Source organism: Zosterops lateralis (assembly GCF_965231275.1).
Source record: "Zosterops lateralis genome assembly, chromosome: 2".
In the NCBI taxonomy this organism is placed as follows: domain Eukaryota; kingdom Metazoa; phylum Chordata; class Aves; order Passeriformes; family Zosteropidae; genus Zosterops; species Zosterops lateralis.
In genome coordinates this window covers 71,757,041-71,901,219 of record NC_139763.1, presented here as the reverse complement: position 1 = coordinate 71,901,219, position 144,179 = coordinate 71,757,041, and the positions used below count along the sequence as shown (strand labels likewise).

General features: G+C 37.5%; 3 protein-coding genes across 6 annotated transcripts in view; 1 reads left to right on the top strand and 2 right to left on the bottom strand.

Annotated features, from left to right (window-relative positions):
• Positions 1 to 53,289, top strand: part of TNFRSF19 (TNF receptor superfamily member 19) — a 57,147-nt gene extending 3,858 nt beyond the window's left edge. For 2 of the 4 annotated variants that reach the window (XM_083883952.1, XM_083883953.1), the window contains 9 exons: positions 7,756 to 7,844; positions 8,406 to 8,516; positions 17,743 to 17,921; positions 20,536 to 20,621; positions 43,734 to 43,898; positions 45,154 to 45,279; positions 46,016 to 46,118; positions 48,187 to 48,581; positions 50,998 to 53,289. In XM_083883952.1, the coding sequence (XP_083740078.1) occupies positions 7,779 to 7,844; positions 8,406 to 8,516; positions 17,743 to 17,921; positions 20,536 to 20,621; positions 43,734 to 43,898; positions 45,154 to 45,279; positions 46,016 to 46,118; positions 48,187 to 48,574 (1,224 nt within the window). In that variant the 5' untranslated portion in view covers positions 7,756 to 7,778 and the 3' untranslated portion in view covers positions 48,575 to 48,581; positions 50,998 to 53,289. Of the gene's footprint in view, positions 1 to 1,364; positions 1,420 to 1,722; positions 1,822 to 7,755; positions 7,845 to 8,405; positions 8,517 to 17,742; positions 17,922 to 20,535; positions 20,622 to 43,733; positions 43,899 to 45,153; positions 45,280 to 46,015; positions 46,119 to 48,186; positions 48,582 to 50,997 lie in introns of those variants that run through there. The other 2 variants (XM_083883954.1, XM_083883955.1) reach the window with 2 other exon arrangements.
• Positions 53,290 to 69,352: 16,063 nt separating this feature from the next.
• Positions 69,353 to 136,059, bottom strand: MIPEP (mitochondrial intermediate peptidase). The gene is made up of 19 exons (XM_083884875.1): positions 135,868 to 136,059; positions 132,715 to 132,888; positions 130,787 to 130,875; positions 129,834 to 129,920; positions 128,803 to 128,866; positions 126,920 to 127,102; positions 124,108 to 124,264; positions 123,653 to 123,701; positions 122,955 to 123,015; positions 122,257 to 122,309; positions 108,085 to 108,238; positions 107,046 to 107,123; positions 106,275 to 106,479; positions 103,364 to 103,473; positions 97,606 to 97,680; positions 91,951 to 92,070; positions 77,961 to 78,082; positions 77,108 to 77,181; positions 69,353 to 70,361 (listed from the first exon to the last, which is right to left on the bottom strand). Exons 1-19 carry the CDS (start codon positions 136,042 to 136,044, stop codon positions 70,267 to 70,269), a joined length of 2,127 nt encoding a protein of 708 aa, XP_083741001.1. The 5' UTR covers positions 136,045 to 136,059; the 3' UTR covers positions 69,353 to 70,266.
• Positions 136,060 to 137,430: 1,371 nt separating this feature from the next.
• Positions 137,431 to 142,933, bottom strand: LOC310905887 (uncharacterized protein). Its single transcript, XM_083854680.1, has 4 exons — positions 142,803 to 142,933; positions 141,070 to 141,261; positions 139,282 to 139,344; positions 137,431 to 138,354 (listed from the first exon to the last, which is right to left on the bottom strand). The coding sequence occupies exons 2-4, from the start codon at positions 141,233 to 141,235 to the stop codon at positions 137,552 to 137,554; spliced, it is 1,032 nt and encodes a 343-aa protein (XP_083710806.1). The 5' UTR covers positions 141,236 to 141,261; positions 142,803 to 142,933; the 3' UTR covers positions 137,431 to 137,551.
• Positions 142,934 to 144,179: the final 1,246 nt, after the last annotated feature.

Here is a 144,179-nt window from a genome sequence, read left to right as displayed (position 1 = left end):
CCTCACTGAAATTCCAGCCTCTTGCACAGCTCCTCCTGGCAAGAGTCCTGAAGCAAAGCGCTTCTTTGAAGGCCCTTTAGAAGATAATTACATGAAAACCCCTGTACATGCTGAGTTGTTTGGGTTTTATAATTGAAAACAACTAGTTTTGCAGCAATCGTTTCTCTCTTTGCATGCAACTTCCTGGATTTCAACAAGCACCCCTTAGTTTTAGAGAAGCCCATGTGGCTGGTGGTCTTCAAAATGTTGTCTGTAAGGGGCTCTAAAAATTCTGTTTGTTTGAAAATGCTTTACCTCCCAGTATAAGCATTTGTTCATTTTTTCAGAGCATAACCCAGTTCCTTGTGTTTCCATACAGTTGTCTAGACTGTAAGTGAATCATTAACCTTTTCATTAGAAGTAAAACTAATGTACTGAAATCCCTGCAGCAGCAATTCTTTTACCAAGGTCTCCAAGACCAATTTTGGAGCATCACTAACTTCAGAAAAGCTCCTAATTTGTGTCATGGTAAGTAGCAGTAACACCCAACCTCATGACTGGAAAATTTACTGTGTGAAGGGCTGGATTTCTCCACCTCTCCATGGATACTGGCATTTTGTACAGACACTGTGCTTATAGCTGGGTAACTTATTACCTGCAGAATGGATAAAATATTTCAGGCTCTGCACTAGCAGGAAAAAATGCTACTCAAGTACTTTGGAACTTTTGGGCTTGCAGAAAGGAGAATTTGCAGTGTGTTGTCAGAAAGCCTCCATCGTGTTTTTTGGGCAGGAGAGGTGGAAAGGGCCTTGCTGAGTTACAAGGAATCATTCTACACTCGCCTGAACAGTGACCAAGGGCCAGTTCCTTTAGAACAGCCCAGCAACCATAAGCCTGAGCTCCCTCTGAGGGGGATCAGCAATGCCAAGGCTTCAGTCCCAAAGCTGGGCAATGTCTGGAGGCAGGAGTGGGCACAGGAGTGCCCTGCTATCCTGTTCTTCTGGTGGGATGAAATGGACACACCTCCTCACTTGCGAGTCACCCTGGCTTCACACCACTGGTACAAGGCACACACCACCACTCACACCCTCCCAGTGCGGACACATGGCGCCATCCATCCATCCATCCATCCATCCATCCATCCATCCATCCATCCATCCATCCATCCATCCATCCATCCATCCATCCATCCATCCATCCATCCATCCATCCATCCATCCATCCATCCATCCATCCATCCATCCATCCATCCATCCCTCCATCCCTCCATCCCTCCATGCCATTGGCCGCCCTCTCTCAGCTGACGGGGCGGGCCGTGGCGGGCGCGGCGTTGCCGGGGTGACGGGGCGGGCGCCGAGGGGAGGGAGGCGGCAGGGGCTGCGGCGGGGGCGGTGCGGGGCGAGCGCTCTGGGCCGGCCGGGGCGGCCGCAGCCGTGGCAGGTGGGTGCTAGCGACAGCCGGGAGGGCCGAGCCCCGAGCCCCGGGGGAAGCGGCGAGGGAGGGAGGGAGGGAGGTGATGGCAGCGAGCTCCGCGGAGGGCGCAGGCTGCGGGGAGGGCTCCGCCGGGCTCCCCCTTCCTCCCCGCGGTGCCTCCGGCTCTGCCGCGCCGCGACGGGGCACGGGGCGGCTGCTGATGCTGCTGCTGGTGGGTTCTGCAGGTCTCCACAGCCCTGGGGTGGCTGCTCCGCGCCCCCGAGTGCGGCCAGCAAAAAGCCCTTGAAAGCCGGGCTTAAATTCAGAAACGCTCCTGGTGTCTGCTGCGCAAATAAGCCGCTGTTTGCTTCAAATCATTTTAGTGCTGGAGTTGAAGGAATAGGAGCTCCTAACTTTTTGGTTTTGCTGGTAAGAGGTTTAAAAGCCCCAGTTCGGTTCATTGAAAAGGTTTTGGTTATTTGACTTCCTTTCCTGGCTGTCCCCATTAAATCTGACCTTGGACAGAAAGCTTTACCTGATGTTCATGAAAAGGCTAAATACTTATTTACCACTTTTATATTTATAGCTACTTTAGATGGATGCTTTTATCGAGTTTGTAAAGTGGTCCAGTAGCATTTAATATGAGTAAGTGGCAAATTGATTCAATCTGTAGGTAGGTTTCTTAACTACTGCATAATCTCTTTCAAGCACAGCTTCACCATCAGGTGTAACGCAAGTTACTTAGGCTTGTTACCATAGGAGAAAAGGGTTGGGGTTTTTGGGTGGGTTTTTCTTGTTGTTGTTGCTGGTTTTGGTTGGTTGGTTTGTTGGTTTTTCTGTTTTCTTTTAGACCTAGAAGTAAGTTTCTTCATTAGTTTACTAGTGAGATGCTTAAAATGTTAGTTAAGGAGGTAATAAGTCACTTTCTCTCACTTTCAACAACTTGCAATCCTGATAAAAGAGAATGGTGTGAATGAAAGTAACTCATGTCTGTGGTTTTTAGGACATTGCATGCTATCTAAAACTGCTCAAGGCTGCCTGGGTAAATGTAGCATATTGGCATTGCACCACTGCAAGGTGTATTAACCAGCCTAATGCTTTATAATTCATGATCCCTAAAAATGACTTTGAAAAAGAACTATTAGTGTATTTTGGTGTCAATGAAGTCTGGATATAATACTGGCATTCTCAATGTATTACTTATTCACATACCTGAGCACAAAAGTACAAGTGTATCTTGGCACTGAGCTTTCATCTAGCAAACCAGTGTCTCCAAGAACTTGAGATGGGTGAGATGTATTAAACAGCAGGAGCAACTTTTTTTTTTTTTTTTTTTTTTTTTTTTTTTTTTTTTTTTTAACCACACTTTTGATGTTGTGTGAGTAGGCTCATCAACTTTGCTGAGAGTGGGAGTTCCTGTGTGAATCATAGGCTCTGATCGTCTAAAAATTAGCTTTGTTTATGTGTAGGAAAAACGTTGCCACATTGCATCTTTGTTACAATATTTCACTCTAATGTCTAATTAATGATAAGTTGGATATGTTGAAGAACACAAATGACAAACTGCATTATCACCATTATTCCTGTAAAGACAAGTACTTCAATTAATGTAACTTGAAGCATGTGGTACTCAGAAGAAGAACAAATATTTCCTGGCTGTGTCTTGTGGCCCTGTCTTCTTATCTCCCTCAGCCCCTAAAATACATCAAAGTGTTTTTGATCACCAGCAAAGTTCTAACTTTAATCTGCTACTTTTGTCTTTACAAAACTAGAAATAAATCCATAGCTGCCTAATGTAGTACAATTCCACAGTTCATAAAATACAGATCTTTTCAACGTGGCATTTAATGTGATGAATGTGCCTTAGCTGACAATATGGAGTTTTTTTTCCCCCACATTTCTCAGAAGAGCTGGAGCAAATGTGGTCAGACAAGACCTCATTTAATTCACTAAGAGGAAGACTACAAGGGTTGTGGGCAGAGTGTAAAGGGAAGATGTTCTAGACCTGTGAGACAGCAATAACAATGTGCAGCACTGTAGTGGAAGTTCTTGTCCCTAACTTGCTCCCTTTCTTTGTCTTTGTCATTGCAGCAGCAGCATAAGTGCTTTCCCTTCTCTTGTTTCTTGCCCCTGGGGCACTGACTCTGCTAAAGCCATCTGCCACTCCTTGTTTTATTGCCTGCAGTTGACAGCTGCGGGTGGGAAGTAGGTGGTTAGAGAGGAGCTGAGACCCTGTTTGTTGGATACCAGAGACCTCTGTTGGCAGTAAGATAAGATGGTTATATTTTCATGCCTCTTTCTTACCCAGAACTTCTCAGAGTACCCTGCCAGTGTTACAGTGAAAAGTGGTCGTCAAGTAAAAATATTAAATCAAATATGGGAAATTTTTAAGACCTGGTTGTGAATTTACTGGGAATTCACAACTTCAGGTTAAGTGAATGTGAAATTGGGACTCTCCACCATTTCTCAAGTTTCCCTTAGAAGATGGATTATGTTGGCTTCAAAGTTCTGATGCTTCCTTGTCTGAGAAATCTGCTAGTCAGCCATAATTTAGTCATGCTGCTTTGATTCTTGAGGCGGTGTGTCTTTCATAGGGGAACTTCAGGTTTTTTGGAGAGAAAAAAAATATATATATTTTTCTGACATGACTTTGAAATAAAAGGATGACTATTCAAGTAAGTTGGTAAATGTATGAGTAAATTTTAGAGGGCAGTGGATTCTAGAACCCTAAAAGGCAGGAAGTTCGTACTTCCCCAATACATTTGTTACATTTTTCTAATTTATTGTTAGATATTACCCTCTTTATGCATAGTAGGCCCCAAATGACCTTAAAATTATGCAACCACATTTCCTAATGCAAGTTCTCTATTCTGAGTTCAGTACATTACCAGTAATGATTGCTTTTCCCTGAGTATTTTAGGCAAGCATATTACTGTTAACCTAATAAGATGTATTTGGAATGATTTAGTGACCTCAAAAAACTCTGTCCACAGGTTTCTTTCTTCTAATAAAATCGGCTATAACCAAACTTGGTGTTTTAAATATCAGTATCTCGACAAGAGCAAATAGTCTTTAAAGGTATGGAACCTCTGTTTGCTCACACATATTTTGGAGGCAAAAAACTTCTAATAAATTCTTACTTGAAAGCATAAGGTGAATGGCTGGTGTCCAACAGACTTCAGTATTATGCCACTTGATATCATGAGAGAAGAAATTTGCCCAATGGCAACGTATTATTAAGTGCTGCAGTCTCTGCTTTTTAAGCAGGACTTTTGACCAAACTGGAGGTTGAAACAGGAAACAGCTGACACAGTTATCTCTCCTTTGAGACTTGTGTCCAATACAGTGAGTTATTAATGTGCCCCTAATCATTAAGGTGCCTTTCAGTTATTTTTATCAAAATGCTGTCATGAAAGAAACATCTTATTTCATTTGTTCTCTTAATAATGGTTATTTCTTGTACACTGTCTAATTTCTTTCTCACCTGTTAATTGGTATATAGTCTTTGGTGTTGTTTTGGTAGGAGTGGTGACAGTGGGCACAATGATGACATGATAGAATACCACAGGCATCCCTACAACTCTGCTGAAATTATTTAAATGTGTTTTGGTGCTACTAAAGTGCTCTGAAGTTGGAGGTCCATAGACCTGCAAGCTTCTTTCGGAATCTTTGTTGATTACAGAAGACGTACTATACAGAAGATACCTCATATCCTAGGCCTAAAGCTGTAAGATCTCATGAAACTTGTAATGATTGGTCAAAAAACTGAAGCTTAGTTAAGTGTTGGAGAAGTCCTTGATAGCCAATTACAAAACTCTTGATTTTGAAAATTTCCTCTGGGTTGTGGAGCTCCTGGTGGTTGGACTTGCCAAGACTGCTATAAAGGCAGTAGATTTTCTTTTAAATAGAGAATATTTCACAGTTGCAATCAAATTCCACACCTGAGTGAACAAAATGTATTTTGGTACAGGATGGTATACTTTATGCTTTTTATGTTCTAAAAGTATTTGAGGCTCTAAAAAGTTCATCTTACAAAAGGGCAGTTCCAAAACTGAAATACAAGATGTCAGTATGACCAGTGAGATTTTTAATACTGCCTTTTGTTCTGTACTGACATTTGATTTTTATTCCAATTATGACTCCAGAATACTAAAAGATAAAAATATGTAATTAACTTTGTTTCAGTATTGATTTTGATGAGTTTTATGTATTACGTTACAGCTCTGTATTTTAGGTCATTAGGCTTAGTACAGCTCAATCAGTATTTTTTGTACTGAAAATTCTATGTGAAACTTGACACAAAAATATGAAATTATTACAATCTTCAGTTTCTTTTTGATATGTTTCACATCTATTTTCAGAAGCAAAAGTAAATATTGAAACTTAAAATAAAACTTAACCTTAGGAAGAACCCTGGTTTTGAAGTTTTGGTAGTATTCCATAGATGGTCATAATTACATCAGAACTGTACTATGATTTCGCTGTTTTTTAATTATTAAGGAATATATATGACTTGGAGTAATCAATTGACATTTAAATCTAAGAAATTCAGTTGTATTTACAACTTTATTTCCCTTGCACACTTCTGTAAATTTTTAAGTCCTATAGAATTAAGAAAGCACATGAAATATTTGGTTTTTTCCATTAAACAATATTACATGAAATCAAAAATTAATGGGGATTTTTCTCCCAAATCCCACTAATTTCAGTGTGATTCTTTGAATCAATATTTAATCAGTTTATTTAATTTAACTCTTAGACTTTTAGCTTTACTGTCTTCAACTTCTCTGAAGTCAAGCTTGTTTTACAGGACTGCTTTTCTGTAATGCAGTGTAAAGTTGTTTATTGTATTATGATTCTTAGTTATTTTTAATTTCTTCATATATTGCCCTTGAATTTCTGTAGCATTCCAAAGGGAATGAACAGCAAATCAGAACTAACAGGATCAAAACTAAGATTTCTGTAGCATTCCAAAGGGAATGAACAGCAAATCAGAACTAACAGGATCAAAACTAAGACTTTCTTGATACATATTTCAAGGTTACTAAGGTGCAAAATCTCTCAATTTGTCGCTTATCTAATCTGGTTTTACTTAAAAGATACTCAGTTACTTTTTGGCCAGAAGATATAATGTATGGTATGTGTATTTACCCATTTTGTATGTTTCAAGAAATAGATGAGAAACGTTTCTTGAAATTTCCCGTAACAGTATTTTTACTGTCTCTGTCCACTGCTTGCTCTTTCCTATTACTAGAATTTGTTTTATTTGTGCATACCCATTTTTTTCAGCATTAGAATTGTCAGCTTCTCATGACTTCAGAACTTTTAATTTTTTTTACTCTCCTTTTTCATTTTTCTAGTTGTTCCACAGTACTTTTTACATGAAGTCGTGTTTTGGTCATCCAGAATTATTTCTGATTTTTTTTCCATTTAATGTTTCTTGCTTTATTTTTTTTACCCTTTCAAAAAAGAAACCCATGTCAAATACTATATCTGTATGCACTTGTATTCCTTGAGAGTATGTCTTCTTTTTTACCCATGTTGACATGCATTTAATCTGGTAATCATCATTGGCCCATAGACTATTACCATCACTAAGTGAGAAATGACCATAAAAATGTCATCTTGGCTTTCCCTTGGACTGCTGTCTGTCACATCTCTACCTACTCTGTTCTTTTTAGGAGACTCTTGCTCTTTTTACACTTCAAAATACAGCTTATCTTAAAAAATATAAATAGTGACACTGAAGTATACTTTCTTCTTATTGTTTGGAATTCATTAACTAGGGTATTCATACAGTAAAATGTGAAATTGTGTGTTAATTATAGTTTATGTTCATTCTGGTTGTATATTTTTACAAGCATATTATGCTTGCAGTATTTCCATGTTGGAAAGCAGTTTGCATCTTAATGTTTTTCTCTGTTATTTTCCTTTTGTTTTGGGTTCCATCCTTTCATTTGTCAGTCTCAACTGGTAAATTATAAAAACAGCATGACATATTTGAAAAAAAATATTTTTGTTTGTTGCTCACTTACGGAGTGTTTAACAAGCAAGAAACAAACATATGTTAGGGATGGTGTATTAACAATTGTTGATGTTCTCAACTCTAGACTGATAGCCATCTCTTCTTATGAGACTTAAAACTATAGGAACTTTGTGTTTATTTTCTTGTCTTCAAAAGCTGTGTGATTTTAAAGCATATGTTTGTTGTTTAGCAGTTCCTGGCAATCCATCTGAAAACGTTAATGACATTTACAGATTGTATTTTGACATCATAGTGTCATGAAGTGGTATGGACCTGTGACTTCTGCAATTTAAATGGTGTAAATATAATGATTTTTTTTTCTATTTATATTGTTCTAGGGAGAAAGGTTTAATCTCAAGAAATGGATGCTAAAGGATTACAAGGAGATGATAAACTGAAGGTGCTTGTCATTTTACTGGCATGTTTGGTAAGTTAAAGATTCATATTTTTCCCCCATATTGAAAATAATTGTACTGAACACAGAATCTGTGTCTTTTGTCTTACACATTACTACTAAGACTAAAGATCTTCAAATGCTGCACACAGACAGTTGCTTACACATTTAATTGATTTGAGCTTAAGCTTGGTTCACTGATTGATATAATTTTTGGCTGTTCCTCACACATAATTACAAAATTTTACCTTGTGAGCCTCTTCATGGACGAAGGAGTGGACTAGGGGCAGAAAATAAAGATGAATATAGTGCTGTGGAGGTGATACTACTTCATTTCAGAGGTGGCCATCTCTTACTCCAGTGTGCTGTACACACAATTCAGGTGTTTGGAGTATTGAGTTTATGGACAGAATGTAGCATAGCACACAATTACACTGCCTGCTCAGTGTACTTAACTCTGCCTTGCTGTAGAACTAAGGGTAATTAATAATTCAGAAAGTTATTTTTAAGATCAAAACATGGATTTATTTCTCAGATTTAATATATTTTGATGAATTTACCTTTTTTTTTTTTTGGTTGGTTTGGGTTTTTTAGCTAAGTAAGGTAATTTGTGAGACTGGAGACTGCAGAGAACAAGAATATAGGGACCAGACTGGAAACTGTATCCTCTGCAAACAATGTGGGCCTGGAATGGAACTCTCAAAGGTAAGGAAATTATGCTTTCTTGAATTTATTTTATTTCTGCTAAGTGCATTTATGTATGTGGTCTAAAATAATAGATATCTGTACTTACATGAAAGTATTTACTGTTTTGGCATTTCAGCCTTTTGCAGTTTTTCCAGAACCATGTTATCTGTTTCATTTTATATAAAATCCTCAGTTCAGAAAATGATGATGCCACTAATAAATAGGCAGTACCATCTGGATGGGCTCTCAAATTATTGTTTTAAAGGTGAGTTAGTGCTACAAAGGAGGGAAGAAACTACAAAGGGGAAAAAAACCTACAGGGATTTAAGACTAAATAACCTTGCTCTGTAGAAGAGGATGTGAAAAATTAATTTCAAATCTGTGATTCTTACAGAATGCTGATGTGGGTGGCCTTAATTTTTACAGTGATGACATTCACAGTCATTTTTTGGTGGATTTTGGTGACAGTTGGATTTCTGGTGACAAAGTTTAAATATTTTACGTACGACTTTTTGTCTTAACAGAATGGTTTAATATAAAAATGTCATAGGTACATAAATACTGACGGGAGATTCAAATGAGAGCTTGTATTTCCTTAGAATAGGAGGGAGACAGACAATTGTTCTGTTTTAACTAGGTCTGTGGTTGGAGCACTTCAGGAGGCCACATTCAAGTCAGGCTTAATTTCTTTGTTTTACCAGTCATTAAAAATGCTATAAACCTAATTCTTATCTAGATGCCATGTAAAGTAATTGAAAAAGTTGAGACCAGAAAAATACATCATAATATTTAGAAAGCACATAAGAAGTTCTTGTTAATATCTTGTTAATATTTGGAGAACCAAATACTATTGTGACTCTTAGGCAATTGTATTTTGCTTTTATAACAATTGTATCTCTTCCAAAATAAAATCTCTATAAAAGTTTTTGAATTACTTGGTTTTTAGGACAGTGGAAATCAATCATTGGAGACAAATGCTGGCTGGGATTCAGTAGAGCTAGAAAGTTCACTTGGCAAAATTTTGAAAAAAAAATCCAAGTCTAAATGCAACTCATGGGGGGATCTTAGTTGTCTTCAGTGCAGAGAAAGAAGGTGCTGTGCATGAGCAGGGATAGAGAACAATGAAGGAAGATATAACTGAAAGAAGGAGGAGGCAGGGATTTGTTGGGATTCACTAACTCAGTTACTGGAGGTGAAAGAGACAACAAAATGAGTTAAGGGTCTTGGGAGACTGGATGTCTTGAGGGAGCAAGTGTGTCCTGCCAGAGACATGAGGATGGTAAGGCAGAGTGGTGTCAGGAAGGGTGAGCAGACCTACTCATGCATGTGTAAAGTTCTCTCTTCAGTGCCTAGCTCTAAACCCATGTCTTGCCCATTGTTGGAAGCTTTGTGTGAAGCTGTGACCCTGATATAACTGAGCATTCAGATCCATACCTGAGAGGTGAGGCCATACAGAGCATGCCCTTTGCATGCAGAAGGGCAAACTCTGTCTTGTGCTTCTACTGATAGTGTAAAAAGGATGGTGAAGGTAGAATTTAGGGTGTTTAGGGGAATTTGAAATGTTTCTTTGGATTTTTTTTTTTTTTTTTTTTTTTTTTAAATATATGTGTGTTCAAACTGCAGGGGGGAAAAGAAGCTTTCAGTTTATGGCTCTGTAGTTCCTACTATGTTCAGCTCTGAAAAAAAGCACAAGTTAAGTATTGTGGGTTGTGTGTGATTTGAAGGGATTTACTGAAATTGAGTGACACATTTTCTCTATCTCTTGACCCCCTGTGGAGAGTGTTCAGTGGGTTAACAGAAATATTTAGTTTCACACTTCAGTGGGAATCCCTTTGTATGTTGGGCAGTATTAGTGAAGCTTTAGTCATACCAGCAATGCTTTTAAAGCAGAGATTTGGGCAAGACTTAAGACATGGATGTGGTTTTAGTTTGGATTTTCTCAGATTGGCCTCAACTTTGAGAACTCAAAGGTTCTAGGGGGTGTTTTAATTTATAAAGACACTTGTAAATACGGCACTTTATAACAGTGGGCCAGTACTATGTGCATTTATATAGTCAGATAATAGACTTACCTAGTTGGCAAATAAAACCCAAAAGCATAAAAACCAAGGTTCCCTATAATTACACTCAATTTAATAAAGAAACACTAAACTAAAACAGCAAGGTTATGGTTTGCAATAATACACTATTCAAGTTATGGTTTTGCTTCACCTATTTTTGTTTACAGTCTGATAGTCCTGATTCTTAGGACCACTTTTGGTGTTTATGAATGGTTGATTGATTTCACTATGTAAACATTTACTTCTCAGAGACAGTAGTAGACTTTAAAAAATATTTTTTTTCTATACTAGAAATGAAATAACAGATTTTGCTCAAACCTAAATGAGCAGAATTGTAATTTCCTTCGTAAATAGAGGAACAATTTTCTATGAATCATAGTGAAGGATGTGATGCTGTGGCTATAACTGAAATGTGGTTGAAAGTAGTCATGTAGAACTACAGCTTGAAGCAACAAATATGTTAAGTCAAAGGTCAGAATGCAAAGAGAAGAGGAGTTTAATGATACACTTGAAGTAATTTGCAGCCTAGGAGAAATTTTGTTTGCTTGGTTTTTTTTATATATGAGAAAGCAATGATATAATAATGCTGTAGTTTAATAACAGCTTCTTAACACTAAATAATGTGTCAGTTTTCCTATTAAATATTTACTGGTCATGGATACAACTAGATATACTGCTGGATATGTGAGCATGATTGTGTGTCTAAGTGTATAGTAAAATACAATGTTAGTGGTGGGGTTTTTGCTTCAGTTCCCCCTGAGTGTTTTAAGCAATTGACAGGCAGATTTCTTTTTTATGTTTGTAACAAAACAACCTATATCGTTGAATGACAAAGCCCAGCTTTTCTCTCTTGTGTAAGAGAAATTACTTTATCTCAGTTACAATTTAAATATGTAGCTTTCTTTCTTGTCATGACTGACTTTACAGAAATACAGGACAAAAACCCAGCTGTACAGAGTGTATGTGTGTGTGTGTACAGTTATTTTTACAACTATTATTTACAAATTCAGTTATATATATATCTCTATTTCTTCGTTGGTATACTATATGAGTACTTCACCTTTCTAAATTAGGGAAATGCTGTTGCCTTTTCTCAATTTATACATAAGACACTAACATAAATCAACTCGTCCATGGTAATGCAGGAATTTTTTGGTAGAACGGAGTAGACAGAGGCTGTAGAATGGAACAGAGGCTTTCTCTTCACAAGGCACCACAAGACAAAGGGTGATGGGCACAAATTGTATCAGGAGAATTTATTTTTTACAATGAGAACATTCATTCACTGAAACAATCTCCCTGAAGTCCCCATCACTGGGAGCTTATGGGCAGGTTGCTAGATCATCTCAGATCAGCTCAGGTCCCTGACTCATGAAAGTTTGACTCAGATGTTCTTTCAAGATTCCTTCTAACCTGGCTGTTCTGTGGTTCTATGGTGAGTGTTTTAATTGTGGTTGCAAACCAGTGCTCAGTCTGTTGGATTGACCTTCCTGTATAGGTAAGCAACTTCAGACACCCTTGATGGCATAAACCAGAACAAAATCAGCAAAAAACCCAGCCTTATTTCATGTAACTAGTTCTGAATCTAAACCATTCTTTTCAGCTTTTGCTGTCACAATTTAATGGGACTCTCTTTTTCAAAATTTGTTTTTAAGGTAACATTTTCTTCCCTAAAGTAAGAAATAAGTAGTACCACCCTCAGCTTTTCCTTTCTGATTGCCTATATGCTGTTCTAAAAACAATGCTGCAATGTTACATTAGCTTAGAACTAAAATCCATTGATCACTTATGTTAATTGTATTTTTAGTAAATACTTTTAACATACTGCCATCAGAAGAAAGGAAGCTTTGTATTGTATCAATAGAATTGATGGGGAAGAGAGTGAAAGCTGCTTCCTGTGTTTTTTTGCTTCTATTTGTTAATTTTTTTAAAAATCTCTGTATAGCCTTTTCTTCTCATAAGCGTGTGTCTTTTGTAATGTTTGTGAAGCCTTTGAAGCACTGAATTAGCTTAGTTTTCAGTGTGTGCAGCCTTTGTTTCAGGTTGGGTTTTTTGTTCGGGGGGTTTTGTTAGGTTTTTTTAGTTTTTTTTCTTTTTTTTTTTTCTTTTTTTTTTTTTTTTTTAAGCAGTTCTTTCTTCTGGGGTGGGAGACTGACATGGTTGTGTTGATTCAGAAGAGGAAGTGTTTGCTTCATGTGGCTCAGCATTATTGCATTTCTCATTCATTCAGTAGATAGCAAAGCATCATGTAGTTAAGCACAAATCATTTAATATCTTTAATTCTCTAAGTGGCTTCAGTTTACTAGTGCCTGAATAGTCATTGTTTTGGCTTGATAGTAGCAGCCTTTCATCCTATCTTATATATGTTTCTAAAATAAATCAAACCTTATGGATTATTGAAATTTATACAAATCACAATTAATGCAGAAAAAGAAAGCATGACGTAGTTTATGTTTCAGCCTTTTTCTTTAAAGTGTTCAAGTACAGGAATGAAAGTCCTTCCAGTCTTTTCACCATCGTTTTTTTAAAGTTATCAGCTAAGCCAGTACGCTGGGTACAATATGTGACAAGGAATAGAAACCAAGAGTTGGAAGTGAGAGTGCCTGAAGCCAGCAGTGCCATCAGGCAAGCCATGATAAATACTGTCACTGCTGTACCAAGAGCTGGTGGGACAGAGGCAGCCTGATGCCTGTTAAGGTGGGGCTGTGTATCACAGCTTGTTTCCTTGTACCAGGCATATGATGAAGAGAGAGGAGACCTGCATGTTGTCTGAGGAAAAGGAATTGTGAATTAAACAGGCAGGTAGTGTTTGAAGCTACTCGGGATGTGATAGTCCTCACACAGAACATCAGAGTGCTGTGCCTGACGTGCTGTTACTGTGAAGCCACCGGGAGCAGCTGCTGCCGTGTTTATAGTCGCTCTTCACTTTTCAAAGCAAGAGAGCTGCTTGTGAGGAAGCCTGCAAGATCTCAGCTCAGGAGAGGCCAACATGTGTTTCTGGAAACTGGAGCAGCTGCATGTAGGCATGTCAAATCATCTTCACTGAGAATGAAACTTTTCTGATCGTAAGCTGTGCACTTTGACCCAACAGCTAAGTCTGATGTTTGCAGCCTGTCCTGCTCAGAGACTTCTGCTGATAGATCCAGCTCATTATTGGATTCTAGATTAGGCTGACCCACAGCCTGAGGTACTTTAGGAAGCTAAAACTGTGTGCTATTTAACAAGGCCATGTACTCAAAGGTATTAGGAAAAACTTAATTTCCCAGCACCCAGCGTAGTGCCGCAACCTGTTACATAACCTGACACCAATTAAAAGTGTCTTAATGCCTGGAAGACTTTTTCTTGAGAATACCCAAGTATTCTTGTAATCATCGTGGCCTAAGTGGAACTGCTCTGGCTGTGTTGTCTTGGGACTTACATAGGTTGTGGATAATCAGTGGAACTAGAAACAATTCTAAAAGTACTTGCAGATTATGATCTTAATGATGCCTGAAAGCATTTTTTTAAATGTGAGGTTATTTTAATTGAAATAATGTTTAAAATCTAATTTACTGATCATTTACTGTCTGTGTTGGATTAATCTTTTAGGGAAAAACCATACCACTTAACTCCAGTCTGCTTGACTTACGATTGTTCTGTCTAGATCAGGGTTTGGGTAGTACATAGTGAAATTTTAACAGTGGCCTGGTAGTTCTTGAAAAGGTGTCTGCATTATTCATTATGGACATTATATGTGCTTTTAATATTTTTAGCTAGAAACAAAATTATGAGTTTGGTTAACTAGTTTGCTACAGATTCCTAGGCAGCCTTAACCAGTCACCCCACTGGATACCTCAGTGAAACACTTCTGAACAGAGTTGTTCTGGAGATATATAAGTTAAAGGTAAAGAGATGGCACATCGCTGTGATAGTGAAAGCTGTATAGGTATCAAGAAAATTGAGGTTCTTCAAGAAAATTTGAATTTTGAAGAATTTTTGTAATTAACTTGAATTCAGTTTTTTAAAGAAGTGTTCTGATTTTTATGGCTTGTACTGTATCTTTTGAGAGAGAAAATTTTCATTAATTGAAAAGGGGAAGTGGAAAGGGAGGAATGTGCTAAGTGTTCTTCACAGAAAGCTTCTCAACAGCAAAAATAAAGACAGCATATATTTGTGCCCTTTTTTTCCTGGCACAAAAATAAAAAATGGTTTTTGAAATCTAGCTAATTGATATTACAAATTTTATTTCTATTTTCTGCAGTCCTAAGATCAAATGCCACAGGAGATGAGCTCTCTTTTAAAGTTAAGAGTGGGAGGATGGAAAGGGTGAGGGGGAGTTGGGATCTCTTCAGATCTCATCAGCTATATAACTTGACAGCTTTGTAAATAAAACACTGAGAAAACTGGTGCACATCAGTTTTGCACATGTACTGATAAAAGATGAACAGTCAATTGTTTGTATCTTTGCCGGACTGCTAAATTATAAAGTCCAAGATTTCAAAGGGTTTGAATCCATCATCTAAATCATATCCTTCAGTTTGGGGAATGTGGTTAATTATGGGTACAGATCTGTTTGAAGTTCTGCCTGGTTTACAAGCTTAAATATTTATTTGCACCTGCCAGGCAGTTAACTACCTCAAATATTACGTGAACATAAAAAGCACATACATAAAGTTTTAGTTGTTATGAATTGGTATCTGTGGAATTCCTGGCAAGGACTTAGAAGCCATCTTTGAAAAGATGGGAGACTGTAAATTCCTTGGGCAGAAGATCTCTTCATATTGCATCCACCATTTTTATAGCTTTAAAGTAAACCATTCCAAGATGCAAAGGATCACTAGGATGTGTCCATACATCCAGCTATATAGCAGAGCAGATCTGATCTAGAAACAATTTACTCAGCTTTGGTTGTTTGGGCCAGCGAGTGAAAGCGTTTAATTCTAGCTTTTATTTCCTGCTTGTGTTTTGATCCAAAGCTTCAAAGGTAGTCTGGAAAGGAAAACTTATAATTAAGTTAATTCAAGCCTCGTATTTGAAAGTTTGATAGGATTTGAGATGGACTGATTCCAAGTGATTTATCAAAAGATCCGAATATATATATATAGTTTAACTGAGTTGTGTAATATATTCCATAACACTACTATTTGGATAAGCTAACTAGAAAGAGTAGATATTTCGAAAGAGTGTGTTAAAGATTTATGATATTCAATGAAAAAGTTTATTTAGACTTAGGGAGTGCAGAACATAACATAAGTTAGTCTGGTTCCAGTACCTGGTGGAACTCATGTAGCTTTGTATAGAGTCTTACGATTACATAAATGAAATGGAGTGTAAAAATTAACACAGGAAGATACGACTACAACTGACATGGCTTTGGCATTAATTCCTAGTAGAAACTTGTCAATTTGAAATAAAATGGTATCAAATGTTCTACATCTGAAGTAAGCAAAAAAAAAAAAAAGGAAATAAATATTTTATATATTTTTGAAGTGTTTTGCCTACCAGCTTTATATGGTCCCAGTATATCACAGGAGGATTGTGCTGTACAGTGCATGAAACTGTAGGATTTTTGTTGTTGTTGTTACTAACTGCAATGTTTTGCCTGTCTGCTCCTTGATCTGAGAAATACTTAGTAGTAATAAGCTACATTTCAGCTAAAAGAAAGCAAAACAAAAACTAAAAATTATTGTTCAAGTTCATGGATCTAGAGACAGAGGAATAAGACTATTTTTAGTGTCTTTTTGTAGTTGCTTTCATAAATTGTTCATTTTCTGCATACTTGAGGGCTTGTTCTTCAGATGAGAGTAAAGTTTATTCTTAACATAAAGGAAAATTAAAAATTCTTAGAATGTCCTGAAGTTATTTATTGTTACTTTATCATTTCATGTTAGAGGCTCTATAAAATTCGTATTGGCCAGTTTGATCACAGAGCTTGTCCCATAGATGCCTTCCCAGCACAAAACCTTGGAGATTCCAGGTGTATTGAGTCTTGGAGAATCTGAGTGTGTTTGTAAATTTTAAAAGCTTTTTTATTGCAGCAGATCTGGTTATGTTGGTGACTTTGGAAAAAGTTGTTTATATACATCAAATACATGCATCATGCATGTTTATATGCATCAAACTGGTGGAAACTTCTGAAGTTGAAGATTTCCTGCAGCTTTCCCATTGGGAAGATGCCCTATTCTTCCACTGAAAATACATACTGGAGAACAAGGTCCCCATATTGTGCCTTTCCTAATAAATTCTGTCTGGGAATTTTTTGTATTGCCCTTGCAGTTTTGTGGTGTAATGTATCAAATCCAAATTTAAAGTACCCAACAAAATGGATAGGATGTTTGGATGATAAGAGGGAACAGCAGCTCCTAGTAACTTGATAACTCCTAAGAAGTTGATTGATAGTTCTTGGTAATCAGTTTATAGGATTCACCCCCAAACTGTTACATATGGCTTGGTGTTTATCTTTGCAGCTTGTCCATTTTATTAGGTGTCCGTCCTTTTGCAAATTAATGGAAATAATGCCTTTAAACTGCTAAATTTGGCAGAAATAACCAACCATAACAATATTGCTTGTACAATAAAATACTGTGCCTCCCTGTGATCTGCAGATCCATTAAAGTTTTCTAACTCTTAAAACTATAGTAGGTTGAGTTTTTGGGATTCTTAGTGGCTAAGCAGCATTTCATGCCTAGCTGATGGTCATTAAGCAGCTCTGGTTTATTTGGTAACAGAAGTCCTAAGCTTTTGAAGATCAGTGCACTCTCTTCAGCAATTAACTTTGTTCACCTGAGCTCTGAACCTTAATATCAAAGTGCTTCTTTGCTGTTTTTGTAACTGAGTAAGTGCCTTTATACTTCACTTGTCCCAGTTTCTTCGCTTTCACATGACTGACCTAATTAAAAAACAGACAGCTCAATAATTCTACCATAAGCTAGTAATAATGAAACTGTGGGAGTCCTTGAAGCCCTTTATCATTCAAATACACAGTGGTTTCATGAATAAAGTGGATGACTAAGTATTACTTATAGAAGTAAGGGAGATTATTAGCAGTGGAAGACACATTTGAACTTGCTGAAAGGATGGCTTTTGTCTCAAGAAAGACCTACTCTCAGTAATAATTACACTAGGTCTTCATTTTATCCAAGCATTCTCTTCTTGTTCATGCTTTCAGTGACTGAATAGCTTCTATTGCTTGTTAATCCCTACAGGAATGCGGCTTTGGATATGGGGAGGATGCACAGTGCATGACATGCAGGCCAAACAGATTCAAGGAAGACTGGGGCTTTCAGAAGTGCAAGCCTTGTCTGGATTGTGCATTGGTTAACCGGTTTCAGAAGGCCAACTGTTCTGCTACCAGCAATGCACTGTGTGGAGACTGTTTACCAGGGTAAGACCATTGCTGAAGATGAGATTTGAACAGATTTTAACCTAATTTACATTAAAATCGCTTGTTTGTGTTTTCTGGATAAATGTGGATACCCTTTGTGTGAATGTATGAAGGTCCTATATTCTAATCTTGGCCTTACTGTGTTATCTGAGAACACAACTTCTGAATTGTTGTAGTAATTACCTACAAAAATGGTTTTATAATTACCTACTTGGTCTGTGATAGTGCTGTCTGTACAGCACCTGAGCAAAATACCTCAAACAGTGTTACTGGTGACTTAGTTCATTGTTATAAAGAATTAAACATTCGGAAACATACACAACTACCTTCTTTAAAAATGTTCAAATTATTTGCTTGCATTTTTTCCCTCCTTAGGTTAATGCCTAACAATTCTAATGCACATATATTCTTAGATCAGAAGCAGTGGCTGTGGTTTACTGTCTGAAATTTCCTTCACCTTTCTTTTCTTCAAAATTCTTAAAGCATGATCCTAGCTAAAAGTTATAAATTATTGAAAATAATAGTTTGCTGAAACTGCTGTTATAAATCAAGAGCTGTGCTTAGGTTGTTGTCCTGCCATCCCAAAACTCTGTTGCTAATTTTCTGTTTGCAGTATTGAATCTTAAGATCTCTAAAAGGTTATTCTTTACACTGTTACCAACTTCCAATATTATAAACACCTGCCGTGAATTTGTAAAAAGACATTTTTGTTGCTTTTTTGAACTGGTAATTTAACTGATAGGAGTAGAGTGTGAGAACTGTTTTGCACCTGTAGCCGCCTTTGTATTTTCAGAGTGTATATTTCAGAAATGCTTAAAAGTTCATACATTTGTTTAGTATCTATATTTCAGTGAGTTTACTTTTTTTTTTCAATACCAACCTGAACACTTTTGAAGCTTCTGCCATTATTCCTTCTCAAGCCAGAGGTGAAATCTCTTCCCTTAAAAGCACTTAGTAAACGTTTGGTAACTAATCTTAGCTTAAGTCACTGTAGAAGAAGGTGCAGCCCCAGGCATTATAGATGTTACTCACAACCACTTTTGATACTGCTTGCAGCCATGTGGTTAATTGATTTATGTTTTTATGGCTTATTAATATATATATATATTGTTGGCCTTACTTGGCTGTCAGCAGGGAGAAGATTTTCTTCTTCTGTAAACAATATAAGCTGAATTTTGGAATATGAGAAAGGAATAAAATAGAAGCCACACTGGGACAAGAATTAAGGGTAAAGCTAAACTGGAGGACCTGGGAAGGCTTCTCAGATTCTGGTCTAGAATGCATCCTGGATAGGTGTGTTGAGTTTTAAAGCAAGAGCTGCCTCCACAACCTGAGTTTTCTGGTAGTTGGAAATAGGAGGAGGGAGGGAGGGAGTCATGGCCATGGCAACGGTAGTCACAGGATATCTGTTCTGGATGTTTTGGATAACAGAACTATAGAACACACCACCACTCATACCTGTCCTTTAGTTTAGATGCTGCCCAAAAAAATGGCGGAGGATACAGCCAGCCAAACCAAATAGTTTAGCTGATGTTTTACCTCTCAACAGTCTTACTTATTTCTGTTTTGAGTGGGTTTCCAACATGCCATTCTCTATTGTTCAGCTTCAAAACAGTATAGTGAGCATGTCAGCTAAAAACAAATATTAACACATTTTGTTCAGAGTAAATGATCACAATGATCCCTTCAGTCTTGCAGCCTAAGGATCTGTTTCTGTTCTCATTTTTGAAGCAGGAGTTTCTTGAGCAGTTGGAAGGCTATTTGCTTTAGCTGATAAAAGCTTCATAATTTAATGGCATTTGCAGTGTTAGGAATATTGCATGAGTAGAGTTAGTACCTTTTATTTCATGTGTAGTGCTAGTGACCACTACAGAAAAGAATTCATCTTGAACAGGCCACTGCTGCTGATTCTGTTGTAGTACTAATGATGGTTGAAAGACAAACAGACCTCTTTGATTGGGAGCTGTAGGTAAGTTCTTTAGAAGATGTCATACATAAAAATTTGGAATACAACATTCAAAAGTTCTGGTTTTTTCTTTGGTGCTACCCTTGTTCCCTGATTGAGAATATAAGGTTTTGCCAGTCACTGTAGTCACTGTGCTCTTCAAACATAAGCTTAGTAATAAAGTTCTTGAAGGGTCTTTAAATAAAATACCACTGATAACTGGCCTATTGTATATTTTTGGAGGTGATAATTACCTTGTAATATATAGATCAATCATTTCACTTTTATTATTTAGACATGTAACTAAGCTTGCATAAGGTAAGTTCTCAACGTGTGTCATGTATGTTGTGATCTGAGTGGAAAATGAGATGTTGATTTCTGTGCAAAATCTCCAGAATTGTTTATTTCTTCTGTGAATATTCTAGTGACCGTGCATTTGGACTAACAGATTTAGATGTTTTCCTCAGTTTATTTTAGATCTCTCTTGTACTATTAATTAATAGCTACTGTACTTGTTTGCTTTTATTTTCTTCTATTTTGTGATTGCATTGAGACACAGATTGACAATGCTTGCAATTATAGAGGATTTTGTTAAAACACCTGATTAATTTTGTGAGGAATAATAAATGGTTTAAATTAACTATTTTTTCACATTCTTCTGTCTTCCAGATTTTATAGGAAGACTAAGCTTGGAGGCTTTCAAGACATGGAATGTGTTCCTTGTGGTGATCCTCCTCCTCCTTATGAGCCTCACTGTAAGTGCTGGTTTTCCTTTTGAGTGTTTTCTTTTAACTGTAAAGCCTGGCAAAAAAAAAAAAAAAAAAAAAAAAAAAAGGGGGAGGGGGCAGTCACAGTTACAAACTCTTTTTAAAACTCATTTTCTTGTTAGTAAATGATTTTGTTCATACATTTCAGGAGGTCCAGTACTATCATTGAGAAGTTCCTACAAATAGCCAGTTTCTTGCAGATAAACATTCCTGTCACACCACATGGTCAGGGAGTCTTGACTCCACTTCTGATCTCCTCTTATAATTACTTAATTTCTGTGTTTTCCCAAAAGAAAGGCAATTCCAAGACCAAAATAAAGGTCTTCCTGGACCCTCTCCCCACTATCAGGTAGGGTAGTATCTTTTCCTGACGCCCAAAAAGGTATTTGTTGATACCTTTTAAAATAACTTTTATACTGCGGTTAGTGAGAGAGAACAATATAGATAATATTGTTCTCTCTTTATATTCCTATATACTGTTAAAAGGAAATAAGTAGTTGGGGTTTTTTTGTTTGTTTGTTTTTGTTGGGGTTTTTTTGTTTGTTTTGGGTTTTTTTTTTTTTTTTTTTTTTTTTGTTTTTGTTTTTGTTTTTTTGTTTTTTGTTTTTTGTTTTTTTTTTTTGCCAATGAGAGAATTAGAATCTCTTTATCCTGTAGCAGAAGCCTTGTTACCACTTCTTCCAAGACTGTTGGTGGTCTACATTGCATCATGTTCTTAATTCAATGAAAAGAGAGACTATTTTTTTGTATTTATTGCTGTCTACTTTATAAAATGAAAAATACATGTGATTCAAGATAATTATATGGAAAATCTTGGGTTTACTTGTTTGCTTCTGGAACTGTGAAGTTATGTTTTAGGAGTTTTTTCCCCTAGTTCAAACAGAAACATTTGCTTATAGAAAGAATGAGTTATCAGGTTCCTGAAATACTTTATGCTGCTTTAATAAATACACACTGTTTTTTTATGAATATACTTTCTTTTTTTAATTGTATAAAATTAAAATAGAACCAGGAGTATACTAGTGTGCATCAAAATCATACTTTTCAATAGTTTTATATTGTATTAACTTCAGTGAAATAAGGATTCTTCTTCTTCAGGATTTCATATATTGCTTAGATAGTCTTTTCTCAAATAACCCAAACTTTCTTCTTTTTTTAGTGCCTTTTATGTAATAAACTTATAAAGCCAGAGTTTCAAACATTTTCCACACAAACTTTCAAAAGTTTATAAAAACTTTTAAGGATTGCAACACTCAAAGCCAGTAAATCAGAGAATAAGTCAAATAGGTTCTAATGTTTGTATCACTAACTCACACCCATGTATAACATAAGCCTCGAAAGTAAATTCAAAAATGTTCAACTATTTTTGTAGTCTAGACAATATCCTAGAGTGTTTAGAAAGAATGTTATTCATATCAAACACTGTTGGGTTTGATGCCAAGAATGAAATGCTGATCTTGACTTACTGAAGTAAATCACTCAAATTCAATAAGCTGCAGAAGTTATTTCCAGACAGAGTATGAACAGAGACAGACCATTTCATATATGCATGCATTTTAATTCCTTCAACTGGGCAACTTCAGTATTATCCCCTTCATCTGTTTTTACTCTCTTTTTATCTGCAAAAAAAAGAAAGTTAGTGAAATGTAAAGTGCAACTCATAAATTCATTTGATGTGTTTTCTTTCTCTTTTCTTGTTTGTTCCTTTCCAAGAAAGCATGCTCTTCAAACATGAGTTCTGTTCTCTAGCATAATCGAAGACAGGGAAGAAGAAATTATCTCCCTTATCATTCAGCTTTGACTGTAATTAGTGACTTGAGTATTTCCTAGTTTTCAAAGTCACAAATTATTATTTTGAAAAGGTGATGAAAGAGCAGTTGCCAAGTCTTCTGAAATAACTCAGATTGTTTAGTTTATAGTGATTTGGCTTTTGTAATTGAGCCTAAGCTTGGACCCTAAATTGAACCATTAGGAAGCTATTACTCATTTTAAATGGACAACAGGCAACCCCATGGAAAAGAGCATTTCCTCATGCACAAGCTGCAGTGGTAAATCCAGATTAGAGACATCTTTGTTCCCTACTCTTATGGCTGGCACACCTTTGATTAAATAACAGAAGTGGTAACAGCAAAATTGTGATAATTTGCAAGTATTTCTATCTTTTACAGAAGCAATAATAAAAGGTTTGAAATCATTAAAATGTTTGTTATTTGCATACTAACTGCCCATTAAAATCCTAAATACCAGAAATCCTACCATGAAGTACAGTTGCCATATGTCACAGTAGTTTTCAGAAGGCTTTTGTTCAGAAATTGTATGTTGGTTCTTCAGCTTCTAACAGCAGCTCCCTGTTTTGGAAAGTGTGAATGCCTTCCTCAAGCAGCCTAGGAAGGTTTTCCTACCACAATAGCTAAGTCAACTGGAGTACTTTTGAGTTTTACTTAGCATCAAATAGGAGGAGATTTAGGTACAAGTAAAAAACACTATTATGTAAGGATACATAAATAATGGTGTATGGAACATTTTCCATGTAATGTTGAAAATGTTAGTGGTCTATTTCAATAATGGATGTATTTTGATAGTTAAGACTGCATTACTTGAACCTAAGTGGAGACAGACCATTAAGTGTATGGGACAAGCTCTCAATGATCAGAGAACTGAGTTCTAATTCTATGCCTTTCTTATCCTTCTCTCTTTCCACTGTGAAACAGAAAGTCAAATATTAGTGCAGCTAGCTCTTATGTTACAGATGAAAAGGAAAAGTTTAAATGTCCTGTTTCAATGAATTAATTGTCCTCCAAGGTGTGTGGCAATCTTTTGTTTGCTTAAGAACATTACCATAAGGGCACAAAGTCTCACAGCCCCCTACGTGGACTACAGGTTCATGTTAAAGCTGAGACATGGATCAAATTCTTTCTAGGAGTAGTTGATTATTACCTGGTTAGCTATAAATCTAAATACTTGCTTTTATCTCCTTTCTGTAGACATTTTACAACAGATCTGGTTTAAATATTTACTCACGAGAAAATGAATTTGTGAATCGCTAGAGGCAAAGTTGAAAGGGTTCTATAATGAACAAGTAAAGAGAGTATTAGAGGCCAGGAGACTTGCTATCACCTTTGTGCAAACTTTAAAGGGGAGCACAATAACTTATGTGTATTTTTAAAATGTCAGAAAATTAAATACACAATGATATAGTTATATTTTAATTTACTTAGTTCAGGTAAATAAACTTTAAATACCAATCTTATGTATGAGGTCAGCATCTAAACGTTAGAAATTAAAGCATGTTTTTAAAATTGTGATTTATGCTCACTTTGCAAACTGAAGACATTTTTCTCACCTGAAGGCTGTTTTTTTTCTCATCTGAATGACAGAATATGAATTCTTTGAACTGGAATTAGAATTTATCAAAGATGTAAATTCTGAAATAGAGGGTAATATAGACTGCCCGAAAGTAGTGAAACAGTAACGTTGATATGGTTCAATGATTCTTTTGTCTTATTATCAGTTTAGATTTGCAGAGTTCACTCCCCTGTCTGCCCAGGCAACTGTTGTGCTTTCCACATGGATATGCTTAAACTGTTACTGAAACTGGTCAGTAAGCAAGATTGTGAATCTGTGATAGAAAAAGAATTAAAATAACTCCCTTCCTAAGGTTTTTTTTAAATCTAATAAGCTCGTTGACCTCAAAACACTTAACACAAGCTAAGGAGGGATGTAGGAATGGTTCAGGTAATGAGTACATTTTCCAAAGATACCATTGCTTTCTTGGACCAACCATTGTTTTCAGCTAGTCTGTCTTAGCAAATTAAAAAAACCTCACCATTAAAAACCATACTTACGTTCTTTCAGTCATAAGAAGATGACAGATTAAAATTGAAACAGGAGAATCACTATGTCAGCTATTCTTACAAGTGGTTCCTTTTTTATTGTTCAATTCAAAATGCGGAAAAGCCCCACAGTGATAAGAATCCTTTAGTTTCTGGACAGGCTTTCTACTAAGCAGAAGAGCCTGCGACATGGAACTTTTTTGAGATGAATTACAAAAATAGTTCCTAGAACTTCCACATCTATCTAAAATCAGTGGTGTTCCCCTTTTATGTGCAAATTCAGTGTAAAATTTGGCTGTACAAACAGTTAATTTGGAATAAATTGTGAGAGTCAAGGAAATGAGAAAATTAATGCCTAGGCACAAGAGAGTATTTTACAGCTAAACAGCCACCAAAAGAACAGACTTGTCCTTTTCTTTTTTTCCTCTGGTAACCATGCTGTTACATTTATAAAAATACTGGGTTTTTTTACGCTATGAAAAATTTCACAGGTTGTCCAGCCAAATTCCTTCCTTCTCCAGGACTATTTCTGCTTGTCTCCATGGCATAGATCAAGGAGCATGGGAAGCTGGGGGGGGACAGGATGGGGGAGGGATCTCGTTCCGTGTGGAGCTTGGGAAACTAGCCTCTACATGTTCCAGGAAATAAACACATTCTTTGCTTCAATGAAGCAGAAATGTTTTGTTGAATAAGTCACAGCACTAGACATATCTGCAGCTTGATTGTAACATCATGTGCATTTCAAATAAACCAGCACTCAGGTCTAAAATTCCTACCTTTTTTTTTTTTTTTTTTTTTTTTTTTTGCCATGAACTATATTGATTTATATTATAAAGAATTTCTTAAGCTAAAAAATAAACTATTTTTTACTGAGGTGAGGAATAAAAATAGAGACTATGGCTTCTTGAGACAAAATACATAAAGATCATTAAATGTGAAAACATTACATTTTCATGAGGCATCCATATCTTACCTGCTTTAAATTTTGTTCCTTTAAGGAGCTCCTATGACATTTTGACTGCCTTAACTAAGATTGATACAGAGCTCCCTTTACAGTTTTTTTGTGCAGATTTTTTCTTATTTACTTTCTGTAGGTTTACAGTATTGTTTTTTTCTGGAGACTAAATATAAGTGTCACTCTTCAAATCTAGGAGGTATATTCTTTCACTAATGCAAAGCACTGTTTAAGGGATAAAATCTGGTGTTATTTCCATCTTCCTGGTGTTGAAAGCAGACTGTGTAGGAAAAGTAAGATTTTGTATAAATCTACTTATTTACATTAACAAGATTAGGATCTGTGACTTTGTAAACTTTCATGTGAGTGGAATAGGTATTGGGGGATATGAAGGACTAAACATCAGAACAAAGAAGATAAAAAGCTAGAGATTGCAGTCTGCAGGGTTATAACTTACATGGTTTTGTAAGGGGGGAGCTGGAAGCTTGCTGGCTATGTGTGTATTCTGTAAAATACTTTCACTAGTGGTAAAACAGAAAAAATCCCACTGTCTCAGTTTTGCTGAGGCTTTTTATATTATTTCATTAAACATAAATACAGCTTTTTAACTTGAGAGAAATTTTTGGATGACATTCAATTCCACATTAGTTCCACTGTTTATGTAGTGGAATTTTAATTCATTTGTGTCACTTTCTTCTTTCTGTTTACAGAATTTTGTGATCTTAAAGCTGTCAGACTCCAGATAATGTTTTTCCATCAATTAAGTTTTTCTGTAATTTTCTTTGGTTGCTTTGTACAGTAAAATTTGTATTTCTAATGCAAAGCAGCCTTTGAAGGAAGGCTGCTTACGTGCACATGAGGCAACTGGCATCTGAAAGTATATAGCAAGTGAAATTATTCTTAATTATTTGGTTCTGTTCCAACATATATCTCCTTTATAATTCAGTATTTGTTCTGATTTGAGGTTACCTAACAGCATCTCTCATAATCCTCTTTGCCATTTTGAACACTGTGATAGAAAGCAGCTGGAATATTGTATAAACCTCTCACAGCATTCATAAGCAGTGACAGTAATTTAAGTGCAGATAGTAGCATCATTAGGTTATAAATATCAATAGTGTTTTATTACAGAGACATTACCTTCCCGTTATTTCAAAACTGAAATGTAGACTTTCATAAAAGTGTAGTAAGTGCAGTCTGGTATTTTCCATATGTGACCTGATAGTAAAGTAACTTATCTGATAGTAGAGCAACTTATCTTCAGGAAGTCTGAAACAAATTCTATGAGGTGTTTCAGAGAGATGAGAATTACTATTCATGTCTTAAAAAGTTTTATTGCAATTTTATTTCTTTCACTCATCATAAAGAGAGTTAACCTAGGAAACCTAAATGCTTTCAATTCATTGTCCTTGATAATTGAGATGGTTCTGACCCATTGAGGTTCATGTGTAACTTAGTGAAACAGATTCTTATTTTACAGTTCTGAATTTACTTTTTATGTGTCTTAGGGTGACACAGAGCTTCCCAGAGGGACCCCATTCAGAGGTTTCCTCCCAAATTTGCCCTAAACCAGGATAATATGTTGGGCTCCTTTTCTAAAAAAAGCTGCAAAGAAAGAGAGGGCAGATTTTTCTTTATTTTAGTAACAGAGGTATTACCACTAAAATGAGTTAAAATAGTTCTGAAGCATTACTTAATGGAGAGGAAATTCAAATACATTGCAATTTAATCATGTTCTAAAACTTCCCCAACTTACATCAACTTTCCTTGTGTGTACCTCTCCTTTCTATACCTATATGTATAGAAGTACTTAATTATTTAGCTTGTTACCACTACATATGCATTATGGTTAGAAATGGTCAAAAGTGTTTCCCTCATTTCTATGCACTATCCTGTCTACTTCTCTTAAAACCAAAAAACTAAAGAAACCAAAAAACCCCACAAATTTTCCATAGAAGAAAATTTAGCTTATGAATTGAAATTACTTTGCAAGGAGGTGCAACTCCCAACCCAATAGAATTTCTGTTAAGTAAGCCAAACACTTTACCAAAGAATCAAGATTTGGAACCTGAAGCTCTCAGGGCATCCAGTCAGTTTGAACTATTGAACTCCTGCCTACTTTGTTGCGCTACCCTTAAATGTTTTCCACCATTCAGTTTATTTTTTACAGTGGAAAATTTGTTTTATCAGAAAAATTTGTAGCCACATCTGTTACGGCTAAATTCTGCAAAGCTGTAGGTGTGAGGGCTCTTCCAATGAATTGATTCACTTTGCTAGTAACTTCTGTAGAACAGGAGTACTCAGTATGGCATGTCTGCTCTTTTATGAAAGTTTACAGTAACTTCAAGTAAGGAGTCTTTGAAATTTCTTGATCTTAGAAGCTCTTAAAATAACAATAAGCAAGGTCCTTATTTTGTGCTTGCTACATAAAGTGTAACTGAGATTTCTTTGCACCATGAACTTTTATTTCACTGAGTGTGTTTCAAGTAGCCCAGTTCAAGCTACTAACTGAAAGAACCAGGCCAGCAGTGAATGCTTTAGGGGCGTCTTAGTATAGGTAACATTAGCCCTGTCAAGTGTCTAGAGGTATATAAGGCATAAATAGTCAAACAGACCCAAGATTCTGACTCCAAAATTGCATCACCAACTGTCCTGCTTGACAGCTACCTAGCTGTGCAAACATTTAAAAGCCCAAGTGACCTACAACACTTTGGTCTCCAGGAGTATTCCACTAATTCCGGGTCCAGGTGGCTTGGACACATTGCAGCTTTAGTTTAGGCCAACAGATCTGTGATTCACCTGCTTTGCTCTGCCTGCCCTGGAAGGAAGTACATATGCATGGACTGGGCAGGATGATCTAAACAGGTGTATAACTGGACAATACAGACCCCTTTCTCTATTACAGTTGATCCAAGAGGTAATGGAATTGGTATTTAAGGAGGCACCTCCAAATTTCTCTGTACCTTTCAGTGGTCATCCAAAGACTTCTGCAGCACTGAGCAGTTATGTGTGCAGCTGGCACTGAAGCCATCAGGATCTACGAGCTTTCTGCTCTGTTGCTCATCTCTGAACAGTCTGTTCTCTGGTGCTTTCTCATGCCAAACTCAGCAGAGCAGGTTGGGATAATGTCTGGGAGTCCTTTTCTTGGTGTCTTCTTTGAGTCCAGAATTCTTCCCTTACCATGTGTACTGACTGTGTGTTGGCTCCCTGCCATTGTTCTTTGATTCTAACATCAGAGGTGTGTTCCTGTCACAGGTGGGTTCCCAGAACTCCAGGGCCTCTTTGTGATCTTGGTTTCATGCCTTCTCAAATTAGCAAGTTGCAATACAGCTCAATGGCTCTAAGATTGCTTGTTGAGATAATCACACTGTTTATAATTTTCACAATCTGGCTGCAACCCAGTCATGGTTAAATAATAGAGTCTAATTTACTACTCACAGCTTTTCAAAATGAGGGGAAAAGCATATGTTTTATTTCCCATTTGGATATCCTGATTAAAGTATACCAGTAAGACTGTTGTTTTCTTGAATAGAAATTGTTCAAATAGTTAAGTGAAGTGTTTTTGAAGTAAAGTTCAGGCTATAAAGTAGTGAATTTCCATTTAAATTATTGTCTGACTAATCAACTCAACTTTATTCCCTACTTCCTGCTTTATGTGTACAGTACAGGTGACTGGGTCAGACATTCTATTTCAATTATTCTGCTCTTAAATCTCAAATAACGGGCAGTCCTCTCTTTTGGTTGTCCCTGCCTTTGTATGATTAGATGCATTGAGACTGACCAGCAAATCATAAAGCAAGTCTGTTGATAACATTCAATGGAAACTTAAAAAGCTGGATATGACACTGTAAAGGCTCTGCAAAGGTTTAATGCGTTGCTTCATGCACTATGATGAGTAATCCTCTACATCAGGGAATGAATCTACACAAAAGAATCACCAGAAGACATTCTGTTGTGTTAATTGGAGTGGGTTTAGCCCTCTTTACTTCAGAAATGTATTGTCTTCTTGTCTTTCCTTTATTATAATTGTATTTACACTTCTGAAATGCAAGTATTTTCTGTGTAAAAAGACAAAGTATCCTTGATATACAAGTAAATATTTCTGTGGAGTATGCAAGAACAGGGTGTGGTTCAGTTACAGAGTTTGCAGTAGATGTACAAAGCCAAACAAAATTTAGGGTTTAACGCATGTATTGGTAGTATTCCTTTCTGGAGGCTTTAGAGAATTTGTTTTGAATCTCCTTTTTCTTGTGTCATTTTCCAAGCAAATTGTTAAACCTTTCCTTTAACTACATATGGTAATTATAACATGTGATTTTTCTTTTGACAAAACATGGTTTGTTAGATTGATTTCGCACAGGTTTCCATAATTAGGGCTTTGTGAGATAGATTGTGACACATTCTTCTGGATCAAAATATACCTAAAAAGTTCCATACTGAAGAGTTTTTATGTATGAAGGAATGCTGTAGCTCTTGCAACAGAGGAAAAATACCAAACTGGAAAAGCCTAGTTCTCTCCTAGTCCTCTCCTGCTGTTACTTTGTGCAGGCTTGTGATGTAACACAAATGGGATGCTGCCATAAGGTTTTCTCTTCAGAATTGGATGAGCTTGTGTCCCACACTTGTGCTGATTGTCTCTCACAGACATTGCTGCACTTACAAAAGGCTTCCTTGCTCACAGTCAAATGTCTCCTGTCATTCTACATTACTCTCTTTTAAGTTCTGAGTTAAAAACTGAGTTGACTTTGTTGAGTTGGCTTTGTTGACTGAAGACCTATCATAGAACTTTGTGGTTATTACTGAGAACATGGATAATTTCTTTAATGCCTCCATCACACTAATCTCTGGATCTGTACAAGACTTTTCCTTCCTGCCAGTTTTGTATTCTTTGGGGGAAACTGCTTTTTCCTTCCTTGCCATGGAAGGCTAGATTTCTGAGAACAGGGAATTTTCTTTCCATTGCTTATAACTATTATGTTAAAATAACATGGCAAATGTTGCCAATGGCTCATAGGTGTGACAGTCGTAATTTTTGGCTGCTAAAAATAATTTCAGAATTGTAAATTTAAGTGTTACTGTAAATTTTTTAAGATACTTGATAAGAACAGAATTGTGGATTTTTTCAGTTTGCTTTCCTAGGTGAACACAGCATATCCATACTGTTGTCATGTATCTCTTTTTAATCCTTTTGGCCATGATGCCTAATTTCTGTCTGTGCTGACAGAGTTACAGAGATCTCAGACAAAGAATTTTCAGATTTTACAAAAACAAATGAATGAGTAGTGAAGAGAGAGCTGCATTAGTGTACTTACTGAGATGAGAAGGTTGTGGCATAAGCTTCTACCACATTTGTTGACAGCAGAAAATGTACAGAAAAGAAAATAATGGAAAACAGATAATAATTTCTGAGCCTCTTGAAACTGTTCATTTGTTATGATTGAGGGAAAGAATAGAAAAATTTGAATCCTAAAGTTTGAAACTCTAAGAAAATTATCTACTCCAATATAAAATCTAGATTAGTATTAGCAGTCGCTACTTAGTGAGGTGTTAGCAATATAAATATTAAATTATTTCAGAGTGAGCAGATATACTGTAAATGGTTCCATAATACAGATGGAAATAATAGAATAAATTAGGAATAGAAATGTCCTTTTTTAACACTACTTGTTCATAATCTCTGGAAATGGAATATATAAAATATATATGGTGATAATCCAGTAAAACTTGAAGTAGGTGAACTTGATGCCATGTTTGACCAAGCTGATTTGCAGCTCTCTTGGCTCTCTAGTTTCAACATGAGAATTGCACTAATTATATGTAGTCCATTTTTACCCACTAAAGCATGTATTAATGTATTTTGGAGTGAACACAGTATTCCACAGTGTTCTTTGAAAATACATTCCTTGTTTCTTGCTAGAATGTGATGGAAAGTATGTATCTTAAAAAGAAAGTAGAAATGTCAGCGTGATTTTCAAAATAAATTGAATCAAATTTCATTTATTTCATGAATTCATGTCAGAAGCTCATGCAGCTGAAAATAGGAGTTCACATAAGCAGTATACCCATCTGGTGTTCAGAAGGTGGTATCTGATCAGTTCATGACAACATATAGAACATATTTTGTATCTTTGTTATAACTCACAGCTGGCAACTCTATCTGCTAATCCCAGGGAAAGCTGCAGCTGGAAATGCAAAGCTATTTTTGAACTTGCATATCCTTCCCTAGAGATGTCTGAAGCCTTGGAAATGTGTTTCTTTTATGATTCCTGTTAAATTAGGGAATGAATTGTTGCATTAAGAGTGAACTCAGGCAATGAATCCTCAAATACCCATTGTAAGACCATGTTTTATATAACAAAAGAAAGCTAAGAAAGACCAAAAATACTTAATTTTGCATTTTTTCCATGTAATAAAAACTCACTGTAGAGGTCACTTCTTTATTACATTGAAAAAATCCTTATTATAGAATGATGAAGTAATCACTGCATTCACTTCTACCTTGTTCATTTAAAATACGAACAAGCAGTTTGCAGGCATATTTAGTTTTGTTGCTTCACACTGTTAAGTACAGTTAGAAAATTGAATTCTCAGCTGCAGAGTATGAGAATTTCAGTGTGTTTTTTTTCAAAGCAGCTTACCATACTTCAGTTTCTAGTAGTAACTTGTGCAACCTTTCATCTTATGAGTCAATCCTATAATTAGTATCCTTCTTTGCCAGAGGCAATACTGCATGTTTGTTTTAGGTACAGAATGTCTGCAAGAAATTTAACTTAATCATTACTTTTTAATGTAAGAGCTGGTTAGCTCAATTACACTAGATTAAAGTGAACTTGAAATTCCTGAGTTACAGAGAAGGGGCTAATCTGTGACCTGTAGTGAATAAGTCCTATTTCCTATGGTTTTTTCCTTATGTGCACTTACTAATGTGGGTAGCTCTGCAGCCCAGCCTTGCAGAGGGTATAAGCAATTACCTATTTTCTGTATGGAGTGGATTTGCAAGGTTCTTATTTAACTTGGCCATTAGGTTATTCAAAATTATTCCAGGCTTGCATGCATTGCAGTAAAGCTGCAAAACGTTTTTTTTTTCAGTAAACTTCTGCTTTATTGTTTTTAGGGGTAATCTGAAAAAATAAGTAGTGGTTACAGCTTTTCAGTATTTTCTAGACAATTTCTAATTATTTCTGTTTTAAATATATTAATTTAATAATATGCTTTTAAGCTGTATTCAGACTGAAAATACTGGTTCAAATTTTTCTCTCATAATCACACAGGGAATGGTTGCATTAGCACCACTTCAGAAGCACTGAGTTTTGGTACCCCTGGAATAAATCCATGCTGACTGCTGTGACTTTGGGTATAGAGTCCAAGCTGTGACTGGCATGTGAATATAAAATACTGCTAAACAAGTGCACAGTAGTGTGTTGGGGTTTTTATTCTACTTGGTGCTGGTAGGTACTATTTGACTCAATGGTCTTAAAGGTCTTTGTCAACTTCTAAGGATTCTATGATTCTAAGTTGCTCAGCTACAAAATTCTCTGGCTGTTTTCCACTTAAAATTCTCGTTTTTAAGAAAATACAGTAGAAAACATGGAATCCATCTAGGCTCAAACTTTCCATACTGCAAACTCTCTGTTAAGAAAACCATTGTCAAGCAAAAGAACACTGAAATACCACCCCAGAGGACTGGAATTACCTGGAGGACTGGAATGTATTTGAAGTAGGATAAAATGCAATAGCCTTATAACAAGAGTTGTGTGCTGAGGCCCTTGGAAGTAATGATTCATTATAAACCAACACCTCATGAGTGGGGAGCAGCCTTATAGAAGAAGGGCCTAATGTTCCTACTGATCACTTGTATCCTGCAAATTGTTGTCCTCTACTTTGCTTGCCTTTAATTTTTTGGGTGATAGACCTCACACTAATCTCTAGATCTGTACAAGACCTCACAGTCTCACTTTACCACTTCACTTGTGCTAAAGCAGTGTACTGCCAAACTCCTCTTTTACAAAGATCACAGAATAATCTCACGTGTTATTTTGGGCAGTGACATGTGCCTTTGAGGTATAGTCTGTGACTGTTTCCTAAAAATATGAGCTTTTTGTTAGAGCTTTTTAACTAAAGAGTTGTGTCCACTGGTTTTAGTAAAGTTTCATTTCAGACCAGTGGTATGATTCTATGTGCATATTGCTGAATGTGATTTATAGTTACCCTGTCTGCATGTGGAAAATTAAGATGGAATTAATGCACCCTAATTTGGGCATCTAAAAGTTAATGCCTTGCACTAAAGTTTTTAGCCCAAACTTCTGGTCAGGAGTGAGAATTAGGTACCTCAAGAATTTGGCAAGCCAGATAAGGTAAGCTTCAGTGACTAACACTAAGCAGTCTTTCAAGCCTTTTCAGAATAATTACTTCTCAGGAGATTCTGTTCCTGGCTTTGTTTTAGAAGGAGAGCCTGAGTGACTAGCTCTGGCTTTGTCTTCAGAGTTTCAGACTTCTATAGTTACAAATTTCACCTAGATGCCAGTAACAGGTTAGATGAAAACTTCAACATTGAATGATTGTGTCTGACTCCCTAAAACCTAATCTGACTCTTTTTAAATTTTTAATTAATTTTAAGGAGGAAAATGACTTTTTACAGTGTGGATTTTTTTTTTTTTTTACTCCTGCTATATAAATAAAAACACACAAAAAAATAGAAAAATATTTTCCTTTTTCATAAAATGTCTCTTACAAACCAAAGCTCATATTCTAAGAGAACTTGCTAAAGTTAGAATATGCCAGAATTGAGGCCTGCAGCCATAACGAGATTCCCTCATGTATAGTTACTCTAATACAGGTTGTATTGGCATTATTGCATATTATTTCCCACTGGGCCTTTGTTCATTTATAGCACAGGATAGGCAAAACCTATAATTCTGTAAGTCTCACTTTTTATTTGCTACACACTATTTTATATTACATGGACAATATGAGGTATTAAATACTACTGGACTTTTCTGGGGTTCTGCCACTGTAAAGAAGCTGTTACAGATTTTGCAGTGACTGACTTTTATCTTTTCAATGGAAGTGGTGCAAATGTTTAACATCTGTTAACAAACTGAAACAGAGGAAGTCAAAGGCCCTCAAAACCCTTAATTGTTTTTTGACAAAACCAGATTATGATGTCACCTTCTTGACAGTGAGTATGTATAATGGCTACATCTGTGAGCTGAAGTTCATTCTATATTCAGTGGAGAGATCAAGGGTGGTGTTTAAAACAAATCAGATTAATTACACCCTAAAAGAGCCTTTCTCCTGCCCACACCTCCCCAGCCCTCCCCATCCCCCTGTAGAGAAAGTTCAGGTGATTCCTTCCAAAGCAGATCTTTGCTTTGGTCAGATGAATCTCACTTTCAGAGCTTGATTTTTCAAAGATGACCTTTCAGAATGTCTTCTGTATTCTATGGCCAACTCCTACTGACTTCTGTTAAAGAGGGGAGATGTTATGTTTCGAATTAAGTAATATAATAAAGCAAGGATCTTGTATATAGCAGCCTTTTGTTCTTTGTATAACTTGACTTTATTCCCACAGCTTTAAGGGGAGAATTAATAACTGCTTTTCATAAGCTATTGTTATTTCTGATGTCAAAGCTACAGCTTTTTCATCTGTAATACAGTTTGTATGTGCATGCACACAGATGCACTGTAGGTAACTTCTTTGCAGTAAATCACAGCATTTATGATATCTGCAGTAATACAACAAGCTGGGGATGCATGGCCAACTTCGAAAGCTGTTAACCTCTATGTTACAGATTTTTGAAAATTTATATTTATTCCTATGCATTTCATATTACTTACCCCAAAAAAGTGTTTTTAAAAGATCCCGAGATTGCAAAGTTAAAAACTTTAAAAATACTAGTAGCGTTGGTTATGCAACTCTTAACCTTAAGTCATAATTGTAATTCAGCTCAGCGGAGTGTATTATGAAACTGTCTTAATTAGATAAACATACTTTTTGTTTTCCCTAGTGCAGACTTATTTCTCCCCCCAACATGTGCCTTGTGTGGAGAATTTAAGGTAGCTTAGTGATATTTAAGCATAATTGTAAACAGGAAAAATCTAAGTGCTGAGCAAGCCTAAGTCTAGTTTATTTAATTTTGTTCCAGTCTCCATATCATGAGACTGTTGGCTGTGCAAAGAGGGGCCCTTCCTACTTCTGCCAAAGCTTTACAACTGGGCAAATTCAACTGGAGGGAAGAAACAAGCTTTTACCTAGCTCAGTTTATAGTCTTGTGGCTAAAACAATCTCCCAAGAAGTGGTAGAAGAGTCTTCATTTCATGCTTCCTGGCAAAGAGCTCTTAAGCTTTCTCAGAAGGCAGAAAACCCATCATTCATTACCTCCTCTTTCAAGAGTTGCATCTGAAAGACATTATAAGCCGTGCTTGTGACTTGTCTCTTAATTTAATTTTAAAATAAGATCAGAGATTGTTGTTCTCCATAGAGTTTTAAAAGAAGTGGAACTTCCACTCTGAGTAATTCATGGGAAGAGCCAAGTGCATTATCCTTCTCCAGGTTTCTATATCTATAGGCTGAGTAGGCTGACATAAAGAACTGTCTTACTCATATGACAGATATTTCAGAATCTATTGCATATTTAACCTTTTCTTCCTATAACCTTGTATAGGAAGTATGTGATCACATACTGGCCTCTAGCTTCCCAGATAGATTTGGATTGCAAAATTACAGATTTCACAGCTTAACTTTTGCGTACCTAATCCTTGTCCCTTTGTCACTTTTCAAAATGGACACCAAAATACGACATCAATATTACTCTGAATTATCTGCAGTCTGAAAGTTGTAGGTCTTCTGTTTTTTATTTCTCGTATATTCTCTCAATTTGTAAATAACCTTTTTAAAATTTACTGTAATAAATTGTCCAGTGTTGGACACACACACACACATATGTATTTCTAGATCTCATTGAGACCTGATTTTTTATTAGTCATATCTAATAACTAGGCTCTTTCTGCATGGGATTTCTAATACTTGGAAGAATTTCCTTAGCATTTATATTTTTCATATTTGGTAACAAAAAGTATTAGTACATTGAGAGAATTTCAAGAGTGAAGATGTTTCTAACTATCAGGGTTTTATTTTCCTTTCCCAGTTATTTCAGATTTTAATATTAGGCCAGGTGGCAACAAGGGAAAGATACTAAAAGTTTATTGAACCAGGGGTGTACTAGTGGTATATAGTATAGTATATATATATATATATACATACTATACTACTATATACAGATATATATAAAAATACTACTATACTACTGGCAGTACACTGCTTTAGCACTATTTATATATAGCGTGTATGTGTATATATATATATATATATACACACACACACACACTAGTGCTGGAACATCTAGCTGTCTGGACTAGATAAGTTATTTGGCAGTTCAAGAAGTTGCTTTTTGAGCAAAATAAGGATATTATTCCTGTACCTAATTTGATATTCAAATAGAGTAGTTTTTCCTAATGTTTCACTTACTGATATATTTGTTTTTTAATATAAAATCACTATTTTCTAAAGCTTTAGAAACTTTGTGAATTAAATGTATCACAGTATACTCTGTTATTCTAATGACAGAACTACTTGGAAACAGAAGTGAGGTAGCTGAGTACTGTTATCTTTACAAAACATTTTAAAGCAAGGACAAAAGCCATAGTTCTTAAAATGTATTGCATAGACTATTAGTGATGTTTATGGAAATAAATTTGTGTTAAGAAACTTAGGACACAGGCTTGCAATCATTTTGAAATGCTTTACTCCCTGGGTGTTATCACAGCTGAACCAGGATAAGGAGGGAAATATTTGGGCTAGAAAGTGAAGTGTTAGAAATTACTTCCTGTTGAATCAGAGAGGGACAGAAACCTCTTATGACTAATTTACATTTCATTTCTTGCTTTACTGGGATTTGTACAAATAAATCCATAGATTTATATGGAAGAGCGTGTATGTTCCCTGCCTAGGGACAAGCTTAGCTGCTCTACTAGCCCTCAGTCATGGTCACAGGATGGAGTTTTCCACACTGTCGTATTTCAACCTATTGAAAACCAATCCATGCACCAATCTCATCACACAGCAGCTGTAAGAGCTTGTTTGAACCTTTTGGAATAGATTTGTGATTGGTATGCATGGGATTCACAATGTTCCATTACAGTTTGATTAATGAAAGTGGGTTATTCTCTACTAGCTAAAGAGACGACCTTCAGACATGCTTATTCTTTTATTTCCATGTGTGCCGCTGTCATGTAACTGGTGAATATGCAGGTGGATTCTGAAGGGTTCATGGCCCCCCTCTCCTCCCTTAGGAAGTGAGTGATGGCAGCAGTTGCCCACATGAACATGGTTTGCTTTTCAGCAATGCAAACTCCTCCTCTGCTCATGTGGGCAGTGTCTTGTGTAAGTGTTTTGGGACTGAGAGCAATAGAGTATGTACAGTGACTGAATAGAGCAGAAACTATCATAAACAGACCAAATGGACTCAAATTCTGCACAGGGACGTTTTTGTTCTCCAACTGATAGTCCTAAAGATTAAATGGGACCGCACATACAGAATACAAAGTACAAAAATGCAAAAAATACTTCCTGCTTTCATTTCCTGTAGAAGGATGCATTGATGTTCATGGATGCATTCTATAGTTGGATTTGAACAAAGGAATAGCCTAAAATAGTGTGCTCTATTTCACAGAACATGTCTGGCAATGTCTGGTTGAAAGTACAAGTTAGAGGTGATGTAAGAAAATAGATTTTCTGCTGTACCTAACAATTTCATATGTTCTGACATAAGCTTTATGGGACATTGTTTTAACACATGAAAACACTTAAAAAGGAGTTGCATTTTCAAGGAAATAGGTGTTGCCCCCCCTCAGCACTCCGAGATGTAAAGTTGGCTTCTAGAAGCAACAATTAGAAAGGTAATTGTTGACAACACCACAGTCATTAACAGCAACAGACTTGGTGCCATCAAATCATGCTGGGTGTTTCCAGTTTATGGAGGAGAAATCTGTCTTTTCATATTAATAACCAGTTATGTGTAGTCCAGTGGGGACACAGATTTTATCCCACTTTCTCTGTTTTTTTTTTTTTTACTCTCATGCTTTTGCAGGTTATTTGAGCTATTACTTTCAAGGACTTTTGTATTTACAGGGCTAGACAGTTCTCCAAGTTGAAAGTTTTGTGTATGAAACAATGTTACTTTTGTGCCCATATAGTGGCTCAATTTAGATCACCATGGTAATGCCAAGATTTCACATCTCTGAATTTATACAAGAAAAATGTGTAGCAGAGGTTGGCTATGCCTTACAGACATTGTGGTGTGTACCCAGTATTGTGGAGTCCATATATATTTTGAATTCACATACACAGTGCAATTGTTCTACTATTTTAGACATAAAAGGCTGTCAGCAGCTGGAGTTTGTGAAAATACACAGTGCAAGAGAAATGGTCTTGGAAATGAATAAATCAAATTTCAAAGATTTTAATTTATAAGCATATTTCTCAGGATTTCCAAACAATGGATAAATACTTGAATAGTCATTTTCTCCCGTAGGGCTTTTTGGTACATTTATTAAGAAAATAACAAAACCAGCAAAATAAAACAAACAAAAAGAAAAAAGTTGTAGGCCATTAACTAAAGGCTTTATAGTCAGCACTTGGAGCACATTTGAAAAATGTGGTTTGACATGGTGAACTTTTGGGTGTAGGCTGTGCACGCAAAAGGCTGTCTCTTTACAGATGTTGGGAGACTCTGTCCCCACTGTTTACCACAGTCTCCAACAGTAATGTTTAATAAAGTTTCTTACCTCCTACTTGAAAGATCAGGAGAAGGGAGGCAATCTGCTGCTTTGTAAAGACTCTAAGATATATTTGGGAAAACTTGCTTTTATTTATGTTAATGCTCATAAAACATATGTATTTTATCTGTGTATACAGATCTTATCCATGTGGTATCTGAATTGTCTATATCATATATAAGGGTATATAATACATCCTTTTGCTTCTTTGGGGCTAGGTAAATATACTGCCTTCTTACTTTTAAATGAATATAAACATCTTTACTTTTCTTTTTTTCTTTTTCAAAATGAAGGAGTTTCAAAGTGAGCCACATTGCCTTACATTGGCTTGCCTTTTCTGTGGATCAAGATTGCACATACACACAGAGATAGCCACTGCAGTTCAGCTGACAGGCAGTAACTTGTTAAATTACATAACTTGAGGGTATGTCTGAGCCCTTAATTCTTGTCAAATTAAGGTTGATACCACTAAGTTGGGCCATTCAACGTAAAGGTAATGGGCAAACAGTTTTTGTAAAAGGCAAATATTCCTTACCCTTGTCGACCAGGAATACCCATATTCCGGGAATTAACAACATTTTAACCTTTGCATCTTACTTCCAATCCTGATTGTAGCAGATGGCACTCTATCCAATGTTACTGCTTTTTAAGTGCAGTCTGGCTTAGCTCTGTTATTTTGAGTAAGCTTTCTTTACGTTAGCATTCAGCTGACATGTTAAGAAAGAAACCCAAATGTAATATTCCACATTTTATTCTCCTCAACTTCACTAGTTAGTATGTTTCTTGTATCTGTGGAAGAAACATACAGTGTTCTAAGTTCTGTTTTCACATGGTTGATCTACCAAAAGAAAAAAGCTTTCTTTTAGGTTTACTTATTCCAGTAGCAACTGTAGTTCATCATGGTTCTGGGGAAAAAAAAAATTTGGAGAAAATAAACGTAAAATGAGTGACAAAGAAAATCTTTTTACAGTTTGCCCTGTCTCTTGTTGTTTGGTATAATAGGCCGAAAATTCAGCTATTCTGTTTATTGGCAGAAATTTTAGTGATACAGCTGGGATTCATATGTTCCATATTAGCTGAGTTACTGCTGTTTAACTGCCTTGGATTAAGAGAAACTTTACTTGCTTTTAAGGACCACACCTTTGCATATACTGCCATTATAATGTAAAATTGGTAATTAAGGGAAGAATGTGTATTTAGGCTTACTGCTCAAAATTATGCAGGAGACAGTCTGATATTTTGCGTAATTCTTCTTCAATATGAACACATTTTCAAAATATGTTAGAACTAAAACAAGAAAATCAATTTCTTAAATAATATATGGATAATATGCCCATGCTTTCCAGAATCAGAAAACTGTGCACCTTCTCCCTTCTTTCTGAATGTATCCCATCCAGTTCACAAAGTGTTTAATTGCATATTTAAATTTAATCATGTAATCATCTAATAGATGTAAGTACAAGTTTATATTTAAAATCCAACTCTTTGCTTTACTGAAGTGGGTCCATTAAGTCTGTGAAAAGAAAGAGTTTATAAAAATGCATACATGTCTGAGTAACACTGAAAGCAGAGTTCAGCAGTGCCCAACGGGCCACTTCTACAATAGCAATCCACTTCTGAAATGTTGGTCTCTGCAGGGAAGATCACTATCATTATAATTAGAGCTAGAGTACAATGGACTGCTCAGAGTAGCTATGCCAAGAAGTTCTTTGAAGATGAAGATGAGTGGTAGGCATTCTCAGGAATAGAAAATTGCTTTCTCAAGTGAAAAAAATCAACCAAATAATTCTTAAATAGCTAGATGGCTAAAAAAATTTCAATTTTGCCTTCCCTATTTAAAATTAAATCATTATATTTCCAGTTTGAATATTGCTGGTGGGCAATAAAGAAATATATACTTTATATTTTCCTAGAATATGTAATGTGCAATCATACTTGAAAATAGATGTATTTTGTGAGCAAATGAAGACAAAAATAATAAAAATATAGAAGCTTCATCTCCTGTGCTCTGTTTCTTTTTACCCTTCAAAATTGACAAATTTTTTTTTCTTCAAATTACCAAGGCCTAATTACTAAGAACTGTTTAGTGCTCTTATGTACATTAATACAAATAGATGTATTGGATTGAAAAATATTTGAAGATGTTCTGATCAGTTTTTTTATTGTCTGTTTTTTAAATACTTGTCCAGTCTGTCTATAACCTTCTAAAGACTAGATCAGACAGTTGACTAAAATTGAAAACCTGATAACTAAGCACAATCTGATCTTCACACCAAAGCCAGCACACATTGTTATACAGACAGGCTTTTATGTAGATTTACTGCTTCTCACAGATATCCTGGAACTTCACGCAGAAATTTCTTCAGTGTGCTAAAACTATAAACTTAAAACTACAGCTGCAAGAATCCTAGAAACTGAGTGAAAAGTTTTCTCTGTGGAAGATTGAGGTGCTCCTGCCAAGAGCAATCAAGTTATGACAAAATGATTATGACAACTATTGCATTTTCTTTAAAATTAACACTGAAGAGTTGGAAAAGAGGCCATAGAACTCAGCTCTGTGAGTAATAGGAGTTATAGAAAAACATGAGGAGAAGGCTAGATAATAACTATGTAAGAGGAAATATGTCTGTGCCAGTGGTCAGTCATCAAATCTGTCCTGATGTTCAGAGGGTACCTCCTGTGTCCATGACCTCTGGTCTGAGAAAAGAGTCTGGCTCTGTCTTCTCTGCACACTCCCTCCAAGGGTTTAGACAAATTGTTGAGGCTCCTCTGAGCCTTCTCGAGCTTGAGCAATCCCAGCTCTCTCAAACCTTGTTCATAAGAGAGAATCTCCAGTTCCTCAGTGCTTTGTGGCTCTCCATTGTACTTTCTCCAGTTGCTTTGCTCTGTGCAATTTGGCAAGTTGAAAGCATGTAAAGAAGATGTGCTATAAATTTGGTCTTCAGATTTTGGTGTGACAGAGGAACATAATAGACAGAGGAACAAATTGAAGATAAATGGAAATATTTAAGCAGATGTAAATGCAGTAACACTTGTTTCTGTTCATGCTGAAATCAGGAAATGAGCAACTAAACTTTCTTTCTTCTGTATAATGGCCACAATCTGATCTCTCTACCTTTTTATACTACCCTATTTACTAGCAACTACATGATACTATAAACTGCAGAAACTATTTTTATTTAATACATTTGGTGGGTTATTTCTTTAATTTTCTGGATTCTTTATTACATAGACTATAGTGTTTTCTTTGGCATTAAGTGGTCTAAAGTCTTAGAATTAGGTCAATTTTTCAAAATGCCTCGGTTTTGTCAATCCCTACAGGCATTATAACAAAGCAATATGGTATCACAAACCCTTTGGTGCCCATGTTTGATGTGTGTGGAGGAAATACCATAACTATTGCAGAAAATTATTCCTGAGTAATACAATTCCACTGATTGCACTAAGCTAGGAAGTTCTCTCCTACCATTATGAAATTGCAGTAACAACATGGAACAATTGTATTTATGTACAATTTGATTAGAGATTTTAATATACTCTGGCAGACATTTATCTCACAATTTAAACTTAAGACTGCATGACCATTTCTTAGGATATTATAGTCTTTAGCTTTTAACCTAATATCTTTTGGGGTAAATAGGCACAGTAGCTTATTTTTGTAAGTTAGTAAAATATGGTTTGTGGTTTCTTGAAATTTTGCTGTCATAGAAGTACTCTGTGTTTTATTCCTTTTCCTCATTGAATTTAGGAGGACTTGAAAGTAGATTGAAATAGGTGGGCTGTCAAAATTAATAGGTTGTTTAAAAATTTTTATTTTAAAATACATAATATAAGACAATTTCAACTATTGTTGAAGTTTTGATCCTTTAAAATATTTTTTACTTTCCACCTATAGGTGAAAACATTTGTAGCTGGAAACATTGCTTAAGTTTTCACTAACTTGGGTATAGAGACAATCTGTTGAATGTTGACTAGAGGTATTATCTAGTTTTTTAAAAAAAAAAAAAAAATCACTGAAGAAAAAGAGTTGGCAGAGTTGAAATCCTGGATTTGATCTTGGAAATGACCATAGTGTCATGACATATGCAACAAAGCAGGATCATAATTTTGACAGCATTTGAACTTCTGTGGATGTCTCAGGGCCCAGAAAGTTTCCTTATTAAGGGAAGTTCATGTATTTGTGTCTCCCTCTAGTGGATCACTCTCTCAATTCTACACTGGGAAATGTTCTCCATATTAAATTCATGTGATATTAAACATTCAGATGTCTTTGTCTTCATGGTGAGGATCTGATTCCATTCTCATGGACAATATGAATGTGTTTGTGTGCATCTCTGCTCATTATTGCACATTTTGCAATATATCTTTCTTCTTTTCTGTGCCGCGAACCTCTTCTGTTTCCCAGACTTTCATTTACATGACTCTATTCTGGAAGTGTCTGCAGTTTGCCTGAATTATTATTTAATTATATTTCAGGTACCACCAAGGTAAATCTTGTGAAGATCCCTTCAACTGCTTCCAGTCCTCGAGACACTGCTCTGGCAGCTGTTATCTGCAGTGCTCTTGCAACAGTGCTCTTGGCTCTTCTCATCCTTTGTGTTATCTATTGCAAGAGGCAGTTCATGGAGAAGAAACCAAGCTGTGAGTTTCCAGTTATTACCGTTTCTTGGTAATATTTATAGAGTGGTATTAGTTTGGCAGATCTCCATGTAGGTAAAGAAATGAAAGGTCTACATCATTTAAGCAAGTTTAGCGTTGAGATGGTCAATGTAGCAGAGGCCAGGACTCCATCCAGGTTTGGAAGCTTCAGCGCCTACTGAGAAAATGCTGTGTAAATGCCCAGAAATATTCCACTTTCATCAAGTCCATACCATGCTCTGCTAGATGCTGCACAGATACATGTGGACCATTCATGATCCAAGATGGGACATTACAGAGTTGCAATGTCAATGTGGAAATACCAGTTTGGAAGATCTGTGCATCAAATGCTATTGTGAAACACAGATTAGGTCATCAAGATAATGAGTGTGACCAATGTAGATGATAGATTTGTCCTTAAAAGTTTTGATTTTATGGGCATATTCATGATGAATTAAATGCCAAAGACAAATTCGTAAATTTCTTCTAAATCCTTAACAGCTCATCAATGTAATTTGTTTATAATAAATATTTTTCTACCTCTTAATTTAAAATAAGAAAGAAAAAAATGAAAAGCACTCTAGTTCTCATTTATAGTTTTATTAAACTTTTATTAAAATTTGTTTATAGCATCCAATGAACTCTGGATGCCAAACAAGAATACTGTCTAGGATGAATTGATGTTATTACTACTGCTTTCAGCACAAGCAGAAGTTAAAAGTTTTACAGAAGCATTGTAAGAATTGCTCCTAACCTAGAATTTGCTTTACACATGAGTTTTGAGAAATTCTGACACAGTGAATTCAGACTTTATTTAGTGAACTGCAGTAACTTGTTTGCCTTGGCTGACAATTATAGAGATTAAAGGAAGTCTGCTGTTAATATAAAGCTCTTTAAGATAGTATAAACAAAATCCCAGTGGTTGAAAGCTGACTCTGGAAAATTTCAGATGGGAATCACTGAGAATCATTAAACACTGCAAAAATATAATAGTGAATAAGATATACTCTCAAATCATCAAAATGAGAGCAGATGTCTTCCTAGAAGAGGCTGTAGTTGAACCAGCTGTTCTAGGGTTTGTTGCAAAATCTGTGGTTTGTATTATTGGAAGCCCCATGGTCACTGTGGATCTTTCAATTGAAAAATGTATGGACACATTTTATAGCATGACAGTTACACATTCTGTGCAGATAGGTGACTCTGAGCAGGAAAAATGGTAACATTTACTGACATAGATTTTTATTCACTTTGTTTAAAGGGTCTCTGAGATCACAAGACATTCACTACAATGGCTCTGAATTATCATGTTTTGATAGACCACGGCTAAGTGAATATGACCACAGAACATGTTGCCAGTGCCAAAGAAGTACATCACAGACATGTGGTATGTTAGGTCTACTGAAAGGTGACTTTATTTTATCTAACATTTGAGTTGTGACAATTAAATTTAACAGCAGAGCTAACACTGTCAAACTACCCTTTGTCCTAGGCTAATTTCTTAATAAGCAGAAAGGATTTTTAAGTAGCTGTTTGTTTTTTTTTTTTCCTGTATTCATTTCAGTGACTTCACTTGAAAAAGAAATTAAAATGTCTGTCTCATTTATTTCTGATAAAAATAGCTGCATGTGGCTTTGAGACTTAAATTAGTGTGAAGGATTTGCCAGAGACTATCTAAGAATGTTGTATGAATGCTAAAGGACATTGAAAACCTGGACAGTTCAAATCATTGCCATTTTGTGAAGCCATATCAGAACAGATGCATTAAGAAATACTAATTTAACACAAAAGCACAGGCTTAAATATCGTCCTGTTAGCTTAACTCAAATTGCTTCCACTTATGTGTATTCAACTTAGAAGAACATTAATTTAAAAAATAGGTTTTTTTAATGGCTGGCTTCTATATTACTCCTGGACAATGAACTTTGCTTTTATAAATATTTTGATTTTAAAGGAATAATGATTTTTTTATAAAAACGTTTTTACAACAAGAAGTGTCTTTCCTCAATCCATGTATTATAATGTACCTGACTAAGTAATACTCAAGTTTGAAAAAGAACAGACACTAAGTTTGTACAGAGCTTTGAAAGTTTTAAAACTATTAAATAATTTTCATTCCTTAGGACCAGTTCACTTGATTCCCTCACTGTGCTGTGATGAAACCTGTAGCATGGAGCACAGCAGCCACAGTTGTGCTTTCCACTCACAGACCACTCTCAATGAAAGGTAAATTAGTTTAACAAATGTATATTAAACATGAAGTATTTTTTTATGCAGTCAAATTAATATTTATACAGAGACAACAGCTGCTTGAAGTGGAATGAGGAATTTTGATGAGCTGTACCCATGTCATCCCATGTTGTGCCAGAATACATTTATGGTGAAAAAATGAAGCATTAGTTAGTAAATGATGACTTGATCCATTTCTGAAGAAATGGTTTCTCTGAAGAAGTGGCTTCTCTCACAAGCAGAAAATGTTCCTTTTACTCTGTGGCACCTTAGAGGCTTTGGCCACTCCCTCTTCTGCTAATGTTTAGCAAGTTACTGCATAAACCCATGAATCTGGGGGGACTGAGGTACAGTTCTGAAGTGACAGGAAGATTTATTTTTTTAAGGAACTCTTTGGGACTGCAATATTTGAAATATGTATTATTTCTGAATTTCTGGCAGGTTTTAACCTTTGTTTTCTCCCTATCAGCTGAATGTAAGTGCAGTAGTAGAGTAGTTACTTTTACAGTAAGGCCATGAGCTAAATGTATAAAATTTATGGTGTCCTTCAGAGTTTCCTGGTTACATATTTTAACACAGGATGTATTTATTTCTTTTAGCTAGAATAATTTTCCATATAAGGTTTAATTTGGTCTCCGGCTATTTTGTTCTTATGGTCACATGTAACTAAAAATGTAGAGGCAGCTTCTTCATAAGTATTGTTTGTGCAAGGTGACTTACCTAGCGACCTAAGTACAAATATCTACGTTTTCTATAACAACTTGTTTAAATACTGACAAGCTTGAGTCATCCTTGTATACCACTGAGGCTGACAAATTGAGAGCTCTGTACTTTTTGAGGAATCTTTTGGTTAAGGCTTTAAAAATAACTGTAATATCCATGCTATGTGGACATCAAAGATCCTGTGGTTCCTTCCAGTAGAAATGGAGCTTGTGCCAATTTCCTTTGCCAGAATAATGTATTTCCTTCAATTGTGGTGCAATGTCCTGACTTTTGGCCTCATCTCTGAAAATGCTTTGTGTGTATATCAAAGATATTAAAGCATCATGTTTTGGAAATGAGTAAGGCTACTTAAAAACTGTTATAGGCATGTTAATGTGGGATGAGTTTTGTCACACTGCATATCGCACTTAATGCAGCCTTTGCATTTTTAAAAATCTGTATACATTTTTTGGAACTAAAACATTGGTATAACTTCCTAGTTTTGTTAATACTTATTTTAGTGTATGTATAGTGAAAAACGCTAGTGGACTTCAACAGTGTTTGGCACATGTCACTATTATCATGCACTTTAAATACACTTGAGGTAGATAATACTGAGTTTCCACTTCTACTTTCTTCCATTTTCCATAAAATAAAAATAATGCTTGTTTTTCTTTAATGTTGTGTCCTTTCAACGTAGAAGAGAATAGAAGAACAACTTTTTGCATTTTGAAGGCTAGACAGAACAAACTGAAAAATCTAAAGTGAATGCATTTTCAGGTTTAAAGCAAACACTAAGTTTCAGGAGGCCTTGTTGCCTATTCTCCCGCATTCTTCCCATTTGAAGCCACTTTACTTTTTTTAGTGCCATTAGATATTTGTCTATCTACAGTTTGGAGGAGAAAAAAAACAAACCAACAAAACCCCCTCTGGTGTTGAAGAGTCTAGACTCTGCCCAACCATCTTCATTGCTGAACCTTAAGCCTGTTACATCTTGTCTTAATACACCCCTCCCCTTGTACTGAGAAAAAAAATTCCTTCTTCTTTGTGACAGTGTTTCTATCTGAACACTACTATAGTATTTTTTGTCTTATTTCTGACCCTAAACAACTCCAACTGTAGTTCATGTTTTGTGGAATCCTGGATTCACTGTCTGAAATAGTGTTCACCAGAGCTTTTGTCATTTCCAAGCAAAGAACAAACTATTCTTTCTCAAAAGAATTAGTTTGTACAGGATGTCTCTAGAGTATTAATATAACCCTATTAAACCTTCTTCAAATCCCTATAATTACAAATGAACAGTAATTAAAATGCTGATAATATTTTCTCGAATGTAAACCATGTGCCTTTTATCCTTCTGCAGAGCTTCTGATTCTGTTGGAGAAATGATTCCTGCTTTCCTTGGTTCTCTTTCACACTCTACCTGCGGAGACATTCCAGATGCTTGGCCTCTTATGCAAAACTCAGCTTGTTGTGACAGCATTTCTATCTGTGAATCATATTCAGAAGTGGCTGGAGGATCTGCAAAATCCTGCAGCCCTGAGACTGAAAATGCAGCCACTGTTGAATTGGATAATAACCAGGAACTAGGAGAAATACTTATTTCAGCTAAGTCTCTTGATGAAAATGGTGCAAAGTCCTTTGAAATCACCGAACACAGAACATGCGTGGAAGTTTCATCACTTCAGAACTTGGTGACTGCTGAAAGCCAGCCAAAGTGTAATGGAACAACAAATGACTCTACGGACTGATAAAGAGGTAAAAAACATAGCTACAAAGGAATGAGAATGAGTGCTCCAGGCGTGTAGAGCTAGATAAAAATAGAATTGTAAGAAGTTGTAGGGTTATATTTCTCCATAGCTTACACCTAGCTATTGCTGAAATAAATTAAACCTCTACAAGAGTTTGAACAGTTTCACATTTTTAAATCATTAACTGAATTTGAAAGGTGTAATTATACGAACTGTGGTGTTGAAATAATATTAACCAGAATACAGGGGTAAGTCTGTACACCAGTCAGCTTTTATCAAGGATTTTTTTCATTACATTTCAAGGGAAAAATTCAGTCTAATAGCCTTATGAGCAAACCACTGTGTGAAGCTAGCCTTTGTTTATGAGTGAGAACTGAGGAATTGGCTTTGCTTATTGCAAACAAAGCATAAAAGATGTACAAGTGTTCATCTACAAATATTTACAAAGCCTTTCTGTGGAGTTACTGCAGTAGTAGTGGAAACACAAGAGAATCTCAAATGCCTTATAATGCCATTTATATTCCCATGTCATCAGATAAAACATAAGTTAGTCCATAAAATGCAAATTTTTCGATTAAAGCTCAGAGAAAACGCAGATCTGAGGTCAAAATGCAAAGAGGTGATAAGCAATTGCCTCAACTATACAACAGTGGAACTGTTGCAAAAAGTCACTCTGCTACTGCTTCATCATTATAGCTTTTCAAATATTAGCTGTGCTCCATATTTTTAAAATGGAATTTTCTACTTTCGGAAGTAATCTGGAGCCTCGAGTAACTAATCTGTGAAAGGATCCCAGATTATGACCTGTGTGGTGATGGCCAGTGGTGTTGTTACTCCAGGTTTATGCAGGCTGTGGAAAGTTGAAACAGTCTCCTGTGCATGAACTCAGAGGCAGGAACACAAAAAGTTGCCACTAATATTAATAATGCACCAAACTTAATTAAGAAAATTATGCTATCTGTAATTATGAAAATTTTGGGCCATCTGCAGAATTAAAACTGCATCTCTTTGATCCTCTTCCATTTGGTTTGCATTAACACTTTTGTGTTATTCCTAAACATGAAGTAGAAAGTAATTAGTGTTTAGCAAAAAACCACACATATTCTGAAAACATGTAAGTGCAATAGTTTCTTTGTAAATCCACTGAATTGTTTAGGTGACATTGTCAAGAGGACGAAAGGGAAGGGAACTGACTTAAATCAAGAATTGTTTTGCCATTGCCTTCAATGGAACTTGTCACCCTGAAACTCTGCTGCTGTTGCTGACAATATCAGCCTTATGCAGGCGGCACATATTTCTCTCAATGTATTATTTACAGTGTTGAGATTTGTCTGTAGCAATGCTGGGCACTACCTGCCCACGTGTCAGATAGCAGCACTGACAGTTTTATTTTTGTGTGTGCCCAATATCATTTCATGACAGTTGTATTCTTTAGCTGTATGGAGGAAGGGACAGTGACATGGATACAACTTCAGATCTCAACACTGCTAGTTCGCAGCAGTTCTTGATGTTTAAGGGAATGCATTTCCATATTAACAAGATTTTAAAAATCACAAGTTTTTGGGTGTTTTCCCACCAAACCATGCATCAACTTCAGAGGTATTTGATTAATATTTTTAAGAGTTTTCTTAGATCAAAAGAACCACAGAATTTCAAAATACAACTACAAAAACTGGCTTTTATATCACTATACTTATGATATATGAACTGTAAATTTTCTTATTGATTCCTATGTGTATGAAGACAGCTTTTCTAACATCTCAAAATCCTGTATGCTTTGATAGTTTTCTGCTGTCCTCTGTTAGTACTGAGATTTGTGTATAACTTTGAATAATCAAGGTCTTCAGGAGGGTTAAGTTTTCTTCATTTTTTCCCCCTAGAATAAACCCTAATGATTCATTTTTTCACAGTTTCTTCCCATACAGACTCTACAGTGCATCATTATGTGTGCATTTTTGGCAGAGAAATTTCAGTAGTGTTCATGGGACAGGACCAGGACTAGGTTTACTGGAGATGTATTTTCAGGATCAACACTTGCCAGCTGTACAACTCCAAGACAATTATTTCATTTCACTCTACAGCATTTTTTCCCATCTGCCTTCATCTTCCATGTCTTTTTGAAATATTTTGAGGCAAGAATGGTCTTTTTACTGCCTGTGGGAGTATTACAGTCTTGCATAGGTCAATATTTTATTATTATATTTCAAAAGAATAACCAAATCAGAAAATAGCATATTTTTGTATATGTACACACAAGTCTAAGCTTGTTAATGTGGGTTTTAATACAGATTTAATCTTCAGGTTTAGGTGATTTTTTACAGCAAGCAGTAAGTATACTGCTACTCTTTTAGTGTTTAGTCAAATATAGAAGTACATGCAGATTTCATATGAATTTATGTAACATTCCTGTCACTTTTTTTTAGGAACTGGAGCTATTTCTCTCAGCAGTAAAGCTGAATGATTCCCTTACACTCCCCTGCTGATCCTCATCAAACATAGTCTGGTCTTCAATGTTGCATGGTTTCCAAACCAGCTGGGAAAAAAATGGCATCATTTCACACCTTCTGAGCAGTTGTGTCTGAGCTGTAACAGCTGGAAAGTTAAACTTCAAGGAGCATCCTATGAGGATTCTGAAAGTGGACTTATGACCTTTTCAATCTCTCTTTCTCTTTTCTCAGAGTCTCAAAACATCTAATGGAGTGAGGTTAATAGAATATGTAAATACAGCAAGAAATAAAGATATTTTAGTGTGTTTAAGGGGGGGGTCTCAAATATGGCTCCAGGTGTCAGAAGATGTGGGACAACACGCTGCCAGTTACTCTGCCTGCAGTTTTGTGCATGCATTAGGATTTTTTTTCCTTCTGGTTCTAATTTTAAATAATATTCCTGCTATTGAAGGGCGGATTAAAAGAATCCATTTCTCTTTATAAAAGGATCACTAATTATTAAACTGAAGCTTTTATTATGTATTACATTATAGTCAATAAGCTAGTTTGGGGAGTTAGAGAATTAGCATGTTACAGTATGTGTGGTTGAAGTCCCCTCCCTCCAATTATTACATTTTTGGGAGGTGCATTGTTCTGTTAAATGTAGCAGGAGATTAGCTTTAAATTAGATTTAGTTTAATGAAGGTCAGACATATAGATAAGGATATTGTTTTTAATTAGTAGTCTCAGTATTGGAATACAGCACTTCTTGTTATAGCATATAATTTTGAATGTTGAAATAATTGTAATCAACTGTCAAATCAGAATGTCAGACTACAGCAGGTGTGCCATGAAAGTATTTATACAGTGAGACTGTTACTGAGATTTTTTTATGAATGCATTATTTTTAAGGGTCAAGCTCTGTGGTGAACTTAATTCATTAATTTAGGAGTTCCTTTCATTGAAGATACTGTCTCACTGCAGTTCCATGTCAATTCAAATTTTCCACACAAAATATAAAAAGCTGTTAGCTTTATCAGATCCTTTAATGTCATTTTTTTCAGCTATTTTCATCCCTAAAGTAGATTTTGTTTCTATGAATAATCCCAGTAACCTCTACTCATTCATTACACTCAACAGGCTCACACTTGTCTGTGATGAACTCTAGCAATTATTCCTTAAAGTACCCAATGTGCCTTGACTAAAGCAAAGCAATCAGCAAAACAGATGCAAATTGGCAATAAATATTACTCATCTTTCCACACATGGTTTGTGTGGCAATGGAAATGTTGAGACAGTATTCAGAATCCATTATGGAAAAAGACTTTTGCTTTGAAGCTCGCAGACGGTGGGACCTGCACAAGGACAGCTAAAATCAGTACAGGCAGCCATGGCAGAGATGCTCCAGCTCTTCACCAGTGAGATTATTCATTTGTGCAACAGCCATGAATAACAGTTCCCAAATTCAAACCTAAGTCAACAAGTTACCCAAGGGATTTTTTGCTGTGGTTTAGTTTGGTGTTTTAAGTAGTAGATACCATCTTTTGGTCACTGATGGAATAATAAGCAGTTACACAGTACAATTACTCAGATAAATACTTTCACATATATATTTAAATATGAGTAGTTTTGAATAATTTCTTTGTATACGTTCATACATTTAAGAAGTTACAAAACACTATTTTTCACTACATGTGCATGAAGAGACGTGTGCTTCTTTGTATATACTTTGTAAATAGATAAAGAATCCAATGTGCATTTCAGTATATGGCAAAATATTTTTAGAACATACAGAGACTTAATTTTTCACTAATAACAGTTCTTGAAAAAGCGATGTTCAAAAATTTTGCCAGTATCTGTCACAGTATGTTTTCTCATTGGAATTTAAACTTTGTATAATTGTTTTTACCCAGCAACCCTAGAGAAAGATACTCTCTTTTTTTTGTTTGTTTTTGTGGTTTTTGGTGGTTTTTTTTTATGAGTGAAAGCTTGAGAGCAAATTGGGAGGAAAAAAATTAAGAGAGTGTTTTTTAAATATATGTGTATATTTTGTACATACTTTTTTTCTTAATTTAACCAAATTGGTCTTTTGTATATTGCCTGTGGCAAGCAATGTTGTACATGCCAATAGAAAACATCCACTATCGTTGCATATAGACTGCCCACGTCATGTCTAGGGACTTACAGTGCTGTTTTAAATACTCCTTTAACAAATGTAAATTAAAATCTTGTATAAATTGTTTTGTAATACTTTTTTCTACTTGTGAATAAAACATTACTTGAACCAGTCTTGGTTTGCTGAGCTCAAGTTAATAGCTTTCTGTACAAATTTAGTGATGAATTCTAATTATTTGAGAATTCCATAGTGATGTAATTACATTAAGGTTATGGTGGAATTCGGTGCATTTTTGTGTTGAGATGTTTACAATTTAGCAGTAACATAATTCTTCAAGCAGGAGGACCCTGAAGAAGCAGTAAGTTAAAATCAATGCTTAAAATCATAGTACTTCAAAACTGGTTAAAAACTCTCCTTCTCAAGAAAGGGGGTGGGGGGAAGCTTGGGGAAAAAAGACAGATTTCTGTATTTACAATGTCTTAGAAAAGAGAACCTGGTTTTCCACAGCACTAGGTTGTTTCAGACAAGACAGATAAGCAAATAATGAGAGGAGCTGTATTTTTGAAGCAGGATTGGAGTCATGGCCCCAATTTAAATGATTAAGAAAGGAATGGCACAGTCTGACTGACAAGAGTGGATGATAGAGAAGAAAGAGTAATTTGATAATTGTATAAAATTGGTCCTTATGATAAAGCCATAAGCAGTGACTGGAAACTGAATCCAGTTAGGGATTGCAGATAACAAAGCCAGGGTGCTTGTGTTGGAGTGTGATAGCACTCTCGATTTTGGGGGGAGACTCAAAAGCTGCTCTGTCCCTGTCTCTGGTTTAGTTGAGCAAATTTCACATTGGTTCTTCTCTGTGTAATGCTGTTATTTCTACATTCTTTGAAATAAATAATTCAGAGCTTAACTGGGGATCACCTGCCCAGAATAGCAAGGACTCCTTATACCCCTGTTGTCCATGTGCTGCCCTCCTGAGCAGTCTTCTACTCGTTTTCTGCTGTGACTGTCACAAGAGACAGCAGTTCACAAGCCCAGTCCACCTGAGCGTCCATGGAGTTCACTTGGAGGTCTGCAAGTCTGCAGAGCAGCATGTGGCATGTTTGGGAGGTCACTTTGTACCAAGACAGGGATCTCCATGACTCTTAGCACTGCCAGGATTACAATGGAGTGCCTCTGACAAAAATTTTTAAAAATATAATCAATAAACAAACAGGAATTGGAAAAGAGATATTTACCTTGTCTGGAAACAAAGTACAACTCAGAACACATGGCATACATGACCACAAAATTTGCATAAACATTTGCTCATATCAATTACTATATAAATGTCATTAACAAGGCAGCAATTTTCCACCCAAGCTTTCCAGAAGGTCTACAAAAAAACCAACCCACCCACCCAAAAATCTTTTCCCTGCTTGCATTGCTATTCAGTACAACAGTATTTCCTGCCTTTTTCTACAAGGTAGATCAAGCCCTTAATCCAGTGCTCCTCATCCTACCGGGAGTTTGAGATCACATGGCTTTTCCCTTTGTTGTGGTCTCTTTGAGGGCCTTTGGTTTGCATTCCTATGAAGTCCCTCCAAGCAACAACCTCCACGCATTAAATTAATCCTCTCACTGTCTTTGGTGAAGGAGGTTTAGATCGCTACCTGCAGCACATTCCAGCGCAGACACTGCTGCTTTGTCTTGCCCTTTTAAAAAAGGGGGATTGAAGGAGGGTGCAGTGTTTTATCAGGCATGGAGCAAGCAGAGCCACACAATGCACACTTTGGGCTGGCAGGGTGCAATTTAATCCATATTTCATTTTGGCCTGAGAGATCGTAAACTCATTTGCTCTTCACATAGCAGCACATGAGCCATTTCGATTATGTCTGATAAGGCAGCCCTTTCAATAGGATAAAAATAATTTGCTGGGGAGCCTGCTGGTTTACGCATCAGCAGTGAATGATGGGATTAGAGGAAATGTTTTCTAATAGCCTACTGATGGAGACGGTGGCAGACTGGGGGCACACTGAGGCTTCCACACAGAACTACAGCTTCAACAGCAGGGTCAGCCAAGTAGGACTCAGGGGGTTTTCCCATAATTTGATTTTCTAAATCCTTATCATAGTTTGATTATTTTTTCTGTTATTTTTTTCTTTTCTTTTCTTTTTCTTTTTTTTTTTTTTTTCTTTTCTTGTTGATCTGACAAAAGGAGATTTGACTTGTACAAAAATTTCTAATGCATTGCTGGAAAAGCAGACAAAAAGAGAAGGCAGCTTTTAAGAAAGTGCTTCCCCTGAGCCTCAGTCTTTGTGGAGTTTTTAATTCCTTTTCTCCAGGCCTCAGTCTCAGTTCATGAATGCACGATTCACATGCTATTTAGTATGCAAAATTTCCCCTAAGTATAGCAGATAGTATATCAAAATCTGGTTGTAACCAACAGTTTAAGGGAGAGCACTGATTTACCACTTAGAAAAAAAATTAAATCATTGGAATTCCAGAGATGATTTTGAGTTGCCCCAGATCTGTATCATACAGTTCATTAGAACATAATGATAAATATATATAAATAAGAATGTGTGCAAAATAATAAACTTGTCACCTTGCCATGACCCGAGGCAGGGCATTGTCCAGGTCAGTTAGTAATTTTATTCCTAAATCCTAAACTTGAGGAAATTACAGAACGCTGTGGACCAATTCAGGGGAGACCTGTACACCACCCAAGAATTATTCTGCATGTGGAAGAGATCACAAAATGAACTGAGAAAATTAAAAAATAATTTAAGAAAGTGCTAAAGATTCTGTTTCAACGTTTTAAAATGCCTTTCAGCCCAGGCATTCAAGTCCCTAGACATTTCATAGGCCAATATGGGAGCCTTAGAGAGGAAAAAAGTTCCACACAATGGGTGTTCCATAGACCAGTATTGAAAAAAATGGTGGCTGCAGAGGTTATTTGCTATCAAAATAAGAATGAAAAAAGAATATCTAGATATCTATCTTTTAGTGCACAAAAAAAAAAAAAAAAAAAAAAAAAAAAAAAAAAAAAAAGAGAAGAAGGGGCAATTACATTGTAAAACATATTTTTAAAGCCAAAGTAAAGCACTAGTCTACAGTCGCCTTACTTCTCTAACTTCATGTTCTCCTAAACACACAAACTCTGCAGCAGCCCAAAGCAAAATGAGGCAGATCTGGAATCAGCAGAGAAACAGCATTTACCATGCCGGTTTTGTCCATACCTTGCAAATGTGCTTTCTTGCATAGTGATGTTGATTCCAGCAACATCATGTAGCTGAGTTTAGTCTGAAGAAGTTCAGCAGCAAGTATTAGCTTGGACATTTGTTTGGCCTTTTGTTGTCTCTCTGTTGCAAGAGAAAAAAGAAAATTTTTGACCAACCTGGTGCTGGTTTATGTTGTTAGATACAACAGTAGTTGTGTTCCTTTAGCAGAGGTTCAGCTTTATTAAACCATATGCCTAAGGATGCTCAAAAATTGAAGTTAAAGACACACTGCACCAGTGCAAGAGTGCGAATATCTTTCTGACTGTAATACCTGTCAGAGTCTGTCCGAGGATGTGTTATGCCTCACAACTGTCTCCGATGGTTGAAGACCAAGACCCCCGAAGAGACTGGGGAGAGCCCCTGGCCTGGCTGAGGTGGGGCCTTGCCGAGGACTGATGTGCATCTCCACGAGAACGGAATGCAAGAACAATAGCAGCTCGTTACAGTGGACTGAGCTGACTATACTGACCGTGCTAGAATGGTACAGCTTGCCGCTTGTTCCTGAGCACCCAACTTTGACGCAGGTGCCTGCACTGGCCCAGTGCCCTCTTTGGCTCCATTCCACTCGCCTTGGTCCTTTTCCTGACCAGCCTATAAAGACTCTGCGGATCCCGTGCACCCTTTGTGATCACCCCACTGGAGAAGATCGCGTCTATGGGCATCTCTACGTCTTGAGGACCTCCGACTCTCCACGTGGTAGCTATAATCCCCTTCCCCTCTTTCTCTATCTTTCTCACTATTCTCTATTTTCTCTCCCTACTATCGCATTGTGGGCACTAAATAAAAGTGCATTTTTTTGTTTAAGCAAACTGGTTTGTCCCCTGCTGTGTCTTTTGCGCTTTGAGATCTCCAAAACGAACCATCAGGTTCCCCGCATATGTTTGCGGACCCTGACATTACGAAAACAGACATTTATCACAGCAAATAACACTTTCATTTTGTCAAAATTCATCACACTTTTTTTGATATTTTGAGACTACAAAGAGACCAAAATCCTTGATAAAAATAAATAATAATAATAATAAAATTATACACCTTGACAAAATACTGTGAAAATTCACATAAGGAAGTTTTCTCTGGGAAGGTTTGTGCAGCTAGTCTCCATGTTAAACCCTCAATCCAATGAAATCCTTAATTTAAGCTGTACCTTTAGACATAGTTTAAACTTTGGAGGATCTTTTGCTTACTCAAGGAGGACCAATCAACTTTTTATGGGCAAGAACTACCTCAAGGTTATCTTCATACAGTTTTTCAACTGGCAGAACAGATGGACTCAGACAGAAGAGACTCTAAATGCTTTAGGTGATAAAATGCCTATGGTATTGATAGGTTAATAGAAGCAAGCCCTGTGGGTTCAGCCTTCTCAATACAATGAGAGAAGCTGTGAGATCTGCAGGGAAGAGCTCAAGAATGCCATAAATTACATCTCTTGTGGCTTTCAGCAACAAATACATAGTCTTGGGAATTTACTCAAGGTGTTGGCAAGTGCTGTAGTAGGGATTCTTGAAAAGTACCTGAGTGCTAGATGATGTCTCCTAATACAGAGTGTCACTGAGGAGGGCTTGTGGCATTTATAGCCCAGATGCTTTCTTTTCCTAGGGAAGAGATCTTTTTGTTGCATTTCTGCTGCAAGGGAATTCTGGGCAGTGGGGGCAGCAGCAACAGGGGAGAACAGGGAGTAGTGCTGGCACTTCAGCACACACTGCTGCCTCTTGCAGCTGATTTCCCTTTGCACATCTAGAGGTGCAGACATAAGCTGTAAAAGTGCTTGGAAGCCCAAAAATCCCCAAAGATGCAATACTGTACCTTCTGCACATGTATCAGTGTTGTATCTGCAGCAGCTGAGAGAGGTAAATAAAAGAATTTAATATTGTCTCTTAGCTGAGGAGGTGACCCAAAAATAACTAAAAGTTTTGGACTCAAGGCCTCCTTGGATCTGCTTTCTAATGTTTGCTTTTCATCCAATCCATGGTCTACAGCTGCTGCGGCTCCTCTGAGGGTACTCTGTGGTTCTTACCTTATCTTAGGGAAGAGAAGTTGGCTTTCAGCTGGGCCTTGTCACACTCCATGCTGTGAGAGCTGAAGGGTTTAAATGCCTGGCAATCTCTGTTCTTTTACTTATTACCTCAGGTTTTGGACAAAACAAAACAAAACAAAACAAAAGACCGTATTCAGATTTTGCTTAACTTGCATTACATTTTCTCATGGAGAAAAAAAGGCAGATATTCTAATGCCACCCAGAAGCTGGCCCTGGAATCAGCTACTGCTTCCTGCTGTTACTGCTGCTCTGTCTTCTGGCCCAGTAACCAGGCCGGGAAAAAAAAAAACGAAAACCACATCTTTGACCAGATCAGCCCCAACCCACACCAACAACCCATTCTTTAAAGTCTGCTATTGAACCACAGCCTGTGGGTAGTTCAAACAAAAGAAAACAGAAAAGTGGGGAAAGAGGCAGGAGAACAAAAATTGCATAAAAGCTGTACTGGAGAATCATTCAGCAAAATTCCCACTTGTGTATTAAAAGTTTGGCTGGGCTGCATGGGAAAACAAGTAAGAAAGAAAATTCTTCTATTCTCCAGAATTACCCTGGCCCTAAGGCATATCAGGCATTTTATCAGTCTTCTTAAAAAAGTCATTTTGTGAAGAAGACATGCTGCATTTACCCCTTTTTCTTGACACAGGAGGATTTGTCCTCCCCATCCCCTGCCCCGTGTCAGAAATAGTAACACAATGAAGACTCTTTCCACTCAGGAAAGGAATGTCTCTCTCTCTCTCTTAGCCCCTCTCCTCCTGTTTTATGGCTCTTTCCTACCCGTCTGCCTTATTTATCACTGCTGCAATTGTCAGGTACTTGTTTGCCTGCTTTCCTCCAGGCCTGTGTTTCCCATTCTCCTCAGCTGCCTGGTCTGATCCCCCACTGCCACTGGAAAACAGGACTGGGGCTGAATTTCATTAATTTGGAAGATGTAACACATGCACAAAGTAAAGCTTGCTTTTAGAAAGGTGGAGAGCTCACATTCAAGGCCAATCTACCCAGGGATTTGTTTGGTTGCATTCCTATCTGTGGACAGCTGCTTCTGAAATGGAAGATAATGGTAAAGTGCTTAAAATGGTAATTTTAAGTGCATGCCCTGATTGGGATTTTTGTGCAAGAACCCTCCATGAAAATGAGGGGCAAGAGCTGGTCACAGCAGCAAGACAGAGCTACCCCATGCCAGTATGTAAAAATTGCTGATAACAGAACTTACCCTCAGGTGCTGCAAAAAAATTACCTGAGGAAAAGATCAGACAGGTCCATTGGGAAGTGTGATGGTTTAAAGTAACTGGGAATACAAAGCTGTCCTCTTTTTTGGCCTGGAACAGTCACTTTCTCTTCCCTGAGATAGTCTTACCACAAAATACTGTAGCAAAACAAATAATCCTTCATATCAGATCTACTTTGCACACCTGGTATTCAACTCAATTTCCTAAATGGGTGAGTCAAAGCAGGTTGGGCTGACCTGTTAGTTAAGGCACAGCAGGGCATTCCCTCCTGTGCTCTTAGGCTGCTGGAAAACAGCACCCAAGAGCAAAGGAGTTATAGCAGAAAGGATGACACAGTTAATTTAGTCTCCTGCTTAGAACTGCTAATTATAAATCAGCCCAAATCACATCCAAGTTATTTGGTTATACTCAGTTCAACAGAAAATATTTCAACACTATAATGTTTTAAAATAGTTCAAAAACTTAAGAACAACAAGATGGAAGAAGTGGAAAAAAGAATCCAATCTAATTTTGGGCAAAACAGGCAAGAGTCTGCATAGGAAGTGGAAACACCTACATACTCCCTGCAGGCTCACTGGCAGCATCCCACTCCCATTTCAAGAAAAGACCCTCATCTCTTCAACCTCACCAGCTATTGCTGGTGAACAGGTCCACTGTAAATGATAGAGTTACATTTTTTTTACATTATACTCTTACAGTCTTTACACTTCTACAGGAGAGAAAACCACAGGGCCCTAAAATGTGGGCTTTCAAGAGCCCCCTCCAGCTGCTCATCAGGGCTGGGCTCTGGCTGATCCAGACCCTCTGCAGCTCCTCACCTGCCCCCAGTGAAGGCAGAAGCAAGGTCATGGCTGACAGCAGCTCCTCTGTCTGTCCCAGCAGCAGGAGCAATCCTGTGTTATCATGGAATCTGCCCATCCCTTTGCTTTTGTGAAGTGTTTTGTTTCTGTTTGCTCAAAGTCCGTTCTGCTGTGCTGTGACATGTGGCCACAAAGGAGTGTTTGCACTTGGTCTGCTGGTCTCTGGCTCTTTATTAGGTGATGGAGTGGGAAACGCAAAGTGGTGTGGATGAGTGAGCCTTTTTCTTAGCACTGCTCATGGACCTCCAGCAGCTGAAGAATGCACTTCTGTCTGCAATTAATCCATCTGTTTGTGGTGTATGGAAATTCAGATTCAGGACTGTCTGGAAATGTTGCCACTGCCATATGCAACTCTTCCAGTGTTCTTCTGGGCGGGGAATTTTTGCTCCTCTCATGCTTTAACTAAGCAAAAGTGAGGCAGACCTGGGCAAGGAGGGGGATTCCAAACAGCACACAGAGAGCTGGGTAGCTGGCAGCCAACTTGGTGCAGCACTGAGGAGTAGGAGCCATAGGAAAGTGAAACATATTCAGCAGCAGTGTCAAAGGGGAAGAAAAGACAAGATGGAAAGCAGGATGTACAAAACAGATCCTAGAAAATGTGGAAGATGTAACACATGCACAAGATAAAGCTTGCTTTTAGAAAGGCGGAGAGCTCACATTCAAAGCCAATCTACCCAGGGATTTATTTGGTTGGATTCCTATCTGTATCATGCCATCTGGGATTGTATGAAGACAGTGACAGTGAGCTCTCCCTCTATAAACACTTCCGAAAGCAGTTTTTAAGTAAGTCTGAGTAATGCATTCAGGTGATTTACATGTTTCCAGTCAAAATGAAAGATGTCAACATTTTCTTGGCGGGCCTCTGGGAGGTTTAATTCCCTCTTTAGAGCTTTTTGAATTTCTTTTTGAATGAGCACAGCTGTGCTATACACACTTCAGTTCAAACCAACACGTAAGAACACACTTCCCTACCCCTGAGTTCAGCAAGGCAGCTGAGGATGTGACTTGAGTACCTGCCTGCAGCAGCTTCACCAGGACCACCAAGACCATTATAGCTCCCTTGGGACCAGCCTGCTGTAATGGCCCTTTAATGGGCCTCCTCCTTTTCTAGCTGATCCCACCTCACTGATCTGAGTGTGGAACTGTAATTTAAATACTCTAGACTTCCAGCTGAGCCAGCCAACAACTATTGGCTTCAGCATCCCTTTCCTGGGAGAGACAGAAGAGGCATGCTAGACTCGGGCCAACAGGAAAAGCCACTGAAGGCATTAACACTCTTGGGACATTGACACTGTGGCTGTGCTGCTGAGCAGCAAGAGCAGGCCCAGTCTCCACTGGTACAGCCTTCTCATAGAAAATCCACCAATTAACCAACACCTTCATCCCCTCAGTGTCCACCAGTGCCCAGATTTTTGTGAATATTTTTCTGTCCCTGCAAGAGAGATGGGAATTTAGCAGCCTCTCTGATAATGATCCTCAAAGTGGAGTGAAATGTGGAGGCTTCTGGCAAACACCCCAGTGCTCCTGAAGATTAGGAAAATACCAGTTTGGCTGCCACAGGCCCTGCCAAGAGATGTTACAAGCCCTAGATGACCTCTGGGCATATTAACACCTACTCTTTTCCAACCAGCGGTCATGCTGAATCCAGTGCTTCCTTCCACTTTGACCAGGTCTATTCACATTTAAATTGCCTAGAGCAGTAATAATGGAGAGAGAAGTTACAGACAGATCATTCCTGCCAGACACTTGCCTGCCTTTCTGTTTGTGTTCTCTTTGTATTTTTGGTGCAAATAGCAGTGTCCAGGAGGCTGTACTATTTATGGTACAGTAATAGGAAAAAGGCAAATAAAAGGCGGAGAAGGAGTTGGCTGCAGAGACAGAATTTGTTCTCCCCCAGCATCAGCTTTGCAGGCCTGGAGAGCAACAGACTGAGTCTAGACGGGATTTCTCTGTGGGGTAAGTCAGTATAAACAGGGTAAATTTATCTGGAGGATTCACTCAGGTTTGATTTCAGGTAAGTGGAGGGTGGTAAGGAGCAGCAGCAGTACAAATTGTAAGACGCAAAACTGGCTTTAGTGATCTGGCACAACAAGGAATTTTCTCCAACATGCAGAAAACAAAACTTTTTCATCTACACCATGATTTAGGGGGAAATTAAATAGAATTCTAGGATGTCAGCCAAACTACCAGCTCAAACTTCCTATTTCTCCTGTTTCCATGTTCATACTGTGACTGTGGTTCCAGGTCTGGATAAATAAACTATCCAGGAGCTCACTTTTAACAAAGCCTCTCAACAAGCACAGAAGCTCCATGCTGACTTTGGCCCTTAAACACTGTTTCAGAGGTCCAGAGCTAATGCAGCATTCACATGCATGTCCTTTAGTTGACTGAGAGCCCTGATGGAACTCCTACCTAGAGCTGGAGCACCAGAGGGGCCTTTGGGTGAGCTCAGTGTGAGCTGAGGGTCACCTTCCCCAGTCCTGACATTGATAAGAGATGCACGGCTGCTCTACTCCAGCCTAAAACCCAGGTGAATAATGGAAGAGGAAGAGCAAAGCTTGAGGGTCCTGTTTGCTCCAGCAAGTCCTGCACTTCTGAAGAGGTTGCCCTGAAGTGACTTTTTCCATAGGGTGTGGTGGCTGGGATCTGAAGTGTTCTCAGCTGGCACAAAGGCTCCAAAAGACAGAGAAAAAGTTCTAAAAAGGGGGTTTGTAGCTTTTACTGACCCACTTAAATTCGCAAAACTTTTTTTTTTTTTTTTTTTTTTTTTTTTTTTTTTTTTTTTTTTTTCCAAATAAAGCCACTAAAGCTGGAGATGCAAGATGGGATGAGAAGCAAACATGAATCAATACTGGCTATAGCCAGAGAGGCACAGGTGCCAGACCAGCTGACAGACAGTTCTGACGGACCAAGGGAAAAGCATGGAAAATGGGATAGCTCACAAAAAAAACCCCTGAATGTCAAATTAGCTATTTCCCTGTACTCAGCCAGCCTACATCAGTTTTTCATGTACATTTGAGACTGTCAGAAACAAACAAACAAACAAAAAAAAATAAATAAAAGCTGATTTTCCTGGAAAACAGAGATTACAAACTGAACAGACTATTAAAACCAATTTGTCTTGGGAATTTGGCTTAAACACCAGATTAAATCACAGATAGCTAATTTGATTAAGTAGAACAAGTTATCTAAATCCCTACTTAGGGAAAACACCGCCAGCAATTCAGCACTGTTTTGCAAAAGACCTTCTATGTTAGTTTCACCGAGAGCAATACCTACAGACAAACGGCACTTCTCCATGCGTGAGGGACACATCTGCTGGGCAGGCTCCAGGGCAAGACAACAAATTAAACTTACAGGAGATAAGAAGAAAATCTGCCACGATGGTGAGGAATCAGGTGTGATCAGAACTTACCTTGTGACCGCCAGCTGAGGTTACGGACCCCAGTGGCACTGGCTCTTTCTTGCAATGGCACTCCAGCTCTTGGGGAACACCTTCCCCAACCTCCCTGTGACAGCACAGGGAGGAAAGGCAATATATTTGTGCAGATGTTAAGAGACAATGAACTGTCACTTCAACTCTCATTTGTAATGAGTAGGATTTACTCTGGCTAGCATGAATCATTTTGATAACATATATAATTAGTTTTATAGAAGTTTTAGTATGTTATAAAAGCTGCTCTATCACTTGTGTTCCCCCAGGGCTCTCTTATAAAATGATTTTTTACAACTGTATTCTCCTTGGAAGTGAACTGTAGACAACTGAGCACATCTGTATGTCAGGAGCATTGTGAGCCAAGGCATTCAAGGCAATTTTAATGCCTTTTTCATTTCTAAAATCCATGTGAAGAGATGCAGGCACTTGTGGGCTCCAGCCCTATCAGCTGCCCAAAGCTGAAGACAACCTCTGCTCAGCTGCCTCCACACAGCCCCTGGCTGTCCACAGCAGATGCTGCAGCTCAGCAACCCAGGAACTGGGATGTTGTCAAATGACCTCGGGGGAAAAGACTCGACAGGTATAAATAACATAAGTCTTTAATAACTTCATTTGAGCTACAGAAATGTATGTGGGATGAGGATTTGCCTCTGTGCAGGGAGCTGCAAGGTGAGTTAACTGGATTCCATCATTCCATCATGTGAGGAAGAAAAGTGGGGCTGGTAGGAGAGTGCACTAAGGGAAACCAGCAAGCCCTTCTGATCTTATACACTTTTTATTTCATCTGTAAATACTGAAAGTAGGCTACAATTGAGCCTTGCAGCTACTTCTGAAGAGCACCATTATTAAATAGACTATTTTTAAAAACTGCCCTGCTAATCTACTCTAAGTATTCCAGAGGAGCTTGATGAGGTTGAGGGCTGGTGCAAACATCAGTCAAACACTGGCTTCTGACCATGTTCAGCGGTTGCCTGTAGAGTATTGAGAGCTGCTTCCTGTGGCCTTTAACCTAAAGGGGCTCATCCACCCTGACTTGGCCCAGCTTGGCAACACTTCACCTTCCTAGTGGATCACATTAAGGGCATGCCCCATGGCCCAGCTTTCCCACAGTGCGGGGAAGGTGGAACAGAAATGCTGTTGGAGCATGATACGAACTCCAGGCTGAATGGGCACCAGCAGGAGCAGCTGTGGATGGGGTGGGAAGAACCTGCCATGCTGCCATTTTGCTTTTCCTCTGACATGATCACAACCCCTGGCTCAGTCACAGCCCAAAGCATTCCTCACCTCCTCCTACCCTCTAGATCATGTCCTAATGCAGCTGTAAGAGCAGGTGGAGATGGGGGGCATTTAGAGGTGTCTAAGGAGTGAAGTGAAAGGGTCATAAGGAGTCAGAGGGACAATGGCCAAAAGGCACTTCATAGAAACCAGGGTGACCTGAAGATTAATTCACAGCCTCTTCTGTGGCTATTTTAATATTGTACTACATGATGCTGTCAATGATGCGTGAACTCAGTCATGTATCGCAGGCAGCAAAAGTAAACAATGGTGGCATTTGACAATTGAAAAATTGTAACATTAAAAAAAAAAAGTTCAGCGCTCTCAGGTGTTCTGAACAGAAACCAGAGTTCCTGACACTTGTATTCCAGCCATCTGTGCTCTTTCTCTAGTTACTGGAGCAACAAAAGGCACATAAAAGAGCTACTTCATCCCCATACTTAGACTGGTAGGATATTCCATTTTGAAGATGTCTGTTTATTGTCATCAAGAGTGAAGGCAGCCAGAATGGCAAGTTTTAGCCCCTTACAAGCTGCCTTAGAAGCTACTGGCTCTTTGGCAACTGCTGGCAAGAGGCACCCCACTCCCTTCCCTCTGTGCTTTTAAATCTACGCAGCAGCAGAGCACCCCAACCAGTCATCCTGTCAGATCTGTATCGCCACTTTGCTTCTGGTTTAAGTAGTTTGTCTCCACGAGATTTTTTGGATACTTCCTCCAAACAAGAAGTGGTAATGATTTCCTACACCCGTGCAGCTCCGCGTGCCAGCTGCTGAGGAGCAGCCACAGAGGACTTGAAAGTAAACAAATCTCAGCCCGGGGAAGATCAGAAGGGCCGACAGGCAGCCCTGCTGGTGCTGATTTATACTTCCTTATCTTTTATCTCCTTCCCTCTCCTCCCGAGCACACTAGCTGTTCTCCCACGGTCCTTCTCCCAGGGAAATCTGCATGCTTGCCTTCTGCTATCATGCATCTTCAATTCTCAAGTTCTTTAACTCTTAAATTCTTTCTAATTTTAACATAATACTCCCTTTTGCTACAGTGCAAACCTGCTGGGGTAAAGCGCTGGTTGGAACTCGATCCCGACAGCACACAAATAAATCCCTGGCTCTGGGAACACAAAATCCCCAACACTTTGTCCAGAAGCAATCTGAAATAGCAGACACACAGTGCCTCCCACTTCACAGAAAGCAGAGGAGGTGCTTTGGCTGACACTGCTTTTCCAGCTTACAGAAGACAAGGGGAAGTTGCCAGCAGGACAGTTGTCCAGCAAGCAGAGACTTGCTTCCCTCATGGAAAAAACCTCCTTCCAAAGATACTCTCTTCACTCACAGCTTGTTGGACCACAAAAGATGGCTCTGCCCTGGTGTTTGTGGGGCTACAGAGCTTCTCTGAATGAATCTGAATTAGGGCAGGTTTTTCAGAAAACAGTCCAGTTCTGATGTATATTTCTGGTGCTGATCAGTCAATTCCAGCTGTTTTCATTCATTGTCTCTGCTGTCAACATATAAACTAGAAATCAGGTGCAACTTTGTCTAATTTCAGCTAACAGCTCTTGTTAAACACTTGCTTTCAGATCAATGTTCAATCTTTCAAATTTGTACTTCTGTATCATCATTATGTTAACCTTCTGATAGACTAGGATGCATGTTTTCTGAGCCATCAATATTGCTGTTACAATCATCTCTTCATTTCCATCGTAGTGTCATCTATAATAGTAAGCTCTCTTGCTTTGATATAAATTCATTTTTTAGTTTTGCACACTGATTTAGATTCTGACTCACTGTATGAGCAGCTATTTAACATCTGTAGAAAAGCTTTTATCAGCATATGATATGAATTCTTCCATCTGGCATTCCACTGAACACAAAGCAGAAAAATTCTTGAACACCTCTGCCTTTTCTGTTACTGGCAGTGCTGTAATTTCCATTTTAGACTTACTGCTGTGGAAAGAAAGCCTTCTTTTACTCTGCCCAAGCTTTTAACTCAGGGTTTTTTGCTTCTGTACCAACCCATTACCATGCCTGCTTTCTAATCTATATTCAATTCTTCCCTGCCTGATTTCCCTTCTCTACCCCTGCCTTCTTAACTGCTGCCTTTTCCTCCTACTATCTTATTTGGTATTTAGAGAATTTCATCCAGCACCAGCTGTATTTATGTCACCTGAAAGTAATTATTACACAATACTTCAGACTATCTTAAGTGAATCAGAAAAATAATCACATCAAACATTAAAAAAAAGGCAGCAAAGTTCACACCTCAAACTTCCAAACATAATCCACCTGTGCTTTTCTGATGTGTTGTAATTATGTGTTATTATTTCAGGATTGCACAAGGGTATAATTTCTTCTGAAGATGTTCACTACTTATTTTCCATAGCAGCTAAAATTCAAAACATTGTAAAATTTCAGATTAAAAGCATGATGCTGAGTTACAGTATTATAAACCAAACTTTTGAATAGCTGGTTCAGCAGCCCCAGTGGGAAAGCATGGAATGCTGGAAAAGGATTACAGTGGTTTTTACATTTATGAAGAGTTACACTGCTGGTCACAAGAGAGGTCTCACGTTACTGAGACTACGTATTACTTGCTGGAAAATAAAAGTCTCTTGAAAAGAAAAAGAAAAAAAAAGGAAAAAGTATCAGACATTTGAACAGCTGGAAGCATTTTTAGAAACTAGCAAGAAAAGAGAAAAAAATTAGAATAATATTTCCCCTTCTGTAGCAAGCCTCGTGGTGGTGGTATAATATGTTCTCTAGAGGTTTAATCATGTCTACTGTTCAATCCTCAAATCCTCCTTTTATTTCATTAAAAAAAAAAAAAATCCGTGGAGTCAACAGAGTTTCTTCCTAAAAGAACTTGAAGCCATCATGCTGAGAAGTATTTATTTTTCTACCAGCTCCCATCTTTGTCAGACACCCCGCAAGTTATAAATCTGAGCAATAAGCTGCAATTCACCACACTCTGGCAAAAGGCAAGATTTTCTTCCTTTCTTTGTTGGTATCTGATTACATATTAGGAAGATATTGTTTGATGCCACTCTGATAAAACTTTGAAAAGACTGTTGTTTGCAGAAGGATCAAATGAGATGGTGAATTAAAGAAGTAATAGCAACCATGAGCCTAAAGCAATGTGAGTACTACATATATTTTGAAGAGGTGTCTGTACTCTAAATCCACTATCACTTGAATTTCTTTCAAATTAAAATGAAGGGGCAATCTCTTAATTGTAAATGCTCTGCTTATTCCGCCAATTATGATGCTTTATTTTCTTTACCGCAATGCTTCCAGAGCCGTGTCAGCACGAGGATATCCGTTTGCTAAGTTCTTTTTGTCACAATGAATCTTTCAACGTTTGCCAGCTCCAGATAAACATAATCGTTAGTTTGTTCCAGTACAAAACGCAGGCAACAAACAATGCGAGGCTCCCTTAGCAACACCCTTGAATTCCCTTTGAAATACACTTCCATTAAATACCCCACTATGGGTTGTTAAATTTACATTCGTCAGCTATTGTATACTTTATAGGCCTTCCCATCTTCACAATGTGGTTTTATTCACACCTAAACTGACACTTACTTTGTGGGCTTTTTAATGACTTTACTTACAGCAAAATGCCCACCTAGTTTGTTAAGCAAAACCATTCACTCTTCCCTCCCAGGGACCAACTGCAGACACACAATGGAATCAGCCAGCAGTACAAGCCAGAAGCCTGGTTGTGGTACATGTCTGAAAATTCACCCACTGTGGTTTAATCAAAGCATCTAAAAATGTCTAAACCCAGCTCCACCAGAATGACAGTGCTACTCACACAAGGCAACTTCCACCTTGTAAAAATGGGCAGTGAAAAAAATAGGGTAAAATATCAAACAATAATTTTTTGCACAGACTTTGTTAAAAAGAGGGCAAATCATCCAATCAGCTCTCACTCTTATTTATCCCTTCCCAAACATCCACTTTTTCTGGCTGGGTTCTTTTACCTTTACTTGCTTCTCTCTCAGTTATCTGCCCCCATCTCTTTGGTTCTCTTCCTGTCTTGCTTCTTTCACTGCATTTCTGCTGAGCAGAACACTTACAATATCTTTTATAACAACCTACAGAGGACCATTAAAGAAGGCCATTCCTAGAGAAAAAATCACCAGTTTTCTTTTCTTTTTTTTTTTTTTCAAAACACCCTCAAATAGCATTTCATAATTTACTTAGAGGGAAAAAGAAAAACCCACTGATAACATTCCCTTTGTTCATTATCCAGTGTATAATGCGTGACATTACCAAACTGCTCTAGTCTATCCTTTCCCCTCCAAAACCTGCCCTCCTTGTACTTTAAACAGTTCCCCAAACTTGTTCACTCATCATTAAAAGGAAACTCCAGGTGAACAAACATGCAGGGACCTACAGATCAACTGTACTTCACTCCTTTGTCTCTCTTATGTGTTGCAACATATCACTTTCCTCCTCACCTAAAATTTTCCATTACAGACCAGTAGGACCAGAGATTTACTTCTCCCATCTTTCTCTTCCTTATCTCAAACACAGCTCCTAGTTTTTCACTTCTTTCTTTCCAATTTTCCTTTGCTTCAAACACAATTTGCTCTTCCCCAGTGCAGGACTCCTACAAGAAATATGGTTAAACAAAGTTAAAGAAAATCCATGAGCACATGAGAAAGACCTGTGTGAACAGTTCTGGGCCATAACATGAAGAGGTGAACCCTAGTAGTGAATCAATGTGTGTACCAAAATACCTTTCATACCCTCCAGTCATCCCGAAGATAAGTTCACTTTCCATTTACTCTTTTCCAACAAGATCAAATCTTCTAACAGTACATGCTAGAGGATTTGTTCTCTCAAATTCCATGCTTAAGCTCCTATGCAATGGAAAACAGTCATCTTCATAAATGAAACCAGGTGCTCCAATGAAAGTTTTTATTACCGTTCCACGAACATGAACAGTCAAACTCTAAAAGTGTTCACCAAAAAGCAAAACCAGTCACAACAATGTTTTATCCACAATTACGAAGACATACACAATCTTCCATAAAAGAATTCAGTTCTGTTGTTATGAGTCCATGATAAATGTCTCAAAGTCATGGTCTAAGTCTGAAACAAGAGCATCCACAAAGTCTTCAACTGAAGGGGATTTCTGAAGCATACCTACAAAAAAGCAAGATAAGAGACTCTTCATCAGGATGTTGTGACCTTTCAACTTTGTCAGTGATAACACTTACTGCTAACTTACTTTTACTGTCACAATACAACAGAAACAGCTATCAGATTTCTCTGTCAAGAAAAATGTGCAATTATAGTGTAGAGGGATTATTTAATTTCTTCAAAATACCTGTTACACATTTTCACAGAACTGACAGGTTTCAAGACTGTTAACTGATTTCTGTCATTACGACCTTGTTTAAGCAGGGAATTATGTTTTAAAGCAATGTAAATGCAGACTCAGTCATTCCTAAATGACTGAAATAAATTACTTTTTGAGCAGGTATATAAATCCTTACCTGCTAAGTCTCAGTTCTGACCAAACCAGAAAAAAATTTTTTCCCAAAGCATTACACACCTTAGAACCATTTAATTTAAAGTACAGCTATATCTGAAATTTTTGACAAGACACAAAACATAAACAAAAGCATTTTCAATATATTGCAGTTTTGGTTTTGCTTTTCTTTACAGTACTAAGACTTACCTTTTCTTAAGAATTTAAATAACTGCATCTGTTAACTGTAGCACTTCGCTACATGATTACAGAGAAGAAAATTAGCATAATGAATTAGTATTAAAATCATGCCCAAGAACTTTGTCAGGTAATTCTACAAACAAAGAAGCTAAAAATTTCACCCCTCCCTCTCCAGAATCCCAATTTTAAGACGGCATGAGAATATACCCTTGAAATTATTTTCGGATGTTTCTTTGTACTTAACATCGCATATAGTTGGTCTTTTCACTGTTATTAACATTTTCAAGATTACACATGAAAATTTACTGCATAACTTGTACCAGAAAAAGAAAAAAAACAACAAAAAACCCCAACAGTACAACTGCCAAATAATGTAAAATTTAATCTTTGTAATTCTTTGAAGTGATCTCTTCTTTCTGACATCTGCCAATGTAAATATAACCTCATTCTACCCTTTCCGATCGGTGTACCTACTGAACGTTAATTTATATTCTTTCACATCCTCAACAATATTTTCTTATGGAGGAAATTATAATTGCATGCTGCTAAAAGACTATAATCTTTTACTATAACACAATGATTCAAAACCCATCAGGAAACAGACCAGCTCAAAGTAAATTGGTGTGAGCAACCAAAAAGAATTTTTTTGCTAAGACCTTACAGAATTCCATTTCAATCTGATTTGAACACGTATTTCAAGTGTCAACACAAACTGCCATGGTCCAGTAGAATAATAGCAAGTACTAAAAGGAAAACAAATCTCACACTATATATAGATTGATTGAAATGCAGTTAAATGAAGTTTGCATCAAGCTATTTTCAAAATGAAAGAGAACTGAATTAGTATTTCCAAGTACTTGGTAAACTTGTCATCTACTCTAATGTTAGAAAAATCCCAGTGGAACTACTTGTAGTTCACAATGAAAAAGGACTTGATCTGTGCTGGGCTAAGAAACAGATGTCTGCAGACACCCAGCTACTGATCTGAGCTCCTCAGAGAGCCATGGCCTCTTGCAGACTCCCTCTCTCAAGTTCCTGGCTGGGGAACACGGAGATTTGGTTCCTAACAGCCTAGGAAAGATTCCAGTTAAACTCATGTTCCTGCAGTTTTCACAGAAGAGGAGAGTGAGCCTTAAGAAGGTGACAGGGATGGCAGTCCACTGGAACATGTACCAACATTCCTTTTTCACCAGGTATCAGTATGGAGAGATGACTGAAATGCTGCACAGATGGTACATAAAGATGGCCATAATAGACATAACCACCACTCCCCAAGCCCCATCATACAAACCTCCCCTTCCAATACTGACTTTATAAAAAACCAGCCAGTCTGGATGATATTCAGCCAATTTTTTGACACACTAACAATTATTCTGCCAGTTATCAATACACAGCAAAAAAAAAAGAGCCAATAGTATAATGACAGGCAGAAGCGAAGAAACTGAAGCTGGGATTATCTTTGAGGAGATCTAATTTCCCCTCTTACATAAAAATGGCAAATCATAACAAAAACATTCCTACCCTGGATATTACAAAATAAATAAGAAAAATATAATTAATTACAGTATACTTGGATGTATTTTAGTGCAGCTGAATACAGTCTCACCAAATATCACTGAAAACTTGTTACAAATTGTATTTATTTATTAAAACCAGGTTTGCTTTGAATATGTAGGAGATTCCAAAATTATTCTGGCAATGGTGATGTCAAATGATCTCCTACCCAGTAGTTCCAGCTTTTGATAACAAAAACAGATTTCAGATTTCTTGCATTAGTGGTTTGATGCATTCTTATTTTCCCAGCACTGACATCAAAAGCAGACACCAACAGACTTCGCTTTTGCAAGGAAGGGAGAAAGAGTAACTGAGGTCATTGCTAAAGAACTGTAGTGAAATGATGATGCCCTCATTAAATAAATAACTACAGATTTTAGAGTAGACAGCTCCAAAAGAAACAGGCAATGATGGTATTTCTGTGTTTTAACCTCTTACTTTACCATTGATGTGCTAAAGAGTGGTCATGTCTCTCTTCAAACCCCATTAAAATATATCAAAGCAGGATCAGCTTTGATATATTTTAAGTACTCAGCACTTCAGTCTAAATGATTTAGTAAGATGTCCACAAGGTCTGATGGTTGCAGTTTTCAAATTTAGGAGTGTATTTTAATACGTTCAGCCCAACTCCTATTTCAGCTCAGTCTCTCCCAAGCCTAAGGCAACTGCATAGCTTATCTTTGCTGCTTTGAAGTCTCTTTCACATTACAGCATTGTGGTTAACCACGCCCTTTTGAGAGATGGTTAGCTATAACCTACAATCACTGAAAATTGAGAGAAGAATAAAGCCTGTGGCAAAATTTGGCCTCTGCCCCCCTGGAACACTAATTATTTTGGGTCCATGTAGTTTGAGCTAACATATGTTGCTGTTCGCATCACCTTCTAGGATTTATGCATATTTCTTACACTTTCAAAGAGATGTACGACCATTATCTGAAGATTTTTGCAGCCTCTTCAAATTATAATTACTCCATGAAGTCTGAGGCATGGAAAAGCAAATTTTCAAACAGCATTGGAGCAAATGGGTGTTTATTTACACAGCCAGCTGGTTTGGTTACCATGCAGGCACAGAGCTGAGTATGACTGTCTGCAGTGTAATACGGCATCAAGAAAGCCAGAACACAACCTCACACACATTTTGCACAAGGATTTCTTCAGAAGCCCCAAGGGCAATGTGACTGCACCAAGGCTGCAGGAGAAGTGCACTCCAGGATATGTTCCACACTCTCAGTTCCCAAAACATCCAACCCAGTAGTTTTCATATTGCAATTCACTTTCTGTCTATGCATCTGGGTTTCTTTCCAGCCAGGGAGTGCCAAAGCAGAGAGGGAGGAATGGTGCACACCTGAATCTTGTTCAGACCTGCAACCAGCACACAACTGGACCTGGAAGGGACACCTCGGTTATATAACTTTAAAGGAATTTGGAATCCTCAATGCCATGTAGTCCTAAGAAGGAGAAAATCTGCAAGAGCCATGTAGTCAACACAAAATGACAGAGGAATCAAGTTCTTCTCTAAATGTATTTTTTCCTCTAAGGAAAAATTAAAAGAAATTCAGCCTGTTAGACAAAACATTGTCCATCCATTTTCAATTGCTCCTGATATCTGTATTTGTGACTATTATCTGTATTTCATTGACTACCAAGGGGGTAAGATAAAAAGGGCCACTTTAGAAGATGTTTAGAGGGTTTTAAAAAAACCTCTATGATTTTTGGTTTTTTTAAAGGAAACAAATACCAAGAGAATCAAATGCAAACAACAACAACAACAAAAAGTATATCGTGTTTCCTAATTAAAGACTAGTTCAAACAGGAACATTGTCAGTAACTCCACAGGTCAGATCCTTTATCTTTCCTAATCAGTACATCTATGGAATCATGTTGGAGAAAGATGAAAAGCTAAGGTCATATCTAAATACAAAAGAAAGACAATAGATAGCTTCTGAGAAGAAAATCATAACAAAGAAACTGCACAAATGAAATGTACTCGTGAAGTAACCTGCTATCAAAGAGCCAATGAACATGGCTAACTTCCTAATGAGGTATGGAAGCACTTCAAGGGTGAGGCTGCAGATGTGCATCCGAAAGCCAGACATGTGCAATCCCATATAAAAAACCACCTGAAATAACAACCTAAAGAACTTTTTGAAATAGGGCACTAGTCAGTGCAGGATCTGGACTGTTTCTCTGAAGAGGAGTAAAATCAACAAGCTTTAAATTTTGGTGGAATCTGTCTTTAATCAGATATGTTTTGTTATTTGCTATGGAAGCAGAGTTTACAACTGATGGAAACCAACAGAAGATGGAAATCAAGTAGGCTGGAGTATCGATAATGAAAACAAAAAGCAGCAAGAGTAATCAGAAGCTCAATGAACCTAAACAAATTGAATTGTTCCTACCTTCCTCCATAAACTATCTTTTTCCTAATAAATACAGACCAATCTTGTACAATTATAACCTTTTTCATCAGGTGTGTTCTGTGATTTAGCTTCCAATAATCCCAAATCAGCAATCAAATTATTGTCTTGTCAAAACACCTGAGTCACCCTGATTTCATTCTTCAGGGAGTCGTTCAAGCATGTTTGTAAAGTATTTTACTTAACCGCTTTTACTGTGTACAAATGAACATCACAATATGCACAGACAAAGAATCTGTTGATGAACACTGGTTATTTTTATGATCTTGAATATCAGTTAGGATTTCTGTATAAAGAGTGTAAAAGTGAAATTCAGAATACAAAAGTGTCCAGGGAGATAATCTAAAACAAGGAAGCTATATCTGATGGAACAGGATCAGATCATGGTACACTTAAGAAAACTGGGCAAAAACAAGCCCACAGGCCCTGGCAGAATGCAGCCTTGAGTGCAAAGGGAGCTGGCAGATGGCACTGCTAGGCAACTCTCAGTAATCTATTAAAATAGCAGAGGTACTAAAAGACTGGAAAAAAACAAAAGTCCTGTGTATCTTCAGGAAGAACAAGCAGCAGAACCCAAGGAACTGAGGCTTGTCAGTTTCACAGTCCCTAGGAAGGTGCTGGACCACTAATCCTGGAAACTGATTTTAGACTCATGAAAAACAAAAAAATCAGGAATAGTCACCATGGATTCACCAAAGGCAAGTCATGCTTAAATAACTTGATAACCTTATATGATGAAACAACTGGCCTGGCAGAAAAGGGGAGAGCAGTGCATGTCACCTCCTTGGGCTTCAGTGAGCCCTTTGACACTGTCTCCCCTAAGAGCCTATCACAGGTAAGGGGGAAAGTCAGTTTTACTTCCATTTTTCTTTAAGACCATCCACAGATGAATTTCAAAACTTCACTCAAATAGTACTTGATTCAAGGAAGCACGCTGTCAGCAACTTCAACATAGTTTCCGGGACTTCCAAGAAAATTCCATACTCAGAAAAATAAAGAATATATCCCAGAAAGAGAAGAGATCATAAGCATATCTGGTGTTTAAAAACATTTTTTCTTTCTTCACCATATGACTTACAATGTAAAAATTGGATATGCTTGTTAAGATGCACATTCCTGTTTTGCAACTTCTTAATCCACAGTTCTGGGCTACAGTTTTTCAAGGTTACAAACACAAACCCTTCAAGAACAGTAAAGATGAGTAAGTTTGGGAAGTCATATTGAATGAAAAGTAACCCTGTAGATCACAAATGTATGTAGATGGCTATATAGTTGCATAACACAAGTCTAAGGAGAGCAGAGGTCACGGCCTCAGGTATAAACAGATGGGTCAAAGAACTGAAATATTCCAGTTAGGAAACCGTGCCAATCTCATGATGAAATACAGACACATTACCACTGTCTTCCTTATCTGTAGAAAAAAGTCCCACAAGTTCCAGTCTGCTAAAATGCAGTGAACAGAGGCCAGTGAATTCATATTCATTCTTAATACCAAGAATTTCAGAGAAAATTGAAAGATGTGCCAGGACTTAACGAGTGCTCATCTTAGGAACTGCAAAAGTAATACTGGGTTTGAATTCTGCAACATTACACAGGAAATCTTTACCCTGGCTTCATAGACTTGAGATAGTCAGCAGCTTCTCAAACTTGTTTCTTTCTCCTGGCATTATTTTTTAAGATATGAACACACATAGTATTTTTGCTATGGGTATGAATGCTTTTTAAAAGTTATTTTCCAGATTCAAATGGCAAATATGGTAGCGAAATGAATAATGAACTGTGTTTCTCTATTACAGTTGTCAGAGATGCATTCCATGAAAATGTACATTTGAAGTACTGATACAGCCAAGGGTATTTTGATGACACTGAAATGATGTGGCCAAAACAAGTTTAACTTCTCCTATACAAAATAACCAGAGATAATATGAATTCCATGTATGGAAAAGTTTCTACTTCATTGTATCCACGAAATTATGTAATCTATCTTCCTTCAAGTTTATTCTGAATTCTTCAGACACCCTTGGAAACCTTTCCAACACTTCAGCCCAGCTATCTGTGTGCACTCCACGTACCACAAGGACTTCTACTGACCATGATACAAAGGTGATGACCAGTCCACTTAAATTTTTCTTTCATAAATTTAATGAACATCATAATTAAACTAAAAAAATCAAGTTGGGAAATGCAGTTAAGTTGAAGCTTCTTCCTTTTGCAGGGGAATAAAAGAGTTACAATTTATTTCCTACCTTGCACCATCAGCATGGGCTCCTTTGCACCTCCATGTGCCAGCATCTCTCTGCGATAGCGCTCCCCCATTGCCCTGGAGAAACACAGGTGTCAGAGCCATCTGCAAACACAACCTGTCCAGCCTTCACTCAGGTTTGCTTCTAGGATCTCTACAGAACTCACAGACAGAGACCAAATGAAATCTTCCATCCCAAAGCAATGACTGATGCTGTATGGACTCCTCAAATTCAAACTACATTTAAAATTCCACTATAAAGAACCGAACTAGACAAATTTCATACATATGAGTGTGTGTTGGTGCTTATAGAAGTTAATTTGTGAACAACATTTCAGGCTTCATTGAGCCAAAGGGAAAAGCTGCTCTGTTACAATGTCCTGAACATTCAGCAAAGGTGTAAGAATGCTGACAATTAGTGACCTCACAATTTGCCTTTTAATTTCACAAAGCAAAATGAGTAGGATAGCTATACTGAGTGTTGAAGTTGGTGACATGAAACTTGTTTAATACCAACAGTTGCTTTGATTTCAATAGAAAATTACAAGCAATTAGGCACCTATGAATTTCAAGCTCTCTAATTACATCTAAAGAGGGATTTCAGTGACTCCCAACTGACACACCTGTGTTTTAAAACATTGACACAATTTTTTTTTTTGCACCAATGATTATGTCCCAAAGGGTATAGATATATATGTATAGCTATCTACGTGGTTATTTCTTCCTTTGTAGTCCTTTCACAATTGAGAAAAACACTAAAAACTAATTCATGTCAAAAAAGCCCACCAACCTAATTAGTTCCATGTTTTCCAGAAGCAACTAGCGTTTCATTCTATTTAACATTTCTGTGTTTTTACCTATCAAACGGGTTCTGAGCAAAACACTGCTTCCACACCATAGAGGCAACTGCCCTGGACATGAGGTAGGAGTAGTATTTGGCACCATAGCCCACAAGGTGACTGAATCGCAGCTGCCAGGCCTGTAAAAAGAAAAAAAAAACAAACCACATTGTCTTTTAAATTCTTTGTATTGTTCAACATTTTCTTATTTATGATGGAAGAAATCTGGTACTATTAATGACAAACAAACAAAAAAAAAAACCCCAACAAAACAAAAACAAACAAAAACCAACCAAACAAAAACAAACAAACAAACAAAAATAGCCACCGAAAATAAATCCCAGAATGAACAAACAATCCTTTATTGAAGAAACATTTTTCAATTGAAATGCTGTATATCCAATATGCTGATCATCAGGATTGAACTTATATATAAACAGGGTCAGAAGGGGAGAAAATCAAGCAGTAAAATACTCATACTTGATAATAGCTGTGTAGCTCTACTGGTCTTGAACAAAACTTACAAGTAACATTTGATAATTTTCCATGTGGGTAAGTGCAATATCACACTCAGAAAAGTTCAATTTATAACTTCTGTCAGAAACAAAATCGTGACTTGTGCTTAATGCTATAAAAAAATTCAGCTTTCCACCTGGCAACAATCTTAGAGGTAAACAAATTCCATCCACACGCAATGCCATAATTCACAGATTTGTCTACACATTTCCAAATGTGTATATATAGCAGATTATAGCAATATCATAATCCAATAATTATATTGCTATTCATTTATGTATTGTTACTTTGTATAGTGACTCATTCAAGTGATGATCAAATTATTTTTTTAATGCTGTTTAGTGTTGAGTGTTTCCTTATGTTTTCTTAGCAAAGAAAATCAGAACTATCATCCTTATCTTCACAGAAATCAAAATAGCTTTTTATTTCCCTGACAGAAATAAACAGAATAATTTAAATTCTACAGACCTCCAAAAGCCATCTGGTCCAACCCTCACTCAAAGCAAAGCCAGCAGCTTTGAAGAGATTTCTCAGGGCTCTGTCTAAAGTCTCCAGGGATAAAGATTTCATCAGCTCTCCAGTGTGATGTGTAAAGGCAAGTAGGTCCAAACTGAAATGCTGTTTCCACAGATTCAAGCATAGTTTTTGAAATGAGAATGGATGACTGTATTAAGGAAGGAATATGAAACCTCCTTTGCCCTGTTGGCTCTGAGGAAACTCCAGAGAGAAAACAAGTTCCCTATCTTATTTGTCCTCCTATCCAAAGTCAAAACTCTTAACATTCCTCTGATATGTCTGTTGTCATGACTTTTGCAGGTACTATAAGAAACAGAGTTTCAAAGAGGAACTAGAAGAGAAACAATAATGTAGCATAAAAGATGCTTTAAATTTAAATCCATGAGCTGTGAGATGCTTGTTCTTATCCTACAGTCAATGGCTGAAATTCTGATACAGCCAAACAAAAAAGTGAAAGGACATATGTAATTTTCCAAAACTATTTGTCTTTGTGATTCTTTAGCACAGTGTAATTAACAAACTCCTTTTTTTACAGCTGAAATAAACTATGTTTCTTTATTCAAGAAAGTGCTGTTTATTATCTTACTCTCCATTACCCAAAAAGATGTATGTGTATTCTAAAAAAATGACCAACTGAAAGGGTGGAAAAAGTAAGTATTTGGCTTTTACTTAGTCTTTTACCCTTAAAAGAAAAGGGAGCAAACACTGCCTCATAATCTAAATTACTTTGAACAGCTGATGAGAAACAAGTTGCTAGCTACACTATCTTTCCTGAGAACACCTACAAATAAAGTTCTCAAAGTTAGCTGTAGTTCAGCCATTTAAAAGCTATTTTTTACAAGATGGTTACCGCCACCCTAACACAGATGCCCAAAACAAAAGGAATTTGCCACTGGTGAACAATTGAGCCTGTACTGGCAATCTACAGAATTAAAGTAGGAGCAGAGGAGTAGCAAGGTTAAATGAGATGAAAAGATCTCCAGTCTTCAATTTTCCAATGGGTCTTGATGCATGGTAAAAATTCTTAACAATGATTAACTTTTTTTTTCTTTTTTTTTTTTTTAAGGTAAAAGCACTGTCCTATATCTCATTGTAATGCAAGTGTGTTACAACATCCAGCTTGGACACAGAGTCTCTGCTTTGCTTTGAAAGGTATTCTGGTTGCCGTGTTTATACTATATAGCAATAGTTTTTCCAATTAGTCCCTTAATTATAACCATAATCATTAAACTAAAAGCACATTTTGAAACCAAACAGAGACTACATTTTTAGAAGACTGAGCAGAATAACATGTCAGTTTCTTTTATAATAAGTTTTTAAAGTTATGTTTAGAAGTTTCTACTCTCTCTCTCTCTCTCTCTCTCTCTCTCTCTCTCTCTCTGGAATGTGGAAAACTTCACTGATGAATTGGTTTCACATACTCAGAAATGGATTTTAGGCTACAAACAAAAATAATTTCCAGGTGTTTGGCATAGTGAAAGATGTTTCTACCTCTCCCATCAGAAAGGAATTACTTTGATGATCATATAAACTGTAACTAAGACAGTATGTCTTCCTTGAAACCTCAGATTACATTGCTCACTCAAATGCTCCTGGCATTTTATGGTCTCCACCTAAACAAGCTCATCTGCACCTCCAGATTGATCAACTATTCGATTTATTGGGTTTGTTGAAATTCTTTATGACAATTAAACAAGGAGAAAAGAGCAACTTCTCAGCAATCTATCCAAGACCAAAAGCTTGATTTCAAAGTCTGCACCTAAAATAGGCCTCAGTACCACCTCTTCTCAATTTTGTTTGACCTTGTCTTTCCTACTAAACTTTACTAACAAACTTCCCATTGTTTCCTTTCAAAAAGGAAAAGGAAAGAATACAGAAAGACCAAGGAATGACACTGCTCATTTCCCTCTCTGCAAATATGATGAAGTGGAAATTTCAAAAATTCATTCAGAACAGGACAGTACCTAAAACAAGAAACAGAAATGAAGGATGAGTCAAACTGAAACTAAGATTGTTTTCCCGTTGCAAACAGCGGTAAAGGAAAATCAGTAACAAACAGTGCGATTCCCTACTGAAATTTGAAGCCTACATTTAATTTTATTTTTTTAATTAGTACAGATATTCCCCACTCTGGAGTATGAATAACTCTAGCATGTCATCATTTCCTGTCACTTCTTTTGTCCCAGTCTTCACATAAAGCTCCGATCAGGAACTCCCAAATCTTCAACATTACCCAGAACCATTACATTATTCAAGCACATTTTCTGATTCTATGCTGTCCTAACAATTAACTTTTCAAGACTGGACTTAGCTACCTATAAAAATATATTTAAACATTAAAACACCCATCCTCTACCCTAATTTACAAGGAGCTATCTGCCCACATAAAAAGAACACTTCCTCTCCTCCTACTTCATACAGAGATCATAATCTAGGGAATAAAATGTTCAAAAACCAAGAATATATAGGCTACTTCTCCATTAAAAAGTTCTATGATGAATAAAAAGACATCCCCCATCACTGTAAATGTATTTAAAACTAAATGCTTGACCTTGTACCATAAAATCTTATTTCTCCATTTTAATAAATTCGGCTATGACTTGATTTCATGTTTTATTTCTAACAAGGAGTCATTTCTTCATTTAAAAAAAAAAGCAACAACATACGAAATTCCCTTTTGGACAGGGTAAAGGCTAGACATGTAGAACTAGGGCAGTCTCATTATTAAACGTTATATTTTTGGTAAGCAGCTAGAAAGTTAATGAAACTCTGAGTAATCTCTTACTTCAAAAAGTTCCATGAACCCATTCCAGGAGTTTATAAAACAGTGCATTTTACAGCATAGCCCATGGGTTATGATAATATGCCATCCACGGGTCATGTTCATGCCTGCTTTTTATTCAGCACAACAGACTGCAATAAAGGTGTGTGACTGATCTACTGCTGTTATTAAACAGGCTTTTTTTCCACCAACATTATCAATCTTTTCTTATAACCGTGTCTGAAGCATTTCCAAAATTCCATGTGCAGTGGCTTTCCACCCCATCATGTGAAAACAAAAATACCTTACTGATACTTTAGCATTCACACACTTTATTAGGACTTTTTTTAAAGTCCTTGTAGAATACATTCTTAGGGTAAGATTCAGTTCACTTTACTTTAGCAATCTTAAACTGTGTTTTGCCCAAACTAGTCACATAGACCTCCTTTATAGTAGAGGACAGAAATATTTATCTCGTTATCTTTTAAGAGGATAGGATTACTGCTTTAGGAGAAATCTGAATCATTTACTACACCTCCCATCTTCTATTCAAAAGGTAAGTCCCTTCATTCATTTTAACAATGTGATAGGATCAGTTAAAACTATTTTGCAGGCTACATTAGTTTAGGATTCAATTATTTGAATTTTAAATTTAGAACTGTTAATATTGTCACAAAAATAATCTGATACAAAAATTTATATGCGATGGTAAAAAGACAAAATTGTAAGAAAATCCATAGGTAGCTCAATATATACTAAGCTAGCTTTTGCTTGAGCATGGGTAAACATTGTTCCTGAGAGCTCCACTAATTTCATAGGAATCAATGCTACAAAATCCTACTACATCTTTTGAAAAGAAATCCTACAGAAATTCTTGACTATTGCTAGGACTTCTCAAAATGTTCTTCCAACAGTTTCTGCTGTGACTTGAGATACTTTAAAGTATATTTATGTCCATTTTGCTTTGCATCTTAAGACAAAAAACACAAGTCAGAACCTGAAAAGACCCAATACTAAATTAAGGGAAGCATTTTTGTCATTTAAGACTTCTAATTACAAAATGTGTGCTACAGAATTACGTCAATGAGCAAGTTGTTGAATTGTTTCCATGAAGAACAATATTTGATGGAGATGATATCTGGCGCCCTCCCCCTTCTTAATTAAAATCTTATTCTGGCAGGAAACTCAACAAAAGAGCAGCCAACTTATCTCCTTCAGCGGCTGCTGGGTGGAGAACCCCTTGTGTCTGGCACTAACTTGATACTACTGTTCCTAATGCCCTTGAGTTTGCTATCAGCACAGCTGGAAAACTCCTGGGAGTTTAGGGAAAGCTGCAGGCTCTGGTTCCTTGGAGCCAGGAGTGAAGAGGAGGGTGATTAGCATGGGAATCAGCACAGGCTATTTCCCTCTGCTAAGGCCAAGGTTTATCAGTGCCAGTGGAAACCCAGGACAACACTGCTCTGCCATGCACATGGCACAATTTGACCAGTGCTTTGAAGATCTCCTCGACTCATTCTCACTTCAAGAAATGGCTTGATGAATATCAGAGTCCAGAGTTTGCAAACTGTTTGTGCCAGTAACTACCTCTAGTGAAAAGCTGGAGCACTCCCTGATGGTAGAAACAACTCTCTCCATAGGTATGCAGCCGCTTGCTCAGTCAACTTGCATTCTGGATTTTTGACCTCAACCCCTGTAAGTTTTATACAATTACATCATCATTCTTCTGGAGTTTCACAGTAATAACAAAAAATGCAATAAAGAACCACTTTCTTTCCTGTAGTTTCTAATCTTGCTTAGAAGAACTTAGAAAACTAATTTCAAGTAACCTCATCTCATGCTGCGCCTCTAACTCATCTAATATCAATACTCTTCAGTTTCCCTGGGCTGTGCATTTCTGTGTTAGAAATGGAGAGAACACAAAGTAAACCAAACCAGAGACACTGCTGACATTTTAGAAAGTGAGTCAAGCAAGAGATTAAGATTTCAATTTGTAACACTTCCGTGTTTTTATTATGAAATGATAAATAAATCTAGCAAGGCAGGGAATGTAAATATTTTTGCAGTTGTTTACACTAAGGAAGAGGAAAGGAATTTAACATGCAATTAACCACTTAGGTGATTCTAGATATGTACCATATGGTCTTTGAATTGCTTAAAGAAAAATATTTCATTTTTATTTATAAACTATTCATGAATTTGAGCTGCTTATAGTAAAATCATTTATAAGTATTCACCCTATACCCACTTCTCTCCTCCTAAGAAAGGGGCTGAGGGGAGGGGATATGGGTGATAATAAAGAATGCTGACATCAAAAATCTGTATTTGCATTGCTTCACAATCTTTAAAAGACAAAGAGATATGAAAATGGATTATTTATTGTGTCCTTTAACTGATCTTATTTGGACAAGTTAAGAGACATTGTTACTTGTAAGCATTGTAATCAGTCTTTCAAGTAAAATAAAAGAAATTTGCAAACATACGATTTCCAAACAAATCCTTTATGTCATACCATGCAATTCTACACAGATATACATACACATGAAATATCTCCTCTTCAATTACAATTAGTAATTTCTATGATTGCCTACGCTTTAAATTCATAAGCCTGAGATAAACAGAATCAGGTCCCTGTTTCCTCTGGGTACAGACTTGCACTGAAGCCCAGATTTTTTAATATTACTTTTCCAATTAAACCTAATTTTAAGTATTGACTTGTTATTTTAAAATAAACATTGTGAACGCTGCTTAAGATAAGCCCTTACAAAACCCAAGAAATACCCTAAGCAACATGGTAACTGCAAAATATATTTCCAAGTACAACTTAATTAAGTAAAGGATCTGAACCAACACCGGAAGATGAAATCACTTCCTGTTTACAGTACGGTTTATTTACTATCTTTGGTAGAGTCATTCTAGAAACGGATTTAAGGGATCATGACTCTAATCCTTAATCTGTCATAAGTGCAGTGTGAATTTAAAGAAATTACATACACCCCACCTCAGCCACCTTCTGTGAAGCAAGGGTGCTAATAGTTCCTGTCTGGTTCTTTTCTGTTTTGACTTTTCATAGAAAGGGCAGTGTACTTGAAGAGAATTTAATTTCAGACTCTCTAGGCTGTGTTTATGGCAATGATGTATTCAGTTGTATCTATCACTGCAAATATAGCTCCAGTACTGCAATCTCAGGGGGGGAAAAGAACATGTGAGCCATGAAAACAGAACTGTATTAAACTAGATGAGACTGTGTTTTCATACATATGTACAACATACCTCAATATATTCAAAATGTTAACGGGAGACCTATGCAACTACTTCTTGCACTGTTCCTTAAAATGGTCTACCACATGGTAAATATGGTCAGTACTATCACTAAAGTATGTTTGAGTTTCATGGGGCTAACACTTGGGAAAAGAATTTCCTTAAAAGTTCTTCATATCTTATGATATCTGCAAACACTCTACTGCTCTAGATAGTTGCCCAGTGAATAGTGTCATATGACCACTGGAAAACAAATCTTCACAGTATTTGCTATCAGCATTTTCTTTATCATAAAATGAACTCAACTCCACAAAGACAGAAACCTAAACAAACCTCGAAAGGTGACTTCAAGAGCTTTTGAAAGGCCCAGCATCTACTTTAATACTGACCTCAGCAGGGCACCAATATTCTTGAAATGGCTTTTAGCTATTAATTATTTATAGAGCTATCACTTCCCCAGAGTTTACTGTGCATTCCTTTATTAATCTTTTCCTCAGACCCAGACTCTTCAACTTAATTTTACAGTATACTTTTAAGAAGGCTCATATGAAAACTAATCCAAGGACTTGCACTCTGTATAAACAACTTTAGTTTCCAACATGGCAAGGTAAAAAATTACCTTGAAGAGGTTATACAAACTTCAAGGGGTTGAGTGCTAACATATGACTTCACATCTCTTCAAAACTCAAGAAAGTGCAATGTGAGCAACATCCGTACCTCTCAAGTAACTGCAGAGGGAGAAAAAGTGGAAAAGCCATCCCCTCTGAAGGTTCTCCAGCTTTACTATGAAACTTAAGTCTCTGTGATCCACAACAGTGGTTTCTTTAAAACTGCCTATAAGAGAGATGCAAGACATACTGGGTGTCTGCTTCCCTCTTCAACAAATGAGGAAAAAATTAACAATACAATAAAAGATTAGATACTACCTATAATCACATTTGCTATAAATTATATAATTTTTCCCCTCCTCCTATTTTCCCATTAATAAGAAACAAATAATCACAGCCTCAATTCCAAATAATTTTTTCATAAAGGTTTTCAATACCATTCACGTGTGCTCAAATAAATTTCTCTTTGCTAGTCAAATACTGGATTTCCTTAACTTTCCTCATAGTTCATGTTTCCAATCTGGACAGATTCCTGATGATGTCCGCTTATAATGTCCCTGTCTGAAATTAAGCTTTCACCTGCTTTGTCAACATGTTTTCTGTGTGTTGACTCAGCCACAAATTTACAGTTTGGTTGTACAATTATGATTTGCAAGTGTCAGAAAGCTTGCTAAGCGGTAGTTATGCTATCAATTACTTACAACCTGTTTCCAAGATCAATCAATGTCTTAGGAAGAAAGTGGATTTTTTCCATCTTAGGCAGTTCATAACAAAACTGGGGTTATTTTGCTCACTTGATTGTTCTCAAGGTATTTACGAGCTGCTTAATAATTGCTTCTACTACTTGTTAAGCAAGAAAATCTGAACAATTAGTCTACAGTTCCCAAGTTGTTCTCCCTTCATAAAAGCAGTTATCATAACACTACTACTTTTTCATGAATTTGTGAGTGATAATTCCTCCAAGTCATTGACTGTTTTGACAAGTTTAGAGACAATCTGACTACATCTAATCTAGTTATTCTCTCTATTTTATTCTGTAATCTCAGTACTGTTTCAATCCATTTCAAAAATTACATGTATTACTTATCTAATCAAATTTGACTTATTGTTCAAAAAATCCTAAGACAGCAGAATATCACTGCTTTCTCTGACATTTATTGTTGTTCTTTCTCCCACTCTCATCTTGCTTCTTGAGTAATTATGGAATTTTATTACCTTCTTTACTTGCAATTTGCAACTAAGCATTTCTAGCCTTTTTTTGTTCTGAATTCTTGCATTCTTTTAGTCATTATCTCTAGTCATATAATGATTTCTACTTTTTATTATCTTAATAAAGTTTTAAAGGGCTTGGTCCTTTACTGCCAAAGCTTTTGTGCATTGGATGGTTTGTATCCTTGGTTCAGTCTCTTGGATAACTACATAATGTCTTTTGAATCATCATACTTAACTGTGTTCGAGTTCCAGCAAATATCTGGCAGCCTTCCTCTTTCTGATGCATTGTTTTAATCGTTATTGTTGGGATTGGTTTCTAAGCTGCTTGAAACTTCCATAGTTTTACTTCTGGCTCATTAGAACTTACCCTGTATTCTGTTTTTCACACTTTTATATGGCTTTCACTTCTCTAATAATCTCCCTTTCTCAGACAGTCAGATATACAGGCCTTTTCTCCTACTGAGCTCTTTTTAGCATCTTATTGATTAGTACCATAAATTTTATTCCCTCAACTGCAATCCAGAACTGTTCTTTTTAAAAGCTCTTTGCCAATAGCACCCATTCTACGTTTTAACTGGTTTTTTTACATTTCTTTTATTCTGGCTTTCAGCCTTGCTTAGGTTCTAAAGTTACATCATAGTTTAGCCTAATAAATCTAAAATAAAATTTGGAAGGCTTTCAACAGAATAAATATGAAGTGAAATTACAGTTTAAAATTTAATAGGCAGCCACTACATAGCCTTCCTTACCAATAATCTTAAGATTTATGTTCACCACTTGAGTTAAGTTTTCAGAATTCAAAACCACTTTTACCATCAGAGGTTAAAGGTTATCACTTACTTACTTTAAGCCAGCAACCTCATTGCTTGCTCAGTCTATTTATTCTTCTAATATGCATTATTGATATTCACATGAAATTCATATACAGAAACAGAGTTATATTTAACTGCGCATCAGCAGTCATTCGAAAAACCTAACAGGAAATCCTAAAACAACGCATGCCACAAGGACATAGATGGTAGAGTCTATGAGATACCTCACCCAAACTGCCAGCTAGCCCCCAGTAGGCTGAGGAATAACCTTGTTAAAACTACACTCTCTTGCACACAGGTTTTCTTCAACGACAACAAAACAGGAGGCTTTGGCTCATGGCAGCCACATGTGATGCAAAAACTATTTTCTCCGTAGAGAAGCCAGTTCTGCCTACTGACATCAACTCCTCCTCAGCTGACCAAATACCCATGCCCCTGCATGTTCCCTGTGTTTTCAGCACCCATGGCAAACCACATCTTCCCTTGGTGCCTGACAGCCTCCCTGAGCAAGCACTCCAAATGTTAGGTTGCACCTCATCCATTGATTTCCTTTGTCAGGAACATGATAGACACAACCATAGCAAGTTAAGACAAGGATCTAGGTGGAGCCTTCCAAGGTCAGGATCCCTGTCTGGGCAGAGTCCTCCCAGCTGCAGGAAGAAGACAGACTAACAACCACATTGATAATACACCATTTTCATACACGTCTTTGCTCTAGGGTATCTCTCACAATACCTGCCTTGTCTCTTGTTGGCAAACTTGGCTGCCTAACACTTTTGGTCTCACAGGTGTTTTGGTTTTTCCAAACACTAGTAACCATAGGCCATGCTGCCAAAGAAATTTGCACTCTGGACAAAACTATATAACCATAATTAAACCTGTAACCTGATGCACATTTTTTGGCACCAGTAAGGTGGTCCTTCTGAACTAATATGCATTTTTAATATGCTCAAACAAAAAGGCATATAGCAAATTATTCAGTGTTCCAAAAAATTTCAAAGGCACCCTAAATACCAATATGTTGCCTCCTATCAAATATAATTATAATGATGTGTGTGGGTTAACTCCATCATCACACTTTGTATTCAAGCACCACACAAGAAATTCAGCTGCTTCTGGAAGAAAAGCCAACCAGATCACCATGTCATTTTTAAAAAATGCAAAAGGGACTATTTGGCAATGACCTTAAAAAGACCTAAAAATTCACTATGCCTAACTCTTCAAATCCATTCTTCCCTATAGCCACAGTCAAACCAGCATCTCCCACCAAAATTCCAGATTAGAAAAGGTTACTACAATGCACAGACAATTAATAGGTAAGTCCATAATAATTTTCTGAAAATAAGAATCAATAACCAAAACTACTTACAAAGAAAACACAGGTATGATGATCCAGGCAGCTGATGTTTATTGTACAACCACTTCATTATTGAGAGCCCTTTCCTGTAACTGCAGGAGGCTACAAACTCCACTATGATTGCAGAGTCTGTTTACCCTGTGTGTCATTTTCTGTTACAATATTGAACCAAGCCCCCAGCAGGAGATAGGAATTATTATGCTTGGCGAAAGACTAGCAATGGCACACCATTTATTTTTGATGACTGTCTCAAAGGAAAGTAGTTTTCAAGTCTGAACCTGGGGGACATGAGGGGACTAAGCAACAGATTATGGGGAGAAACTTTGATCATGTCTCAGATTGATCAAAGGGTCACCCAATACATGTTCAAAAGCCTCTCTGGGCATCCTGGGGACAAAGGTAGAGACCAGGGAGACACTCTAAAAGCAGACAGTATATCATCAACTGCAAGACAGGCCATAATAAATGAAAACTGACTTTGCAAGAGATAAGAAATAAGCTATGATTTGAAGAAAAGTCTGGGGCAAAAGCAGAGTACTGAATTCCCCACAGTGCGCAGATTTTGACACAATGTACATTCAGGAAGATGTGGTTGGAAAAAGTACGGCCATTATTATTTTGTTTATCCTGGTTTCTTAGAAGAACCAGAAGGAAGACTTGTTTGCTTTTTAAAGGTATCATAAGGACTCAAGAATTGAGCCTATGCAAAACTGCTCTTCATTTTCCAGACTCAGTAACACTAATCTCGTCTGTCTGGCAACAAAACTGCCAGACATTACAAAAAACAGGCAGATACATTTCCTTGCCCCCTGCCTGGCAGTCATCAGCTTCTGGATTCAGTAACACAGCAATGAAATCCCAGTGGAATTTCATCTTCCAGGAGCCAGCAGTCAACTTTGTATACTTTCGAACAGATAAGCAATGGCCAGGCAGAAACTGAGATTTGCATTATTCAGACAAACAAAGTCCAGTGGGGTGCTGCTTCTCTGTGCTTCCATCTGACTTCCTTTCTGCCTTGCATGTGGCACCAGCTCCCGTGCCTGTCTGCATCAACGCAGCCAATGCAAACACTGCTGTGTGCAATGCCTGCTGCCTCAGTGCCTCCAACATCTGTTTGAAGGGCAAATAGAGACCTCAACAGAACTTATTTTCCACTACTACTCAACAGGACTTTTTTTGCACTATCCCTCCTACTGCTGGCACGTTACACATGATGCTTAGGTTTACCTTAAATAGGTATACCCCATAGGTGCACCAGCATTTATTTACTAGGTGTAGTTTATACACCTCATTTGGAAAGCACTGTAACAAAATGACACGTGCAAATTGTCCTATTATCTGAGCTGTGCCTGAGAATGACAGAAATTCATCTGCTGAAGACACATGCTCTACTTCAGAAAATAAGTCTGCACAATTAGACTGATGTCCAACCAAGTACATTCAGAAGATATTTACTGAGTTTACTTGCCTGTCAAGAGCAGTAAAGAGAACTAGGGTTCATCAGGAAGAGATAATAATGGATGGTTGCAGCCCTGACAGATAATGCTGCTACAGGAAAATCATATTAATGCAGTGAAGATCTTCACTGAGGAAGAATTACTCTTATTTAACAGAACTGACGGAAGATATAGAAGCCTGACTTAGCAATACATAACTGAATCTAAATGTATAGAGGACAGACAAAATTCAAATAATCGAAACACCTTGTGTTCCCTGCTAGCTCTGTAAGTACCTAGCCAAATAACAGATGAAAATAAAAACTGGTCCCTACTACTGTATTTCAATGTCTAGCTCTGAAATCAAATGAAAGGAAGTATATTCTCTTCACTTAAAAATCCCAACTTTTACTTTCAAGGCATTTTTTTTAATCTGTACTACAAATTAAACTGCAAACATGTCTCAAGTTTGGAAGAAAGAACAGCAAAGGATAGCAAGACAAACTACAGACATTAATTACTCTACGGAGTACTAATGTTATTCTAATGCAATATTTCACTGTTTTACTGAAATTTAAACTGTCTTACAGTTCTTGACAGTAATGCTACATTCAATAAATATAAACATAGACTTTCTGACTATTCATAAATTCACAATACATTTTGCTGGGATTAAGTTCCAGGCCAAAACTTGCTGTCCCACTTCAAAATGATGCCAGTGTCACTACAAAATGTTACACTTTTTTGGAGGTGTGAGCAGTGGCGGTAGAGTTTTGACAAGGAAATGGATGTCCCAACACCATTATCAGAGAAGAAAATACACATTTTGCTAAGGAGAAAAGTACATTTTATGAGAAGCAGAAAAAGGATTTGGGTATTCTGACCACAGTGTCAATCAGTGACTGGGGAGCCAGACTCCAGGTGGAGACACACAGGAAATCCTGTGATTGCTGTCTATGCAAACTGCACCTTTGGCTGTCACATGAAGTACAGAACAAACACATGTCATGATAAAGATTAAAATTACATAGCTCAGTAGAACTCTAGGCTTTTACACTTTCAGGTAACACATGAAAGGATAAATGACATGACAAAGGTCACAGGAATACAGTGAGAAAAACACATTTCCATTTCCTGATTCACACTTTCTTTAATGCTGACCACATACAAACACCAATGTGCAGCACAGTGTTTTGCTGCCTTTTATAAGCAGTCTTAAAAAGTTAGAATAAACCCTCTTTCCAATATACTGGTTCCAGTGCCTTCTTTACTAAGAAAATAAAAGCATCATTCATCATTATGAGACTATACCTATACAAAAACAAGTACATTAATTAAATTTTGATTTTGGGCTGAAAATTTCCAACACACTACTCTCTGGATCAAGTGAGTGAAAGTAAGAAACCTCTTTCAATATTACAATACAGCAAGAAGCATGTAAGTGTGCAGGGCAAGAGTCAGGGAGAGGGAGGGGTATTATTATGCTATCAAAGAAAAGGTGCAGTTTATACAGTTATCCTGTTGCTACTCACTGTATTATGTACATATGGCAATCCATAAACTTTCTCCTGTGTCTCCTTTAAAATTTCTGTGGTTGACTTTTTTAAAGGGTGTTTACCATGGTAGATTTGGTCCAAGACAGCATAAAACACCTGAAGAGAGAAAATATATTTGTCTTTGGTACATGTTATTGACATATAAAAATCAAAAAAGACACAAAGAAAAGAACATGAGAGATGGACTACGGAGAGGGAATAGTTTAAATATATATGGTTTGGAAGTCCTCTATCATTAGTATAAGATACTAATGTTATACAAGGAGAGAAACAGGTTTTTGGAGAACACCAACCAGCACCATCATGACCTTTCATAAATCCATGTTTAGGTCACTTAGCACACTGGGAGTAATAAATTGTCTGCATTTTTAAAATAAATTAGGATCTATCCCTAAGGCCCTCAAATAATTCCCCTTTTCAAGAAAAGTATTTTTAAATAGATTTAATAAAAAAACCCCCTGATTTTAAGTTATTTATTTTAAAGTTATTTTAGTGGACACTACAAAATAAGCTATTTCAAGATGTGTACATACAACCATGCGAACACTTCACCCCTGCAGGGGCAAGTTATGGCTTAGGCAGTGAACATAAGAATCATGTTAAGAATATTACAGAATCAATGAGGCTGGAAAAGACCTCCAAGATTATCAAGTCCAACCTTTGACTAAAAGCACTGTGCCCACTACACAGAGCTGCTGTTGCTACTGAGCTTCTGCTAGAACCCTGCAACAGTGTAGTACTAAGGCAGATTTTTCCTTTATTTTAGCTCGCTTATTTAGAACAATAAATTGCTAAAGTGTAAGCTTAGCTCAAAGCACACTGCACCAGGAGGGTACTTTGCCAGAAGTAAATGCTGCTGGCATTAGCAATTTTTATGCATGTAAACTCCAGCAGAATGCAGGTGCATGACCAAATTATTGAAGTGTTTGGACAGCAAGAAAGCTGCAACATTAAAAAGACTTTCCAAGCAAAGACAGCAAAGCCAAGTGTCTGGCACTGTAGTAAAAAACATGAAACAGGCATGGACAGAAGAAATGATTGCAGCCTTTTTTCTTTCTTTTTTTTAGTATGAAGATTTCCTATTTCGTGGAAGCACAAGGAAGACAGAGGACATCCACTGCTGTGCAACACAAGATTTTTTGAGAAGTTTGATGGATCCAGATGTTTAAGGGAAGAGGTTAGGCCATCCTGTGGTAGGCACATTTCATAGGAAAGTTGACAATAAGGAACCTCAAAAAGCTTTTTTGCGAGGAATGAAGCAAATAATTTGGCTAGAGATTCAGGTCCAGTCACACTCCCAGGGTGCAATACCATCCCCAATGATAAACACACTGTTCCAGGAACTACAGCCACGAAATTTTATGGAGAAAAAGTTGTTTGGATGTTTTATGTTATCTAAATAAAACAACCCCCTGAACCTCTGAAAAGCTACTTTATTACGAAATTTTAGTACAAATCATTCTGAACTCTTCAATAATTTATCAGAATTCAGCATCTTTTTATTTGTTCTGGATACAACATGTAGTTTCACCAAAATTGTGACTGTTTCTAAAGGAGTATATTCCTTCTGTTTGAATAAGCTGTCTTCTAACATAGAAAATTCTGATAAACCAGATAAGACAGTCTCTCTCGACAAAAAACAAATGTGCACATTGATTTTTTTTTTTCAAGAAAAACTGAGGGTTATAAGCAAGGGGGTGAATAAACCATGACTTGCAGGGGCTACTCTGAGATTTCCTGCTTGCTTCTTACATGGCTAATGAGGGTAAGAGACATCAGCAAGACTCAAACTTGCACAACCACCCATTAATGACATTGCAAGTTTTGTGTCCCAAGTAGCAACACTGAACAAGACATGTAAGCACTCAACCTTGTCCATCTACAATTGCAGAGTAAGCAGCAAGCATCTGTTCAGACTAAAAATATAAAGAGAAACCTATACTACACTGCAAAAATGACAACACTTTTTCCTCTTATTTATATAAGAGGAGAACGAGGCTTTACAATGGCTTTGCATTCCTAGTCACTAGAATCCAAATCTTTTTTTAATATAGTTTAACAGAAGCTACAGGTTTATGGTAGCAAGGGTGACTGAGAGCATGACCCACAGTAAGTACCATGAATAGACCTGAAAATGACCTGATGTAATAGTCCTAAAAAGCTCTTTTTCTCCTGTCACCTTAGACCTTTTTAACTCTGCAGTAGTCATTTCACACCAACTTCCCCTCTCCTCTCTACAAAACCCAAATCAAACAGGAGGAACTTCAGCATCTAACAACAGACTTTAGTGTCAAGCTTCAGCACAACCTAGATCCTCTTTTTTCTATCTCCCATCTTTGTTTGGACCAGTCTGCAGCTGCTCTTCAGTGTTCCTCACAAGATGAGGGAACTGCATCTGCACTGCAGGGGACCTCTAAAGTGAAATTTGGAGCGAAGCAGTTTGTGATCAAGGAGCAAAAGTTCAACTCATAGCTAGGAAGTGGGGAAATGTCAGCTGAAGGCCAGTGAAATGTTCTGCCTAAGGAACAATGTAGTGACAGGGAAATGAGTCACTGAAGTCAGCTATAAGCTCTCCCTTGATCCTGGCACATGTACAGTGTGGGAAGAAAGCTATGAGCCAGGCCACCTGGACAGCATGGTTAAAAAAACCATCCCTGAAAATAAACTTGGATGAACTTTATACCCATATGAATTTCCAGCTACAAACCACAGTTCTGTCTGTTTACACAAGCCTTTGAAATGGGAAAGGGAAACACATCCCAGGACCACATGATTTTAGGTGATACTGCTGAGGAGCAAGCTAATACTTAATATCAAGCAGTAGGTAGAAGATGATTTCTAATTTCAGTAAAACACATTTCTCAAAAGACTTAAAAATATTAAAACTCCATCAAATAGTTTTTTATCTTCATACTGTCTATTTTGCACTTACATTAGTATTTATTAGTTTCACTTGATTCCAGTTCTTTCTAGCTCCTTGTTTGCTTAATAGCATTAATATGCACATACTTAGGCATTTTCCAGTTACTACTGACTGAAAGACACTGGGATTCAATCTGCCTGGCAAAAGCCTTAGGAGAAGATGTATGGACTCTCCTATCTTTCCTTCTGAGTAACTGATTACACGACCTAAAAGAAAATTCAGAGGTATTATAGTTATGAAAAAGCAGCCATATTTCTTACTTTCACGAGCCAATAGACTTATTTTTTGAACAGACCACATGAGAACCTCCAGGTGTTTTCCAAACTGCTGGAATATTTGTCAGCATCTTTTCTTCTTTTAAAGGTCAAATAAAACTAAAATAGCATCTAGCCATCAATACAGCATATAGTCTTTGCAAAGACTGAAGATCAGTATTAGAATCATCATTCACAGTATTTTCAGGCATATAGCTAGCAGCACATATATACTTGGATCTGCAAATTAAAATATATTTTGCTCCAAGTAATTATTATACTTTTCAATCTATATGAGTAACAGTATGCACTTCTAAAATGGAATATATTAGCTTTATATTTGCCATGTAGTCAACTTCTCTGGGACATTTTTTCTGAATTGTTCATTAGAACAATTAGACAGATTCTGCTAATCTGTCTCTTTGAAATGAGCACGCACTTCTGCAGGTTTTATACCTGGCATCTCCAAGAAAATAGTGCAGAAAGTAGGAAATGAATAATATTATTCAGTATGGCATTGTGGTCATTTGGCACAGGTTGAAACTAGCTGAACTTAATAAGCACAAGAAAAAATTGATGGCAAGCAGCCTGCTTAATCACTGCATCACTGTCAGCACCAGTCAGTCACTGGGCACCCAGGGGAACTTGAGCCCACCAGAAGCGGGTGTTCTTGAGCCATGGGGTGTGGAGTGACTCCAAGACAGACTCTAAAGAGGCCCCAGAAGCAGCTGAGGGCCAACAGTAGCAGGGGCATTGCACAGTCCCAGCACAAGCAACTGATGTAATGACTGCTTTTGGAAAACTCTCTCCTACACTACAGAACAGGGAGGCCATGTCAATTGTGAGTATATTTGTGACTTATACTGCTCAATATCCAAGACCATTTAGCCTCCACAATGCCAACTTGGTTTCAAACTTTGACAAGAACATATACATACAAAAAGTTGAAAGGAAATCTGTCAGATCATTAATAAAAGTCCATGATTAAGCATTCACAATATAAACTTTATTTCAATCTAGAATTGGGGTTTTTTTTCAGTAAAAACCTCCTGTATTAATTATTTATATTCTTGCCCACATTCCTTCTGGATTATCAGAAATTCTCTATGAGAATCTTTCAAACCCAGCAAGGTGCATTTCCAAATCAGACCTGCAGACAGAGTACGGTCATATTTTCATGTCACACACGTACAGCTACAGGTAACACCTGCCCAGCCAACACTGGCTGCTGACAGCCAGCACTGCACTGAAAGCACAATTCAAAAGTCCATTAAGTTTAACCAATGAAAAATATGTGTATACACTGAAAACAATGTTCAGTCTGGCTTTGACTAGTGTAAATGACATGTACACAATTTACAGGTCCACACTCCAGACTTCTGATTAGTTTAAAGTCTTCTATGTAACCGCACAGAGAAAATTGCAAATACTTAAGTTTCTCTTTCAGATCAACTTCAGTTAACCAGCCCAACTCATGTTTGTAGACAGAGTTGTGATCATTTGGCGACTTCTCAAAGGAAGAAATACCAAAGATCTGGAGATTTGTTTCTTTCCACATCTCAGTAATTTACCTTCACTAAGGTACTAGCAGAGTTGTCTCACCTAAACACCAGGTTAACTGCAGAAGGAAATACTATATCCTTCGGGCTTAAGGCAAAACAAAGAAGAAAATCACAAAAATCACACAGCAAAAACTTGTAGGACACTACATGCAGCCAAATGCTCACTGTAAAAAAAAACTTGGCTGGATGCTAATGCTACTGTACACATCTGAGAACTGCTCTTGCAGGACTGAAAAAGGCCCAATACCATTTTAGATAGAAGTCTAATTTCCTTCACTTCCTTTGAAGAACAGCATCACTGATTGTTCATGGAAATGACTGATCAATCACACCTACCCACAGAAAATAAAGGTTTATGAATTTAGTTACTTCTCCTAGCACTGTGAGAGAGAAGTCCTACGTCCTTACAGCTCAGCCAGCAACTCTGATGTGACAAGTGGTCACTTTCCTTAGGAGCTACAGAAGAGGAGCTCAAACCACATTTTTGTAAATAAACATGCTGGTTTGATTTTACGATGGTAACCTGTATCTCTCAGTCCTAGTATATTTTAACGATCCAAGGTACACAATACTTCCTCTACTTCAAGTTCTCCTTAAATGATTCCATTAATTCAAGAATTCAATCCTAAACTACATTTGGGAATTCTGATAATCAACCATTTTCAAAAGCTGTGGTTTTCATGATATTTTCCTACAGATATAAGCATTTAGGTTTAAGCAGATGCAATATGTTCAGAAAAACAATCATAACAATTACTATAATTAATTAATTAATTAGCATATACTTAGATAACACATCTACATTAAAATAATAATTGGTCAAATTATAAGAACTAAAATATGTTTTGTAAGTGCTGCATAGAGAGTAGAAACTAAAATGCAAAACACATACCTGGAGTTGCATATCAGCTGCAGCACACACCTTTTTGGACTCACATAGTCTTGACACCATGTTTTTTGGTAGTGGCTTGAAAAAAAAATCAGATCACATTTAGACTTATTCTTTATTTGTAAATTGTGTTTAAATAGCTAATTACTAGAAGAGGTTGAAGATACAAAAAAAAAAAAAAAAAAAAAAAACCAAAATAAAACACATTTGAAGTGCTTTGCATTGAGGAAGGAAATATTTGCTGAGCAAAGCATTAAACGGTCAATTAAGATATCAGCATTAATCCACACAACAGAGAAACAGAGAAATCACTAAGTGAAATCTGTGTGTTTTTCTATAAACTGCTTCCATACTCCCTTATACGCCTGTTAAAGATGTTATTACTGTTTTTAGACATAAAGAACAGACTGGGGCAGTTAAAGCCCTCCCACATCATACAACTCAATACTGAGCTTAATAATACTGGGTTTTCATAACTTCAACTGAGACAGCATCAGACCTTCTACCCTAACCCACATAAAAATATTTAGTTGTACTGAACAGTAAATATCTACCCTTTGAAATTTTTAACAAAGTTAAATTTATTCCACATCTATGGCAATAAAATTATCCATGCCACCACATACTGAAAAGTCAGAAACACTTTTCAAGTCATTAAAAAAACTTTTTGACTTTCCATCCAGATGTCTGCAAATACATCCAAAGATTTTTTAATGCCAAATTTTTAAGAACATCTGTCTATGAATGCTTGACCTTAGACTTCTTTCACCACTTGCTGATGCTTTTCAATAGATGTTTTTCCTAACAAACATTTTCTTTTTTTTCATAGCAGCTTCCTTAACCAAACAAATGAAATATGGTTAAAATAACTGCATTCTTGCTAAAATATTAAGAAAGGTACTACAAGTCGTACAATGTTGTACAAATAGAGATGCTAGGTGTTAAACTTGACTCTAAAATCATACCTATGCTTTTATAGTGTGTTGAAGCATTCAAGAAATAATCCAAGAAAGTCTACAGATATGGCAGTCCATATGTTTAGATTCTCTGCAAATTATATGAATTCAAGACGAACAATGTTCACAGAATAAAAATACAGTTCTAGAGAAGTTACATCTAAGTGAAGAAAATGTTATCAATTGACTCTGGAATCTTAAAGTTGAAGCAGGTAAGAAAAATTCTCTGGTTGCACAGCTCCTTTATGAGGTACTTGCTAAGGCTTGAAACCTCTTCTCCAAGTCAAAGGTTAGGTAGGTCAAGCATGGTATAAAACCAGAGAATTTAACAAGGCAGAAAGTAAAGTAGGAAAAAAGTTACAATAGGTTGAAGTATTTTGCTTGGACAATTATTCTCCCTGTTCTATGAATGTCTCTGTCTCATCCTCTTACACGAGTAGGGCACATCCTTCAATGCCCTTTCATCTTGGAACTGAAGTCCATCTGGGTTTGCAATAGCACTGTTTCAACAAGGAAACCTATAGAATTTTGAACAGATTTTGTTAAGCACAAAACCTATCAGCAAGTTATGGCAGCTTTTTGAAAGCTTTTTTTCCTAATGAACTAGTACAATATTCAATTAAACAAAACTGATTTCTTCTAGGAGCATCTGTATGTCCAATACAGCAAAGTATGAGAAAACTGGATGGAAATTCTTAAACTGTAATTTGTCAGTGTTACAGACCGGAAAAATCAAAAGTTTAGCAACAACAAATATGCGTGTTTTACAAAGTTATCATATAAGAGTGTTAAAGTTGAGCCCTCCTACCAGTAAGGTCAAACAAACTCTTTGAAACATAATTCTACTTCAATTTTAAATTTCTTCTATATTAAATGATAGCAAGAGGAAATTCTAGACACCAAGTAAATATACGGGTAATTTTACCAGGAGTGTCCAAGAAAATTTTGTTAACTATTTTTGTGGTCATATGAATGTCAAACAAACAATGACAATCCACTACGCATTGAAGAGCAAGCTCTACTGTTTGAGCAGATTAAAATCAACAAGAAAGTACAAGTCATTCCTATGACTACACTTGCTGACAAAAAGGCAAAGGAAGAAAAAATATTTATGTCTTCCTTAAATCACTCAGTGTGATAGCCACTAAGCTGGCTCAAAGACTGTGTTGTGACCATAATTCACAAGCCAAGCAGAATTTGGCACCAGAAAAACAATGTCAAAATTAGATTAAATTGAAAGAATTTAAATTGATAAAGAAGTCACTTATTTTTTCCAAAACACCTTTGGGATCTTAATACTTAAGATTTCAGGGAAGCAAAATTTTACTCCAGAGGGTTTTTCAAAGATCACAACTCCACTCCAAGGTATGTTTCTGTGAATGTCATGCACACAGATATGCTGAGATCTTGAACGGGAGCATGTACTGTTTCAGGCAATACAATCTATTGCTCCTTGCTCCATTACAATCTCACAAAGCCCCTTAATAAGCAGCTGGATCAATTTTAAAAAGGCATCAGCATTCTTACTTCCCTTCTCCTGAAAGATGAACTCTCTGATAAAACCAGAATAAGACTGTCATCTTCCTTCTAAAAGAAAGATTTCACAGAGCTTTGGCTGAAACTATGTCATTGAATAACCATTCAGTTTTCAAAATTTTAAACAATGCATGCTTTATTTTGAGGTTCACTTTTCTATCCTTCTCCAGTAAGTAACTTTAAGACCTTGGAATAAATTTTTCAGCATTTTTTCATGGTGGTTAAAAGAACAGAATTCCCTGTGTCCCAAAGCATGCTTAACTCCTTACCATTGTGTAGCAACTGCAATACATTACGACTCTTTACTATCTGTGGGCTTTTTCTTGTAATCATGCTAATACAATACTGTCTTTGTAATTCCATCTCTGTGAAAAATGAATTCAGTTCAAATTTGAACAGCTGAAACACTGGCCTTTGTTCAAGAGAGTCTTCAAAGACACATAGGCTTAGAATGATTTAGCTCAGACCTACCACATATCTCTGCACTTTACAAATGAAATTAAACAAACAATCACAGTGATACAGAATTGCACCCATGCACCAGATTGTCTGCTTAAGCACTGTAATGCCCTCATTTTGCTATGGCTTGACTTCATGAGCTTACCTGACTAATCCAAATTTAGTAACTAATTATTATAGTCCTCTCTATTTATTCATTTTATCTCAAGGATTTTTTGGTTTGAGTCACCTTTTGGATGAAAGGAAAACTAGGCTTGCTATCTTCTTGAAACAAATAGGTTTGTACTGGCCTGCTTTTTCAACTAAGTTCAAAAGACTTGCTCCTTTTGACATAAGAGCTTGCAAGGTTTGTGACTCCTCAACATTCAACAGCACAACCTTTCAAAGGGGACAGAAGGCAGAGACAAGCTTTCTATAAACTTCAAGATATTTTGGACCAGAACCTTATGATCTACATCTAAATGAACTCTCATCTTTGAAAGTCTGCCCATCAGTTTCTTTTTCTGCAATGCTGCTGAAATACAATTTTCAACAATTCACATGTTTTAATACTCAAAACACCTCTTTCTCCTCATCTTCCAACAAGCATAAGCAGTAATTGTAAGTGCAGATCCTCAAAGGTGAGTCCTTTTACAACTGACTTTTATAGCAGTGGCTAATATGAGATTACACTGACAAGTTTTTCTGATACAATTTATGTTCACTAGGAATACTAAAAACCACACCATCTGAAGTCTACATGCAAAAACTAGAGTGTAGATGCAGTAACACAAAAAGAAAAATGCTTTGTCAAATTTTCTGCATTGCCTCCGACACAAACTGGATCAGTAACAAGTCCTCCTGCCAAAATCCAGCAGAGCTCAGTTGTTGTAGCTGTTGTAGAAAAGATCTTTCTAGCATAGAAAGGTTCAGTCTCTTAATTCACAAGAAGAAAATTAACGAAAGTTCTCAGATGGAACAATATATTGACAAAGTGGTTTCACAGTTTTCACATTTTAACTTTTTCGTCCACTTTCCTTACTTGCCCTTGAAAAGGAAGTAAAGTGCAGTCATTTTTTTTTTTCAAATAAATCAAAAACTGGATAAACAAACAAATAAAAAAATTGAATTTCCTATTTGCTCAACAAAGAATTAATTAAAAGAACAAGCAGAGAAAGTAAGCCCCCAAAAGATCTTTGTGAAGTTGAAAATAGAAGAGAAATTGGATTTTCAAGTCAGAGTACTTCATTACATGTACACAACAGAAAAGATTACTTCAGTCTATTTGTATTTAAATGACAAACATAGAAATCTGATATCAGATTCTTAAAATCATCTTAGATGAACCAACATAAGCAAAAGCAGATTTATATATGTTGGATAATGGCTTAAAAATGCATTCTAGAATTTTAAAAAAGCAATTAAAAGGAAGCTATCTAAAGCTCTTAAGTGCCACAGAGTAGTTTCAGGCTCTTCTTCTCATCTTCCAGCATAATCCATTCTTGCCCCCTTTGAGACTGGATTTCTACATCAAACCTCTCTCAATTACTTTCTGAAAGGGGAAGATTTCACCACCAATAAACAGAAGTAGTTTATGGAAATGCCAAATGGGACACAGTGTCTGGTTCTTAGCTTTTGCATTGAAACTAAACATGGTTTAGATTTGTCAAGTCATTTTGAAAATACAAAACCATAAATAATGTCCTACAAATCTCTTTCAAATGTTTTAGTGAAGCTCATTCTCTGAACTCATATGCAATCAGATTAACTTCATGCTGTTTAAACACTATATGAACTTTATAGAGAACATTAGAAAGCCCATTTCTGTATGTGCATTCAAACAGATAAACAATTAACACTCCTGAACTGAGTTTAACTCTCAGGTTTCAAAGAGACCTCTCTTTGTGCAGTCAATTCTGCAGAAACGAGTGCTCTGTTAAAAGAAAAAATTACAGAGCAAATTTCTCAGACAGTATCTATTAAAATAGAAGTTAAGCAACATATTTTCATAACTGTTCAATGGAGGCAAACATAATTCTACTTCCGTAATACTGAAGAACACTGAATGCTTAGTATTGGATAAAAAGCTCCAATGAACACAACACAACACAGCTTAGGAGGAATTTCTGAAATGTCTGTAAATACAAATAATTTTCTATTGCCATGTCTTAAAGTGACCACCAAAAGTCACCTTGTTCCAAAGAGCACTGTTTTCCAAATATCCCACAAAAGCAGACCCTTGCAATAGACTGATCAAGAATAACTTCATGTAAGAACAGCATCAGCTTTTTAATGTAGAAATTAGTGAGACAGAATCTAACTAATCCTAATGTAATCCTAAATAGAGCAGTATGTTTTTCATCACAAAATATTTCAATCACTGCCCTACACTATGCTAAAAATGGAAATTTTGAAACACCGCAAATCATTTCCATTTGTGTCCATGATTGGCTACCTGAGCTTTATTTTAAGACAGACTTTAGAGTTCAATGACAAATCTTATTTTTGTCATAACTTACCTGTAATTATATTAAACCATTCCAAACAACTTGATTTACACAGAAGTTTTTCACTACTACACCTTGTAGGGAAAAAAGGCTGAAAGTTTTAAATATGTAATTGGAACCTTGGATACAAGAACCTCATATTCTTCCTCAGATTACCTTTATCTTTTTTGCAATGACAACATTAACTGAAATTGTAAAACTAAAATAATTTTACCCATTGTTTATTTCTACTTTAAACATTATTAATTAGTAACACATGTAAATATGATACTTTTCCTACATACATTTATTCCTATTTTCAATATTTTACATTTTTTTCCCTACCTGTCCTGTTTTATAATGCCTTGCAAACTGGTTAACCACTCGATAGTCATTTGCAAAGTACTCCATCAGAATTGAGGGAACTTCAGCAAAATCAGTAGCACATCTGGTTCCTAGAGGTAGAATAATAGTATTAGCATTTGCTATTTCCACTAACACAAATAGTTAACTCTTCCCAAAAGGTTTTGCAGCTTGCAGTTTGGACTTTTGGTGAACTTTAATGTTCTTTCATTTATTAAGTCAATATTTTATTTCCATTATTGTACATACTGCCAGAAAAGCTTCATTATGATCCTACACATTTTACTATAAATCACAAAGTAAAACAAAATATTTGAACAGCTGGGTGAGGCACCTTATAAAGCTCTGGATCACACCCTTTTTAAACTAAACCAGACTGTAGCCAAACTGGCCCTACATGAAACACCAAATCTATTTAAGTGTCCTAAACCTAAATTAAACTACAATGTAAATAAACCTCTGCCTTAATCCCATTCAGAGTTGCAAGTTTTAAATTCCATCTGTTTGCTGAGCTTACTTATGCTTTATATTAACCTTGCTTTATAATACCGAGTCATTCATTCAAGGAACACTCCTGCAGACTGAAGACATGTTCTATGTAAGTGCAATGAGGTAATATCTCAGCTGTTACTGTTTTCAAAAAGCATTTTCCCAAAAATCTTATTTATTCTAATCTTTATCAGGATCTTGCCCAATGGAAGTTTTTAAAAAGAGTAACACATTGCCAAATCAAAGCTGAGTTTCTAATTTCTATATTAAAGTTAGCAATGTAAAAGTTGTTGCTTTCATAGTGGACCCAGTGGGTCATCACCTCTATCCCTGTCTGCCAGAGACAATGTCAACATTCAGAATTAGTCTTAAACCTCAATACGCTTTTACTATTTTTTGAAGACTAGTTTTTAAAATCACTCCTTTGACCTCTACAAAGCTTTCTCTAATTTTTAATCTTAACTAATAATCTGTTTATACTCAATGATTCAGACTGATACTGCTCTTTAGTATAAACAGCATTTATCACACTGTTTTTTACCTGCTAAATTGAGAAGAAACTGTATTCTCTCTGAGCCATCATTATCCAAAGGCAAGAAAGTCTAAGAAACTATCCATTCTAGTTCTTTTTACCTGCTGCAGTTTGAATTCACCTTCAGACTAGACACACAAAAAGAACATGCCCAAACATTGCACGAGGCTTCACCAGCACCTTTATTATTCTAATACTTACTGCTATTAGATTCAGCTCTGATGTAATTTCAAATCACACTGGACCTTTTCACAGACACATTAGCTATATGCACTCCTGCATTCACATATAAAACTGTGATTCTGTTTGTTCACCATTGCTAAAAAATTTGATAGCAAAAATTCTCCTTATATTCTGAAAATGCATGATCTGCACTGTGTAGTTCTGAGTTAAAGAAAAGTAAGGCAAGAAAGAGCAGGAAAAATGTCAAATTACTCAGCTCATCTCAACTAGAATGTCAAATCTGTTGTTCTCACAATGCCTGTAGTCATCTTGTTTCCATACTTTACCACCCTCGTGTCCCATGTGAGCAGACAGCCCTAACAGACATGCCTGGATCGAGCCCTTTGATTGTTACACATTCCAAATCCATAAAAAACGGATTCTCTGCAGAAACAACACCACTGACCTCCAACCTCCAATGCTGCTTTTGCAATGCTAGATCTAGAGTGAAATCCTCTGGGATGCAGAAGTGCCTGGAGCTAAAGCAACACAGAAACCACACACAGGGACTCCTGGAAAGTCTGAGCCTCAAAATTAGCCACTTCCTGCCCCTTCAAGAGTTTGACATGCAGACACACATGATTCAGCATAAGAGGAGAACTCACATCAAAGCAGCTATTTTGGGCATATAAGTATTCCTGTAGCTCATGATGAACAAGGCTATATGAGTGGAAAAAGTGGGGGAGAGCCCTTACCTGTCCCAAAGACTACACAGCACTTATACTGAAGGAATTATGCAGTGTTCATCTGTTTTAACAATGTCCACTAGTGACATACTTATAAAACAGCTCAGTCAATTTTAATTTTAAATGGACAACTTAAAAAAAAGAGTATTTTGCCACTGGGTGCAAAGGTGTCTATCGATAAAACATGAACTGCACCATGGACACTCCTTTGAATCACTAGCATAAAAACGGAAAAACATATTAAAAAATAATTCTTCAGAGAAGGGAGTTGAAATCTCATCTGTTCGGCTGTTAGTTGTTTGTGGTTTTTTGTTTGTTTATTTTTAAGTAAATGTCTATTGCACTTGAGATTTCCAGCACACTATTACAGAAAAGAACATACCAAGCTGTCCACAGGTAAAAAAAATAGCACGCCAAGGTGCCTTAGCGAACATGGGTCTTTGACCTGTTCACCCCAACTGCAGAAGGCTGCCAGCCAATACCCTCACTACTCTTTGCAAGACCTAATTCACGAATTTTACTTCATTCGTTTCCCTAAGTCATTTCCAACCCAGGATTCATTGTGGTTTTGCACTAGATACAACCTATTTCCCAACCTCCAACTATTCCAGCGATTATAAACTCCACATAAGACAAGCTTGCAAGAGTGGATGCTGCCAATAGAATAAAGATCAACAGTGCATAAAGAAGAGATACAAACACCTAATTCTTATTAGAAAAAAATATTCAAGTATTGTTTGGTTGAGTTTTATAAAATATCTGAGGATCTGATACTGTATTCTCAAATGATCAAGGGTATAGAACTACTGACATGGCAATCATTTTTGGTTCATACTCTTTTTATTCTTTTTTTTTTTTCTGTCTATTTTTTAGTTTTCTTTAATCAACTCCTTTCTTCTGGAAATCGAACATTTGACTAAAACAAACAAACAAACAAAAAAAATCACTATTATAACTTTCTTACCAGTGACATGTTGGTACCGAGTTCTTCCCAGCATAGAATGCATAGCATGTCCCATTTCATGGAAGAGATTCTCCATCATGCCAGGACTTAGTAATGTTGGTGCCCCCCTTGCTGAATTGGGAAGGCTCAGCATAAGAACAACTACAGGAAGCTGGTACTCTCCATTTTCCTTTAGCCTGCCTCCTCGAACTGTAAAGTGACAGTCCTTTGCAAAGTAAAAGCAAACATGGACAGCCAATGTTATTATACGAATGATATTAAAACAATGATTAAATTAAACTAAATTGTTAAATCAAATCTGAACATATACTCAGTTACACAAGCAGAATTCAATAGTCATTAACAGTGTTGTTCAATAGCAGCACTGTTTCTCCATCCTTATTATATGCTTCAAATTCATAAGAAAATTAACTTATTCCATAAGTGAAAGACTGTGTTGCTTTCAGAAAACAAAATTCTTTCTTTATGTTTTAGAATGATCAAAACCATTCAAATTTTCTAACAGGTATCACTAGTGCCAAGAAATTTACTGATGTGTCAAATCCATAATGTATAGATTAAGTTCTCTCCTCAGCCTTCAGCAGTAACTTCTTTATAAAATACACCACACAGCACTACTAGTATATTTTGAAATAGTAGCAAAACAGAGTTATGTATTAAACTAATGTAGATTTAAAGTTTGTCCACTCATCTTCTCACTAAAGGTGGTAATTTGCAGATGCAGTTATTACTTATATAAAACCCAAGCTGAAGTCAGATTATAAATGTTACCTGATGTGGTTTATCAGGTCGCTGGAAGAAGTCACAATAGATGTATCCCAGCAAACCTTCAGTTTCGTGAACAACAGCCTAAAGAAGAAAAGAGTATCATTTCCATAGTGAAAGCAATGATAACATGTAAATTGAAGACATAATATTCAAATCTCAAGACTTATGAATAAGTAACAAACTAGGAATAATTATTATAAAAAATGTGTATGTCATTTTAATTGGAAAAAATGTACAAAATTCACATCTTGTATCTCAAACTACAGACATTTCTGTTTTTCACTCAAAACTAGCTAGTCACAAATTAGTATTAAAAGTACTTTCTGTGTTAAAAAAAGCACTGTCTCTAGTCCCCAAATGACAAACAGAAGCTGATTTACCATGGAAATAAAAATATAAAGAGTAAGGAGTAATAATAAATTGATCTACAGTATATAAAGAACAGCATCTCTTGGTGGAGACTGAGGATAGAAGAGCAGTGGAGAAGATCTGGCAGTGAATAAATATCGTAAGACAACAGAGGAACTTGGAAACCTGATGAGTAAGTTATTGCCCAAGTTTTTATTTCCACTCTCTCCTGAAAAGAGGGCAGAAAAATAAAAGAAAGGTAAAAATCAACCTCAAATTAAAGATGACTTACAGAGTAAAATAAAAAAGAGGCAAAGACACATGACTACTAGGACACACACCTACAGTTGTAGTCATCTATTGTCATCTACAAATTGAAACTAAATAAACTAACAAGGCTCAGTCAGAAAGGTGCAACAATTATCTCAAAACACAGAAACTGTTTCTGATTCAGGCATCCTTGACAGAGCTATTATTAAGGCCAAAAAATACCAAACATCCAAAAGGCATTTAAAGAGATGATAAAGGTCTTGAGGTCTAACTTCAAATAAAATTAGACAACTAGTTGTTTTTTGTGGTTTTGATAGGTATTCAAGTAATTTTTTTTTTTGTAAGTTTGATTCACAGCTCACAGGAACACACTATCTTGTTTATCATCTCTTTAGTTTCAGGTGCTGGGAACAGGAATACTCACCAACTTTCGAACATCCTCAGACCAAATCTCTCCTCTCTTTGTCTGTTCAGCATAGAGAGAGATCCCTAGGAGCTGACTGAACAAAGAGTTCAGACCTTCCATGCATGCCCCAAGGGAGAAAAATGGACAGTACAAGCCAGGATCAATGTTGTACCTAAGGGAATACAAGAATCCCAAACCAGTCAATCATCAGAGCTACATAAAACTACAGTACTCACCTTCAAGCCATAGGATGTCACAAAATACACCAGCTCAGCCCAAAGCCCCTCAGTGAGCATGTTTGGCTTTATTTTTCAAATGGTGAAACCAAATTATAGGCACAGTGCTTCTCAGTACCTCAGTTTTTCTTACATTCAAATCTGGATTCCAAATTCAACAGATGTTGACTACAATTTTTAGAAATGTGGTGAACATGTAGCCCAAACAAACCATGGCAACATGATGGGTGGCCAAGCAGTAGCTTTAGATACTCAAGAGGCCATTGGCACTCAATTGCCTTTCCCATGCCAAGGCTGCATCGTATGACTGATCAGAAAAACAAGCTGGCTTTGGCTGTGGTGTAAGCCAAATCCTCAGCTAGGGCAGGAAACCAACTGGTAAGCACTGCTGACTCTGCAGTCTTGCCTTTCACTGCAGCAACAGAAACACAAAGTAGACACAACCACCTCCCACACAAAAATCACACCTCAAGCTCTGGGGATTCTCTTGAACCATGTAGAAAATATCTTACAGCTGTGAGTCACCTGAAAATTTTAGTATGTGACACGGATTTCAAACATGGCCAAGCTTAATGAGCCCAACCTCAACCAACTACGTTGAAGACACTGTAGCACAGAAGACACTCATAGGGAGGAAGACATCTGCATGCATGCATTTAAACTGAGAATGAGCAAAAAATTCAAAAAGTAGTTCAGAGATGTATGCAGTCTGTAAAAGGGTTTACATTCCCTGAGACTCTGACTCTGAAAAGTAAATACACTACAAGCATATCAAGCAAATAAATGCTTTGCAAAATTACACCTTTCACAAGCTGATCAGCACCACACAACTCTTTTGAGACAACAGCAAAATCAGAACTGGAATCTGCTTTTACTTGAGTGTGCACCCCAAATCTGCTTGTAGTTGTGTGTGCCTCATTTCATATACAAAGCCCAAGTGCTATTTTATACCATTTTCTAGGGTCTCGCTGTTTAACTCTAGACAGTCACAGTCACTGAAATTTAGACATGCATCAGATAGACTACAATAGCTAGACACCAAAGATGAGAACCATGCTGTTTTAAGGTCTGTGATCAAAAGGCTTAGTTACAGAGCAGCTGTGAAAGAGTCAGCTAGTCACTACCCACACACCTACCCTTCCTTCCCACTGCCACAGAGAAGACCTGAAAAAAAAAAAGCCCACTGGGGATACTTCATTTGCCAAAATGCTGCTTACAAATGCAGCTCTGTCACTGAGCTGTGAGGCACAGCAGGGTGGGGTTACTCCTCTAAGCCACAATATGGTGAAGTACAAGATTTTGCTTATTTTCACACCACAAATGCAAGAAGCTAAAGTCAGTGTATTCCATTCTATTTTAAACTATACTAGAACACAGAAAATAAAGCAGATTTTGCCTCTACCATACTGACACACTTTTTCAAGAACTTCACACTTAAATTCGCACTTCCATACGCACATTTTTCTTCTTACTCAAAAAGTCATTACACCCAAGGAAATAAGCCTGATATAAATCACTTAAGATCAAGTTAGATAAAAAGACTGAAGGCAAGGGTCTAAAAAAAGCAGAAGAGATGAGTTAATTTTCATATAAGCCACAGAAATTTGGAGCACAAAGGACACTGAATGACACAGAGCTCCTCTTTTTACCTCCAAGTACAGAACTACAGGGTATATGTTGAATATCCCAAGAATTTTTAAGTCAGTAATTCCTAAGAACTGAAATGCTTTCAACAGTGGCGCTTCTTGGAAGGTTTTAGCAGGTAAATCTCATGTGTCTCCACACTTTTATAGAATTGCCCAATGATCATCTTCTGCCCAGACTGTTACCATGAAAATTGAAACACACCACAAGTGCTTCAGACCTCCTGATTCTGCTCTGAAGTTCTCCCTGCATACAGACTACAAGGCCTGTTAAAACAACCCTTCTTTTGGCAGAAAATTATAATAACCTCCACAATAGTTTAGAACTGTTTTTTGTCATACCACTTTAAAATCTTGTACTCTCATCTTGCATGCCACTATGAACAGTAAGCTGAGTTTTCCATTTGTAATTCAAAGAATTGCTTCTTTAACTAATATCTGGCTACAAAAGTACTGTCTCAATACACTCCACAGACAAGCTCAAGTGGTTTCACTGCACAAGGGCTCTTTGCAGGGTTTTTTTGCTGAGTGCATTTCAATCAGTCCTGCCAAAGCTATGCTTATGTGCAAAGCCTGCACACACTCCTCCCCTCCAGTAGCATCCAGGGTTCCTGTGCCATTTCCTCCCTGCCCAATGGGAGAAGCAAGACAAGCATATGAGGTATTTCAAGAAAACCCGTATGATACAGTACTACAAACACACACTTCAGTACATTAAAATTTCATACTACCAACAGCTCACATTCATAATAAAACGTGAGATTTTCACAGCTGCAGGAAATTAAAACTCTCAACAATGAGTTCAACTGCAGGATAAGAGAATATGACAATAATAAGAAATTAAAGAACAGCACCCTTGAAAACATTTCATGAAATTACATAACTTTTACACAAGAAATACGAAAAATCAAAAGATGTGTAAAGACTGCTCAAAACTTTCTAAAGAGTAGATTTTTTTTTTTTTTTTTTGATAGACCAGCCAACTCTAGAAATCATTTCCAAGTACATGAAAGACAAGAAAGTCACCAGGAATAGTCAGCATAGATTTGCCAAAGACAAGTCATGCTTAAATAATTTGATAACCTTATATGATGAAATAACTGGCCTGGCAGAAAAGGGGAGAGCAGTGTATGTCACCTCCTTGGACTTCAGTGAGCCCTTTGACACTGTCTCTCCTAAGATCCTCACAGAGAGCCTGTCAATGTATGGGCTGGATGAGCAGACAGAAAACAGGCTGAATGACAGGGCCCAGAGGGAGCTGACCAGTGCCACAATGGCTGCTTGGAGGCCAAGGACCAGCAGTGTGCTCTAGGGGTCAATACTGGGCCTAGTCCTGTCCAGTCACTGGCAGGTAACACCAAACTGTCATCCAAACTGAGAGCAGTGGCTGATATGTCAGAGGGTCTTGCTTCCAGACACTGGGATCTTTACAGGTCTACAAGATTAATGGGCTGACAGGAACCTCAAGAAGTTCTCCCCTGAACCTGGGGAGAACAACCCCAGGCACCAGTATGTGCTGGAGGACACCCAAATCCAGCAAGCAAGGAGTTTTGCAGACAGGGATCTGGGGGTCCTGCTGGACACCTAAAGATGAGCCAGCAAGGGACCCTTTGCCACAAAGAATGTGAGTGGCATCCTGGGTTCACTAGGAAGAGCATGGCCAGCAGGCTGAGAGAGGTGATCCTTCTGCTCTACTCAGCACTGTGTCCAGTGTTGAAATGCTGTGTCCAGCTCTCAGCTCATCAGGAAAAGAGAGACATGGCCACACTCTTCAGCCTGAGAAAGAGAAGGCTCAGAGGGATCTTAATAAGGATTATAAATTCCTGAAGGGAGGGTGCAAAAAAGACAGAGCGAGGCTCTTCTCAGAGCTGTCCAGTGACAGGACCAGAGGCAACGGGCACAGAATGGAACAGGAGATGTTGTATCTTAACATCAGGAAATATTTTTATCCCAGTGAGGATTAGCAAGCAGTAGCACAGGTTACTCCTAGGGGCCATGAAGTTTTGCAGCTTGGAAGTACTGAAAAGCTGCCTGGACATGATCCTGGATGCTCAGCTCTAGGGGATCCTGCTTGAGCAGGAGCCTGGACCAGATGACCTCTGGATCAAATTTCCAACCTCATCTGTTATGTGAAGATGTCCTATGGAACCTAGGACCAAGAGCACACAGCTGCAATATGAGATAAATTCCAGCTTTATCAGAGGAAGACAATGTTCCATACTAACTGCAAAGGATTATGACATTCACTTGAAATACTGGATTAGTGTTTTTGCTGGAGGAGTGGAAAAAAAAAAATCTCTGAAACTAAGTTTCATTTCATTTCTGTCAAAAATACAGATACATACTAGCAGAAGAAAGCAATGATATTTCTTCATGAATAGAACAGCTGATACTAATATACTGCAGGGTGAAGATCAATGCCTACTTCTGTCTCGTTCTCAGCACTCCTTAAACATACACAATGTCCTTAATGACCCTATGCCAGGAGAAAAAGGATGGGAAGAAGGCTTTCTGATAAGTATTTTGTAATATACTGTCACTATCCTAAGTGGGGTGAGGGGTTGGGGTGGTGGCAGGAAATCAGTCTGTAATTGTTTTGTCCTTTGAAAAAAAGCATGATACTTATCCACCCCCCCAGAAAAAAAGCAGTAACAGACTATAATGCCTTAAGGCAGACTCCCCACAGGAACTAGCCCCTTACTCTGGCTAATGTTTCAAGATGTCACAATCTTGACATTTTGAGTACAATGAGATCCTGACTAAACAATCACTTTAATAGAAACTACACAAAGTTAATGTCAGTCCCTTCTGGTAAAACATTGTCAGGATCAAACCTCTCCCACATTTAATGGAAGATGTATGTTAATGTTCTTCATGCCAATGGAAAATCTAAAGAAGTTCTAGAAAACTACTTTTTTTAATACAGAATGCCAAAACAAAAATGTTTCTACTTCTGATCTCAATTGTCCATTTCTGCCTTGCCTATTACACCAGTGTGGAAAAAAAGATCAAAGCTGAAGTTATTGAAAAATCGTCAAATACCATGAATGTCTTATGACACAGACCCAATACTGAAACTAATTTTGGACACACGTTGCAGCAGTCAGTGGAGATTATTATACCTTATCTGGAATCCATTGTTTGTTCGCTAGACAGTTCAATGACCTAGGAGTTATGGAGAAAGGGGTTAAAACCCATAATATAGTGCAATTATCACAATCAGATGGTAATAGCCAATAATATTTCAAAATGAGTACTGGCTACTAAAAAAAAAAAGCTACTCCTCCAAGAAGTGTGTAATGCATCTTCAAAAACCCTTGTATAGCAGTCTATATCCACTAAGCAGTAATCATTTCAGACACCAAAACACAAATTCAATTTCCAAGTTTTGAATTTGGTCCTACTTCATACATGAGCTCTATTTTCACAAATTAAGTACAACTGACTATAACTGAAGAAAACCTAACCCCAAACTTGCACTGATTCCAGGAAAACTTTCTCTTTGGGCTTACTTAGGAACAGCAATTAGCCAAAACCTCAGCCATCTGAAACTGATGTTCTATAACCAAAACCTCAGTTCTTGGAATTATTACTGATAGATGATCTTGCCTTTCAGTGGCAAAAGCAAGCATATGACTGACTCTTTTCTGAGCCCCCACCTTCCAGATTTAATGCTACTCACTGAAAAATAAATGGTGTAACACTAGGTAAGATTAGAGGACAATGGGGAAAAGGGAAGAAATTGAAAGATTTGAGCTTTCCCCAAAAATAAAAATACCCCATGAACAGAACAGCAAATGCTGCAATTCTACTAGATCTCTAAAACTTAAATCTGGCATACGGGTGTGGGTAGAAAAGTATTTGGAAGAGTTTACCAATTAGATGTTCCCTTGTTCAAGATTCTTGGTTGATTTCAGACACTCAAATGGTAGCAGTTATTATCAACTTCATTGTTTCCAGATGACAAGAAAAAAAGCATCTGTTTGCTAGCAAATGATTACCCAATCTCAGTTACTGACAGCTTCATCACCCTAGTGGAACTCCAGGAACACATTTCCCAGGCACTGTATTTTGGCATTCAAATTTATACCAATCTAAAAACATGGTAACTCAACTTCTTGACAGCAATGGGGACTGTGATTGTGACAGCAATCCAAACTTCTCTTCCCTCAGTCCTTTGAACGAAAATTCTCATGCTGTTAAAGGGTCTCAGGCTTCAAAACACGCTCTGAGCTGGGCCAGATTTTCTTAAAGACCACATAAAACTTTAAGATGAAGACTTCTCTCAATACACTCCTCTGGCATTTTAAATTGCCCAGTAACAAAGACAGAACTTGTCGGTGTAGGATGCAGAGCCTTTTTGAGGGCTGATCCAAGACTATAAAATTAATTTCTCCTGAAGCTAAAGGGAGAACTCAAAGTTCCCCATCTTCTATCCCAGGTGTATGGTGCTTCTTTGATCCCTTTTTTTTCAAATGTGAAACCAATTGTATTTATAAATGCAGACTAAAACCTACCCAACAAAACCCTACCAAAACCAAGGCATTCCTGCCCTGGCAGGGGGTTGGACTAGATTATCTCCAGAGGTCTCTTTCAACCCTAAAAATTTTGTGATTCTGGGATTCCACTGCACATTACATTTCAATTGACAAAATGAAAGGACAATAACTTCAGTTAATGAATTAGCTGATACTGCCTGACTCTACATAGGAGCAGAATTTCCAAAGTGCTATAGCTTAGCCTTCCCCTGAAATGCTCACTAGTCAGAACAAAGCCATCTTCATAACCTACATGTTAATAAATGTTGATGACCCTACTGCGCATATAATTATTTTTATTATACTACATGTTAAAGCAGCAACCATTCTAAGAATCACCTTATGCACAATTTTCAAGCTGTTATCAATTGTGAGCTTGAATAGTTGTACAACTTTTTGCCTTCTATGTAAAAGAAAAAATAAAAATTTGACATAAAACTGCAAGAAGCAGCTGCTTTATTATGAGCACACTCTTTGGCAAGCTGCCTCCACATTTATTCAGACAAGTTATGATTTTATCTCTAACAGGAAGTGCACTCAAGTATTTTTGGGAAAAGGAATCAGAAAGGAAATTATCATGACCCGCGCACTGAACTACAGTAACAGACACTCTGCTACCAGTAAAATTTCTGCTAAGGGTTACTGCTACTAGGAGGAAAGGTTAATGTTCTGGAGACAGACAGCATTTAGTGACAATAACTACTGCAAAAAGAGCTGGAAGACAGGTTTTCTTGTGTGCTGTAATTTGCAGCCCCAGAAGAGCAGACAAATAGAATTCAGAAGGAAGGATGATGCACATGGCAGAGTAACACCTCCAGCAAAACATTGCACTACTGTCTCTAAAGCCAGCAAACACATATTCTTCCTTCACTTCCTAAGGAAGAAAAAGGATTCAGGGCAGCTAAACAAACAAGGGCAAGAACCAAACACCCTGTTCTGGGTACCCTTCCATTTAAAATGTGAGTTCTGGGCCTTAGGATGCGTATGTCACCAGAGAAGGGCAGGCACAAACATTATAACACTTTCAAGTTTAATAAGGTACCAACTGGAGGTAACTAGCACAAGTCTAGAGCTCAGCTACAAGCTTTTGCTTCTTTCTGGAACTTAGGCTTCCCTGGCTGACTGCATGTTGTATAGCTGAATCCCAAAAAGATGAAGAGCACAGCATTTTCTATGGGAATACGCCTTTGAAAAGAGATGGATCTCAGATGGTGTTAACTTTGCAGAGAGCTATATACTCCAGTCAAAAAGATTTCTTACCATGTAAGATTTCTGCTAGTGTACCTCAGGTAAAAAAAACACACGGGTACGGATTGATTTTTGATATTTGCAATTTGTACTGCTATAAAAAGATTTTTCCCAACTACCCTTGAACTTGAGCACATAAAATTTCTTAAGCCTTTACGTGAAACATAAAGGATCTGAATGTAATTGTGGAAGAACAGGAAAAGGAAATATCAAAACTTCTATCCGTTACAAACATACACACACCCATCAGAAAACACAATGATTAATCTAAAAGAAGACTTCCTGAAATCAAGGATTTTGTACATGCCTAGATATTAATATTGTTTTAAAAGGTTGCTTTTAGTTTTGATGTAGGTCATATAACATTTATGTAAAAAAAAAGTGGACATCAACATACACTCACCCTGCACAAATCAGTAACAGCATCAACAAATATATACATGAAGTCCTCTACAGTGGAAAAGAGTATTTTCCACTGTGCCAAACTTTCTGTTAAGCTGCTTTGGCTTACAAAAGATAAAATCAAGACTCAAAGAGGTCCCTTTTATTGTAATAATGAAACTTAAATTATTTGTTTCTCCTGTAGATATGCATGACTCTCATGCTTACATGTCGAAAACTGTAAAAGACGGAGACACATGAACATAATAGGTTTGTTCTGTATTCATTTTGCATATTCCAGTAACTTAATTCACTCTAAGCATCTGATTTCAAATGCCAAAACATTCGTATTTATAACAAAGCCCAGGGAAGAATGAAAATTTTCTCATATATTCTATGTCACCATGTGAGCTCAGTAACTTTATGAAGAGAAATCTCAGTACCCTCCTAATGAAAGTAGAAATATCAAAGAAAGCTGTAGTTTCTTTAATGTAAATTCCTGCTTTTTATTAAAGGATAAACTACATTTAAGAAATCCAGACACTTTACTTTCACAGTTTGCAGCCCAGCAGTATTTTTAAGAGAAGCAAAGCAGCCAAACCAATTAAAAAAACAATTATAAAAAGAAGTTAACTGACACAATGAGGTTTGGTTATTCTTCAAGAACAGCAGGCTTCAAACAAAAAGGCTGTGCCCCTGTGAGAAACAAAGATGTAGTATGTGATTATAAATAATTATTTCTAAGCTTGCATGACTTCACTGAGTCTAAATAAAACGCAGACTCCTAAAATCACTTTCATTTAAGCTGTATCTATGGAACAAGGCTAAGACTGCCTTGTGCAACATGACTTTCATCTATTCTTTTGAGAATGCTTTTTATAAAATTGAACATTAGGGATATGTGAATCAGGATCACTGCTCTTCAGAACACAAGCATTCAGACTCCTAACAATTGCAAATTAGCTACCAGGCAAAAATTCTTATTGGTGGCAATTAAATGTAGTCCCTGATATATCCCGACTTCTTAGAGGGGTTTTATGAGAAAAATTATTATCCTGTTGACATTCACAAAAATATAGGAGATGAAGTTAACTATCTCTAACAAAACAGATCCTGTAAAAACTTTAAAAGAAACTTGAAAAGATCTTGTTAATGAAGATAAAAGTGAGATGAACCCCTCAGGTTAACTTGAAGAGATCAAGACAAGGAAAACCCCTTCCAATTTTCACTACATGCCAGACTATGAAACTTAATTCTTTACCTAAAGGGAGACTCTAACATGATTTATAGAAAACTCTGGATTACTTAAAAATAATAGTAATAATAATAGAAGAAAGTCTTTGTAGTCTCATCAACCATAAAGTAGCACCTGTAGTTCAAGTTCCTTTTTTCTTTCTGTTAATTGTACTTCCTAGAATATTTTGGAGGAGGTCAAGGGCTAATTTGGAATATTGGTATCAACACTGCATGCAACTTTTAGCATTGACTTAGTTTTCAAATCAGCAGTTTCTTTGTTCTTCCACAACATTTTGAATAAAGAAATAATTCTTGAAAGTTGAATTCTGCTTCACAGCAATGCTTTTCAATAACTTTCAGATTTCCCTCCAAAAAAAAGCTTAATCCACCAGCTTAATGACTGGTGAGTTAAAGTAGACCTTCTATACCTACATTAGTTGATTTAACAGAAGGTATGTCTTCCCTTTCTTATAAATAGTTTGTTACAGAAAGTTCTCCTTTTCTCTGAGCACTTTTCTTGAAAGATTTCCTATTAACATTTTACATTACTTTTCCACTTCAGCTTTCAAATTGAACAGCCACAGTTTTCTCACATGTTCTGCAAAGGGTCTAGGCTATTCTTCCACATGGCATTCCCAAGAGAGAAAGGTTTCATAAACTAAAATTAATTTTACAAAAAGCAGACATGGACAAGTTTCTTTACTATTAACTTGCAAACCTCAGCATTAGTTGCAGCTTTTAGGAACTTGTGAAACATCCAGTCACATTTGCATATCTTGGTACTGAACCCCCTCCTCTGAAAAAACTCAGAAGTGGTACCTACCCTCCCCTGAAGCTGGCACCTCAAGGCCCAAAATGCCTGCAGCTGTCATGATGGCTTCTCTTCCCTACACATCAGGAAACTAACATATTTTTGCATTGATCTGTCATCCTCAAGGCTGCTCTTACTTCCTTCTTCAATCCCAAAAAAGGAATTAGCAGAGTCAGTACTCTGCAAGCACATCCCAGCTTCAAGGTGAATAAAATCTGGGACATTTTGGCAAAAATCCTAACAGTGAATTATAGCCAGTGAAGTCAACCCAGCCTGGCAAGAAACACAGGTTAAGGAAGCAGGAGTCAACACCAAATACACAAAACTCACTGCTGATGGTTCTCCAGAACAGTTCTGCACCTCTGTCAGAAGTGATTAAGCACAGCCAATCCCACCTTCAAGGCAAATGGCTGACCTCAAAAAGTCTCTCACAGCATTTTGGGGTGATTTTCTGTTGTGTTTATTTCTCTGACCCGGAAGAAGTCAGCAAGACTACCACATCTTTGCAAGATCAGGGCCTTGAGAATTACAGCTGCACTTACTGAGAAGTAATGCAATTTAATTAATACTTGGGTGCTTGTCTCCACTAAAACACAACATTATTATTTTTATAATATACATATTAGACATCTTCTTACTTGTTAGATGCTGAAGCATGTTCTAGCATTCACTGGTTTATTACCTTTAGCCTGCCAAAATCCTTGAGGTTCTCCTAATTACTCTATCTTCTTTTAAGATAGTACTACCATGAATTTCAGACTTTTGTCTCCTGTTTCTCTTAAAAGTACATTTATACCGACATGTATTTTCCCAGCCTCTTAAACTATAGCTACAAAAACATTACACTGTCTTAAGTGTAGCTTTAAAGCCAGAGAGGCTACTTAACATAGTCTGGGGAAAAAAAAAAAAAAAGTAAAATATCCTGTTCCCATCCTCCTGTGGGAGGCTTAAACTTTTGAAGTAGGATCAAGTTTCCAGGGAAAAGACTTGGTGAAAGCTGACAGAAACAAAATTGTTGTGATGGGTTTGGACAGAACAACCGCAACTCTGTGGCTTGAGTCTGGAGCGCCTCCTGCTGTTGAGTGACAGAACAGCAGCAAAGATCGGTAACTCCGCCGAAAGCAGAGACAAAACCATCCGCTGCGACAGCAAACAGCATCAAAACTCTACAGTCCAAACGCCTGAGGGCATCCTGCATCCTTCACAAGTAAATATCTGCCTCTTAAAGCTAGTTGTTAGTAATCTAGTGAAGGATTTGTTTCCTTAATCCTGTTACAGTAAAGACTAAATGTATATTTAGAAGATAAAATATATAAATACATTTAAAATACAAAACATGCTGCAAACATAAAATAGACACATTAAAAATGTGTCATGAGTTGCAGTGTCATTTGAGATGTAGCAGGTCAAAATCTGGAGGACTAAAGAGGAATGGTTGAATAGGCCAAACTAAGAAACAGCAAACATTTTCCAGCAGACACACTGTCTCATCTAATATTTCTTGCACCCCCTAGTGCTGAGTTACTTAATCAAGAATTAAATCCTCATAGTCTTTTTCTTTACACCTCCATCTGTAAAGATAATCTGCATCTTATGTACCTGACAATACCTAGGAAGCTATGGGTCTGTACTTCAGCTGGACGGTGACAACAGTAGTCCAAACGGAATACCCAAAAGCACACATTTGCTTCCATTTCAACAAAAATGTTTTACTAAGCAGAAGAAACAAGAAATTCCTAATACAAAAATCCACCATGCAAACTACTTTTGAGGCCCAAAACACGAGAGACAAATACGTAGGCTATGCTCTGTGCACAGCATACCACAAATACAACCATGGCATTTCCATTAAAGACCTTTAAAAAGTAAACTTCTTCCAAAAGAAAGAAATCTTTGGAGAACAAAAAAAAAAAACGTAACAGACTAAACAAAGAACAGAAGAAATGCATGAGACTTAAGTGCATCTTGTTTGAAAACATATTTTGTGATTCCAAGATGAAAAAATGCAAAATAAAATAGATAGAAGTAAAACAAATAAATTATTTATTGAGCTTATAAATAAAAGAAAGAAAAACAGTATTTTTTAAAAAAAAGCATTCAATCATTTTCTCATGGAAAAAAACCAACCAAACAAACAAGGAAAACAACATCACTTTTCCTTAGATGAATAATTTAATATTACAAGATAATTGGCTCAGTTAGGAAGAGAGTAACAACAAATAGCCAAAAGTCAAACTCCAGCCAAGCACGAAGGTTTGTATGACAGACACAGTTCTCACCTTCCAGTCACAAAAGTGCTGAACTGAACATACCATAGGGTCCACAGAGCACTCAAGAAGGGATGTGGTCAAAGAAGTTAAGTACAAACACAAGATAAAGGATAGGAGATTCCCATTTGGGTAACAGGGCATTTAGGGCACAGACATGACAAGGTATATTCCCATCCTCTGGCTGTTGTATGAATACTCTGACTCCTATCTAGTTTCACTCATAAAGCACAGTCCTTGACCCTGTGCAGGGAAGAAGTGAGTTTTACCTTTCAGAGCTGACTATCCAGTATCCAGTACCCTGTTAAACACGCACAATATGAGCAGAATAAATGTAAAGCCTTGTTCAATTAGATCAAACACTTTTTCCAGAAGAAATTATCCAGAAAACAGGACAGTGAAAGACCTACACTCTTGAGTTAAAGTAAAGCAGCTCTGCACACAATGGAAAGGAAAACTACTTTTTTCCCCAGTCTTGTAGACTCTTGTATACCTAGCAGAGACAAACAGTCCTGCCCAAGCTGGAGGGAGAAAAACATTGGGCCCCAATCCTGCATTGTAATCAGGGAGGCCCTACATAGATTCAGGAGACTCTTCACACTGATCCAACTTCCAGACTTGGTGCTTGAATACAAAAAAATAGCAATGATACACTGCCAATGTCTAGGTCTGTTTTACCTGCAGCTCTCCCTTCACAAAGCCACCATGCAACTCCTAAAGTAACTTAATTTGGTCTCTTACAAAGCCCCCCAAGGAAAGGAAATATTTTTCTTTCTAATGCCAAAAAGAGCAGAATAATCTACGTGTGATCATCAGCAACTCAATTAGCTGGTTAGCTTCAGGAGGAGATCTAAGAAGGACAGTAAGACCAAGGACAATCAGCATCAGAAGACACTCCTCCAGGAGAAGTAACAAACACAGTGGCTTTTACACCTAATGCTCTAACCCTTATTGCACACACCAATTCTGAAAACAACCAGGCCAGCTGCTGGCAATCTTTTCATGCCATGTCTATACTACCACAGCTTTCTGATCCAGAGTAAACTACTATTTTGATCAGATAAATCCAATCTGTTTGTTTAAAAACCAAAAAACTGTATATCTGCAGTGAAGGAGGATTTTTTTCCCTTGAGAGCAGCACAACTTTCAATTCTCTTTTCCAAAAGAAACCTAAAAGGTCACTGCTGCTGGTCTAATAAAGGCAACATGCAGGGCTCACATCTTTCAGAGCTGACATCTCGTTATGTACAAAGGCCTGTGCACTATTTAAGTCTGTGTAAAGGATTTATTTCCCACTCTTTTCAAGAGAGATAAGAATCAATTCTATCCAAGCGCAGCAAAGATTTACTGAAGAAGTTGCTACTTCAAGCCTGCAGAAGAGGATGAAGCTGCACATTTGGTAAGAAGCACAATGAAGTTAAAATATGAAGAGGAGTTGAATTGTATTCAGTGCACTGTATTGTATATAATACAATATATAATATTGTGTGTATATATATACACAATACAATATATAATATAATTGTATACAGTTAAAAAAATTACTTTTAAACAGTACTTCAACCCAGCTAAGAGCTAAAAGCAAAACAAGAGTAAGGATCTTCTATCTGTTCCGAAACTGCTTCATCCTCTTATCTTCAGGAGAAAAATTTCTACAGGCATTCCAGCAGTAACTAAAAAATGTTACAAAACTCTCCCACTAGATAGTATTTATTTTTTCAGATGGAGGTACATCTTCAAAGAAAGAAATCCTGTTTGAACTGAGTACTCTCTTTGTCCTTATTGCAAGGACACTCATTTACATTACAATCATGAAAATAAGGAGCTTACCTCTCAGCACGAAGGACTCCACTGTAGTAGGGGTGATCCCATGGCATCAGCATCTGAAAGAGAATTCCAGCTTATAATTACAATAATGGACAACAAGTGAACCCAAAGTAAGAGTTTTGTTTCACTTAAGTATTTTATAATTCTGTGACTTGCTGAAACTGCAAAAACATAATGAGAAACAGTTAGGGCTCAAACCAAAAATAGCATCATATATCATAACCTGAAAACTTTTTTTAACATTTCTTGAAGACTGGTTTCCTTATTCAACTATATGATAAGACTTCATACCAGATTTCAAGAAATACACTCAGTTCAAATAAAAAGATAAACCTAGATATGTAAAGCATTAAGAGACATTCAATGTAGCATACACACTGGAGTTGCATCTAACCTAAAGTACAGCCATTATTTTTCAAATTAGTCAATTAATTCAAAGCAAAGTGAAACTCCCTTTCACTGCTCTATGTTTTGGTTATCTCAGTACCACTTTGCATCAACCAACAGCTCTCTCAGACTCAATATTGGGTTTTAATACAGCAACTAAGTAGCCAGAAAGCATTTGAAGCCAGAAGAGAGAATGTTTCTAATTGTACTACATCTCATACACTAAAGTAGAAGTAACTGTAGAACACGATTATCTTATACTATATATTTCAAAACAAACAAAACAGACAATCACATATGGAAATGTAACTTACTGAATTGTGGGGGTTGAGCTTCATTTTCATCTTTGTCATCATTTCAAAGTCTTTTTGAGTTCTGAAAAATATTTTAATGATGAAAAGATTTATTGAAAGATTTTTGAGCAGTGAAATACAGTACATGATAATATTCCATCCTATCAATCATTAGAGATTTATAGTACTATATAAAGTGACTATATAAAATGGCATCCCCACACACAACAGTAGAAAAACCTTTTCACTGTACTTCAGCCATTCAGGTACTTTCAAATTCAATCCCTCTTCCTGTGGTTGTACAACTCCAAAGCATTTTCATTGTTACAATACACCCCATTTATACCCAGCGATGAACCTGTTCTCTGCTGTGTGGAGCTCAAAGTGGCAAGAGGGACCAACAGGGAAATTTGTTTATAGATGCAAAATATCTGGAGTTGCGCATACGGCAAGAATACCAGGAGAGGTGTTCTACACTTCAACTTATTCTTCTTGCTTGCTGTTCACTGCATTTCCTGCATTCAGTCCTAGGTGTTCTCTGATCTCAGACACAGAATTTATTCTAAGCAAATAGCCTTCCTAAAAATTTTGGGGAAGTATTGGGTTTTATTTCATCAGAGCACATAATAAGCAGCACTGACTAACTTACTAGTGCAAAAGTCCCCCTATTTTTGAACTAAAGAGTATGGTTAAAAAAAAACTTAATGAAAAAGACATACCTTTTAGACAACTGCTCAGAAAGCTTCTCCAGAAATTGTCTTACTGTTTCTAGAAGGAAGGAAAAAAAATTATTTTTCCCTACAGGATGTTAAATTTACATGAGAATATTCCAAACAAAAATTCCTTTAGATTTTTAAACTAACTACTCCACTGACATTGAAACATTGACATTATTTCAAGGGCATTTACTACATTTACTTTGTTACATGCTGAAATAATGACACATTCATAAACTAAGGAGAGAGCATCAATTCTGAACCAAAACACCAGATCATCCTCAGTGAGCACTGTTATTTACAGTGAGCACTGAGAATGGCATACAACAAAATGTAACTGCAATAAAACACTTCACTGGAAGAAGTACATGTAAACTTAGCTAAAGAAACCAACAACCTTTGACCTCACATGTTACACATTTGATTTCTCAACATATCCTTCCATACATGCCTCATACCTGGAGTTTTGGCCATTGTTCCCTGAAGAGCCCTGTGGGCAAAGGTGTCATAGCCAACCAACTGTGCCAGGCTGTTTCGGCTCGCAAGCAATTCCTCCAATCGAGCCAACTGCTGAGAGTTGGAGTGGAGAAAAATCTTGTAAGCAGCTTCTCGCACCTAATACAAGAAAAGAAAAAGAAAAAGCACCACATTGCTACAGAGTAATTTTTAACAGAAACAAGTGATGCCACTGAAGATCTGGCATTACAGTCCTGTTTCACTGATATTGGTGGGAAAAGGCCTAAAGCATTTCAGCAATAGTAATTACAACTGCCTGACAATTACAGCTCTCTTACCCATGAAAAGTGGAATGAGGAAATGCAATGAGACAACCTAACAGATCAAGACTGCCAAAAAGGGTCCTGTTGTCTACTCCCGTCAACAGTCTCTCATCAACACCCTCTTTCTGCCAACGTTTGTGCTTTTCAGACCACTCAGGGGCTGTCTTAACTCATTAAAATTTCTGAAAATAAACCCAAATTGTTCTTTGCATATCATTTAAGTTTGCTTATGGAAGGATCTGACAACAAAATGAGACAGGGTCAGGGGAGAGAAAAGAGAGGAAGAGAAAAGCCTTATTTCTTTCGTAGTAGAAAACTATTAGCCTGTACATCTGCCCATAAACTTTCTCCTTTTCTCATATTTTTACTTAGTTTGGGTCTTTTCATAACTCTGAAAAAAAATCCACCTGGAAACTCATAAAATTTGATAAAATACTTCTATTTTTTACAAACTAATCACAAATAATTTTATTTTCTACATATGGAATAATCTCAAGAAATTCAACAACAACTTATACTTGCCTTCATCTAAACTAAGCTTCTCTCTACATAGTATAAGTGAAGAAAGAACCCTGGACTGTTTTAATATGCTCCTGATCCTAGAATTTCATCTAAAAGTCTAGGGAGCCATTGTCACATTTCAATCAGTCTAAATTAATTTTATATTTATAACTCTAAATTAATTCTTTTTTAGAAAAACAACATTAACAATAACTAAAGTAAGATTTTTTTTTTAATCAGGATAATTCAGCTGGATGGGACTTCATGAGGTTTCTAATCCAACCTCCTGCACAAAGCAGAGACAGCTATGAGCTAAGACCAAATCACACAAAGCTCTTCCAGTCTGCTCCTGAAGCCCTGCACACATGGAAGGAGACAGCATGGCCTCACTATTTCACTGCTTGGGTATCATCAGCAGGAAAAACTTCTCCAACTGGCATTTCTCACCTCAACTTGTGCCTTTTGACACTTGTCCTCCTGTCATGCACCATGCTGAAGAGCTTGGCTCTATTTTCTCCATGCCATCCTTGTGGGTACTGGCAGGGTGCTGCCAGGGTCCCCCCAAACCTCCTCCACTACAGGGTGAACAAGCCCAAATTCCTCTGCCCTCCCTCACAGTGCAAGCACTTCAGTTACTGCCCATCTTGGTGGCCTCTGTTGAAGACACTCTGAAGAGTGGGGCTATAATCTCTTCCCTCAGTCTCTGAGGGATGTCCAGATGCTGTTGGCCCCTTTGCTGCCAGGGTCACTGCTGGCTCATGCTCAGCTTGCTGTTTACCAACACTGTGGGCCTTTGCCACAGATCAGACTCAACCAGGCAACGCCAGCCTGACCTAAAACCAAAAATTCCCCATTTCCAAGCATATGATTTTGCTCTTGTCCTTTCTGAGTTATATAAGACTGCCACTGAACCATTATCCCAGCTTTTAGGCCACTCTGAATGTCAGCCTTAACCTTCAAGTTGATTCCTCCCCTCTATTTGCTCTCTCCTGCAAATCTGGTAGGCAAGCCCTCTGTCACTTCCTCTACGTAAAGGTGATAAAGGTGTTGAACAGAGGACCCAGGATAGACCTCTGCAAGAGCTCTTCCATTACCTGAAGGGTGCATTTCAACCACTACTCTCTGAGTCTGATCACGAAATTTGTCCTTTTACCTATCTGGTTGCCCACCAATCCAAACTGTAATCTCCTACCTTGGACTAAAGTGACTAATGAACACTGAGGCAAAAGAAAGTGATGAGCATCTCAGCCTCTTCTGTCTGCTGCCACTGTCACCCACCTTATCAGCACTGAGTCCACATTTTCCTTGTTCAGGCTTTTAGTACCAATGCAGCAGTAATTGCTCTTGTTGCTTTTGATGTCTCTTCCAAGTCACAACTGCAGTTGAGCTTTGACCTTCCCAACATCATCCCTACACATGCAGACAATGCTTCTACATTCCTCCCCTGAATCTTGTACCTGCTTCCACCCCACATATGCTATCTCTTGGAGATGAAGCTTTGTTAGGAGCTGTCTGCTTTTCAAGCCTGCTTCCTGATACATCTGCTCAGCTTTCTAAGGATCAGGATGCACTGAGTATCTCAATAATATACTAATACTGAGTATTAATATTCAGTAATACTAATACTTAGTAATACTAATACTCTCACATGCTTGGAGGATGCTGCCTTCTGAGAACAACCTGCTTTCTTGAGCTCCTTTGCCCTTCAGAGCTGCATTTCCTGGGATGCAGCTTTATTCCTCTGAATAAAGTGTGCTTGCCTAAAATCCCCAACCTGCCATTCTTCTGCCTGCAGCTTTCAGGATCTGCACAGCCATTTTTTCATACCTGCTACTATCAAATATGCCATTATTACATTCTACAAAAGTTTTTTATTATTAGTAATAACAGCATAATCATAAACCACATGCATTTGCCTCACTAACAAGTCAAATAACTGATATACAGTTCTGATATAGAGGATGCCAAAGTAAAGTCAGGGAATACAAACCAGATCATCAGGACAATCAGCATGTAGACCAGCCACTTGTAAGTAATTGCCTTCAGCTGTAAAATTATACCGAATATGCTCTGGCAGAACATGTTTGTCAATCTTATTGGGAATGTGAGTTCCTATCAGAAATTCATTACATAAATCCAAAATTCTGACGTTGAGGTCAACTGCCTTTTTACGCTGTAAGAAAAAGAAAGCACAAAATAGTATCTTCAGGCACAGTACAAGCAGAAGTCAAAGTTTTTAAACCTTAGAAGGCTCTTTCAAAAATGAAGCAGAAAATACAACACTTAAGATTATACCTACAGAACCAACAAAGTCATAATGCAGGGCAAGTCAACAAGATCAGATGCTCATAAAGCATTGAAATTTCAAAGAAAATGCCCATGTTTCTGCAGTAAGAAAATGTACAGTGGAGTTCAAGTAGAATTTATATAAGTTTTGCTACCTTGTAACTGACTGCTATGTAAAACACTGAATCAAAAAAAAGAGAGAAATATCTCATCTTTGAGACAAATATCCTAAAATAGATATAGAAATAAAGTTTCCTTGTTCCTGTTTGTATTGTGTTGTTTTCCAGAGACCATAAACTATTTACAGTATTTCAATCCTTCTCTTAGGAGTTCGTGATTTAGAGTTTTATCACCATCATTACAGTATCACACACATTTAATCATGCAAGATTTGCTTCAGTGAACTTGCTCACATTAGTAGAGTATGGTCTCTACTGTCTGTGTGTTCATAGCTCAAAAAAAACAATGGCTGAGGGTACATATAAAACATAACTTGTAAAATCCAAAGAATGACATAACATGATCTCTGTCCTCCCATTTCCATCCTTTCTCTTGAAAATATATCTTTGAGTTTTATTTTAAAAAGCAGAAATCCTCTGTAGCAGAAGTAAACCTCAACTTACAACAGGGAAGGATTTCTAAAGTCTTAAATAAGAATTGAAAAGAAACACTGAGCAACAAGTAAGAAAAGTGGGAGAAGCAGGGGAGGAAGAGGAAAACGTGCAAAAAATAAGTGAAACTGTAACTGAAAGGAGGTGAAGTACCACAGAACCTATAGTCAAATTAGACAAACCCCAGAGCTGAAGTTTCAGGGTTGTTCTTTGGACAAAGTAATTGTAAAAATATATTCTAGAACCATTTTCTAGGTCACAAAACACCATCAAAACCACGATCTTCAGAATAATTCTATAGCATAAATCTGGTAGAAGAGCTTTTGTACAGATCTTTTTGGAGGAGATGACTCCAATGAACAAGGAATAATTTTATACAATCAAATGAACTATGAACCGACAGAGCATCCACACCACGAAGCATGGTGTAAGCTGCTGGGTTTGGAAAATCCATCACTAATTACTGCGAAAGTATGTAAAGGCTCCAAGACATACAATCAGACCATGCCCATATATTCAATTTTGAACAAGATTTACAACTTCTGGTTATGTGAATACCCCAGGAGTGCCTGGACACACACCTGATCCCTTCTAACACGCCCCACTTGATTAACCTGTCATCAAAGGTGCGGAGTGATGCTTCTCCCTCTCTGTAAATATGCTGTTCTGACAGCTGAGTAGCTATTTTAAATATCTGATGCAGACATCAAAGAAAGAAAATAGGATCCCAGCACTTGCTTATAACTCCTCAGAACAGAAAGGAATGATGAGGACCAAACTAGGAAGAACAACCAATAATCTAAAAACTATCTTTAGAAGTGATTTAAAATAGACAAAATTCATCACTTCTAAGGTGACAAAATTCCACACAGGACAAACTGACCCAGAATCACATGATTTCACACCCCACATGCTTCATTATCTGGTCTTCTGTAGACAGACAAATTTCTGTTCATACATTGTAGCCAGAAATTACCTTTTCTTCATCCAAATGAATGCCACTGATCTCAAAATCAAACATAAAAAGTTCTGCCACTCGCCTAAAAATACAGTAAATCCCTGTTAAAATAGCCTCATTTGGTAGTAAGCATCATTTCTTAACAGATTTTGCCTTTAGTAGTTATTTATGTTTCATCTCTTTCACAGAAAATAATGTCACAGTTATATGCATGTTCTTATTAGGGACAAAGATTTCCTATGTTTTAGGTCCTTAACAATTTACTCAATGAGAAACAATTTGTCCTTTGTTCTTAGTTTAGTTGTCTGCTTTGAACATATCCTTCAAAATAATTCCAGTACCTTCATCTAGATGTTCAACCAATTTGTGCAAATTACCATTTTAATTTCCTTTCATAGCTTATTCATCCTAACATCAGAAAAATAACTTTCCAAATCTAACACCCTTGATCATGGTGAAAGAAGGAAGAAGGAAATAACTCAAACATTAGGTTTGTCTGACCATGTCAGTGAATAAATAATTCACAACTATAACAGCATAAACAGTGAATAAAACCTACTACAGCAATCATAAAGTAAGCTTTCAATAAATATGCTGCTAATCTGATTTTGAAAAATATAAATAAACTTATATAAAGTGAAATCAAGTTATGTAGTCTGTTCCCTTATTTTATTCCTAAAAACATTGACATATACACCCCAGTACAGTATATAATTTTAATCAAAAGAATATTATTGAAGAAAATCTTAAGTTTTCATTTTTTTGTTCTTGCAAGATCTCAGTTATTCAGCATAAATGTATCTTATGCTCTACAGTCACAGACACTCTCCAAGATTACACAACTACAAACATCTTAATTCCTGTGCAGGAAATTTGGTAGTGACTAATAAATTAATAATGGAGATGTGGTTTATTTCCAAGAGTTGCATTTATTAATTCAAGAAAACACAAAATATGAGTACAACAAGGAACAATATATACCATCTAAGAATCTAAATCTACAAGATTCTATTGATAATCTATAAAGATCTATAAGCATTAATAAGTACCTCGTTTCTGGATCTAAGGAACTCATTACAGTATCATCAGCTAGCAGACGTCTCAGACTCTGACACAGTTCAACATCTGTATTTAATCTGAAAAGATACAGAGTAAAAGAATCATGCATTAGCAACTGACTAGTTTCTTGGTGTTATTCATTCAAAGGCAGTATTTAGTGAAACAACATTAAAAACCAAGGACTTGTGCATCTGACGGAAAAATACATTTGGATGGTATTTTGTGGCAATATGAGCAAGTCTAACACTGACTGCTTATTTTTTAATAAACAAAGACAATCATGGCGACAGCATAAAGGTGGGAGAATGGTTTTCTAGCCCTTATTTTGAAAGGACTCCCTTAAAGGAAAACCTATGCTCAAGTTAGCCATCAGATAAATGTGCTGCTGACTGCCAGTGAGACCGACTAAGAGCTTACCATCCCCAGAACATCTCCACACACCAAGCACTGTTCCCATGCAGATAACACTGTGTCCACCAGATTTGCTGGGCAACAACACACATGCACACAATAGTTTATGAGCCTCTCAAGACAATATGTGCATAATTTCTTACAAATTTTAGATATTGAAGTCATATTGTTATACATGGTGTGCTTAATCAAAGTCCTGAAAAATCCACTTCCAAGCATTCTGTACATAAACTTTACAACCACGAGAGAATTGTCACAAGTCGTAGAAAAATGTCACTTGAGCCCCTGATGGGCTTCACTGACACCGAGTCATAAACTGCAACTAAAATAGAAAAGCCTTTCAAGAGATAATGTAACAAAAGTAACCCCTTAATTATCTGTAACAGAAGAATGACACTGTTCCCATGCACAAATATTTTTTGTTGATTGGTTTTCATAGATGACCATGCAGTAATTTTTAAAGCTGCATATGGAAATAGAGAAAAAAGAAAAAAAAAAAAAGAAGAAAACAAAAATAAAAAAGAAAACATACTTCTCTACCACAGTACCAATGTTCCTGCAAGCTTCTTCAGCAGCCTCTCTGAATGCAAAGTCAGGGTGGGCAACTTTTACAAAATCAGCCTAACACAGTAGAAGAAGAAAACAGTGAGGCAAAAAGACAAATTAAAAAAAAAATCCTGGCTTATAAATAAATTGCATTCAAGTAGTTCCATTTATATTAACATTTATATTAACATTTATTTCTACAGTTCTATGCAATAATTTTGTAGAATTTGCCTTTTTTTGTCTAAAACATAAAGCTGATTGGAAAACTTTGCTGACAATTATTAAACCACACAGTGCCTGTGTCTTTCCAATAAGCATCATTAATTCACACACTTCTTAAAACATTTTAACATTAGTGTGTATCTTAAAGAGTTCTTACCACACAGAACTACTCCAACATATTTAAATGTTATTAAAAAAGATTCTTAAAACTGTTTTCTAATAAAGAAGAAAGTACACCACCAAATGTGCATATTTCCTAAAAGGAAGAAATACTGATTTTTTGTAAAACTCCAAATACTTCAGGGAGTTCATAAGGCTAGAAGGATGCTAAAAGGGGCTGGGGAGCTAGGGGCTTCCAGGACTGCTGACATGAATTCAGGGCAGTTTTAGCATTGAAATTATAGACTTAAAATATCAGGAATATATTTAAAATCTAGGAATATATTTAAGACATTAGGCACAATTTTACAGAAAGTACATGCAACAAGCTGACAGTCTAAAATATGATTGCAATTTTATTTAAAAGGCAGCCTTAGAAATGTTACACACTTAAAATTTTTACTTCTTAGATTTCGTTTTTTAAATCTTGTATAATACTGACAGAAAAGGTGCTGAATGACAGATATCAAAATTCCTAACAAATAACAATCACCAAATAACTTCCAGATAGTTCTGCAAGCTGCGCATCTGTGAACATAAAAAGCCTGAATATAGCACAAAGGAGATAGTTTTAACTCAGCAAACTGATACAAAACTATGGCCATTGAATTCTGACATTAATGTTTTGCTTAGGTATTGATTGATTAAGCAGAACTAGCCATAGTATATACAAAACATAAGAAATAGTGACTTGACAGAGCTTGTAAGTACTTTCAGAAGGAAAAAGATGGCACAAAAGATGTCTTAAACCTACAAAAGAATAAGAAATAAGATTGGAGAACTGAAAACACACAGAGACATTCAAATGTGAAAACCCAAGTGACCTCAAACTACTCAGTGACCTATTCCCTAAGAACTGATTTCAGTATGAAGGTTGGTTCTGCTTCCTTCAACCAAAGAATGATGCTTTAATAAAAGATATACTTAGGGTAAACTTCCAGAGAGCAATATGAAATGCTCTATTAAACGTAAAATTTTGTGATGCAAAATATCGGACCAAGTGCTCTAAATCTGTGGACCACAAAAACTACAGTCTAAGAAATTGTTGCCTTTTTCTTGTGTTAATAAAAAAGTGATACTGTTGAGTTTCATCTGCTACCTTTACTCTGACAGCTCTTTACGGACCTTCACCTATAAATGATCCTAACTTAAGACACGTGGATTGCCACTCCAACATTAAGTCTGAAATCAAATCCTTCTTTTCCCCAATATAAGTGGCACTGGAGAGCTTATGCATTATATTGCAGCAGAAACACAAGTATGATTTCACTGTTGTTTTTTCTTGTTGTGACTTCTACATTATTTTTGCATCTGTCTTAAAAATAACTGGACAGTTTGACAGGATTTGTACTTAGCTATCATTTGGTAAAAGCCTTTGTAATTCGCTTTCAATCAATTTAATTTTCTGTTGTGACACAAAACCTCATGGAGCTGATCTGCTATTTACTTCAGTGCCGAAAATCATAAAATTGACCAAGGTATAAGCTCAGCCAGTTTAAAAGAATTTATGTAAAAATAAAAAAAGTAACATACCAAGTCTGCTACTCTGCACAGGCTATCTGAAAGCTGATCAAAGATCTTTACAGTCTCTGGCCCAGGCGGTGTTGAACACGCCTTCTGGACGAGCTGCTCAGAATCTTGCAATGCTTTGTCCTGTGCTTCTTGAAATCCTTCTGGACAGCTCAGTTCGGGAACACCAAACAGACCCTGCAGAGCAGAAAACAATAAAAACACATCACTATTGCCCACCTTGATTTCTGCTCCTTTGTTTAAAGACTGAATTATCACCATAGAATTTTACCAAAGTGACCCTAGCTAGCATACTGTAACACTTCACTGCCTAGCAGCACCAGATACCAACAGATTGCAGACAATAGGACAGTTGTCTCACTAAATGAGCCCCCAATACTGGAAGCAGACCTCAAAGGAATAATCAACAACAATTGAAAATGTTTGCGGAATGAACAGTTTTATTTCTGAAGTTCCTATCAAGCCTGGCTCTGTCTCACAGGGCAAGGTAAACACATTTGTGCAGGGTAAATGCAGATGGCACTTATGTTCTGCATTTGTGGAAGACACTTACAGAGGTTCTACCGCTGATCAAACAAAATTACTAATGCTAGCAGATACAGAAATTCCAAAGTGCGGACCTATAATGGGAAAAAGATTTCAAAGAATCACAGAATCCCCTGAGTTGGAAGTGATACCTAAAGATTTTTGGTTTTTATGTATGCTTCATGTATTTGTAGCTTTGTAGACTATTAATACTCAGCTGTAACTTCTAGCACTTTTCCAGCTCCCTTTCTCACAGCTAACAAACTCCTATTGATGCGTTCTTGAAATTCTGTTTAGTCTTGCCTCTTAGTTTAGCAAGGGCACTTTATTTTGCACCATGTATCACAGACATAATAAAATGCAGAGTTAGAAGACTGGGGATGGGGGGGAGGCTCCAGTGGGGCTGAACCCAGGGGCGAAATTATCTAACCCAACTGTTCTTCTAATTGGAAAATATTTGAAAGGTACACCAACCAAGTAACCTTATAAAAACTGTAGAACTATTGTATCACATGTATGGATCATCATGTAGGGCACCTTGAAGGCTTCCAATAAAAGATTTGCTTTTATATTATCATTTTAACACTGTGTGGGAAAGTTTTTTGTTTTATCTGACATGACAGAAGGGATCCACAAAGATGACTGAAGTCCAGTTCCTGGCCCTGCACAGCAGCCTCCCCAAGAGTCACACCATGTGTCTGAGAGCACTGCCCAAATACTCCTTGAACTTTGCCAGTCTTGGTGCTGCGATCATTTCCCTGAGGAGCCTGTTCCAGTGCTCAACCACTCCTTGGGTGAAAAACCTTGTCCTAGCAAATCCTTAATTTCATTTAAGTTAAAGCCAGTTAAATCTCTTCAAGGAATACACTCCCTTTGCAACTGCCCAACTACAACATGAGCATCTCCTCACCCCCTGATACAGCACTGAACAGTGAAAGGTATGTGATTTCACACAGTATCTATCCATTCCCAAATTCAACCTCAGTATATAAAAATCACAATCTGGATTTTCAAGTCTGCAGTCCAGTCAGTTTATAATCTACTTTCTGCAAACTCTTCGTGTTTTAGCAGTCAGCTGCAGGTTTGCAGATAGCTTGCTAGTATTTATCCAAATAAAACAAAAAGCTACAAATTGACAGCTCATCTGTACAAGTTTATATTCTGAAGCAAAAGCAACCCTTCAAGTACACATCCAAACATTCTGGGTTGCTTTTTCCTATTTTTTTTCTGTCACTGTTGACAAAAGCACCTTCTGGTTTTTGCTAAAGAAAACCTTTCCTCACACTTCCCTTGTTTTAATTTATTATTTGGGAACATGAACTGGACTGAAGTGAACATTGAGAAAGGTATCTTTATATCTACACACGTGTGCAAGCAAACATAAATATACTTGTATCACAGCACTCTTGAATAATGTTTGCTGTGTAAGACACTCGAGACTGCTCCTTCACTCAGATCCTCGGCCAGAAGATGCAGTGTCCTGCAATAGTCCTGAGAGCTCCAGGTCTTCCTGCTGCCCCCCATCATCACCCACCCTCCCCAAACCAGCTCTTCCTGCACATGTAGTGCCCTGTGATCAGGATGTATTTCCTCTTAGAGATAAATTAGCCATGGAACTCCTCTCACATATGATATCAAGTTTAACATAAAAATTTTAAAATTACGAAAAAATGAAGCCTGGCGCAGTTCTCTCTTTTCTTTAATGGCGTTGGCTGCATGGCTGAAACATTTCTGTCTTCGCTTGGTCTCGCTATTTACATCCTACCTGGCCCTGCCTCTCTGTGAGCCTGAAATACACACCTCTATTCCAAAAGAGCTGTGGGCCAAGTGAATCATCTGAAACTCAGTCCCTAGACCAACTAAATGGACAACATTTAACTGGACTATTTCCTGAAGCAAGATTTACACCAGTGTCTTTGCAGAGGCATGAGAACCTGAAGAAAAGTTTCCCAAGCAAGTGCCAGATTTTAAACTGATTTGTCCTCTCTAAAACTCAAAGTTCACCAGCTCCACCAGGCTGGGCACCATGGCAGGAACAGCTGAGTCAGCAGGTAAACACCTGGATTTCACAGCTGCACCTATTCTGTATGCACTGTGTCATCTTACCCTCTCCGAGAGCCTGTTGACACACATTAACAAACGTCCCTGATTCACCCTAAAAAGTTACGTATCAGAAAACCCAAGTGCCGCCAAGTCCGCAAAAAATCCTTTTTTGGCCACAGGTAAAACATCAGGAATAAGGCCCAGGCAAGGGGATGTGGCTGCTCTTGAAGCACCCACTGGCACGGCAGTGACACGGGAAGGATGGCACAGGCAGGGGAGGGCTGGCAGGGAGGGCTCATGGAAGGGAAATCCCACTTCATGGACATCTGGGCACCACTCAGACTCAAAGCGTTCCCACGCACAGGGCCACCACTGTCAAACGCTTCTGTCCCCAAAAGCTACAACGTTTGGGTTTGCTAGAGCCAATATAAACTCATATATATACACAAGAGAAAAATCATCTCCAAAAAAAACCCTTAAAACGGTTCACACGAGCAGAGCGAAGCACGAGGCTGCAGCAGCCAGGGCGGCCTCCCGCCGCAGCAGGCCCGGCCCGGCCCGGCCCGGCCCTCCCCTCCCGCCGCTTACCGTGTCCCTGCCCGTGGCGCCGCCGCGCAGCGCCGGCTGCTGCTGCTGCCTCGCATCGAAGGCGGTGCCCACGGGACACCAGCTGGTGCTGACGGCCCGGCAGCCCTGCCCCGCAGCCCGGCCCCGCAGCGCCCGGCCCAGCGCCGCGGGCAGCGCCCGCCGCCAGCCGCCCAGCATGGCACAACACGGCCCGGCACAGCCCGGCACAGCCCGGCCTCCGCAGGCCCCGCTCGGCCGCGACCTCCGCGCGTCCCCGCCGAGGGGAGGAGCGGCGGCAGGAGGCGGAGCGAGGCGGAGTGAGGAGGAGCTCGGGGCTCCTCAGCCGGCCGGGCACCTCAGCCCGGGGCTGGCAGCGTTGCCCCGCCTGCTTCCCTTTCCGCCTCAGCAGCGCCCGGCCTGGCCGCACCCGGGCCTCTGCCGGCTGATGGCTGTCCCATACCTTCTCTAGTTGAACATAAGTCCCTCTTTAAAAAGGTTTTCCGGTCTAGGTGTTTCTGTGATACACACTTGAGGCGTGTGGCTTACTGGGAAAAAAATCTTCGTCTTGCTGACAAATAGCCAGTTCCTCTCTCTGCCCTCGCTGTTGTTTGAGAGGTGCAGCCGTCCCTCCTAAATTAACCCACCAGCCCCTTCCCCCTGGGCTCTGTGATCCGCGCTCGGGGTTCCCGCACTGTGGGGACATGCCCACATTCCCCTGTGCCCCGAGGTGCTGGTGGGGAGCCAGGCCTGGTGCTCCCAACACTGCATTTGCACTCAGTTTCCTGATGCTGACCCGTCTCTATTGGCATCTCTACTTTATTCTCTTCTAAGAGAAGTGAATGAGGCTTCCCGTCTTTTTTTAAAATATTTTTTGGGGTTTTAGAAGATGAAGAGAGGGGGGGAAGAAAAAGAAAAATTGGGGGGAAAAATGACAGAATTAGTGTTTTATGGCACAGGAAATATCTCTTGATCAGTTCTTTGGCATGGCTGCTTCAGTATTGATTAAATATTATCTTTGATCTGGGAGAATTTGTTTTGCATCAGCTGACTCTGAAGTACAGCAGCTTTATGCTGTATTTTTGCACTGGCCTTGAATATCTGCCTGCATCAGAGAATCCACATGGCACTTCCTCGTATCACTCCATTTTGCTCTATTTCAGACCTGTGACTACACAGAGAGCAAAGAACCATATTTAAAAGCTGTAAATGAAACAAGGAAACTTGCTTGCGCCACACAGCGAGCAGCTTCTGTGGAGATATCAAACTACACTACTTTCAAGTTTTAAATTTATTTCAAAGTGGCTGGATGCAAACTAACAGAGTTTCAAGTCCATCTACATGCCACATTGGAAGATATAAACTGGCTTGGAAGTAACTGTTGCTTCTTGTTTACACAAGATGTCCCGCACAACATAATTCTGGAACTTTTCTTTTATTTCATCCCACTTTGCTTTAAAACTTGTTCTTCAGAACTGTGGTACACACCGCTACTGAATGCCTGCAGTAAGTCACCAAACCACTAATGTGTTGAGCCCAGCACTGTAGATTCTGAAGACTTGTCAGAAGAAGACTTCTGAGACTTCTTTGTGCAGAAGCTGTTCCTGAAACCAACCATTTTCTGTTGAATCCAGCAGGAATTGTCAAACAGATAACAGCTTTCCTAGGGAGGGCTGAAGGGCACGCAGCCAGCAGGGATAACGTGGCATTACGGGGTGGGTGGCAGCGGCTCCAGCGGGTCAGCGCTGCCGAACAGGAGGAACCCAGAGAAGGTGGTGTCATCATCACCATCTGCAAAGAGCCCATTGAAGGACTCTCCTTGGTGGGCCTGCAGCCACACCTCGTCTCCTCCCTGCAGCTCCAGGATGGCGGCTCCCGAGGCCTGGTCCTCCGCGCTCTGGTACCTGTCCACCGTGTGCAGCATCTTGATGCCGTTCTTAACCAGAGCTACCCGCACGTTCCTTGAGTAGACGGTGATGTGGTAGGTGAAATAGTAAACGCCGGGGTGTTTGCAGGTGAACTTGCCAGTAGCTGAGTTGAAGTCGTTCAGACTGTTATACAGCACCTTGTCAAACCTGATCGGGCGATTCGGGGGGGGAAACTTGGTGTTGGCTGTAAGGCCAACACTGAAAGCGCTCCTTGGCAGGACTCCTGGGGCACCTACATTCCCCTTGTCTCCTCTGTCTCCTTTCAAGCCTCTTTCCCCCTGAACTCCTGGATCACCCTGTGGCCCAATAGCTCCAATATTACCTTTAGGACCTGGATTACCAATCGGGCCAATCGGCCCTGGGAAGCCAACCCTTCCAGGATGGCCAATTTCACCCTTTGTCCCTTTTGGACCTATGGGTCCAATGTCTCCTTTTAACCCCTTTTGTCCTTGCAGTCCCAGCTCTCCCTTCTGACCTTTGTAACCCACTGATCCTATAAATCCTTTTGGTCCCAGTTTCCCAGGTGGTCCTCTTTCTCCTTTGTCTCCTTTGTTCCCCTTCTCTTCAACAGTCCCATTGGTTCCTAAAGGGAAAAAAACCAAAACCAAAACCAAATAATAATAAAAACAAACCAAAACAAAACAACTTCACAACTTTCTTGTGATCCTCCATTGGACGGCTCAAATTGAGTTTCATCATGAGGTGATAGATGTGCAGGTGATACTGTGCATACTGTGCTCACTGTACACAGTTTCTAATACATTTAAGTGCAGGATAAGCATAATGTCAGAAAAGCTTGTTATTTTGTTAGAAAACAGGTGCTCTGGCTGGCAGCAGCAAGAATAAGCTCAAAGAAAGGAAGGTTGTCTATAGGCTGATGATAACACTGACATCTCACATCATCTCATACAAAAGCTGCATCTGCTCACACTTTTTTACAGCCTTTGGTGTACAAAATGGGTGAGAGGGTTCACAATTTAATCAGAGGAAGAAGAAGATTTATTTTTTTTACAACATCCTGAACTTGCTTGCCACATATTTCTATAATTTCTACACGATGTTGCTATAATTTCTACATATAATTTCTACTTTTCTTGGGTTAAGTAGATTGCTACTACAGCACAACTAAAGGCTTTTTGTCCTGGTTACTTGCCACCCTATGCTTTATTTATCCTTCATCCATCATTGATCTGAAGATCAAAGCCCTCAAAACTGCTCTGGTTGCTGCACAAGGTTTTGAAGTTGAAGATCTCATTATGTGAAAGGCACTTTAGCTGTTGATAGACAAAAGCCACCATAAAGAACATATGCTCAATCCATCAGGAAGAGAAGCTGATCAATTCTGTTCAACAGTCTTTGGCTTCTCACGTTAGGAATAATGCTGTTTGTACTGTTTGCTGTTCTCAATTAAGAAATCAGAGAATTTAAAATAGATGAGATTGTATGATGAGTTCACAAACACAAGGGCAGAAATTCATAGACAAATATTAAATTGAAATATTTCTCTGACCTTGTTCACCTTTCTCTCCATTGACACCATCTTTTCCTGGAGTGCCAGGAATTCCTGGTTTGCCTAGTAGAGAAATCAAAACACAGATTTTCATTGAACAAATTACCAGAAAATTTTGGAAGAGTCCTTCTTTAATCCTTCCTCTTCAAGCCCGGCCAAAGAGTAATGTAAAGCATACCCTTATTCCTGACTTTTAGTGTCTGCCACTGCTGGTACTTTTATCTTATGGGGAGATTGACAAAGAACAGAGAAACTCTGCTTGAGGATGGTGCTTTTTGGTTGCAGAAGGAATCCTTGGCATAAAGATGTGAGTTATTGAGACATGTACAGTGTGAAAACTTCTCTTGTTGCCTCCATCCATGGAGTTCAGCAAGAAGAATTGCTGGGGCAGGAAGCCTAGCAGTGTCCTAATCCAGGACAAAGGCATTCACAATCTTGATCCCTGCACCTGATATGACTTGGACTTTCTACTGTTCTACAGAGAGCAATTATAGAAGTTATTTTTGTAGTATAGAGGTAGTACAGAAGACCAAGAGGTCCATGATCAAATAATTGGATACATCCCAAGTGCAGCAACAGAAGAAGAATAGAGTTGGCAGTTTGGTTGTAATCACACTCTAAGAGTAGCTCTCCAGCCATATGGGCCAGAGAACAGTTCTTTAGCAGTTTCCTGCACAATGGGTGCACCCCAGCATCTGCTGAAATTTCACTGACTTGGTAAGGAACAAAATTACTTCTCATATATTAAACCACAAAGATATACCTACATAGAGTATAAAGAATGGTGCATTCACCCCACTTTGTTCAAACAAAGAATAGTCAGTACATTGATCATAACAGATGAATTTAGGAAAAAAAGGTTGGGAGTTTATCCAAATCCAATGATACCAGGATGACTCAGTGGAGTGCAGGAATGGCCTTTAGAAAATAAATTAAAATAACAAAGCTTTAGGTTTTCTGTTTGTCAGACCTTTCTGGAACCCTGCATACAGAAAAAGAGGGCAGTTAAATGCATGTGCCTATTAAGATGCTCATGGAAATCTTTGTTTCTTTCTATATTTTAAAAGGATGAAGTGTTATATGTCCACATGCCTGAAGATTGTGCAATCCTGGCCTTGATATTCCAGCATGGATACAAGGGCCATCATTAACCTAAGGCTTAAGATATTATGGGGATGATTAGCTTTAGGATTCTGAGATTATCTCTGGCTTTGATATGTCACACAAATCTCTGTTATAACCTACTGGAGCAGACATAAATCCTACACTGTTGTTCAATAATCTCCATTTCTGAACTTACTCTCCTGACTCTTGAGTTACAGCAAGTAGGAACACTCAGAATCAAGTCCAACAAATGTATAATTTAGATAAGAGAGGAATCTTCTTACTATTGAATACTTCCTAGTACACCAAACAAGGTATCAGCTGTTGCTTTTTTTGTTTAGTGGGCTTGAAGGTCTTTGCAGAAATATAGTTTCTATCTTAGAGAAGTAGGAGTAGGTTTGCAGGCTTTAAATTTTTCAAATAGACTTGAAAATATTCCGATGATAGAAGGTAGAACCTTTTTTCTTTTTTATCCTTTGAACCTGACATCTCCACAGTATTTCCTGTCTTGCTTTCATTATTAAGCCTTTCTTTATATTTCCTTCTTCAAACAGGTAAATGATAAATGTCTAAAATGTTTTCTGAAGGCTACGCAGAATAATCCCATTCATGCAGAGTAACTACAGACAAATTTGGGAGTGAATGGCATTGATTTGATTAAATGATTCATTCTGAACGTAGTACCTGTATCTCCCTTGTCTCCTTTTGACCCGTCACGTCCATCACGACCAGGTATTCCATTGTGCCCAGGATTGCCAGGGATGCCAGGATACCCCTGGGTGCAGACGTCCTGGTTTTGTGTTTCTGCTGTGCTGACTACAATAGCCAGCAGTACAATCCAGCTTTTCATTCTTTAGATAGGTTATATGACTTTGGCTGAAATGTTTAAGAAGAAAAAGTACATCTGCCTATGTCTACATTAGAAAGGAATGCAGGGTGGTGGAGGGAGGAAAATAAGGAAATGGGTTTTCACCATGTCTATTCTTTCATTTATAAATCTCTATTTAGCATTAATTACAGTTCTGGAAACTACCAAGTGCTATTTAAAATAATTATTTAGTGGAGATATCACTCATAGCATCATTCCACATTTAAAATATTAGCTTTACACAATTCTCCGTCCACATTTCTCCCTGCACCAATTTGTGACTGCACAGTTGTACCTTTCATCTCCCAGGAGATGGTGCCATGGGGAGGTCAGCTAAGGCAATTCAACCCCCTCATTCAGCACAAAGCAATCACTTCTTAATTTATTTTTTTAATTATTATTATTCACTCGAATTAGTCCTCTACTGGGTTAATAAGTGGAATGACCTCGGAAGAGGGGTTAGAGCTGGAGCAGTGTGAGATGAGGGCAAAGGTGTGAGGGATCAAGTAAGAGTTTTTTGGCAAAAACAAGTCTTTGGCTGGGTGCTCCCAATTCGTGTAACTTTGCTACTAAAAGTCCAGTTTATCTTTTCACTAGAGAGTCCCTCCTATATAATGTCTTTTAATAAAGGCCCATTTAAATACATTAACACTTAATCCTGGACACAGCTGGTTTAATTGAGTGTAAGAGCAATTATTGGGAAGAGATTAGACTGAGGAACAAAAAGCAAATAGCAACAAAATTTATACCTGTTTGATTTGGAATTAATATCCATAAATGTCTAATGCACAGAAGCTTCAGCTATATAGGTTAAGTACTTAAACAGGTTAAAGTGATGGTTAGAAGGAGTAAATTTTACACAATTGGCTTTGGAGTTAGTTATTTTATTAATGAGGAATAAGATCAGTATTTCTTTTGCAATATTAACTAACATTAACTAGAAAATGATGTCTTTAATCTCTTCAGCACAATTTCTCACTCTCATGAAACAATGCACACACGTACCATGTAGAGACACCAGTATGTCCTCAATAAGAGCAATTACACCCTTAACCTGATTTATAGTGTAAGCCTTTAGCTTTGGAACATGTTCCTTAATCTTTTTATTCTGTGCTTAGAAAAGCTCCCCATTCTGGAACCATTATTAGAAATGATTTATGGTGTCTTTGCCAATGGATTTACTCAGAGATGTTTGATCACTAACCAGAAAAATCCCACTTTTTCTGCTGCTGCTGGTTGGCACTAAAGAAAGATGAAAATAGATAAAGCATTTGCTCCTTCTAAGGTATAGAAGTATTTGCTGCCTTAGTCAAAGGACTCCAGAAGAGTGCAAAAGGAAGAAGTGCTCTGTATGGGGCTGTTAGGATACGATGCATCCCATGGAGAAGTCTGACAGTCCTCATCCACTTACAGAGAACTCACCCTATTCCCAGTTTTCTAGGGAAGTGTTTCTTGCCTAAAGAACAGACAATGTAGTCCCCATACATGCACTCCTCTCCATAACCTGAAATCAATATCATCATCACATATATAGGAACTTTGTTCTTACCTTGTTCACTTGGTACCTGCAGTGTTCTTGAGCATCTTTAAACAGTGTAAAAGCTTCATGTGAAGGAATGCACACTCCGATATGTGCCTTGAGGACAAGCACTTGTTTGGTCATTAAATTCTCAAAGGTCAGTGGTTTAATTTTGAGAGCTGTTCAATAATTAAAACAGAGGTTTAAAGTGGAATCTTGCTATTTATTCCAATATTAAGCTGAAGTGCTCTGTACTTCACCTTTTACCACTGTTATATGAAAGAAAAATGTTAAAATGGATCAATCAGGCTTTCATTTCCCCGTTCCTTTGTACAAATACATCACACAAATGTTAGTTTCCGACAGCTTGGTTGATTTGTGTGATGGAAAAGGTGTCACACTATTATTGTGATGCTAAAATATGTAATGAAGTTCATTTCTGAGTCAGGCAATTTACAATGGATTTAGGACAAAGACTGTGGAAATTAAAACTAAAAATGCTGAGAATGTGGCATTACAATTATTAGGAGATTATGGAAAAGACGTAACGAGGTTGAATTAAAGTAAATAAATAGAATTACAAAGTTTTTCATATGTAATTAGCAGGCTGTCTATCTAGCTGTTCAAACAAAAGTGAAAGCTATTGTGCTACTAAATTATATATTATTGGTAAATAATTTGAAAAAGCCATAACTCAATTCTTAATTCTGCCTTCTTGAAACTACTGAAACTGTTGCTTAAGGCCTTGTGGAAGTCAACTGAGCTTATCATCAACTCCCTAAACACTGATCATCAACAGTGAAGGATAAAACCAAAAATAACAGGAGTTAATGTGTTACAGGAAGTGGCCTTAATTCACCCTTTTGGTTCAAGTGCTGCAGTGTCCGAGGGCGTCACCACACTGCAAAGGTGGGACATGTCCCTCAGCACCGCAGAGAGACGAAGTTCTCTGTAAGATCTTCACCACCACCCTGTGGCACCACCAAAATACTGCAAGAGTTGAATTGCCCTGGCATGAACCTGGGACATTTTGTCCACCGCGTTCTGAGGAAGGACCATGTGCAGCAATTCGCTGCTCTACTTGAATGAACTTCTGTAGCCAAATTAACCGCGCTGCTATGCTGAGAAGAAGAAACGAGAGCCACAATGAACAATCCTTTTCTCTTTACTCACTAAGCATCACCTAAAATTTTCTAAGCCTGCTAAGCCTCAGCCTCCTTTCTCACTTAAAAGTTTGGGTCATTAAAAAACAGCCCATCCTGCCAGTTAGGAATAATGTCATTCATTAGTTACCTATACCTTGATGGACCTGGCAGTTAGTCTGGTTTGATGCATTTTTAACAGGCAACCAAGAAAAGTGGTGTAGAAATAGCCTTAAAGACAAATGTTCCCTTCAGCTGCTTTTTA

What these genes read in the sequence shown, in the direction of transcription:
- MIPEP (XM_083884875.1), bottom strand. Translation starts at nt 136,044, where the DNA reads ATGCTGGGCGGCTGGCGGCGGGCGCTGCCCGCGGCGCTGGGCCGGGCG. An exon ending in TCGGTACCAACATGTCACTG is followed by an intron (nt 103,474 to 106,274) that starts GTAAGAAAGTTA and finishes TTCTACCTCTAG; the next exon opens with GAACCAGATGTGCTACTGAT. An exon ending in CAGCTGATATGCAACTCCAG is followed by an intron (nt 92,071 to 97,605) that starts GTATGTGTTTTG and finishes TTCTCTCTTCAG; the next exon opens with GTGTTTTATGCTGTCTTGGA.
- LOC310905887 (XM_083854680.1), bottom strand. Translation starts at nt 141,235, where the DNA reads ATGAAAAGCTGGATTGTACTGCTGGCTATTGTAGTCAGCACAGCAGAA. An exon ending in AGGAGACAAGGGAGATACAG is followed by an intron (nt 139,345 to 141,069) that starts GTACTACGTTCA and finishes TTTCTCTACTAG; the next exon opens with GCAAACCAGGAATTCCTGGC. An exon ending in TGGAGAGAAAGGTGAACAAG is followed by an intron (nt 138,355 to 139,281) that starts GTCAGAGAAATA and finishes TTTTCCCTTTAG; the next exon opens with GAACCAATGGGACTGTTGAA.